This window comes from Myotis nattereri (assembly GCF_964212035.1).
Source record: "Myotis nattereri genome assembly, chromosome: 18".
Classification (NCBI taxonomy): Eukaryota; Metazoa; Chordata; class Mammalia; order Chiroptera; family Vespertilionidae; genus Myotis; species Myotis nattereri.
This window is the reverse complement of record NC_138093.1, coordinates 35,064,809-35,184,089: the sequence shown is the minus strand read 5'-3', so window position 1 is coordinate 35,184,089 and position 119,281 is coordinate 35,064,809. Positions and strand designations below refer to the sequence as shown.

At 53.6% G+C, this 119,281-nt stretch overlaps 1 protein-coding gene and 1 long non-coding RNA gene across 4 annotated transcripts; one reads left to right on the top strand and one right to left on the bottom strand.

The window, feature by feature from the left end:
- Positions 1-37,793: 37,793 nt before the first annotated feature.
- On the bottom strand, positions 37,794-97,169 carry LRRN2 (leucine rich repeat neuronal 2). Of its 3 annotated transcripts, XM_081112399.1 has the most exons (4): positions 97,034-97,100; positions 53,117-53,333; positions 46,978-47,195; positions 37,794-40,785 (listed from the first exon to the last, which is right to left on the bottom strand). In XM_081112399.1, the coding sequence occupies exon 4, from the start codon at positions 40,564-40,566 to the stop codon at positions 38,404-38,406; it is 2,163 nt and encodes a 720-aa protein (XP_080968525.1). In that variant the 5' UTR covers positions 40,567-40,785; positions 46,978-47,195; positions 53,117-53,333; positions 97,034-97,100; the 3' UTR covers positions 37,794-38,403. The 3 variants fall into 3 exon arrangements, with proteins under 3 accessions (XP_080968525.1, XP_080968527.1, XP_080968526.1); XM_081112401.1 differs by lacking the exon at positions 53,117-53,333 and having other exon boundaries at positions 97,034-97,169; XM_081112400.1 differs by lacking the exons at positions 46,978-47,195; positions 53,117-53,333; positions 97,034-97,100 and adding an exon at positions 43,767-43,828.
- On the top strand, positions 97,032-106,433 carry LOC308534105. Its single transcript, XR_013997160.1, has 4 exons — positions 97,032-97,516; positions 101,192-101,360; positions 105,341-105,405; positions 105,722-106,433. It is a non-coding gene; the product is annotated as an uncharacterized lncRNA (long non-coding RNA).
- The last annotated feature ends 12,848 nt before the right edge of the window (positions 106,434-119,281 follow it).

Below are 119,281 nucleotides of genomic sequence, written 5' to 3'. Positions count from 1 at the left end.
AGGTGGGATTCTGACTTGATGGGCAGGCAATCAATGAAGCAGACACAGTGCAGAGCTGAAGTGAAGGTGAAGATCCATTGTGTTCCAGCAGCAGACAGGAGGTGTCTGCTCCGAAAAGGGAACTGCTCCCTACTCCAGAGCTCGGTTCCTCCAGACAAGAAGAATCAATTAGAAAACTGCAGTCTGTTCCGACACTTCCTGACCATGACCGCATAGCGTGCTTTCATCCTCCTCTTGCCCTTTCCTTTATTGCACATAAAGTGATATGTGCGCACAAACATGTGCATTTTTTAAACTAAATGGCCAATGGTATGTTTTGATCACCATCAAATGGAGATGGGATGGGGCAAAATACGGAAATACTGTTTCTGTGAAAATCCCCCCTCCCCCCACCTAGTGACATGCTCATTCAGCGCTTATCTTTATATCCAGTAAGTTATTTTGCTCAAAAAAAGAGCAACATGAAAATCCTTGCATACCTTGTTCAATTGGACAATTTTAATTGTGTGTGTGTGTGTGTGTGTGTGTGTGTGTTGGTCTCCCCCTCTCCCCCACAAGAGCCCTTGAAAATGAGAGACTACAGAGGACCTGCCTGATGTCTGGAGTGATTTAGGGCGAGTCCTCTCTAGGCCAAGTCTGTACTGACCTCATCATTGTAAAACCAAGGACAATTTTGTAATTAACTGTACAAAGCTGCTACATGTAGGGCAGTCTGCCTCCAGGGATAAATTACTCTATAAGAGAAATGGATCCTAGATAGTTTTCCCTTCAAGTCAAGCTTCTGGTGTAGATACATTTCTTGTTTAAAAGGAAAACAAAATGAAATATGTAGTATATTCCTGTGTGAGGAGGCCCTGGGGGTGTGGTGGGGGAGGTGATACTGGACATAGCAGGGATCAAATTTTAAAAATGAAAAGCAGGAGGAGCATTAGAGACAAGGATGAGGCCAGCTTCCTTGTCACAGCTCTGCCCACATGTATGGCCTCTTTAAGGCACTTGAATGATTCTAACTGCGTAACATGTTTCCTGGGCTTTTGCATTCTCCTCACCTTGGGGCTGCGAATTTAGCATCTTTGTTGAAGGTAGTCTTCAGGCCAGAAAGGCAAGCTAAAACTAGTGACAGTACACAAATGGCCTAGTAAGTATTTGCTAGAATTTGCACAAATCCAACCTCTAAAGGTATAAAAAGAATCAGTGCTACTAGAGAGATTTCAGGTCATTACAGGCCTGGGGATCCAGGGAAAGCCTGGCTACAGACATACCCAATCTTGAACTCTTTTGAGTAAGTTTTCCTTTTGCTTTCTTTCCTCCTCAAAATAAAGGACAGGAATGGAATTCGTTCAATGGCCTAAGAGCTAGAGCTTGCTGGGTACTGGGAATCCCACAGGGAGTAAGGAACCTCCCTCCGGTTGCCTGTGGTCAGCAGTGGAGTTAGGGACCAGACACTTCTCACGTGGACGGAGGAAGCAGCAGAGGAGAGGACTGCCTGCAGGAGAGGCTCGATGGGAGAAGGATAAGTTCCGTGTCATGGAGGTAAGGACGAGGTTGGAGAAGCGACCAGAGATGGGGCTGGAGTGCTGAGGGGGCTGGCGGTGAGGGTGTGACATGCCAAGCTAATTAATTCGAACCTTCGGCAGTGGAGAACCACGGAAACCACGGACGGATTCTAAGCAGGGGTGTGACGTGGCCTCATTTGCATTTTGAAAGGTCATTCTGGTTGTATGGTTAAGAATAGACTGGAGTGCTGGCCACAACGATCAGCTGTGCAGCTCTCTGAGCTGTAAATGATAGTCTAAGGCCATGCCCGCAGTCCTGAAAAGAATAGTCATAGATACCACTGACTGAACACTTAGGTGCTGACTTGCCATCTATTATTCCCTGACATGTTCAAGGCTTAGGGAAATTAATAACTTGTCCAAGGTCACTAAGAAGCACAGTCAGTCCATGGTCAAACCATCGTGTCTACATCAAATACCCCAAAGAAGGGGGTGTTGACCAGGAAATAGTCAGCGGAGCAGTGGTTCTAACTTGTGTGGGGTCAACAGGTGGCTCTCCAGGGTAAGGGTATACACATGTACCATGTTATATGCAAACCCAAAAAACTTCTCTACCCCTAAGCCCTCTGAGGACCCAGGTGAAGACCCTGTTACAGAGCAGCAGCTCAACCCTCAGCATCAGAATCACTGGAGGGCGCTGCTCGCAGACCGCTGCGCCCTGTTTCCAGCGGTTGCGGCCAGTAGGTCTGGGTGGGCCCCAGCATCGGCATTCCTACCGGGTCCTCAGGTGACTCAGGCTGCTGTTGCTGTCGGAGGAGCCGCACTCAGCACCACTGTGTAGTCACACCGTGATGGACAGCTAGGGGAGGGACAGTGGGACATTGCTAGAGACAAGGTCTTGGGATTAGGGCTGGGTTGTTTGGTTCTGCTGGACTCCGAGGTGTCACCTAGGCAAATCCTCACGTGGTTCTGCCCACACAGAAAACCTTTCAATGTGGAGAAAGGGGAGAGGAGTGAGCACCCATTTCAGATTTAGGGCAAAGCGTACAAAAAATATCGATGGAGAGCCTCTCTGATGCAGAACTAGCGACAGCGCCATGGCCTGAAACCCATGTCTTTATTTTATAGCCAGATTCCACGAGATCAAGATGTTTACAACATTCTCGTGGGTTTTGATCCTACTCAATTACATGCACCTGAACTCTATCAAGCCCACATCACTCAGGCACGTGGGGCCACGTGTTCGGACCATAGGTTCAAGCTCACAACTACAGCTGTTGGTTATAATTGTGCTGGGAGGGCTCTGCCCTCCAAGCTGGGACTTGCACGTGGCCATGAGAGGACTGTGCCCTCTCATCAGTCCAAGGCTTGAACCTGTCCAAACACTGTGCTGCTCTCCACAAATATCTTTATGTTTACATTGTCCTTACAGATCATCTTCTTCAACACCCCCACTTGACAAAAAGGGGAAGTGATAAGCATTGCTTGGCTTAGGGACCATCTTGCCTCTTCTCACTCTGCTGCTCTTTCCCCTCCATCAGGAACCTTTTAAAGAATCACTAGCAGTCTGGCCAGTGCGGCTCAGTAGTTCAGCATCGACCCATGAGCCAGGAGGTTAGGGTTTGATTCCTGGTCAGGGTACACGCCCAGGTTGCAGGCTTAATCCCCAGTGATGATTCTCTCTCATTATTGATGTTTCTATCTCTCTCTCTCCCTCTCTGAAAACAAACAAACAAAACAAAAAAAATCACTAGCGGGAAGGAAGCCTGCATTTGAATCAAATTAAAGACATGGGAAACTTCCGGCACACTCACTCAACTCAAACTCCAGCAAACTACACTGCTCAAAACGGGAAGGCTGCTACCTAAGTATGGGACACATTGGGAGATAATTGCATCTACTTCCCCCTCCTCCCCCTCCTCCTCCTCCTCCTCCTCCTCCTCCTCCTCCTCCTCCTCCTCCTCCTCCCCCTCCTCCCCCTTTCTCTCTCTAATGCTTGTAGCCAGGACTTTTGGAATCTTGGCACTGAATTGGGGTTGCCAGTTAGCTACTTGCTGGGTGACCCTAATGTCTCAGCCTCAGCTCCCTGATCTGGAAAACAGCGTGATGGACAAATGAGGTAACGCATGTGCAGTGCTTAGCGCCTGATACTTCCTCTTGTTGCTTCCACCTTCAACACCAGCGATCAAATGTCTAGCCTCCAACCAGCAGGCGTACCCTCTATCTCCCACCAGAGGGCACCAGGAACCTGTACAATCTTAGAGGAAGGTCCCTAGGCTTTCAAAACAGCAATTGAATCTGCCCGAGGATAAGGTCAGCGACTTTCAACATTGTCTCATGTCATGACACACACAAACCAACTGCTAAAATCCTGCTGCCCGCCACAAAACCTATTTCATCTTTTGCCCATCTGACAGAAAGAAAAAGGGATGCTTCTGGTTCATTCACACCGGACAGCTATTGTGTTGGCTGTTGTCATTGTTTTATTGGACAATCCGAGGGAAAAGAGGTCAGGGCCCCTGACTAAGTAGCCAGGGATTGCATGTTTTAAAAATCCTTGTGGCGCACCGGTTGCAAATCGCTGCTCTACGTTCAAGTCTTTATTTAAATTATTCTTCCTGCGGGCGCTTGGATGAATCATGTGTAAGATTCCTCTAAAACCCAGGAGGGAAATCTGAGGGAAGAAGGTGAGTGTCAACAGCACTGTAACTCCACACTGGCCACCAAGGTCATGACATTTGTGGTTTTGATCCTGGTCATTTCTACCATCCATGCTCCGTCTCTTCAGACGATCTGTAACCTAGTTTCAAATGATTATAATAAGCAATTGCAGTCCCTTTCTTCCTGGTTTATTCAAATGAGTGGCACTGCTGGTTTTTCCTTTGATGCACAGCCTTCTTTGGGGCCTTGATGGGATGTCCAACTTGTTGCAACCCAAAGCTGTGGGGCATGTGCCCTTCCACTTCCTGGGCAGGCAGCACTGTGCCTTTACAGGGGTCCTCAAACTACGGCCCGCGGGCCACATGCGGCCCGCTGAAAACATGTTTTTTTACTTCAAAATAAGATATGTGCAGTGTGCATAGGAATTTGTTCATAGTTTTTTTTTAAACTATAGTCCGGCCCTCCAACGGTCTGAGGGACAGTGAACTGGCCCCCTGTTTAAAAAGTTTGAGGACCCCTGCTTTAGAAGCTGTGCCTCTGTTGGTTTCCGGCTCTTAGCAGCGGGATGGTCAGATGGGAGAGGCAGCGGGCCTTTGCCAACCCAGCTCTTGATGTGGAGGCCATAGCACACTTGCAATGAAAATAATATCAGAAACAAGTTCATCGGAACCGGGGAACAGGTTTTGACGCCAGGGTTAGGGCGCAGCCAGAGAGGAGTGGGAGAAGGTGGGAGCCGGGGCTCTGCTCAGCGGACTGAGGGCTGAGGAGAGATCTGACAGGAGCAGGAGCAGCTGGGGAGGGTCAGATGAATAAAGGGAGTTCGTCCGGGGAGAGAAGTGAGCCCAAGGCCTCTGTCCTTGGACCCTGAGTAACCAGGGGAGGTGCAGGCACAGAAAGAGGGGTCCACCCACCAAAGCCACGCCCTCCTCTGCACCGTCTGGGCAAGGAGACTCCTGGCTGCGGCCAGTGAGGCAGGGCCTGCGGAGGCTGGGATGGCCTGGAGGGTCAGGACAACGAGCCAGGCTGGCACAGCATCTCTGTGAGCCGGGGCTCAGGGGCGCGGGCACATGGAAGTCGGGTTAGTGGGTGTCTTGGTGATGGATGGGAGTTTCCCGGCAAGTGTGACATTCCCTCTGTTGAGTCGGCTGGACAGACCCGGTGGCTCTAGGGCCCCTTGTCATCCATCCATTGCTTTGTGATGAGTGCGCAAGCCGCCCATTCCCACCTCTGTCCCTGCTCCATGCTCCCCGGCTCCCATGTGGACCCTTCTGCCCTCAGGTAATTTACTCAGAAACCATTGTCCCTGGAATCTCTCGGCTGCAGGTAGTGAGGAGGGTCTGTGTGTGATTCCCCTGCAGAAATCTAACCAAGGACAGGCAGGTGAGTCCCGCATTAGGGAGAGAGTAAACATCGGCAATGGGCTAAGGGGCCCAGCAGAGGCCAGAACCTGTCCTGCGGGAGCCGCCCCTGCTTTCCTGCACAGACAGCGTGGTCGTCAGAGTTCCATGGAGGACAGGCCGCCTAACCCTGCTTTGTGGAACCAGAGAACTGCTTTTGGAGGAAGGTGTGGCCATTTGCCAGTCCCCAGCATGAACCCAGGTCGCCCTGCCCCTCCCCAATTCAGAAAACAGATGTTCCCAAATGGACACGCACTTTTTCTCTCCAACAAATACTTTTCTCACCTTGGCCTGAGATTCCAAACAAAGACTGTATACAAGCTACACCTAATGCCGATTTGGCTGCATGGACTTTATACCTTTTCAGAGCAGGAAAGACAGACTTGCATGCTGTTAACATTCATTCTACAAATATTTACTGAGGAGAGAGGGGCTGTTTGTGTTAATTCCTTGGGAAGAGCATCACATTAATAATGCTTGATGCTCTTCATTCTTTCACGCTGTAACAGAATCTCCTTATCCCCCACCTCACCCCACCCCCTACTTCCCTCTCCAGGGCAGATGAAATGTTTTTGCTCAATCTGAGGGAGGCTTGTAAAGTGAAGGATGGGGGACAAATGCTGTATTTGCGATGTACGGCCGGGGTCCTGAGTCCTTGCGAGAGAATGTTGTGAATTTCTCCAAGAGACCAAATGGGGGTTCCAAAGAGAAATGACTCTTGCGGTGGCGAAAGGTGAACTTGAAGAAGCACAGCTGTGTGCGGGAGGAAGCCAGCTGTGGGGATGGGAAGCCTGCACCCAGAGGCCAGAGGCCCCTCCTGCAAAGAGCAGGGCACCAGAGCTCAGCCCCTCCCCCTGCAGAGGCAGCAGGGTCCCTTTCCTGGTGCTGCACAAGGACAAAGGTGCCCTAGGATGTCCTAGGTGCCTGCTCCCTCATTCCCCAACTCTCCACTCTCTCCTCCACACTCCTACCCCTCTAGCCCCTCCCCCGCATGGCCCGGTCCTCCCACTCTCAGCTGTGGCCTTGGAGGACCACGCACAGGGGATGCTCCCAGGCTGCAGAACCAGGTGGGGCTGGTAGTGGTGGTGTGTGTGTGTGTGTGTTATGTTCCTGCCTGCACTTCCAATGGGGCCTAGACCGCTTTCATAGAGCATCTTTATGTTGATATGTTTGTTAACGGGGTTAACAGGAAGCACAGTTACCCCAGGTCTTCTTATCCCCCGCCCACTCCTGGAGGGCAGGGACTCCGTCACGCACCGCGGAAGGCACCTGGAGAGGCCTTGCAGAGTACCGGTGAGCCAGGACTACTTGTGGAATATTAATAATGATAACCGCTTATGACCGTCAGAGTGACTTCACATGCGCTACCGTTTGACCCGTCCGTTCCAATCCACACACATGTACTGGGCTGACCACAGGCCCAGACTCCACTCACTGGATGCCGGGGATGCGAAGACGCATCACTCACCCCGTCCGTGCACAAGGAGCGCATGATCGGGGACCCAGGGGTTTCGGGAGCAAGAGACTAAAAAACAAACAAACAAAAAAAACCTCCAAAAGACAAAACGAAGCAAAACCTGAACACACAGAAGGCTGCGCTGTGTGCAGGTCGGTGTCAGCACAGGTGCTGGCGAAGCCCCAGGAGCAGCCCAGCCCGGTGGGGGGCGGGGTCAGGGCGGGGGGCGGGGCTTGGGGGCAGGTGGGAGCCAGTCAGCCAGGGGAGGGGGCTTCAGACCCGCAGGGCCTGGGGGAGAGGGGGATGGAGGCAGGGTTTTGGGGTGTTTGTACAGGTCAGTACGGTGCTGCAGCTGCTGGTGTGGGGAGCATTTGAAGAACGACAGGCAGGAAGAAGGAAGAATGGAAACTCCTTTGACTTGAACAGGAAGCGCTTCCTTTGTGTTTCTCAAAGCACCTGCACGTCTATTATCTCAAATTAAGCCCCAATCCAGGAGCAGCGACAGCATGGAGTCTTTACTCCGCGCCAGGCTTTTCCCCAGGACTTTTGTGTATCTCGTTTAGCTCTCACCCTGAGACGTCGGTGCTGTTACCACCTCCTCCGTGTGGCAGGGGACACCCAGGACCCAGAGCACTGACATCTCAGGAGGGGGTGGTGGGCTCTGCCATCTTTACCCGACAGTCGAGGACAAAGAAGCCTGGGGGTTATGGACACGGTCCAGTCCTGAGCTATACAGCAGACCTGGGACTCGAACCCGGCCTCTGGGCTTCTAGCCCCGTGCTTTCCCCTAGAAGTCTCGCTGCCCCCCAGGACACAATGTCTGAGCCAAAGCAAACGGCCAGGTTGTGAGTGGGGATCTGTTCAGGCTGCCCTCGTGTTTCTCCAGGGACGAGCCGCTGCCGCTGCCGCTGCCGCTGCCGCTGAAGGAGCATTTACCGGGCGGCCAGCTGCTGGACGTGCAGAGTCCACCCCGTCTCCTGGGCACGCGCTGCCCGGGTGCTCCGCTGCCAGGCTTGTCACCTAATTGGGTCTGCAAAGCTAACCCGCTATCCCAGCTCCAGCTTCGCCTCCGGGGCCGTGCATTCCTGCACCCCACCTGCCCCGGCTCCTCCAGAACTTCCTGTAGGTTTCCTCTGCCGGGCCCTGCACCACCTCAGGCCCTGATCCCCGGCCCCCTGGACTGGTCTGCAGCATAAGCAGTCTCCTCCGCACTCCCTCTGGCCTCTGAACCTTCCCTGATGGACTTACCGCTGGGCAGCGTGCGCCCCCTTTGGCTGAAGCGGCAGCCATTCCAACCTGCACGAAAGCACTCTGATCCCCATTTCTGAACCAGTTTGGCTTTTTCCTTGATGTCTCACCTCCCTCGTCCTTCCTTCCAGGCGGGAGCTCAGAGCCCTGCTGTGACCATGGCTCTGACCGTAACCCCACCACCTGCCCTGACACTGCAAACGCTTCCCCTTGGCCCTCCAGCCGATGTCCTGTCTGTGGCCTACTTTGTCCTCTGCATGTTCCCTTCTATCTGGCTCGCTCAACCCCAAATGATCCCTTGGTGACCTCTATTTGCCACCTCACGCGGTTCTGGAATGATCCCTGTCTACCTGCTTCTTGCGCTCACCAATCCTCTGTCTCTGAGGCAGGGAGCAGGGGAGACAGGTCATGGGTTCTCAGGGTTAATAGACCTGGTTGGCTCTGGCCCTGCCAACGGCCATGGGACCTTGATCATATTTCTTTGGGGTGTTGTGCAGAGATTATGACATCAACATTGTAAGACATCTAGTACTTGTCCAATGGGCTCTCAGCAACTGGTAGCGATTTAACTATTAGTAATGAGGCCCTTTCACAGGATTTCTATTTCTTTTGTTCATGAAGGTTCTCTCTCTCTCTCTCTCTCTCTCTCTCTCTCTCTCCCTCTATATATATTGGATGAATGAATAAACCTACATTGTCCTCAATTCTGATTTAAGGACTACATTTTAGTATGAATTCTTCCTAATTATAAGAGCAATACATATGGAAGGTAGGGGAGGGTGGGAGTGAGGGGGAGAGATCAACCAAAGGACTTATATGCAAGCATATAGGCCTAACCAATGGACACCGACAACAGGGGGGTGAGGGCATGAGTGGGGGGGATAGGGAGTAACATGGGGATAAGGACACAAATGAAATAACTTAATCAGTTAAAAAAAGAGAGTAATACATGTTTTATTGTAGAAAAATTGGAAAATACTTTTAAAAACGAGGAAAACAAAACTAGCTGTGATCCTGCTCCCTAGAGACAGCCCCAGTTAAAGACTTGATGTATCTCCCTGCAGCCTTTGTTCTGTGCTCATACATATTTCAAAATTTTTAGGCTCTGGTCGTTCAGTTAACAAAACGAGCATTTCCCTGTGTTATTAAATAATCTTCAGGAACATAATTTTAAGGGCTACATATATCACTCTATGATATGAATATCATAATTTATGTAACCGCTTGGCAATGAATGGTTGGATATTTAAGTTGTTCCCATTTTTCACCATTACAAATAAAGCTGCAACGAACAATGAGCATATCTCTGAATTAAGATGTTCTACCAGGAATAAATTCTACAAAGTCAATTACTGGATCTAAGGGTGAGCATTTTAAGGCCCCAGGTATTGTTAAATGACTCTTCAGAGAGGCTGATTTAATCACCTCTCCTCCCACTACCAAAGTATAAGAATTCTCACCCCCAGAATATTATCACTGACTAGAAAACAATCTTTGCTGGGGGCAGGACCTAGAACCAACCGACGTTTCTGTGACGGGTTCCTGCCGTGGACACACACACGGGATACTCAGTTATGCCGGGCTTCTCTCGGGGTGTCAGTTTCTTTACCGGAAATAAGAATGATACTTGCCCTAAAAAGGTATTTGCTAGGAAATTGCTTTCAAACGTTTATGTAAAACGTTTATTTCACTGGGGGGTCGGGGGAGGGGGACTCGAACTCCTTTGAAGCCCCTATTGCTCAGCAGAGCAGAGCCAGCGGCAGCGAGTCCTCTGAGTCATCCCCCCCAGGCCTGGCCAGCTTTCTGGGGCTACACCAACATTTCGGGGATGTTTCATCTACAAAGAAACCCAGGAGCTTGAAAACGAGTCGAGTCCCTCTTACCTGTGTGACTGTGGGCATGTTAATGCACCTCTCTGGGCTGCAGGCGGAGCGCCTGTACCAGGGGAGTACCTGTGGCATTGACCTCTTAGGCTATTAATACATGTGTGGCACTGTGCCTGGCAGAGAGCAAGCGCTCCCTCGGGGTTTGCTCTGCTCATTCACACCACAGTGTGCCAGGTGCCGTGCCCAGTGCCAGGTGGAGAGAGGCAATGAGAACCTGCCCCAGCCCTTAGGATACTTGTGGGTTACCAGGGGCGGGGCGGTTCTAAGGCCGGTTATGAAGCGATGTGGCAAATCCAGTGACAGTGACCCATTTGCCCTGGCAGGGGGACCCTCCCCATGCTTCCCTGGGGCTGCAGGGAGATGGGGCAGGGAAGGCAGGACCCAGGTAAACATCATGGGCCCAGGGTCTCCGCAGAGCAGACAGTGCAGCACATAACGGCCCAAGGATCTGGAGGCGCGTCCTCCTCAGGCTCACAGGGATCACTTCCGGTGGGGGGAGCCCCCTATGCTTCATTTATGTTTTAAATAATATTTTATTTGCGTTGTTGACATTGTTACAGATGTTCCCCATTTCACCCCCAAAGCACTCGCCTTTTTAAAGTAATTGCCCAGCAGTTTCAACCCTGGCGATGGTTAGGCAGAGAGCACCTTGTAGACGGGATGTAATGGAGTCGGTCAAACTGATGCCGGCGGGGAAAAGCCCCCGCTCTCCCAGCCCCTCAGGTCAGGGAACAGGAGGGAGTGCCCAGGGACTGTTACTGTGCGAAGACCTGCCAGCCACCGCGGACCAAGTAACCAGGTGGGGCCACTTCTCAGAGAAAGCGGAGATGCCTTAGTCCTGGGAGGAGGCTGCGCTCCGGAACCAGGAGCCAGTGACCAGACCAGAGAGGGACAGTGAGGGCCTCGGAGGAACAGGATCGGGAAACCCAAAACCGATTTGAGGACAAGTGCAAAGACCTGGGCCCAGGTGGGGGCCCTGGGGGGTAAGGGGGTGCAGTGGTGGGGGGAGTGAGAAGGATGGAGGGTGGGGACTGCGGTGGGGACCATGGGGAGGGGGAATTGCCAGGAGGAGAGATGCCTGGTAAGGCATTTGCTGTCTGTGGTCTAGGACTTTGCTGCCAAGGCAGGGACTACAGAGGGGCTTGCCTCTCAGTGTGAGTGTGTGAGTGTGTGTGTGTGTGAGTGTGTGAGTGTGTGTGTGAGTGTGTGAGTGTGTGAGTGTGTGTGTGTGTGAGTGTGTGAGTGTGTGTGTGTGTGTGTGAGTGTGTGAGTGTGTGAGTGTGTGAGTGTGTGAGTGTGAGTGTGTGAGTGTGAGTGTGAGTGTGAGTGTGTGAGTGTGTGAGTGTGTGTGTGTGTGTGTGAGTGTGTGAGTGTGTGAGTGTGTGTATGTGTGTGTGTGTGTGAGTGTGTGAGTGTGTGAGTGTGTGTATGTGTGTGTGTGTGTGAGTGTGTGAGTGTGTGTATGTGTGTGTGTGTGAGTGTGTGAGTGTGTGAGTGTGTGAGTGTGTGTATGTGTGTGTGTGTGTGTGAGTGTGTGAGTGTGTGAGTGTGTGTATGTGTGTGTGTGTGTGAGTGTGTGAGTGTGTGTATGTGTGTGTGTGTGAGTGTGTGAGTGTGTGAGTGTGTGAGTGTGTGTGTGTGAGTGTGTGTGTGTGTGTGTGTGTGTGTGTTTGTGTGTGGTTGGGGGGTGGTGGGATATAGCGTTCCATCTTCTTTAAGATTAGAGTGAGTAAAATAGTATGCGCACGTGTATATGGACAAGAAAGTGAAATGAGACACATTAGGGCGGCAGGAGGGTGGCTTGCTTGCTTTAGACCTTTCCCCCATTTCTCTCCCATGTTAAGATGTGAGTGGCACCACACGTCTCCGTCTGCATTTGCATCTGTCTCACATCCAGTTCTCCGCCCCTCCCGCCGTCCACGTTCATAGCTGCACTCACACTTATATTCGTGTGTTTGTTAAGTTTCCTCTCCCGCTGTAGGGAAATGCTAGCTTCCAGAAGTAAAAAAATAAAGTCAGCAGTATTCCTACGGGGTCAGCTCCTCACCCGCCTCTCTCCCTTCCTGTTTGTTCTCCTCCTCTTCCCCTCCAGGCGCCATATTTCCTTTGTCTCTCAAAGTCAGGCAAAATGGTTTCTGATGCCATCTTTAAAAAATATATATTTTTATTGATTTCAGAGAGGAAGGGAGAGGGAGAGAGATAGAACCATCAATGATGAGGGAGAATCATCAATCGGCTGCCTCCCGCACGCCGGCCACTGGGGATCGAGCCCGCAACCTGGGCATGTGCCCTGATTGGGGATCAAACCTTGATGCTCAACCACTGAGCCACGCTGGTCGGGCTCATTGCCATCTTACGAAGCAAGATGCTCTCCATGACCACCAGGTCACCCCAGGAGGGGTGGGCCCATAGCACCTGAAACGGATGTTCTTACAGCGAGGTAGGTAGGACTGTTAAGTTGTTTACTATGTTGGAACTTACAGCTCTTAACAAGCACCCGCCCGTGGCTACCTGTGCTCCTGGAGACTGTGCATATCACGCCCCTCCCCTTTCGGGCACAGAGATCCCCCCTCTCTGTACATTTTATGGGTTTTGACACGTGTAACCTTCCATGTTCCACCTATTTTACCCCCCCCCCCTCCGCCCCCCGGCAACCACTGATACTTTTACCTTTTCCAGAATGTCCTGCAGTAGGTAGCTTTTTCAGATGGGCTTCTTTCACTTAGTAATACGCATTTAATATTCCTCCATGTGTTTTTATGATTTGACAGCTCATTTCTTTTTTAACAAATATATTTTATTGATTTTTTTACAGAGAAGAAGGGAGAGGGATAGAGAGTTAGAAACATCGATGAGAGAGATCGATCAGCTGCCTCCTGCACGCCTGCCACTGGGGATGTGCCCGCAACCAAGGTACATGCCCTTGACCGGAATTGAACCTGGTACCCTTGAGTCCACAGGACGACGCTCTATCCACTGAGCCAAACCGGTTCGGCTCATTTCTTTTTTAAAAAAATATATTTTATTGATTTTTTTTACAGAGAGGAAGGGAGAAGGATAGAGTTAGAAACATCAATGAGAGAGAAATATCGATCAGCTACCTCCTGCACCCCCCCTCCCCCCCCCGGGTATGTGCCCACAACCAAGGTACATGCCCTTGACCGGGATCGAACCTGGGACACTTGAGTCCGCAGGCCGACACTCTATCCACTGAGCCAAACCGGTTAGGGCGACAGCTCATTTCTTTTTAGTGCTGAATAATATTCCGCTGTCTGGATGCCACTTTATCTATTTACCTACTGAAGGCAGGTTATAAAGCCTGTGTGTTTCCAAGTTTTGGCGAACCTGAGTAAAGCTGCTGTAAACATGCACGTGCAGGTTTTTGTGTAAATGCAGGTTTTTAACTCCCTCGAGTTAATATCAGTGGCGAGATTGATGGCATGGTGGAGTTTTATTTTTGCAAGGAACCACCCACTGTCTTCCAAAGTGGCATTTCCCATTCCCACCAGCAATGAATGAGAGTTCCCATTGGTCCACGTCCTTCCCAGCATCTAGTGCTGCCAGTGTCTGGACTTTGGCCATTCTGAGGGGTGTCTAGTGGTAGCTCTTGTTTTAATTTGCGTTTCCCTGACAGCAGATAATGGGGAACATCTTCTCATATGCTTGTTTGCCATCTGCATTTCTTCTTTGGTGAGATGTTTGTTCAGCTCATTTTCTAACCAGGTCGTTTGCTTTCTTATTTTGAATTATATGAGTTCTTTGTATATTTTTGATAACAGTGCTTTACCAGATAGGTCTTTCGCAAAGATTTTCTCCCAGCCTGCGGCTTGTCTTCTCACTTGCTTGACATTGTCTCTCACAGAGCAGGCGTTTTCTGTGAGTCCAGCTTATCAGTTATTTCTTTCCTGTTGTGCTTTTGGTGTTGTATCTACTTCTATGTGGACCACACTAGTGGCCTCTTTAAAATATATATATATTTTAATTTCAGAGCGGATGGGAGAGGGAGACAGAGAGAGAGAAACATCAATGATAAGAGAGAGAGAGAGAGTCATTGATCAGCTGCCTCCTGCACTCCCCACACTGGGGATTGAGCTGGCCACCCGGGCATGTGCCCTGGCCGGGAATTGAACCATGGCCGCCTGCTTCATGGATCGGCACTCAAACCCTGAGCCACATCTGCCGGGACAGTGGTCTCTTGGCTGCCCCAGGTCATCTCCTGCCCTCACTTTGGGGATCTCCGCAAACTCCGCTAACAACCGCCTTTCAGTCCCTCAGAGGCTCCTTCCTGCCTCAGCCTCACCGGCTGTCCCTTCTCCCCTAGCTGTTCGCCCAGCCAACTCCCATCCTTCCTTTGAAACTCAACTCAAAGCTTTTCCCGTAAGGGGGCCTTCCCTGACGTCTCAGTCCAGCTCAGGTGCCCCTGCCCCATTGCATCCCTCCCAGCCCCTGTGCTTCTACCTCCCTCCACCCATCATGATCGGAGATGCGGCTCCTGCTAAGATGTGAGGTCCGTGAAAGCAAGTGGAATTCTATGCTGGTCACTGTTTAGAGCAGTGGTTCTCAACCTGTGGGTCGCGACCCCTTTGGCGGTTGAACGGCCCTTTCACAGGGGTTGCCTAACACCATCTTGCATATCAGATATTTACATGACGATTCATAACAGTAGCAACATGACAGTTATGAAGTAGCCACGAAAATAACTTTATGGTTGGGCCACAACATGAGGAACTGTATTTAAAGGGCCAGAAGGTTGAGAACCACTGGTTTAGAGCCTAGCACTGTGCTTTAAACATAGTAACCATTACTCTTTTAATAGCAAGTACAGCATCTACAGTGCTGTGCGCCAGAAACCCTCTAAAGCTGGTGACATTTTTAACTCTTCTGCTCTCTGCAATAACTCCACGAGCATCTGATATGTCCAGTTCGCAGATGAGGCGTCCAGGGTGAAGTCTGCCCAGGATCCCAGAGCTGGTTGGTGGAGGAGCTGGAGTTCACACCCAGAAAACCTGGCTCCAGAGTCTATTCTTTATCAGACTGAGCTGCCTCTCAAGCTCATTACATCTTTGTGGAAAGAGTGACTGCATTAGAGAGGCAGACAGAGATGGAGACAATTAGGAGACAATTAGCCTGAGAGAGCAGGTGGGTAAAGGTCAGGGTAAAGCAAATAGGCATTAATGGTTGTTGAGTGACTGATAGACGGATTCTGGAACAGGGACGCTATCCTGTCCCAGCCCCCCCTTCCCTCTGGGATGAGCAGCGCCGGTAGATAATTGGTGGGACAAAGCCCAAGTTCATTTTGAGGGGCATGTTGGAAGGATGCCCAGGGCACATTAGTACTGAGCCGCCTCCGGTAGAGACAGCCTGAGCCATAGATAATTACTGCTGAGATGTCCTGGACATCAATTTAGAAGATTCAGCTAGTCATCCCCTGCAGCTCTGGCTCAGCCACAGCCCTTTTTAGGGGGAGACCTGGAATATCCAGAGAGTCCCAAGGTCATGGCTCCATTCCTGCATTTGACCTCATCCCATCAGGGGTCTCCGTTGTTGCAGAGTCAGGACATTTTGCGACCCAGTTTTTGTGTATAAAAGCGATTTTCCCAGATGGTGACACTGTAACTGAGCAGCACTGGGGAATGTGCTGCTCCTCCCTGGACAACACCTGGATGTCACACCCTCAATCGACAGGCCTGGTGCCCCGAGCTAATTTGTTTATGCTGCGAGTCAAGCCATTTCTGAGGCGCCTGCTCTTTATGGGAGAAGAGAGGCACTTGGCATGCGGCCGCAGGGACTGGTGGGCCTCCAGAAAGGGAATGGCTTTGACAGATACAGGAGGGAGGCGTGCAGCAGGTGCTGACTCACAGAGAGCCTGACATGGAGCCAGAAAAGCATGCACCCTGAAAAGAATGCATCCATCCTTGAAGGCTGTGAGCTCCTGGAAAACCAGAACCGAGACAGCGGCCCAGGATCTTGAGGGAGACGGGGGCTCCTTGAGCCGTCTTCCTGCTTCCTGGAGACACGAGAGGTGTGCCAGGCTACAGCATGGCGAGAATGGCAGGGGCATCCTGAGGCCTGAGACTCACGTAGGAGTGAGTCTTCCTTACCCAGGAGGCTGGGGTGACTTTTGGGGTGACTTCACAGCCCAAGTACACCCCAGGTCTTACACTGTGAAACGAGGTGAGGGGACAGGCTTAAGAGGGTCAAAGGCTCCCTAGACCCAGAATGTTGGGGTTCCAACCCCTGAGCCTCTGTGGTTGACACCCACCCCCTAGAGGTTTGGGCCAAGCAGTGCAACTTAGGGACTTGGGTGCCCTGGGCAGTGCCAACCCATCTACTCTTGTCTATAGTTCAGGCAGAACGTGTGCTATGTCACTTCGTTACGTGAGGTATTTCTGAAGGGCTGCCCTTAACATCCTACAAAAGTCCCTTCTGAAAACCTGCTCTTGCCACGTTAAGGGGAAGAAGCCATTTACACATGTAAGTCCATTTACATGAAGTTCGAGAACGGGCACCGCCCACTGTGGCGATAGAAATTCACACAGTGGTGGCCCCTGGGAACCTGTCTGGGGGATGGATATTCTATATCTTGGTTTGGATGTTGGCTACACGGGTGCATACATTTGTCTGAACTTATTGGACTGTACACCTAAGATCTATGCATTTTACTGAATGTAAATTATATCTCATTTAAACAAGACAACCTTGTCTTGCTGTTCTTGGGGGAAGAGGGTTTCCCTGCTCTTCTTCACTGTGTAGAGGCAGCTGGCTGGGCCCCCAGGAAGCAGCGAGTGGCCGTTGGAGTCAGACAGTCTTTGGTTCTAATCCTGTTCTGCCACTATCATTGTGACCCTGGACAAGCTGATCTCTGCTTTTCTAATGTTTCAAGTGGGCCTGGCAAATGCGCTATCCAGAAAATTGCCTGGTAAATAGATGGTGCTCGGACATCACCTCCTACAGGAAGCCTGCCCTGCTTTCTCCAGACAGTGTCCAATGCCCTCTTCATTCCCACACACCAGCCTCGGTGCAGGTGACATTCAGATCTGTGTCTCAACAACAGTGCACATCTCTCTCTTTTTTTAAAAAAATTGTATGTGCATTTCTTGAAAAAATATCTTTATTGATTTCAGAGAGGAAGGGAGAAGGAGAGGGAGATAGAATCATCAATGATGAGAGAGAATCATTGATCGGCTACCTCCTGCACACCCCCTATTAGGGATCAGCTGCCTCCTGCACACCCCCTATTGGGGATCGAGCCCGAAACCCAGGCATGTGCCCTGACCAGAAATTGAACCCTGACCTGGGTCATTGATTGACTCTCAATCACCGAGCCACATTGGCCGGGCAACAGTGCAAATCTCTGACAGTCCCAGACTTGTGGTTGTTTATTAAGTACTCACACTGCAAATATGGAATCTGCAAGTGCCCAGAGTCTGCCATATTGTAATGTTTTTATCTTTCTGGTCCACACCCTCCACTAGGCTCTCAGACTATGAAGGCAAGGGCTGGGCCGCCTCCTCAGCTTTGGATCTCCCCAGCTATAACAAGTGCTTGCTAATTGTATTGCCAGGGAGAAACTAATAAGTAAGTTAGTGCATGGAGAAGTAATTGAACACATGCATGAAAGAACACATCAAGTAGGAATATGAGGGGTAGAGGATGGGATGAAGGAAGGAGGGCTGGTGTGGTGGTGGCAGCCCCAAGGCCCAGTTACAGGGCCCTGGAAGAGTCAGGGCTGGGCAGCTTGAGGGACAGCCCCGAGGAAGACTTCAGCTGCCAGAGCCTCCAAATACAGCCATTCTGGAGCCTTCTCTCTCCTGCCTTCCGGCCACATCTCCCACCCTCCGTAGAGCTGCTGAGGGAGAGCGAGGCAGGGCAGCCTCCGGAAGCAGACAGCTAAGCCCATGGAGGTCCTGGCCCCTGGCCTCCCTGCCACAGGCGGCGGCCCGCTCCCTCCCCGGGTGCCATGTCCCGGGCAGATGTCTCCCCTGTCTTGTCAGCAGCAGAGCGGCTGTCAGGATTTGCATTATTTATCTGCTCTGTAACATTTACCGGGATTTAGTGTTTAATAACTGTCATTCCAATATATCTTTTCTTAATCCCTTCAGATCTGCTGCTGAAGCAATTTTAAATATTTATCAACAGTGTGCGTGTCTTCGCTGACTGGGTTGCAATTTTTTTGTAATTAAAGATTTACAAGACACTGCCTGAGATTTAGGGAGGACTGGCGGAGATCAAAGGGGAGGAGAGGGGAGATCTGGCCTTGGAAAGCCTTGTTGGGAATCCGGAGCTGGAGTTGGCCTGCCCCGGGGAGGGTGGACGCTCACCACTGGTTCCCAGGCTCTCCCCGTCCCCCTGGCACACAGCTCCCCGCGAGGGGGACACAGGAAGCGTGGGCCTGCCTTCTGCTGGAGCCTGCTGCCTGCCAGCCGTGGCCTGGGCGCTGGGGGACGCCCGGACTGGGAGCAAGACAGAGAAGATCCCGGCTGACATGAAGCTCGCCTTTTAGCGGTGGAGATGGACAATAAACATGCAAACGGATTTCAAAAAATCAATTTGGATTTTGAAAAATGCTATAAAGGGAGTAAACAGATAATGACTAAAGCTGGGGTATTAGCATCAGGGTCTTTATTATTTTTTTATTTTTAAATTCTTTATTGTTTAAAATATCACATATGTCTCCTTTTCCCCTCACAGACTTCTCCCCGCCTGCTCCCACCCCCCAGCACAGGCCCTCACTCCCCCTACTGTCTGTGTCCATTGGTTCTTAGCCATGGAGGTCCTGCATCAGGTTCTTTATTGCAAGCAATAGAAACTAACTCAAGGAAAACTTAACCATAAAGAAATTTCTGGAAGGATAAGGGAAGTTCATAGATGAAAGGAAAGAATAAAGGGGAAAAAGAATAAGCAGGCACAGAAGGGGGGTTATTTATTTATTTTTAAAAAATTTTTTATATTTCTTTATTGGTTTCAGAGAGGAAGGGAGAAGGAGAGAGAGAGAGAAACATCAATGATGAAAGAGAATCATTGATCGGCTGCCTCCTGCACACCCCCTACTGGGGATTGTGCCCACAAACCAGGCATGTGCCCTTGGCTGGAATCGAACCTGGGACCCTTCAATCCACAGGCTGACGCTCCATCCACTGAGCCCAGCCGGCCAGGGCAGGAGGGTTATTTTGTGGCAGGCACCCAGTCTCTTCGGGGGGGGGGGGAGGGGGAGGAGGTGGTGGCCTTTGGCACCAATGTCTCCCAACAGTCTTGTTTTGGGGACAGTCTGCCCAGGAGTCACAATCCAGGGACAGATGGTTCTCACTCTTTGGCCAGGGGAGACAGGGCACCTCGACTAACAATTTTACCAGAACTGAGTCCACTGGGGGAGGGGAAGTTCTCCAAAGCAAACTCCCAGTGAGGACATCTAGGTCAGGGACAGGCTGAGGCAGCCGGGAGCATTACCCAGAAGGCCTTTCTGAGGCTGTCTGACCTGAAACCAATCGCCGAGAGGGAGCCAGAGGCGTGAAGAGCTGTGTGAGGAGGGAACAGCGGTGCGGAAGCTAAGGGGCTCGTTCTGGCTCGTCTCACAGATTGGACTTGGGAGCGGGTCCAGCTCCAGCCCCCAGTGTCTCCTTGGGCCGTGTGATGAACCCCGGGTTTTTGTTGATTCCAAATGGAATAAACTAGAAGGCCCAGGTCCAGAGGGCATTCTCCTAGCTCCTGGGAAGGGGAAGCCAGCGAGGGTGGAATTCGGGTCAGTGAAGTCATAGTTCTGGAGGCCTGGGTGGACCTGGCATGTTTGGTAGATGGGGGCTGGAAGGGGGGTGCATGCCCTGCTTAGAGAGCTGTGCTCTGGTGGGGAGATGCGAACAGAAGTGAGCTCGGACTGCTGACTGGAAACCTTTCTCCTTTACTATGTGTTGAGTGTTACACATTCCCCCTAAGTACAGTTATAGCAGCACCCCGAGGACCTCGATTTATTGTGTTTTTATTTTCATTCAATCCAAAATACTCCCTAATTTCTCTTTTCTTTGGCCCCTGGGTTATTTAGAAGTGTCATTTAGTTTTCAAATATTTGGGGATTGTCTAGTTATCTTTTTATATTGATTTCTAATTTTTTCCCATTGTGCTCAGAGAAGAGGCTTGGTATGACTTAAATCATTTAAAACGTATTGAATTTTATTTGTGGCTCAGAAGATGATCTCTCTTGATAAAAGTTTCATGTCTACTTGAAAAAAACGTGTCCTCTGCTGTCATTGGGTAGAGTGTTCTGTGAATGTTGATTAGATCAAGTTGGTTGATAGTGTTGTTTAAATATTTTGTGTCAAAAGATCCTGACAACTTGTTCTATCAGTTATTCAGAGGGAGGTATTAAAATCTCTGACCATAATTGTGGATTTGTCCATGACTCTTTGCCATTCTATCTGCTTTTGCTTCATGTATTGAACGTCCCACAAATGATGGGGTTTTCCAGGCTGGCCGGTAGGGTATTGTTCCCAGGTTGTGTGTGTTGAGCACTGTTTCCTTAATTCCTTCATCTATTCAGATTATTCTTTGCCCCACTTTCCAGATTCCTGTGGGTATGTGCTGATCGGTTCTCAGCTGAGTACTTGTGGGGGATTTCGCTTTAGATCTCCAGCGTTCTCTCTCTGTGGAACTCTCTTCTCTCCGGTTTTCTTTCCTGTGGGTTCCACCTGCCTTGTACTCTCAGCATTGTCTCCTTAACTCAGGGAGTCCACCAGGCTCGACCTGGGTCCCCCATCCTTCCCGTGACCTGGAAACTCTCTTAAGGTAGTAAGCTGAGGCAATCAGAGGGTTGGCCGTATTTATTTCCCATTTCAAAGAGATCGCTGCCCTTCGTGCCTGGTCTTGTAAATGTCTTATAAATGGTCATTGTCTTATAAATAGTGGTTTCAAACATTTTGTCTGTTTTTTGTTTGTTGGTTGGTTTGTTTGTTTTTGGTTGTTTTAGGTGGGAGAGTAAATCCTATCTCTCTTACTTTATTTTGGCTGAACACCAGTCTCTCTGAATTTTGGAGACCAATCTTGAGATACCACGTGGAGCCTGTGGCAAACTCAATAGGAAAATCCCAGGAGGGCCTGAGACTTTGGGAGCAAACAGATGCTCTTCTTGCCAGGTCACTATTCTTTTGAGAAATAGTTTGGCTTGTTGCTGGCCCGACAGACTAAACCACTGACCACTGGATACATGAGCATCCAACCAAAGCTACTCATCATGGTGACTAACCCATACATGCAGGCCTGCCCAAGCAGCTCTCTATAATCAAGAGCAAGTGACATCTGTGGGACTGGCCCAAGCGGATGCCGATGGCTCGTGTAAGGTGTGGAGCAAGTCACTCAAGCTCTCAGTGTGCTCATTCCTGTTGCCCTCCTCCTCTTCCTCAATCTACACGTATGGCCTCATGGAGAGTTGACCGAGGAGGAGGAAAACCAAGACTGCTTTGCAAAACTCTTCCTGAGATGGTGGTATCCACCCAAAGTAAATGACTTCAGCATTATAGCTCCGTTCAGGAGCGCACAGAAGTCCCGCCAGTGGGAGGAATCGGAGCAGGACAGCTGATGACTTTGCTTGAAAGGAGAGATGGCATCAGGTAAGGCTCTCACTAATTCATGTGCTTTGCTAATGACTTGGCCAGATGGTCAAGAACTTGGAGGGGGTACGATTCAAGAACTGGTGACAAGGAAGTTTAAGGAAAAAATACGTGGATGGGCCCTTTGGAATGGGTACAGAACATGAGGATATTTGTCTTCCATGTGGATATCTACCAAGCTCTTGTTAGTAATCAGGTAGACAAGATGGCCCACTCTGTGCATGTTAGCATTTTTCCTCAGGAACCACAGGGTTTGCTCAGTGGGTTTATGAACAGAGTGGCCATGGTGGCCAAGTTGAAGGCTTGGCATAGGCTCGGTTACATAATCTCAGCAAGAGTAACCTGATTGCCACCATTTTTAAATGTCCCACATCCCCAAAACAGAACCCTACCCCGAGCTCCCGACTTGGTACCATAACCGAGGGGGACCAGTCAGCTGCTTGAGGCCAGGCTGGTTATTTCGGACCCCATCCATGGAGGGGCTACAATTCATTCTCCTGGAACAGACCCTAGTCTAGTGGAACGGGGGTTCTTGCCAACAGGGTTACTTTTGCGAAGATGTAGGTTTGTTTGTTTGCCTAAAGAATAGAGATTAGAATCGAACGTGGCTGTGGCAGGCAGACCTTGCTGTCATGGATGGGTCATTAAGAGGGTCTGGAGACAGCCTGTGAGGTGGCACATGAGTCAGAGATGGCTGCAGAGTGAATAAATAGCCAAGTCTTGAACCATCCAGGCTTAGCACCGGGCTCAGTAATTACCATGTTGGTGAGGGCATGATGGTGTGGTGGTGTGTACATGTGTGTGTTGCATGCCAACATTCCATCCTTCTGATCAGTGGGGAGGGCTTTTTTTTTTTTTAAGTTGCTTGATTTATTTATTTATTTTTTACTTCAGAGAGGCAGGGAGAGGGAGAGAGAGATAGAAACATCAATGATGAGAGAGAATCACTGATTTTCTGTCTCCTGCACGCCCCCTACTGGGGATTGAGCCTGCCACCAGGGCATAGGCCCCTGACTGGAATCAAACCCGGGACCCTTCAGTCCGTGGGCTGACGCTGTATCCATGGAGCCAAACAGGCTAGGGCAGCAGGGAGGGCTTTAAGGCAATGACTAAGAGGTCTCAGACGGAAGTGTGAGGTGGTCTCTGATCCCTTGTTTATTCAGGGTCTGGCATAGTTTCTGTCACAGAGTAGTTTCATTTGTTGAATGAGAAAAAGAAAAAGAAAAAGAAATGAATGAGCAGGTCTGCATGTCCTTGGAGGTGGAGGGGATCTCAGAGGTGATCTAGTCCCACCCCCAGCCGCTCTGAGACTGGTGGTTGGCGTCGCCCCACTGCTTGTCCTTGTGCAGGACAATGGCTCTAGCTAAGATGCATCAAGTGCTTACCACTCTACTTTCCCTGCTTAACCTCTTTTAAGCCTCCTAACTCAAGGCTTAAGAAGAAATAGTTTCAAGAAACCTCTTCAAAGTCATACAGTTAGTAGAGGGCAGAGTAGGAGTTGAAGCCAGGTGTGTCTGACTCCGTAGCCTAAGCTGGCAAACACTCTGCTGGGCTGTTGGGATCCACATTGTGACAGGGTTCTCACCAGCCAGTGTCTGAGGGTCCTCGCTGAGACTTCTGAGAGCCACGCTCCTCCCACCTCCACCGACCGCCCCACAGCTTCTGAGATGGCTCTCCCTGTGAGTGTGGAGGGCGGCATCTACACCCCGCTGGTGCCCTCGCTGACCAGCCCACGTTCCCACAGGCTCTTAGCATCGGCTCTCAGGCGGAGCCAGCGCAGTCTGAGCAGGGCAGAGTTTCCGGCCCATTGCCTCCTGTCTAGACACGATGCGTTATTAATGCCGGCCCGCCTCACATTAGCTTTGTAGGCAACGGAAATTCTTCCCCTGCTCCGGCCGGCTTGGTTGAATCCGTGTGGGACTCAGCTCAAAGCTGGAAGTCCTAGGAGGGCAAGACCAGCACGCGCCCTGGGCCGGGTCTGTCGTCCGTGATTCTGGTTTCTGGGTCTAAGTACTGAGCAGAGAGGGAGGCAGGAGGCGGCACAGGAACTGGGGTGCTCCTGGTGTGCGGGGTGATGCTTGACAGCCGTCCTGGCTGGGGTGGAGCTGTGAGGGGTGTGTGTGTGTGTGTGTGTGTCCACATGTGTGCACATTCGTGAGTGTGGGTGATGTAGCAGGGAATCTTCTAGAACAGCTGTTGGGCGTCTGTCTCAGCCTCATCCATCTGAGCCTTTCCATTCTCACTGAATCTTGTTTCACTGGAAAAATCATCTTCCAGACCGAGCTGAACTCCGCAGGTGAGTGGCCTCGGGACCTGCCCTCATCCCTGCAGCCCCGGCGCCAGCAGATAACTACGTTGGCTGCCCTCGCTGGAAGCCCAGGAGCCCGAAAGCCCCGCTCCGGTGGCCCGTGCCACGGCTGCGAGGAGTCGGCGCTGCGCTTCCCCGGGGCCCGCACAGGCCGCAGGCCTCTGCCCGTGTGGGCGGCTGTGGCTCTCCTTGCATGTGACCCTTGTTAATTGCCTTGCACTTCCTCTCAATTAAGAAGTCAGGTGGCTCCTGATGCGCAGAAGAGGACGAGGGTGGGAGGTCTCGGATGCTGTCTGACCTTTCCGAGTCCCCAAATGGGTGAGGGGTGGAGGAGCCAACCGAGTGAGGGAAGAGGAGGGTGGGGTCGGGGGTAGGGGTCGGGGGGCCTCTGCTCTGCCTCCCACCACAGCATGGCTTCCATCATGGCATTGCCCTGGGCCAGCTGGGCGAGGAGGGGCCACATTGCACTGCCTGGCACCTTGGGCGGGCGGGCACTGGATGAGGATGGCCCTGGAGAGCAGAGAGGGCGTGGGCTCTGGGATTCAGCAGACTCTGGTTTGCATTCTAGGCCTGGTATTGGTAAGTCACACACACGTTCCAGTTTCTTTATCTTTTGAATGAGGTTAACACTTCCCACCTCCTGGGACTGCGGAGACGTTGAAGATCATGCGCATCAAACCCCTGCCTCACAGGGGACACTAATAAAGCGGAGAAGTGACCCTGCCTGCCCCTCCCACCCTCTCCAGACGGCGCGGGAGAGACGGGCTAATTGATACGGCAGTTCTTCGGGGCTCTGCCGGCTGTCGTTAGCTAGAGTGATGCTGGCAGCAGTGTTTACAGAAAATTCCCTGATACTCTGTGTTTCCAGGATGTGCAGCTCCGAAGGCTCCGGGGAGCTACTGGCAGTTCGGGCGCATCCCTTTCTGTGCTCCTCCCCCCTGAACCTGCTCTCCTGAATGTACCCAGCCCGGGAAATGGCTGTTTATCAGCGGCAGAAAAAAGATTCAGGATGCTGCAGGGGAGATTTTTGTCTCGCTAAGTCTCCACGCTCCATGGGGAATGGCCAATTAGAGCCCAGCTCCCAGAGATCCATCACCGTCGCACCTGGCTCCTGGGGCCCGTCAGCCTGGCTGGCTCCCTGGTAAAGGCCATAGATCACAGCGTCTCTTAGCAAAGTTGGGAAGGGCCGAGGGAGGCAGGTGGATCGCAGTACAGACGCTGGGAAGCCGGGGAGGGCTGGGAGGAACCATAACCTTGTCAGCACTCAGTGGCACAGGGCAGAGGACAGCCAGATAAATTCAAATATGCCCTTAAATCCAGAGCTTTGGAACAGTTTCCAAAAGAACACCCGGGATTGTCCCATTTGCATGGCCTCCCTGTCCTCATTGCCCCTTAACTCTGAGGAGACACTGAAGGTCGGAGGGTGGGAAAGAAGCCATCTCCTTTGGCTCAGAGGAGGCCTCGGTGCAACTTTCTTCCGGATCTGGATTCATCCAACACCAGCTGCCTCCACCCAACCATCAAAGTTTGACCCCAGGGAGATCCAAGTCGTATACCTGAGGTGCACTGGTGGGGAAGTCCACGCCACGTCTGCTCTGGGTCCCAAGATCGGGCCCCTGGGTCTGTCTCCAAAAAGGCTAGCGATGACATCGCCAAAGAGCCGGCGATTGGGAAGGTCTGAGGGTTGCCGTAAAACATCATGCTAAGTGTGACAAGCCAGACAACTGCTGAAAGATCCCCCTTTTTTTTAAGTATCTAGAGTGGTCAAGTTTGTAGAAACAGAAAATAGAATGGTGGTGGCCAGGAATGGGGGAGGAAGGGATGAGGAGTTGTTGTTTAATGGGTACAGGGTTTCAGTTTTGCAAGATGAAAGAGTTCTGGAGGCTGATTGCACAACAAGGTGACTATACTTAACACAACTGAGCTGTACATTTAGAAATGGGTGAGATGGATATTTTTATGTGTTTTTAACTACAATTAAAAAATGTAAAAATCAGATGATTTAAATTAAAAATAAAAACCAGCAAAGCAAGGTCAAGTGGTGGGGGTGGTGGTGGTGGGGGGGGGGGTATTATTAGCAGCTTTTCATTTCTGAGGAGGCAATGGGAGGTCAACCAGATCCTGACTCCCCTCCCCTGAGCTGCCCCCGGAAGGACATCCCTGGGCCCTCACTGGGGACTGGTGAGGACCGAGAGGCAGCTGGAGGGGCAGGAGAAGGAGAAGCCTGGCACCCGAATGGCCAAGGATTCCAGCTGCCTTTTCCTCTAACCGCACTGTCCCCTCTGAGCACACATGTACCACGTACTTCCCCCTCGATATCAGTCTTAGCCCATTTCTCTGTACACAGAGTGGGGAGGCTGGGAGGTGGGGAACAGGATGTAGACACGTATCTACGAGTGTCTCTGCCATCCTGCTTCTCCTACGAGCTTCCTCTCTCCAGAGAACCGCAGCTGAGGTTCAGCTGGAGGCAGGCATGGTTGGGTTAAAGGCGGGGGAGCCCCTTTCGCCCAGAAGCGGAAAAGTCAGCTGGAGGGGAGGCCACCATTGATATCCGTTTTGCTCAAGTGTGATGTTGCCCTTCCTCATGCCCGCTCTGTCCAAAGCAGCCAGGGCCACTGGGGGTTCGAGGTCCCAGCGGGCTGGACCCAGCTGGGCTGGCCTGAGGTCCTTCTCCACCAGCTCAGGGGTTCCTCCAGCCCTCCGCCTTCCTCTGCCATTTGGCCGGGCCCATTGCATGTCTGTGTTCCCAGGATCTTGAGCACAAGCACAAGTTGCATTGCTCAGTGTGCTGGGTGGGTTCTCCTGAGCGTTTAGGCCTCTCTTGACTAGGACGTGGTTGGTTCCATAGATGAGACAGAAAGGAAGACGAGTGGTAGTAACGGTGTGTGTACATCTTTCTTTTCTTTCTTTTCTTTTTTTAAATGCACCAGATGACGCCCAACCAATGGAGCCACACCAGCCCGGGCTGTAGATGGAACTTTACATTTAGAAGGGTGAGCTGTGCCAGAACCCCAAACTTCTTTGGAGAGAGTATTTGGAAATAGGTCTGAAAGTAGCTCCCATGACCTTTGGCCCTTGCCGCTGCACTGGGGACGCACTTGGTAGCAACTCAGCCTCATTAGAGGCTGCTTCCATCAACCTTATACTGAGTTTCTTGAGGCCACAACGAAAGGACTCAACTTCCTGTTTCTCAGGAAGAGCTTTTACCAAGTATAATTGTTCATCTAGATGGGCTGCCTTGTGAGGTAAAGAGCTCACTGTCACTTAAAATAGTAAAGCTGGTCCTGGCTGAGGGGCTCCGTTGGTTGAGCGTTGTCCTGTGCCCCTAAGGGTTGCTGGTTCGAGTCCCAGTCAGGACACATACCTGGGCTGCGGGTATGATGGGGCTGTTCTACAGAACTTCGATGATGGGTGTGAGGTGGGGCTAGAGGACTCTTCCAAATCAGAATGTTTATTATTCTACACCTTTTTGTGCTTATGGTACAAACTTCTGAGGACAGGACTGGATCTTACTCATCCCCCAAGCACCCCATAAATCCAAGGATAGCAGCTTGGTTGATGATTAATGAGTGAATGAGTGTCTGACTGGGTGGATAAGCCACTGAATGAATGAACTAGCTCTCGTCTTCCACATGGTCCTCAGCCCCTGGCCACTCTAGAAGCCAAAGCCAAGGTTACTCTTCCCATGGGAACCAGAGTGGGAGATGGGACCCAGGAGGAAGAAAGGAGACCAAGATCTGAAATGAGGGGCAGCTGGGTAGCTCAGAAAGCGTGTTTTAATTGTATTGAGCTTCTACTATAACGGCTCTCAACCTTGGCTGTGCATTTAAATCACCTGGGGAGCTTTTTAAGAAAAATCGTCCTGTCTGTATCTCACCCCTAGAGACTCTGATTTAATTGGCCCGAGGTGCTGGGCATCAGTTGTTAAGGCTCCCAGGTGCTTCTCATGCACAGTGCAGGCTGAGAGCCTCCGTCTCACCAAGTGCTAGCTGCTTCACCTATATCTTCTCACTTAATGCTCACAACCACTCATGAGTCAGGTCATGGTTTCTCAGAGCGTGGTCCCCAACCAGAAGCATCCCTTCGAGGACTTGTGTGAGATGCAAATTCTCAAGCCCCACTCCAGACTCTCGGAATCGGAACCTCTGGGGTCGAGCCAGGAATCTGTGTCCCTCCCCCTGCCCGGGTGGTTCCGGTGCTTGCTCCAGTTTGAGAACCAGGGAGTTACGTACTGGCAGCCCTCATTCTCAGGCGAGGCCGACAGGTGTGTAAGGGTCCCAGCAGGGATTCGAATCCTGGTATAGGCCTCTGCCCAGACCAGTGGTTCTCAACCTTCTGGCCCTTTAAATACAGTTCCTCATGTTGTGACCCAACCATAAAATTATTTTCGTGGCTACTTCATAACTGTCATGTTGCTACTGTTATGAATCGTCATGTAAATATCGGATAGGCAGGATGGTCTTAGGCGACCCCTGTGAAAGGGTCGTTCGACCGCCAAAGGGGTCGCGACCCACAGGTTGAGAACCGCTGGCCCAGATGGAATGTCCTCCCTTCTAACCTGTGGCCCTCCCCCGCCCCCTTTGCTATGGCAGGTGACTGGGTCTCTTGCTAGTCCTGGGCTCATCCTTTCTCCGCCTCTTCACGTGGTGCCAGCATGTAGTTCCATCTGGAGCCAGTGCTCTTGTCCTGGGGAAACAAAGGGCGGAACACCCCAGGTTCCTCCTGAGCAGCTTTATTAGATGCTTAGAATAGCTCCTGGCAGATGGCTGTGTAGACTGGGGCCTGGAGCAGAGCTGCAAGTGACATTTACAATGTTGCGTGTTTGTGCAAGCACATGTGCTCACAGCACGTGTGTGTGCGTGTGAGGGTGTCCGAGAAGCTGAGGAATTGGGGAAGGGGTATAAAGGAGAACGAGAACAGGACGGGTGATTCTCACCTACCCAAGATGAAAAGGGAGAAGGGCTTGAGACTGGCTTTCCCAAGTGTGGAACGCTAATCAATCAGAGTATGCTGGGTGACCAAGGCCCATTTGCCATACCCTATGTGCAGGCGCGGACACAGCAGTATCACTAGGTGAAAGGCCCTTTCGCCCTATGCATGTGGGAGGGCAATGCCTCAGTAGCAGCAATATATGTTCTGTGCAAGCACACCCTATGCAACCTGTTTATGTCAATGTAGCACGAGAGTCACTGATTGGCACGAGACCTCCTCTGCCTGCGTGTATCACTGATTGGCACCTGGCCTCCTCTGCCTGCGTGTATCACTGATTGGCACGTGGCCTCCTCTGCCTGCGTGTATCACTGATTGGCACGTGGCCTCCTCTGTCTGCGTGTATCACTGATTGGCACGTGGCCTCCTCTGACTGCATGTATCACTGATTGGCACGTGGCCTCCTGTCTGCATGTATCACTGATTGGCACGTGGCCTCTTCTGTTTGAGCGTGTATCACTGATTGGCACCTGGCCTCCTCTGTCTGCGTGTATCACTGATTGGCACGAGGCCTCTTCTGTTTGAGTGTGTGTATAAGTTACCACGGACCAGTTGGTGTGCTCAGAAGGGACTGGCTGAGTGAGCTCTACTGTGGCTCTCAGGGTTGGGGGACCTACAGGGCTGGCAAGGGAGGGGTGCAGTGGAGTCAGAAAGCTTGTAGGTTTCTGGGCTGGAAGCTTGAAGCTTTGATTGAAGGTTAGGGGAGACACAGGGACCCTTGCTTTGCAGATGAAGATGCTGGGGACTCACCCACTTTCCTTATTTTAAGGGAAATGTCTTCATACAGAAACCTGACTCCCATTTAAGTGCGGAGATGATGGCTGTTCACAAATCTAATCCCCCTAACAGAGCCCCAGGTGTGGGCGGTTATTTCCCTTGGCAACTCCCAACTGCAGTCTGGAGCCGTGGCTGTGACTCTCAGACCCTCTGATGCAGCACGTTTTGATTTTTCTGGGTTTCAGACCCATTTCAGAATCTTATCAAACCCAAGGTGGCCTCTCTCCAGAAAATTCCACACATGCCTGTGAGCAGGAAAACTTGTCAGCAATTCACAGCAGTCCATGGACTCCCCAAGTCCACTTTGAACCCCTGAGGAGTATGGCCAGGGACTCTCAGTTCAGCCCTGCCCTAGTTGCCCTCCAGCCTCACTGTGAAACGAATGGAGATGATGATGGTGAAGCCATTAGCAGGGAGGGGGCTGAACCAGGTGATTCTACAAGGCAGGCTGCGGCCATGAGGGGTTTTACCAGGCAGTGGCCTTGTCTCCCCAGAGCTCCTTGGCCTCGGTCAGCTCCGCCCCCACGAGTCCTGGGACCTGCTAACTACACACGCAGCTCCTACAATCCTTGTTGGTGCAAGTGGTACCATCTCCCCCTCCTCTGTGGTTAGTACAGAGGCTGGCACCCCCCACCCCACAGAGGAGTGTGCTGCCCTCACGCCCTTGTTTTTAGGTAGAAGGTGTTCAGTGTGGGCAGGTGACTAGAGCATGGCAATTCGGAATTAGGGGACCTGGACTCGAACTCCAGCTCTGCCCTTATTGGTTGTGTGAACTTGGGAAGCGTCTGTAAAATTTCCATGCCTCTGTCTCCTTGCCTGTAAAATGGGGATTACAACCATATCTGTGTAAGAGCAAATGAGGAAGTAGGTATCAGTGAGCTCAGCCACATGCCATAATGTACCACACGTTTTTTCTTAAATATTTTTATTGGTTTCAGAGAGGAAGGGAGAGAGAGATAGAAACATCAATGGTGAGAGAGAATCACTGATTGGCTGCCTCTTGCACGCCCACCACTGGGGATTGAGCCCACAACCCAGGCATGTGCCCTTGACCAGAATTGAACCCAGGACCCTTTGGTCCACAGGCTGATGCTCTATCCACTGAGCTAAACTGGCTAGAGCCTGCATGTAGAAAGCGGCTACAGTGTTTGGACAGGTTCAAGTGTTTGGACTAATGAGAGGGCACAGTCCTTTCATGGCCACGTGCAAGTCCCAGCTTCGAGGGCAGAGCCCTCCCAGCACAATTATAGCCAACAGCTGTAGTTGTGAGCTTGAACCTACGGTCCGAACACGTGGCCCCACGTGCCTGAGTGATGTGGGCTTGATAGAGTTCAGGTGCATGCAGTTGAGTAGGATCGAAACCCACGAGAACATTGTAAACCTCTTGACCACGCCCTTACTTTGCCTTGTGGCATCTGCTATAAAATAAAGACATGGCGTGTAGCCTGTGGTGCTGTGTCTCCATCAGAGAGGGCAGCGTCCCAACTTTCTTCTCTTGTCTGTCTTTTTTCAACCCTTCACCGCCCCCGCTCGGGCTCACCGAACCTGGCCGAGCTGGTGCGGCACATATGGGGCCCCATGTTGGGCTGAGTATGCCATGGCCGTGCCGGCCCCCCACACCCGCACAATATTCTTCTCACATAGGCTGAGCCTGGGTTCCTTCTTCCCTCCTCACAGGCTGGCAGCCTGGCCCTGTTTGATTCCTGAGGTGGCAGGGAGCGGGTGAGGAACAGCTCCTTATTACTCCTCCAACCCACTGCGTTCTCTTGTTGCCAAGGGAGCTGCCGGTTTCCAACAGGAGCTCTTCAGAGCTCCCAGACACCCATGCGCAAGACCATTAGGCCCCTTTGCATAGAGAGGTGCTGCAGGGGGGGGTGAGGGACTGCAGTGATTGGAAATTTCTACAAACGGGGGTGAGGGGAGTGGGGAGAACTCCTTGTTGGGGACTAGAGAAAAGAGAACCTGGAGGGCACGAAGCTTCGGGGCGTGTGGAGGAGTCGGGGGGGGGGGGGATGCCGATTCCTGACTGCAGCTGGGCAATGGAAGGTCACAAGAAGTGGCGCCAGCTTTTGGTGACGACAAAGGAGAAGGGCTCAGGAGGGCATTGGGGCATGAGAATGCATCCGGCCACGTGGCCTGAAGGGCCCTCGGGACTGTGTTTTCTACTTGACGCTAAGAAATGGGTGCAGAGGCCAGGGGAAGCCGTGGTGGGGACCCTGGCTTGGGCACTGCCCAGCTCAGTGTCGAGCTGCTGATCAGCTCCTCACTTGCGAGCGGAAGTCTGAGCTCAGAGGCAAAGCAAGGCCGTGGGCAAAGGCTGCTCTGGACATGATTTCAACAAAGAAGAACTGATTGGGGAGGGAGAGATCAGAACCCCCAGCAGAAGCCACTATAGGATTTTAGAGTTCATAGTGTCTAAGGAAAGAAAGGATGAGGGGCAAAACGAAGCACACCCAGACTTCTAAAGCGCATGTTTCAAGAATGCAGAGAAATTAATCAGAAGCTGTGATTCTCAAGACAATATAGTTCAGAGGTTTTAAAACTGACGTCCCGACAATAAAGCCATAAATTATCCTGAATTAAAAATGAGGGCAGCATCTAAAAATAGAAGTGGCTGCACGGGGAGCTCTCTAAAATCTCCACGTGGGTTTTAGAAGTTTTCATGTTCTTGAGGAACCATTGACACACTTTTAAAGTAGAGGAATTTGAAGCTAGTGGAGCAGGGTGGCGAAGACAGAGCCTTTGAATCCCGACTCTGCCACCTGCTTACTGGCTGTGTGACTTCGGACAAGCCGATTCGCCTTTCTGAGCTCTGCTATCTACATTTGTCACATGGGGATGATAGTATCTTCTTGAGAAGGCGGCTGCGGGTGAAATAAATGGCGTGTGTGAAATCTGTACTAGAATGGCTAGCACACAGTAGGTGCTCAGTCAGCCATCACCACGATTCTATAAAAACACAAGGGGATGGTGCTGATCAAAGGGCAACTGCAGAAGGAAAGCACATGTGGGGGAGGACCGTACCAGGGAGATTAAAGCACGTGGCCTGACATGTGGGAAACCCACGAGGAGCACAGAAGGGTTCTTTTAGTAAAACCATCAAGAAGGAAGGTAGACATCAGGCCTGGAACAGCCAAAGGGTTGTCAATGGTGACGGAGCAAGGGCAGGACGGGGACTCCTCCAGACACTGCTGTCTCTCCCTTGGAGTGACATGCTTGAATGACAAACACAACGAAGATGGAACGGGAGGCCAGTGGGGCTCCTTCCTCGCTACCTGGCACGAGTTCCGGGTTCTGTGTTACGAGGCGGGGCACTGACAGACGTGCAACGGGATGGAGCTTTGATCTCTCTGAGCTGCTTTAGACGATTCAGGGGAAAGGCAGAGGGGTCAGGAGCCTGCGAAAGAGTACATGTGGCTTTGATTTTCAAAAATGGGGGAAAGGAGAGATTTAGAAAATACCGGAGGTGTCCTTGATGTCCATCCCTGGCGAAGTCCTAGAAGCAGTGCTTAAACAGAGATGATAATCACAGTGGGCTGACTCCTAACGGGCCTCTCTGCTTCCGCACTCAACACCCCACACCCCCATACCTCCGTGCTGTTCTCAGTCTAGCGACCAGAGGGACCCCTTTAGTCAAATCAGTTCAGGACCCTCCTGTGGGCCCCCCTCTTGCTGGAAAGGAAGGCCTGAGTCCTTCCCGTGGCCTAAAGGCTCAGAGCAATTGCCTAGCTATTCTCTGACCTGGGCCATCACTCTTCCCCCTCCCTCCTTGCTCTTGGCCTTCACCCACACTATTCTCTTTGCCTGGATCACTCTTCCCCCAGATAACTGCTTGGTTCTCTCCCAAATGGCACCTTCTCAACAAGGCCTGTGCTGAGCACCCTAGGTGAGCCCTCACATCCCCTCTCATCCTCTTCCCTCCCTGACATTGTTTCCCATAGCCACCACCTTCCAGCATACTGTATATTTACTGACTGGGCCTGCTCACCAGCTTTCTCCCCTCTCTAAAATACAAAGTCGGGTTCAGAATTACATCTGCACACCCAGTTCCCAGAACTGCGCCTACCACATAGTCAAATTCATGAAATATCTGTGATTAGGAGGGAGCGAGGAGCAAGGGAGCAAGGAAGATGGCTTGGTACATTTAGAAAGAGTTCACTAGCCCAGCCGGCATGGCTCAGTGGTTGAGTGTCAACCTATGAACCAGGAGTCATGGTTCGATTCCCGGTCAGGGCACATGCCCAGGTTGCAGGCTCGATCCCCTGTGTGGGGAGTGCAGGAGGCAGCCCATCAATGATTCTCATCATTGATGTTTCTATCTCTCTCTCCTTTTCCCTTTCTGAAATAAATAAAAATATATTTTAAAAAAAGGGAAGAGTTCACTAGACTAGGGTGACCAACCATTCCCGGTTGCCCCAAGACTGACAGCTCCTAAAACAAGGGACTTCCAGCGCTAAGACCAGGAAAGCCCCTCTGGCCATCCTACACAGAGCAGCCAACCTCATTTCCTTCTGTGACCAGGGACTAGACTCAGCTCCCAGGAACGCCACAAACTCACTGTCTCCTCATTTTGACAGCGACTCCAACGAAGCCAGCCTCGTGGGAGCACGCAGAAATGCCAGTGCAAGATCGTATAGTTCAGTGGTTTGCAGTTATCTGAGCAGCCACGCCGGACGTGTTGATTGCTGGCCCTGTGTCAGCTGGTGGTGAGCCACAGCACATGTCCACCCAGGTCTGCTCCACAATCTGAGCTGTGGATGAGGACAGAGAAGGCAGGACAGAACGGAGCAGTGGCATGCACTAGGGAGGGAACGCTAACACGTCAATAGTTAGGCTGGGTTTGGAAATCATCTCGATAGATGGAAACGATAGGTCTTACATAACTTAACATTTAAACAGAAATAAATCTTGCTTTCTATTGAGGGTTAAAAAAGCAATCCTGCCGAAACCGGTTTGGCTCAGTGGATAGAGCGTCAGCCTGCGGACTGAAAGGTCCCAGGTTCGATTCCGGTCAAGGGCATGTACCTGGGTTGCGGGCACATCCCCATTGGGGGATGTGCAGGAGGCGGCTGATCGATGTTTCTCTCTCATCGATGTTTCTAACTTTCTATCTCTCTCCCTTCCTCTCTGTGAAAAATCAATAAAATATATTTTAAAAAAAAATAAAATAAAAAAATAAAAAAGCAATCCTACACGTACAGAAGAGACCGGGTAAATAGCTATTTTGTTTGTTTTAAACGCAGCATGTTTAGTTGCCTACACGCTCAGTCTAGTGTGAACGCTGACTTCAAATGCCACTTCGCCTGTGTTAATAGACATCAGGGCACGGTCGCCCATCCTCCCGCCTGCTCACAGGCACCTGAGCACATGCCAGCTCTGTGCCAGGGCGAGGCTGCTCACTCCCGTTTCCTCAGTTTCTAGCGATTCTAGGGAATAACAACCCACCAAGTGCCTCTTTCTCCTTCCTCCTGATGGGCTGTGTCCCTGCAGTGGCATCTCTTTCCAGGAGAAACAAGGCCGCTCGTCCCGTCCTCTCTCAGCTCACCTAACTGCTCCTGGTGGCCAATGCGCTTAGGACATGGGGATCCAGTTGAGAGACAGGTGTAATTGCCATAGCTGCCTTTCCTCCCAGGAAGAAGGGACTCATTTGCAAGGACTCAAGCGGCTGTAGACTCCAGGGCACCAGGGACGCAGCAGTACAGTCAGACACTGGGTGTGTGGAGACTGGGCACCAGAACGGACCCCCCCTCTCCCCAGAGGCTTCCCCCCACCCCCCAGGGCTTCCGGTCTGCAGCTGAGGGAAAGGAAGGTAGCAAAGAGGCCTTCCACCTTCCAACCCAGGCACGTCTGGGCTATTCTGAGCCAGCGGGAGCTGAGGCCTCGGGCCTCCCGCTGTGCGCTGCTCACTCTTGCTCCGCTGGGCCCAGGGCTCCTAGGGGAGGTGTGGGGTGGCAGCAGGTGCTGACAGGAGGGGGCTGCAGGGCTGCACAGGCTGCCCAGGGCTCCTGGGTGCTCACTTAAGGGAGCAAGACCTCGAAGCTCTGTGCCATGTGGGCCCATCCAGAAAGGCAGCAAAGCGAGGAGAGGCGTCGATTTCCAGCGGCAATTTTCCATGATCCGAAAGGCCCTGCCCGCCTCCTCCCCACATGCCTTCTGGATCACGGGTGGCGAACAGGCTAGCTCCCCAGGCCAGCTCCAGTCAGTTGGCGGCTCTGCCCGGAACGTAGCTGTGGTGACCCCAAAGTTCACCAGGAGAGAACACCGGAGTCCACAGGAGCGTTGGTCATGGTTCCGGAAGGGGCCGGGAGCGTGTGTGCTGTGCCTTTGCTCGCCCACCCCCTCCACAAAGACCACATCAGCACCCATGGGAAGGAGCACGTGTGAATGGAGCCTGCTGACCCGAGCAGCCCACCAGTGAAGTGGGAGGAGCAGAGGCCCCTTCCCCCTCTCTCCTGGGGGCCTGGAGCAGGAGTGGAAAGTTCTAGCACAGTGGTCGGCAAACTCATTAGTCAACAGAGCCAAATACCAACGGTACAATGATTGAAATTTCTTTTGAGAGCCAAATTTTTTAAACTTAAACTATATAGGTAGGTACATTGTTATTAACTTAATTAGGGTTCTCCTAAGGCTTAGGAAGAGCCACACTCAAGGGGCCAAAGAGCCGCATGTGGCTCGCAAGCTGCAGTTTGCCGACCACGGTTCTGAATCTAGCCACATCATGCTGGATGGAGCTCTGAGGTTCTCAAAGTGTGGCCCCCAGACCAGCAGCACCACTGTCCCCTGAAAACGAGTGAGGAAGGCAGAGTCTCAGGACCCGCCCAGATCTAGGTCAGAGGCCCCTAGGGGAGTCTGGGGTGGGCCTGGCCATCCACGCTCAGCAGGCCCTGGGTGACTCCAAGGCAGGCTGAGCGCAGGGGCAGCAGGCTTCTGAACGGGCGTTTGTGAGGGTCTTCAGAGAACCCTGCTCTCCGGGGCTCACTGAGGGAGGAGCACCACCCTCTGGCTGGGGTGAGGGTGCTCTGTGTGGGTCCTGTGGGGCCCGATGCCCTGCCTCCTAGTCTGGCGTCCACCAGTGACTCCATGGCAGCTCAGCTCAGCCCCCGAGGAGTCTGCCGGCGTGTCTGGAGCTCAGGGGTCCTCAGGCTCACGCGCTGCTGCTTTTCAGTTTCAGGAGCTCCGTCACTTCCTCCAGACACCTCGGGACGAGGCCGGGGTCAGCGGCCTCTTGCTCTGGAGCTGCCCACTGCCTGGCCCACGGCAGCCCCTGCCCTCGCCCCTGTGGCCTCTCCAACACACGTCCGCTTCACACGTGGGCTTTGGAAGTCAATCTGTTTTTTAAAAAATACCGTAAAAACCAGCCAGGCTCACTGCAAATTATACTGAAACGGACCGGAAAGATAAATGCACCGAGTTCATTGTCCCACGGCCCTCACCCGCCCCCATCCCCTATCACCCCACACAGGCTCCTGCCCCAGTGAGCCAGGCTCTGGCTGTCTTGATGGTTTGCAGTTCTCTGCATGACTCTGCCCCTTGGGTTTGCTTAATTAGAAAGAGGCCTGGGAAGTGCTTCTTAGGCACTGGCATGTTAATTGCTTATCAGAGAATGAGGAGGGGTGACAGTGTTTGGTGATGGAAATTTCCACTCCCGCCATCTCTGGCTTCTTCTCCCGTTCTCTCCCCGACCCTCCTCCTTGCCGCCTGTGATCTCTTCCTCTCTCGTCAGCCTCTCGGCTCTTTGTCCCTCTTCCCAGCTCCGCTGCTCAGGGTTACAGACTGTCTGGGAGAGGCCAGAATTGAAACCTGAAGGAAACCAATGCCCTGATTTGCCATTCCCCCTCCTTTGCTTTCTCCTCTTCCGTTCCCGGCCCTCCCTCGCCCCCCTCTAGGCTCACAGGGATCCCCTGAGCCCAGAGCTCCGGGTTTGTACTCAGGATTCAAAGGACTATTTCCCTTTTGTCTCCCCTCCCTCCTTAGCACGTTTTTCTTATTTACTTTTATTTTTTACAAAACAGGAGAAAAGAGCGAACTGGGCTGGGGGAGGTGACACATTCCTCCGCAAAGGTACAAAATTGCCTGTAGAAAGTCAACCTCCGAGGCCAACCGGGCTGCCAGGGGGAGGCGGGGGTCCTGGGCAGCCTCGTCCAAGTGTCCTTCAGAGCAGGCTGGGATCGCTGGGACGGGGGGAGGAGAGGCCTCCTTCAGCCCTTGCCCGGGAGGGGGAGGAGCAAGCAACTGAGGCTGAACAGAGAAACGGCAGAGGAGGGGCACATCCTGAGGACCGAGGGCCTGGGGACACGGGCAGGGGACAGCCAGGCGCTGCCCAGGAGCCTCTGGGCATGTAGACAGCTGGGGAGGTGGGAGGTTTGCGCCAGGTCCTTCTGTCCCTTGCAGATGCTCCTCAAAGAGGCAGCAGTGGAGCCCCCCAGAAGGGAAGGGCCACGGTTGGGGGGTGGCAGGAGCAGCCCCTGGGGCCACCGACCCCGTCTGTCACGGTCCGGCCTTGAGCACGTGGGTCCATGTCACGTTCTTGGCAGGGCATCAGGCCCAGATCGCTTCCCTTTTGTTAAAAAGCGGTCCTCGTTTTCTCTCTACTGCGGAGGACAGGACGAGCTCCAGGAATTGTGAGACAATGGTGGTGACCCTGTCTCTCCCTCTAAGGACGTGGGCAGCTTCCGTCCCAGATTCCAGGGCCGGACGAGGGGTGCAGACACCACCCGGACTGAGGGGGCACCCCAGCCCCAGAAAGCCCAGGCTGGAAGGAGAGGCCGCCCACCCACGCCCTGCCTGGGCTGGCCAGGGCCGAGGTGGGTTGCTATCCCGGCTGCCAGCAGGAGGACAGCCAGGGCCAGGATGGCGATGAGCCCAGGCCGGTCCCCGAAGGCTCTGTGGCAGGGAGTGGCCTCTTTAGTCCTGGCCCATACGCAGGCCAACTGGGTGTGGGCATCAGCAAAGGCCACTTGCAGGCAGGCCCAGTACTCCGTGGCCTGAAGGAGGCGGGTGATGTTGTAGCTGTGGGTGCCCCGAGGCAGGCGGGCCAGAGCAGTGGCCCCCTGGCCCCGGAGGGAGGAGGCGCTGGACCAGGTGAGGTTGGTGGCGATGGTGTTGGGTGGGGGGACCCAAGAGAGCAGGATGCGATAGGGGTGGGTCTCCTGCACCCGGAGCTCTAGCCCCCATCCCTTGTCCCTGCTTAGCCTCAGGGGAGCCCGGCCCACCACCACACTGACGGTCTTGGTATCGGCCCCCACCAGGTTCTGGGCCACACAGGTGTACAGCCCCGCCTCTGCCACCGTCACCCTCCGCAACTCCAGGGTCCCCTCGGGGTACACCCGGTGTCTCTTGCCTGCACGGGCCGCTGTCAGTCGAACCCCAGCCGGAGTGACCCAGTAGATCTCAGGCTCTGGCTCCGCCAGCGCCCGGCAGTGCAGCACCAGGCTCTGCCCGCCGGCCACGTGGAGGCTGGGAGGGAAGCTGCGGGGGGAGATGAGGGGCAGGCAGTGGTCCGTCATCTCGCGGAAGGGCACCTCCCGGACCGGGCGGCGCTGGAGGTCCGGCGGCTCCGCGCACAGGGTGGACTGCGGCTCGATGAAGCGGACGCGGCTGCCGGTGGCGTTGGCCCAGCGGATGACGCAGTCGCAGCGGATGGGGTTGCCGTGGAGACCCACCTCCTGCAGGTTGGGCAGCGACTCCACCGTCTGCCGGTGCAAGGCGCTGAGCGCGTTGTTGTTGAGCATGAGGGTCTCCATCTGGGGCAGGTGGTGGAAGGCGCGGGGGTGGATGAAGGACAGCCGCGGGTTGTTGGTGATGTCCAGCTTGGTCAGCTCGGGGAGGTTGACCAGGGCGAACTTGTCGATGGAAACCAGCTCCTCCATGTTGTTCAGCCCCAGCTCCTTGAGGTGCAGCATGTTGGCGAAGTCCCCGGGCCCCACCCGCTGCAGCGGGTTCTTGTTCAGGTCCAGGAACTTGAGGCCGGGCACCTGCTCCAGCGCCCGCCGGGGCACCCGGACCAGCTGGTTGTCATAGAAGGAGAGGCTCTCCAGGCTCCGCAGCCCCTCCAGGGCGTGGCTGGAGATCTCCCGCAGGCTCATGCCGGCCAGCACCAGGCTGCGCAGGTTGGCCAGGGGCCGGAAGTTCATGTCCAGGATGGCGTCCACCTTGTTGCCCCCGATCATGAGGATCTCCAGGCTGGGCAGCATCTCGAACCAGCGGCTGTCCACGGCCCGCAGCAGGTTGGAGTTGAGGTGCAGCCGCAGCAGGTTGCCGAGGCCGGCGAAGGCCCGCGGGGCGATGCGGCGCAGCTGGTTGTGGTTGAGATAGAGCTCCTGCAGGCTGGCCAGCCCCGCAAAGCTGTGGTCCTCCAGGCGGGTCAGCTGGTTCTCCTCCAGGTGCAGGCTCAGCAGCTGGGGCAGGGCCCGGAAGTCACAGTCCCGGGCGTCGGAAAAGCTGTTCTGGGACAGGTCCAGCTCCGTGAGGTTGGCCAGGTAGCCGAGCTCGCTCCGGTCCACGCGGACGATGCCGTTGCTCTGCAGTAGCAGGGTCTGCGTGCCCGCGGGCAGCGCCGGGGGCACGGCCGTCAGGAACAGGTCATTGCAGTCCACGGTGGTGGCCTCGCGGTAGGACGAGCGGGGCGTATACCAGGGCCGGATCTGGCAGGCACACTGAGGGGGGCAGGGCACACGCCAGGGGACCACGGGCACAGCGGCAGAGGCACCAGCCACCCATGCTAGCAAGAGGGGGGCCACGAGGAGCCTCATGGTGGAGCCGCAGGGGAGGGGACCATCCACAGGAAACGTCTCAAGTCCCGCCCTTAGCGGTTGGCAGGCTGAGGGTCAGCAGCCTGCCAGGGCCTGGGGAGCCCCACTCCCAGGGCGGTCATGGGGGACGGCGGGGCATCACTCCTCGCCCTCCTGGGTGCGGCTCCCCATCCTTGTCCGCTGGGCCTGCTCACTCATGGCCGTGCCCAGCGGGCAGCCCTGGAGAGGAGGAGGGAGCGTTAAGCAGGCGGAGAGCAGCAGGGTCCATCCCTCCTCCCGCTGCCTTGTCTGACTCAGGGGCACAGAGAGCTGAGCGGCTGGGTCTCCTGGGTCCTGACCCGTATCTTAGGCTTCAGTGTCCTTTCCTAGGACCTGAGGCGGGAAGTGGGTGACCGGGAGGCTTTGGGGCAGGAGGAAGAGATTGGGCCTTAGAAGCTTCCAGGAGACTCGGGAAAGGGGTGTGTATGTGCGTGCGTGTGTGCGTGTGTGTGTGTGTGTGTGTGTGTGTGTGTGGAGAGGGGACGGCTGCGATCATTGTCATCCTCAGAGTCCTCTGAGCCCAGGGAGATGCGGAGTGGATTCTCCAAGCTTTCTCCTCTCTCTCCACCCGCCTCCCTGGCTCCCTCGGTAAATGGAACATAAAGTGAGAGTTTGCAGTCGTCCCTCTGAGCGCTCTGGGCAGAGGATGGTGCGGCTTCTGCCTTCCAGGGTGGGCTCCCAGGAAGCTGAAAGGCAGTGGCCCCTGATCCCACCCCAGACTGTCTGGGGAAGGGAGCGGTCCTGCCTGGGGTCTGCTCACTCCTCCCGGGCAGGGTGCAGCGTGGGCTTTTGCCAACGTCCTTACCTGGAGGCAGGGGTTTCCCTTCCCAACAGCCTGGCCGAGCTGCCGGGTGCTGGGATTAAGAAGTCCAATCTGAGCTCCTTAGCACTGCAGGTAAGACCTTCTGTGCCCGCCCCAGCCACTTCTCCTGGCTCCTCTGGCTGCCACCCCACTTACCCTCCGGGCACAACCTATAGGCTGAAGTTACCCTGACATGTCCCCCTTCTCGCATCTCCTTTCTGTTGTCTCCCAGGCAACCTCTACTTGTTCCTCAAGACTCCCCTTAAGTCCAGTCTCTTCCTCCAGAACCCCTCCCCACGCCCACACACACACACCTCCTGCCCCTGGCGGGCTGAGGGCCTGCTTTATGCTCTTACAGGACCCCATGCTGCCTCCCATCACAGCCCTGACCACAGCACGTGGAAATGTCTCCCCATCTAGGGGAGTCCACGTCATTAGTCTTGCTCGTCACTGTGCTTGTAGCACAGGGCAGGTGCCCAGTGAGTGTTTCCTGTATGAATCAACCACGGGGGCCCAGGGGCCCTCCCCCCAGGAGGTCAGGCCCCATCCCCACCACAAACTAGAATCCAAGCCTTTGCTGTTTCCTCCCTCCCAACCTAGGAGACCAGTCCCCGTTCTCAGCCCCCACAGCCAGGCGGCATCACCCTGAAGAAAGTCCAGCCTTGGCCTAGAACCGCGGTGGGGAGACAGGGGCCTTCCTGGGCCTGGCTGACTCCTCCGGGGAGGTCTGATTTGGGGAGTCTTCCACCTGCAGGCAGTGGGGCGGTGCACATGCTCATCGAATGCTGCAGTTTGCCAGGACCCTTCAAAGACTCTGAATGTCTCTTTCTGATTTAACCTTCACAATTAGTCTACAGGGCAAGCATTAATACCTTCAGTTTCCAGATGAAGACACTGAAGTTCAGAAGAGGTTAAAGAATTTGGCTGGCAAGGGGCAGGAGCTAGGAATCTCCCCATGCCCAGAGCTTGTGCCAGTTGCACCACGCTTCTTGGTTCCCAGGTCTGGCCAGAGCCTACCCTGGGCACCCCGGGGTGCACTGGTGGCTGCAGCGGCAGGGTGGGTGCCCATTCTTGTCTCCTTCCTCACTAGGGAGCTTTGGGAAGCGGGGAGCTGTGTCTCCTACCACCTTTCAGACGGGTGCCGCTCAGCTGGCCAGAGGAGCTCTTTGCCCACTTCATCCAGCGTCCAGGACCCTGGGCTGGCAGGACAGCCGTGGGAGGCATGGTGCCCTCCCTGAGCAGGTCGTCTACATCAGACGACCTCCCTCCCGCCTTCTTTTGCAGCTACCTCGGTGCATTTTGTCATGGTTGTTTTTTCCAACCATGACTTATGTGGGCACTGACCCACAAAACTCAGGGCAAACAAACACATGTGCACACATGCACGTGCACCTGCATACATGTGCCGGGGGAGCCTGGGGGGCCCGGCCACCCGAGCCATGCCTGGTGGCCGGGAACAGGGGAAGGGGTTCGGCGGCACACTCCGTGGGCGGAGAGGCAGCTGGGACAGCTGGGTTCCCGAAGGGCCTTGACATGGAACTGGGTCCAAGGCCAGAAGTCCCGCTTCCTCCCTAGACCTGGCCCGAGGAGCAGACCCCACCAGCGAGGAGATCTTGCTGTTGCGCACCCACCACCTCCTACCAGAGCCCCGTGGGAGCAGTTATGGGCTTCTTGGAGCGCCTGTTCCTTACGGATAGTGAGGTTGTCATTAGGGCTAAGGGAACTGTGTTGCACAGGGGAAGAGTTCCGTTAATGTTAGTCTCCTTCCAGCTCCGTTCACCCCCTGGGGTTGGGAGGCCCTGCAACCAGGGCTTTCAGGAGGAACAGAAGTTGGATCCCAGAGCTGGACAAGCCCCTATTAAGCTTGCCCACTGTGGGCTCAGTGTTGCCCCCAGGTGATGGGGTGGGGAGCTGTGAGCAGAAATAGACAATAGCATGCCACACCTTCTAAGGCTGCCTCTCAGGCAGCACCCAAAATGCAAAGTGATCGGGAGAGCCCGAGACCATTCACAGGCAGAGAGAAGGCTGGAGTGGGTGGGTGGGAGGGGTCTTCAGCGGGGCCCAGGCATCTCAGACCCTGCCTGAGTCCAGGGCATCTCTCCTCCTCCACCTTTGTTCTAACAATTTAGGGACAGCGAAACCACTAAAAACAATTAAAACCCTCCGAGAGGGGCCTTTCCCTGCACCCCAGGCTGGGATGGGTGATTGAGGCAATGCTCTGGCTCTCGCCAGGAGGCCAGATGACTCATGTTTTCACACCTCTGATCCCGAGACTTGGCAAAGGCCAGAAAAGCCCCCCACCCCCTCCCTGCTGAGCATGCAGCCCCGTCCAGGGTGGAGCTCAGGGCTGCCCACTCACCTGCCATCGCCATTCAAGGCTGTCTTGCACACGACCCACTCAGGCAGGCTGATGAGCAATTTCTGCCAGGAGCACAGAGAAAGCTAATTGTATCCACAATCTCCCGGGTGAGCGGGAGTTCAGACTATCACGTGTACATTTCCCACCTGGGTTCCAAACTCCTGGCGCAGGGGGCATGTCTTACGTGCTTTTTGTGTCCCCATCGTGCGGGGTGTAGCACTGTGCGTGAGAGGGTACGTGTGAGTGGATACAAATAGTGAAACGTGTCACCTTCCCACAACCCTGCGTGTAAGCAGAGAAGGGACTTGGCCTCCTTTTGCAGGGAAAGCAACAGAGGCTTTGAGAGGTTGGGTGACTTGTCACAGGTTGCACAGCTTCTACGGGCGGGGTCAGGATTCAAACCTGGGTCTTTGACTCCATAACCTGAGCCGCCAGCCCAGCCAACACTCCCTGCCCTGCGATCAATGCCTGTCTCATAGGAGCAGGGTGCAGGGTTGGCCCAGCGTGCCCGCCCAGGCGCAGTTCCCTTCAGAGATGGCCTGGGTCCGAGCTCCTTCTCCCTGGCTACCCTCAGACGCCCCTCCTAGGCTCCTGGCGAGAGAGACCTACTGGCGGGACCGCATAGGGAAGACACTGTTCCCAGGTGAATGTGGCTGGGCCTGGAACCACAGGGCAAACAGAGCCAGCCGGCCTCACGCAGGCCCCGGCCTGCCTTCTGACTGGGGGCTGGGGGTGGTGCTCTTTGTCAGCACTGCTGCCCACACGGCCTTCAGCCACAGGAGACAAAAGGCCCAGGACCTACAGTCAGGGAAGCAAGGTTGCCCACTCCAGGGGCCACGTTTTCTCTTGGAAGGGCTGGCTCTGCAGGCCCCACCTCCCCCAGGCAGCTGCTCTGGATTGAGCAGAGTGTGGGCCTGATTATTAAACTAAGCTCTGCAGACGCTGTTGTCAGGAGCCAGAGCTGCCCTTTCCTCCTCTCCAGCCCCGCCCCGCCCCAGCACAGTGCCTGTGCTCCTGCCACATCTAAATTGCTGCTCCTGCAGCCTCTCACAGCCTCCGTCCCCGAAATCTCCCCCCGCCCCCCCCCCCCCGCGCCTCCACCTCACCCCTGGGAGCTGGGGTTCTGGAGGGAGGGGCAGGTGGGCAGGCGGTGATCGATTGCCCGGCCTTCGCAGCTTCAGTGCCAGGCCCCCCTGAGCTGAGCAGACAGATGGGCAGCATAATTGAGTGTAGCGTTGATAAACTCCGGCCTCCGCACCCGCAGATAAGCGCTGGGTGGAAGGGCTGCCGAGGGAGGGAAGCCAGCGCTCCGCCTGCGCACCTGGCCTCTGTCCCTCCTGGGAGGTGAGCATGGCCCTCACTCCCACCGCTCACTTAATCACCGACAACTAGGACCTCAGAGCGGAAGGAGACCTCGGCGGGGGCGCGGGCGGCTTTTATCCAGTCTTCCAGAGCCTGGATTCCATGCATGACTCATGCAAAGGGGGAGAGGCGAAGGGAGGGTCCTGGGCTTTGCAATCAGTTTGAACCTGGCTCTGCCCCTCGCTGTGCGACCTTGGGCAAAGTGGGTCATTCTCTGAGCCTCAAAGGCCCAGGCTGGGACGTGGCTCACAGAATAGCTGTGGGCATAAGGCAGAGGCCACGCTTCTTAGTCCCTTCATTTGCCCCTGATGTTGCCTCTTATTCCATCTTCTCTTCTTTCTTCTCATCTCTCATCGTTTGTATTCAACTTTTAAAGAATATTATTGGGGTGTAACATTTGTACAGCAGAGTGCACAAATAACACTAATTCCAAGGGCACAGCTGCATGAATGTCTACATTTGTGGATACCAGTATAACTACCACTGAGCTCAAGTCAGAAATATTTCCAGACTTCTAGAAGGTTCCTGGGAAGGTTCCTTTCCAGTCCCATCCCGCCCCCCATCTGGCGTTAGCCACTGTCTTGACTTCTGTCACCATCAACCAGTTTCATCTTTTTTGTTGTTGTTAATCCTCCCTCGAGGATATGTTTTTTCCATTGATTTTTAGAGAGAGTGGAACGGAGGAAGAGAGACAGAGAGAGAAACATTGATGTGAGAGAGACACATCAATTGGTTGCCTCCCTCCTGTGCCCTGACCAGGGCCAGGGATCGAGCCTGCAACCAAGATAGTCACCTTGACCGGAACTGAACCCGGGACCCTTCAGTCTGCAGGCCAGTGCTCTAACCACCGAGCCAAACAAAATAGGGCCAGTTTCATCTTTTAAACCCAGATTTCCCTTCCTTTTCCATCACAGCCGGGGACACGGTCTTTGGAAACTTTAGGAAATGCCAGAACTTCAGACTTGAAGTTCACCCAATTCATCCTTGTGTTCCCTGAGGGCTCTGGCTTCTCAGGGTCTCATGCGTCATCAGCCTTTTCCAGGAAGGGAGACTGAGTCCTCTTTCTCGTTCCATAGTTCCCGTATCGGGAAATTGCTCTACGCCTTAGGGCCCTGCTCTGGCTGGATCCATGGCCTGGGCCCGTGAGTGCCAGGCTGCCTCGAGGCAGGGAGATGGCAGGATGACCTCCTGGTCCTGTGCGCCCCTGTGACTCCCTTCCCCGCAGCCCTGCTGGGTCCTGGCCAGTGTCTGCTGCAGCGCTGCTCACCCCCTTTCTGCTCACCCCCCCTCCCGGTCTTCTCCTTAGGGCTCTGGGGCACTGGGCTGAGGACAGGCCCACAGGTGGTCAGGAAGGCGGGCCCAGCCTCACTTCTAACTGCCCCCAACGCCTCCACCCGCTTGCCTCAGAGGCTCCTCACACTCAACGTGCCCCAATCCCAGCATCTTCTCCATCTCCTCCCACCAAACCTGCTCTTGCTTCTTCAGCCCCATCTCTCTCAGGCAGCACCCCTGCCACGTGCCTCCACGGCTGCAACCCTCTGCCATCTTGACCCTTCCCTTTCCTCCCTCTTCACCCCCCCCCCCGTGCTCTTTGGTCTCTCTTCCTCACCCTTAAGTGAGCCTCTCCTGCCCAGACACCCTGTGCTCCCACTAAACCAGACTTGCAACTTCCTTTCACCCCTTGGGCATCTCAGGCCGCCTGCAAAGCAGCTTCAACTACCGAGCTCCTCTTCAGCCATCAAAACCCCTCCTAAATGCCCCCTCCTCCGAGGTGCTTTCCCCAGTCCCCTCTACAAGGGTGGTTACCCCCCCCCCCCGACCCCGCAGGCCCAGAGACCCTGGGACAGACCTCCACACAGCACCGTTCTCGCTGTCAGGCTGCAGGTGTGCCGTCCTGGCCAGGCTGCGGGCCCCTCGAGGAAACGATGCTCCGCTATTGATTTCTGTCTCTCCAGAGTGCGGTGCAGGGCAGACCTCCCCTGCAGGGGCAGGGCGTGCTCTACTGCCGTGAACTGTGAAGGGCAGCCCATCAGTGGGCCATGAAAACAGTTGAAAGTGGGTCACAATCTGCATTTTAAAAACAGAAATGAAAATAGAAACATCAGAGTGCATTGTGTGTAGCTAGACTAAACATTGCTGAGAATCCCCCCCCTATTTTACACACACACGCACACACGCACACACACACGTGCACGCACACACACTGTACAGGGACATGATGAAAAGGCATGCGTGTTTGGCCTTGGGTTGCAGCTACAAAAGCTGGAAAACCATTGTTCCACTGAGCATCCCCCTCTTGGTAAGTGAGTCTCTTCAGCTCTGGTTGACACCAGGGCAGGGATGCAGAGAGCGCAGCCCCAGAGGAAGATGTGCCTCCTCCCTGCTGGGGTCTCTATGTGCTGGCCGCACCCCGCAACCTGGGAGGAGGCACTTTTTAGGACAGAAACCCCAAGCTCAGTGGCCAGCCCAAGACCCACAGCGAAGTGTGGAGAGCCAGGATTTGGGCCCGGGTGTGTTTCACTGGCAGCCCTCTCTCTGCCTATGATTCTGGTGCCAGAAGCTGACTTCCAAGAGTAAATGGTTGGGGGTGGGGGGTGGGGGGGTTGGTCTTGGAGGAGAGCAGGGAGGGACACTGGAGGCATCCTCTGGGGAAAGAGGAGGTGTCTGGTGTCCTCCCCTCCCCTCCCCTCCTCTCTGGAGAGGCGTCAGGGTTCCAGTAAAAACCCCTTCTGGGCCGGGAGGGAAGGGGCTTGTCCCGGGCATAGCGCTGTCCCCACCCTCCTGACAGAGGGTGGTAGAGCTCTGGGCCTGGGAGGCAGCCTGTCCGGCTATTTCTGAGTTAGGAGTGGAGGGTGCCAGTCCTTCTGTCTTGTCGCACTGCACCGAAAGGACTGCAGGGAGTGGAGCCATCCTGCCCGCGTGGAGAGCAGTACCCGGCAGGTCCCACCGCCAGGCGCTGCCAGACTTTTGCTCCACCCCTCCCTCTCCTGTGCCCCAACATCCCTCTGTCATAAACTACCTGCTTACTTGTCTGTCTGTCTCCCCCACCAGACTGTGGGCCCCTCAGGGGAAGGGACTATGCTCCAAGTGGCCAGTTCCTCCAACCGTCTGGCACACCGTAGGAGCTCAGAAAACATCTGTGGAAGCAGGAAAGAAAGGCACGGAAGGGAGGGCAGGGAGAGAGGAAGGGCTGGATGTTCAGAGCTCCCGAAGACCAGGGGGCTCGACGTCTGGGCTCAGGCCCCTTCTGCCTCCTTCCTCACCAACTGGCAGGAGACACAGTGGCACCCAGAGCCCGGCTTCCTCAGGCCCGCGCCCTGCCCCTGCCCCTGCCTCTGCCCATGGCTCTGGCCGCTGCTCAGCCACTTGAGCCCTTCCCTCAGGGAGAGAAGGCGCTTCTCTCTGACTCAGTTTCTGCTTCTGGATTCAACAGGATCCTCTGATGACGCTCACCCTTCCGGAGCTCTCTCAGGCTCCGCTCCGGCCAAATCCTGTGGCCTCTACGCCCCCCACCCCCCTCGCCCCCGCCCTCCGCCCCGCGAGGACTAGGCTAGTGGTTCCCCTGTGAATCCTGGTGCTGGCTCTTGGCCTTGGGCATCCTCACTCAGGTGCTCCTGCCTCATGGGGGGGATGTCCATAAAGTAAGTGCCTGGAGCTCAGTAGAGCCCCCTTCCCTTTCATCTCCTCTGTTTGCTGAGGCACAATCCCTGGCTTCTAGACCACCAGACAGACACTGGAAGGGGGAAGAGGTCCCTCCGGCAGAGCCTAAATGTCCCAGCTTGACAGCATTCCACCTTGGCCAGTCAGAAGCCAGAGGGGCAGCCACGCCCAGATCCGTGAGCCCTCCAGCCTCCTTCCCTATAATCCCTCCTGTTCTTTCTAGAATCAGGTGGGGGTGTGGGGCAGACCCGGTAGCATTCTCAAAAGGCTCCCTCGGGAAGCCAGGGCCCCAGGACATCCCTTTGGGCACAGTGGGTTCCTAGGAGCTAGATACAAGGGCAGGGGGAGCCTTCAGAGAGGTGCAAGCAATACTCCGCTGCCCCAGTGCCTTTGCACATGCAGGGCCCTTGCCTAGAAGTTCGCTTTCTCATGTGTGTAATGTCTTCCCATCTCTGAAATCTCAGTTTATACTGCACCTCTCAGAAGCTGTCCCTGACCACAGCCATCACCAATTAACCAGCCCCTCGCCCCTTCCCGCATCCTCTAAGAATCCAATCCAGTATGATGCTCATCTCTTCTCTCAGACTGTGAGCTGCTCCAGAACTAAAGGGAAGCACCATGAATCTTCCAGTCTTGTTTGAGGTGAATGGGGGAGATCGATGGGGCGGGAGGTGCGTTGGGTTTCTCTCTCCAGTATTTGTGCACAGAGGGAGGGACCCCCAGGGCATGGGGAGTGGAGCTGGGGGGAGATGTTGGGGACAGGATTGGGGGCCTGGATGGCTGAGGAGAATGGGCAGTGGATCAAATGGGGAGGCCAGTTAAACAAGGAGAAAGGCTGAATGGCTTCTAACGGAAAAGGAAAATGAAATGAGAATGAAAATTGATGAGGCGGAGAGAGAAGGAGACTCGTTTCATCAGCAGGTTTGCCAGATGAAGCCCAGAGATAAATCGCTGGCGGAAGGAGCCTGGTGTCTGCCGGGCTCAGCGCCTGCTCCCTCTGTCAGCTGTCTCAGGCAGCCTGCGAGATGAATGGCTGCAGCTGAGGCCTGCAGCAGCCCCTCCCAACCCCCTCCCTTCTGACTGCGGGGAGAATGGCTGTCATCCCTCACCTCCTCCTGCAGGCCTGCCCTGGCCACTCGTTCACCTGGTCCCCTGCCTTTGGTCCCCTCTCCAATCCCGCTGACCTCTCCCTCAGCAGCCCCTCCTCCACCTCCCCTCCCCAGGTGGGCCCAGGCCTAGGGGAAACTCTGTCCACCTTCTGCACCCCTCAGCCTGCTTCTCTGAAGCCAGAGGGGAGGCAGAGGCCAGGACACAGGCCTGGGTTTTGTCTGGGCTTTGGGACCGACTGGGAACATGTCCTCTCATTTCTCCAGGCCCTGGCTCCTCACCCAGGTAATGAGGGGGCTGGGCCAGAGCGGCGGGCAGTTCTAACACGGTGGTTCCTGGGCCCCGGCATCAGCATCACCTGCAAACTTGTTAGAAATGCGGGTTCTCGGACCCAGCCCCTCCTGACTCAGACTCTCTGAGGGAGGGGCCAGTGGTCTAGGTTTGCCTAAGCCCTCCAGCTGCTCCCATTTGAGATAATGGCCAAGCTGAGATTAGAATTATGTATATGTATGCGTATGTGTATGTGTATGCGTATGTGTATGTGTATGCGTATATGTATGTGTATGTGTATGTATGTGTATATGTATGTGTATATGCATGTATATGTATGTGTATATGTATGTGTATGTGTGTGTGTATATATATATATGTATATAATGAGTTTCTTATCATTATTTTGACAGTTAAGACTAGAGTTTCCAGAACCCCCCTCACCTCCACTGTGCCCACAATGAGCATTCCCCGAGCCCTGATTGGATGCTGGTGTGATGCGGGTGTGGGGGTACAAGGTTATGGGGAGGGCAGGCAGGAAGGCACAGATGAAAAACCGCTCTGCCACAGCATTGTAGCGGGCGTCACAGACACTTACCAAGGGCAACGGGCACAAGGGAGGAGAGAACACACTTCTGCGTCAGGTGGGAAGTTGGGCAAAAAAATCAGAGCAATGTCATTGAATTGCACACTAAAAGTGGGTGAATTTGATGGAATGCAAATTTACAACTTCACTAAAGCTGTTTAAAAAAAACCACCAGGGAAGTGCTGCCTGAGTCAGCAGGTCAGCAGGCACACAGATGGCGGAAGGCGCTGTGCGCATATTGGAGGCAGCCTGGGTAAAACGCAGGGCATGAATTCCGAGGTGGCCGCCCCCAGGTCCCGTGTGCGTGATGTGGGGAGGAGGCTGGAGCAGCGCGCCAGAGCTGAGCGGCCTGGACACGGTGGTGCAGGCAGAGGGCCGCCAACGGGCGCATGGAGGGCAGTGACCACTATAACCATCAACGCTCATAATCCATCAGAAGTGGATGCTCCTTGCAATTTAAATTCTTCCGTATCCACCATCCTATGTGATTCTCGCAACAGCCCCGCAGGGTCGGAGGTGCCGTTACTCCCATTTCAATGGAAAGGATGTTAAAATGAGTTGCCCAAGATCACACAGCCAGAGAGTAATGCGGCCGGGGCTAGAAGGTAGAGTGTGCTGCCAAGTCTAGGCCTTCTCTTCCGGGGGACAGCAGCAGTGACCATGGTAGCCACTGACGGAGGACGGAGCCAGGCCTTGGGCTGGGGCCTGCCCTGAGTGGCTGCACTGAATGCTCACAACAACACTGACATGGGGTGACTGGCCCATGTCACAGGGGTGAGATGCTCAAGGACGCGCAGCTGGTCGAGCCAGGACTCCAGCTCGGTGGTGGCTGGTGCCGAAGCCTGTGCTCTAAATCCTGACCCCACGTCACCCTCCTGCAGCGCCCCCTGCCCAGCTCTCCTCGGGCCTGGATGGGACTGGGAGACTGTCAGCTGACTTCTCATTCAAACTCCCTGAGTCTGGGCCAACCCAAGAGAAAGAGATTGGCCCCGGGCCTAAGCCGAGCAGCCCTTCCTCGGGGGAGGGCCCACCCCAATCTGGCCTAGAGGCTCCCTCTCCCCGAGTTGGTCCCCGCCTCCTGAGCCCAGCACCACCCCCCCACCCCGGGGGCGGGGTGGGGACCCGCGGCTCCCAGCGCCCCCGAATCTGGTGGCTGGAAACGCTTCCACCCACGATCAATAACAGGCATAATTCAGTGCCTGCAGCAAGTACAAAGGAGTGGAGGTTAAATCAATATTGAGAAGTCTCGAAATTAAACTAATTAAGAGCAAGCCTTAATGATTTTTACTGTCTGGGAATAGAGAGGACAAAAGGCCCAATTGTATTTCATGATTCTACCTTAGCATCTTGGTGACTCGGGAAGCAGAAGATGACAAGTGCTCCCAGCTCCCTGTCTTGCAGGAGAGGGGAGTGCCTCGTCCTCCGTGGTGAGAGATGGGGAGGAGGAAATGGACGGGATGGGGCACAGGTGCAAACTGCACGTGTGGAAGGCCACTGGCTTGGGTCAGGGAGGGTATGGTTGACCTGTGACCCCTCCTCCCCCCGAAGATATATTGAAGCCCTAACTCCCAGTACATGTGAATGTGACCTTCATTTGGAAATGGGGTCTTTGCAGATGGGATCAAGTTAAGACGAGGTCATCCCTAACCCAGCGGTTCTCAACCTGTGGGTCGCGACCCTTCTGGCGGTCGAACGACCCTTTCACAGGGGTCGCCTAAGACCATCCTGCATATCAGATATTTGCATTACGATTCATAACAGTAGCAACATTACAGTTATGAAGTAGCCACAAAAATAATTTTATGGTTGGGTCACAACATGAGGAGCTGTATTTAAAGGGCCAGAAGGTGGAGAACCACTGCCCTAACCCAATGGCTGGCGTCCGTGTAAAAGGAGGGAAGTTTGGATGCAGACACACAGGCACTGGGAGAGTGATGTGGGGATAGAGGCGGAGACGGGAGGGCTGCAGCTGCAAGCTGAGGGGAGACACCCCTAGAAGCTGAGGGGATTAGCCAGGAGGGAGTCTCCCCTACAGCTTTCAGAGGGAGCCTGGTCTGATGGACGCCCTGACTCCAGACTTCTGACCTCAGAGCTGTGAGACAACGGATTTCCGGTATTTAAGCCTCGTGGCTAGTAGTGCTTTGTGTATGGCAACCCTAGGACATGAGCACAGGGATCCTGGGTTCGAGGTCCACGCTGCACAGTGAAGCTGTGCCAGCTGGGCAAGATGCTTAACCTCCAGGAACCTCCGTTTCCTCCCCCGAGAAGTGGGGACAGAAGGCTTTTGCACAGAGATGCGGCACAGATACATGAAAGCACGAGTGTGAAAAATGTACGATGAGCTGCACGTGCTACAAAACATCACCTGGCTCGTTGCTAGTGGGAAGAATCTGGGAGGGACTCGGGAGCCATCGTCAGACGGGCAGGAAGCTCCCGGCAGCTCGCAGGGCTGGTCTAAGTTCCAGTCAGACCACAGGCGTGGGGTGTCTTTGCATCTTTAGAGATATATGTACACGAGGGTATTTTATTGTTGTTCTCAACAGGGATTTTATTTGCTGCCCACGTGGCCCAGGTTTTCTCATCTGTAAAACAAAAGGGTTGGGCAACGTTATTTTAAAGGTGTTTTTCAGCATCGTTCTCTGGGCTTATTTATATACTAGAAAACAAAAAAGTCTTAGCAGCCCAACCTCTTCCTTGGACCTCCCTCCTTAGCCCAGTAGCCCAGAACAATTCAGAGCGACGCCAGCTAAGCACGGGCTTTGCATCGCTCTGGCCCCTGTCGCCTGGGTTAAGGGAGGGGTCACTTCCCCTCTGTCCTCCCTTAAGAGTGTACCCGGCATGGAAGGACAGGAAACCACACAGGCAGCAAGTAAAAGCCCTATCGGTCGTGAGAAGGCTGGCATCCCAAGTCCAGTGGCTCCCAGGTCTGCTCATCCCAAATAAACCTTCCCAGTGACCCTCTCGCACTGACTCCAGGGGCCGGGCCTGGCAGTGGAACAGGGCGGCTGAGCGTGAGCTGCAGCGCGCAGTCCGGCATCTTCCAGGCTTTGGGGGTGAATGCTCTCGGGTGGCCTCAGCATTTCGGAAGGAGCTGCGCCTTGCAACCGTGGCGTTCTCCGGTGGGAAGACCGAACATCCGGTTTATGTGACAACCAGCACTTTCCCAGGTGGGCATCAGTGGGCGGATAAGCACCTGCCTGCACATCGCCCTCAGAGGGTGACGTCAGCAGTGTCACCACGATGACCACCTGGTGACCCCACCTACAGCCCATCATCTCTATCAATAGCACCAGACCCACTGTTGCCGCTGTCCTCAGCTGTGACCACCAGGACCCCGTGCTCACTGCCATCGAAAACTCGGAATGCCCTCCACTAGCATCATTGTCTTTTCCATCCACTTCACAGTCCGAGTCCTCACAAGCACCCCGATAAGCCAAATAAAGGGTATACGGCTTCATTGCTGCGACACGCACGGCATCTCAACCGGATATGGTTTCTGCCGTTGGGAAATGGACACGACGCAAACACGAGAACAATGGATGTGCCTGGGCGCCGAGGGCCACAGTAAATAAACAAAGCGTGCACTTGGAGGTGGAGGGCATACACGGAGAGCACCTGGTGGGAGGGGCCTGGGGCTTAAAGGGCGTGGCCGGGGGAGTTCCACATTTTGCTTGGGGGTGATAAAAATGAGAATCGCTGCCCTGTCCCTCTCCAGACCAATTCAGCCAATCTCTGGGGACTTGGCATTTAAAACACACACAAAACTCTCCAGGATTTCATTGTATGTAAATTTTATATCAAAAGAAAAAAAAAACCCCTAATTAAAGTCCAAAAATTAAAGTCCATAGTTACGCATACTGAAGAATTTAGAATGACGTGTACTGATGTCTGCAATTTACTTAGAAATGCACCCAAAATAAGATGGATTGAGGGACAGATGGAGGATGTGATAACGCAAGTCTAGGAAAAGGTTAATGGTAGGGTCTGGTAGATGGTGGGCATACTGTGGCTCACTGTAAAATTCTTTCAACTTTGCTGTATATTTGAAAATTTGCATACAATGTTGGTGAAAAAATCCCCCAAATGGTTTTAATGGGAAGCCTGGACTGAGAGCCACTGCATCTGAAGGAAAATTCAGAAATTGCAATCCTCTGTCCTCCACCCTCCACGTGTGAAAGCACATACTCCTTCCATCCAGCCAATCAGACTGGTCCAGTGCGTCCCTCCCTTCCCCGGTGGAGGCAGGCATAGACAGTGTATTTGTAAAGTGCCCCTGGAGGGGGGCTGCTCCTCTCAGATCCTGGGCTGGGGAGATGAGACACACAGCTGCCCCAGGGACCTGCCACAGCCATACCAGTTGGCCAGCTCTGCTTTGCTCAAATGCCCCCATTGCCACCCTGAGTCTCCCTTTGCAAGGTCCAGGCTCAGCATTCCTAGTGAGGATAAAGCCTTTCCCAGGAAATCAGAGCCTGCCTGATTGTGTGTGTGTGTGTGTGTGTGTGTGTGTGTACACGCAGGGTATGGGGTGGACAAGTGGGCAGGGGCCACCCCCACGCCTCATCTGTATGTTCCTCCACACCCGCTGGCCCTGTCTGTCGGGGGTGCCATGGCAACACCGTGCTCTTTAAACACAGGAGTTTGTGCTGCCATCGCAGAGCGGCATTGGGCAATTTAATTAAGGAGCTGGCAGCAGACAAACTTTGGGAGTTAAAGGCATTTTATTAAATCCCATTGTATTACGCAGCTCAGTTCCTCCAGGAGCTGAGGAACGGGGCGCACAGAGGAGAAAGTGCTGGGGTTTTCTCTTCTCCACTTTCCCTGGCCTCTCTCCTGCTCCAGGAAAGCATTCCCTGAGTGTGGAGAGGCCCCAACTGAGTGCCTGCTCCCCGGCCCAAGCATTAGGCCTTGGGCTTGTCCGCAGGCAGCAGTCTGGGGATCTAATCACCAGCATTGACCCCACGTGTCAGGGTTCACAGAGTTATTATCCCGGCCAGGCCCCCCAACCCTCGCTTCAGCATCCACAGCAGCACGTTTTACGTTGGCACCAAGCGCAGCCTTCCCCTGCCTGACCTCGTTGAGTCCTCCTCCCCCGTGGAGTAGGAAGGCGGCATTCTCATCACAGACCGGGACCCCGAGGCTTACAGTGACTGTCTGAGACCAAGGAAGGGGTCTGTAGCAGAGGTGTGGTTCAAACCAGTGCCCGGCCACCTCCTATAGCTGGTAACCTCTTATCCTGAGAATGGCTTCCACTCCAGTCCCCAGCCAGGCAAACATTCCCGCATGAAGCCGGGGGGAGAGATGGGGGGTGGGGAAGGGCGGGGGGATCTTCCTGGCACTCACTCCTAACCCCCCAGGCCTAGCATGTGCATGTGAAAGGTCACACCCAGGCCCCAAGGACTGGCCAGCACACACAAAGGCCCAGCCTCTCTTCCTGGCTGCCACAGGCAAGTGTCTGGCTGGGGCCTGAAGCCAAGTCCATCTCCTCTGAGTACCAGGGTCAGGACACCAGATGACATGCCATAGGACACTGTGGCTGGACACTGTGGGGGAGAACTTCCTGGGTAAGAGAGAGGGTGAAACCGAAAAGGCATGACTTGCCAAGAAACCACCCGGCACCTAACCTGCCCTCAATGGAACTGGGCTGTGGGAGGCCACCCCAGGCTCCCACCCTCCGGCTGGCAAAGCGTCTTTGGGCTCCATGACCCTGAGACTCAGCTCCCACCTTTGGGAGTCCCTCCTTTGTGCCAAGTGCAGGGAGCCCCCTCCCCCTGCAGTTGTGGAGAGGCGCTGTCCTCCAGGGCTGCAGTCCTGGCCCAGCTGGGCCTCCTGTCTCCCTAGGGGCCAGCCTGGCCTGAGGGGAGAGCCCAGGCTTGGAGCGGTGCCAGCAGGAGGCCAAGCGCCTCCACTCTGCAAACACGGAGCCTCACACGGCCCTCGGCCTCGCATGAGGAAGGCAGGGTGCCTGCCCCAGACCTGTGCTGGGGACCCACCTTGTGGGCTCAGTCCCTTCCATTCTAAAATGGGGCTGTTGACTGGATAAATAAAAATAAAAATAAATAAAATGGGGGCAATGACATATGCCTCGTATAGCTAAAATAGATGCAAAAGATAGCTAATTTCATTAAGGGCTTATTCTCTGCCGGGACTTGCCACTCACTATCTCTTTTCATCCTCATAACAACTCACATTACCCCCACTGTGCAGATGAAGAAACGGAGGCTAAGTGAAGCCTCATGCCCAAGGTCAGACAGCTAGTAAGGGCAACAATCCCGTATTCTCTCTCTCTCTCGGCATGCATGTGTGTGCATGTGTAGCATGTGTGTATCTGTGCATGTGTGTGTAGCATGTGTATATCTGTGCATGAGCAAGTGTGAATGTGTGTATCTGTGCACGTGTGTGTGTGTGTGTGTGTGTGTGTGTGTGTGTGTGTTGGGCGGCCTGGCAGAGGCAGAGAGGCGCCATGCCCGGCCACGTGAACCAGCTTGGAGGGGAGCGAATTGGGAGACTGTACTTTGCCAGTGCTTGTTCTCCTGGGCACTAGGCCTGGGTGGTGCCAGCCTGGTTTCCCAGGGAACTAACAGGGGAACACTCTCCTCTGTAATAATGATAAAAACAGTAGTAATTAACAGGCCTATAGCTAATATTTCCCTCGCGCCTCTGTCCCCAGACCTCCAAACTCTGGGTAAACAGCGAACCTACTGGCTTTATGGCCACACCCCTGGGCCTGCGAAGCCTTAGGACTTGCCCCATTTTCTGTCCCCTGCAGCTGGGAGGCCAGTGCGGGTGCGCACTCCAGACCCACCTTTGCCAGGTGCTGCCCTTCGGGCGCCAGGGGCAGAGCTGGGCAGCTGTCTCGGGTCCTCTCCTCCTGCTTCCCAGGATCACCCTGGGCCCGGGAGCAGCAGAGTAAGGAAGGGAGGGAGCGAGGTGTCAGCTGCCTTTGCCCCTCAACCCCTGGGCTCCCCAGCCGGCCAGCCCTGCCTCAGGGAGAATGCCCTGCTCCTGCAGCCCGTGGGGCCACGTGTGGCCGGCGGGTCTGGTCCCTGCAGAGGACAGCTGACGGCTTTCTCTGGTCCCAGCCAGGAGTCATTACACTCCGCATGTCTAATTTAAACAAGCGATTAGGCAGCTCTATTAGGATCGCCCGTGCTTCCCACCTGGGACAGACAGAACTTCCCGAGGTGGCTGGCGGGAGGGAGGTGACCGCAGCATCCGCCTCCTCCCTCCCAAGCTTTTCCCAGAGAGTTCAGTGTAAGGGGCAGCATCCCGGGTCCTGAGAGCCAGCCTCCTGAGCGGTGTGAAGTGGGACTGATCTTCAGATAGAACCCACTCCCCACTGTCCGGGCAGCCCACCCCCACCCTGGCAGGAAGGACCGTAAGCAATTTAAATGGACAGACTCTCTTGTGGCCGGTGGCTTCAACCTCCCCCCACACCCCTGAAAAGCAATGACTGGGTGTGAGTTCTAGTCCGCTGCTTTCTCCCAAAGCTGTGGGACAAGGAGGGGTGGGGGAGGCACGGCCAGGACTGGCCCATCGTAAGCCCATTCTCCCAGCTCGTCCAGAGAGCGGGAGAGCGCTCCTACATATCCCTACAGGCGGGGTGAGGAGTGGGAACAAGCACAGCTGTGTGCAGACACGTTTGTGAGTGAGCCTGTGTCATGCGGGTGAGTCTTTCTGGAGAGAAGGCCCGGAGCTTGCATCAAATGTCCCTCAGCCAGTTCTGAACACGATGGGTGGTCGCCTTCCATAAAGGGGACTCTCTTTCGGAAGCCAGTGGTGGATTTTGGGGACTGGACTCTGCCTGCTTGAAGAGGGGGCTTAGGATGGGTTTGGGGGACACTGAGGCAGACTATGACAGGCAGGACTGTGGCTGCCCCCAATACCGAGGCGGCCCCCACGTGCCTTCCTCATCACCTCATTTTCCCGATTGTGACAGCTCCGTACCTACTGTTTCCTGTCACCCCGTGACAGCCCTCTGACGATGAAGGCGGTGTCAATGTCATCTAAATTCCCCCAGAAGCCCGGGGGCTAGACACAGACCAGGCTCAGGAAGCTGGGAACTAAATGCTCTGCAGGGCAGAGTGGAAGGAACAGCCTTTAGATTATGAAGACCCTAGTTCAAGGCCTGCTTCTGTCTCTTACCAGCTGTGTGACCTTAACCAAATGACTCACCTGCTCTGGGTGTCAGTTACTCTGTCTGTAACATGGGACGTTCTCACAGGGTTATGTGGACGATGAAATGAGGTCGTGCTGAGAGGCTGGCATGGGCCTGCACACAGCAAGAGCTCAGTGAGTGCGTTCTGGCTCCAGCAGGATGGGGCGGGGCGTGTACCCCTCTAGCTCTGAGCTGCACCCCGGCAGGACCAGAGAAAAGGTTGCTTGGTGAGAGGTGAATGCAGCCGGAAGCCATTTCCCCTACACTGGCGACTGACATCTCCCAGTCCTCCGGGCACACCCGGGCCCCTCTCCTCCTTGAAGCTCCCCTTACACTGCTCTTTCCTAACATCCCACAGTTCCCGTCAGAGCTCCCATCCGTCTCCTGCCGCCTCCACTCGGTCTCTCTCTGATGAGAGGGGTCACCGGCTCACCTTGATCAAAGAGCAGACCCTCAGCTGCTCCAGCAGCTGCCCCCACCCCATTCTGCCCACCCTCCCCGGCCTGGCCTCCTCTTCCCTCCCCTGACCTGTGCAGGAACTGACTGCTCTCAGGGCACTTTCAGGCCTTTGAGCTTGTAGCTCTGCAATGTACTACCATTCTCCAAGTTGAGAGCTTTTAATTATCCTCCAAGTGTCAGCTCCGTTGTCATCTCCTTGGTGACACCTGGCCTCCCTCCTGCTCCCGCAGCACCTACCCTAGTTTAGCCGGAGCCACGGAGGGACCGCCTGCCTCCCTAGACTGAGCTTCTCCAGCAGGGGCTGAGCCTGCTCCATCGGCTGCCCTCTGCCTGGCACGGGGCCTGGCACATGGGGGGTGCTCAGTACATGTGGGCTGGGGTGAAGGGGCAAATGGCATGGTTGCCCATGGCTGGCAGTGGGGTCCCCTTTCACAGAAGGCTTCTTGTAAAGGTGGCAGTCCCCTGTCACGGGTGGCTAAATTGGGTCCTGCTGGAGTTTGATCCAACCCTGTCCAGGCTAGATGAGCAGGAATCCCATCTGGATTCCACACATGGCCACTCCCAGCCACTGGGCCAAGGCCGACAGAGGGCTTGCTGGTCACCTAGAACCTTCCCTGCCTTGCACCTGCACGGGGAGGAAGAGGGAGAGGATGGGGAGGGGGGAGGAAGGGAATTCACAATTGTGAGCTGGCAGTGTTGGGTCTCGCTCAGTGGGACCGGCATCCTTCACGGATTTCACAGTGAGGACACCGAGCTCCGAGGGGACGGACTTGCCCAGAGCCATGTAAGAAGTTGCAGAGCTCAACACTGGAGCCGGGTTGGTCCAGTTCTAGAATGAGAGTTCTTTTTTTTTCTTTACAGGGGTGGGGAACCTTTTTTCTGCCAACGGCCACTTGGATATTTATAACATTATTTGTGAGCCATACAAAATTATCAACTTAAAAATTAGCCTGCTCTATTTGGTCAAACATTTAACTAACTCACCCCGAATGCCTTGGCAGGGCCAGACCACATGATTTTGAGGCCTGCAGGCCACACGCTCCCCACCCCTGCTTTACAAGATGCTGCCTTCGGGGATTGTGTGTGTGTGTGTGTGTGTGTGTGTGTGTGTGTGTGTGAGAGAGAGAGAGAGAGAGAGAGAGAGAGAGAGGGGGAGAGAGAGAGAGATTTTCTTTACTGACGATGAAGACAGAATGGATGGAGGATGGCTTGAATCAGCTGCCAAGGTGGCTTTCCTCCAGCCTGTCTGGATGGTGCCAGAAGATGCACCCTGGGGTTTAGGTTGTGTTTACAAGGCAACCCTCTGAGCAGGCATCCCCACCTGAGGAATGGCTATTTCAGCCAAGTGAGTTCCTCCTTTAACTCAGTTAACAACCCGGGGCCTTTATCCGCCTATGTTTCTGTCCGACCGTGATTGGTTACTTGTGCTACTTGGCCAAAGCCTCGACCCCAAAGGGGTGAGGAAGAAGATGGAAAAAGTGAGGGGCGGGAAGGAGGAAGCCCTCCATGGTGAGAGGAGCGGGAAGGGAGAGTGGGGGGCGGACTTCAGACAGACGGGGGCCAGGCTGCTCAGACTGGACCAGCCCATCTCATCAGGGACTTGAGTGCCTTTATTTCTGATCAGAAATATATGGCCTGAAAAAACCTGAGACTTATTTCTGTGATTTTTCTGATGTGCTTTTTCTTTAGTTTTTAGTGAATGTTCCTTTCCAAACAAACTACTTTTGTTTCTGTTGAAACTGAGAGGAACTAGGAATGGTAGGCACCTGCAGTACAGCCCCTCAGGGGTAGCAGCCGGCAGCACACGTGGGAGGACAGGACAGAGGAAGGGGGGACAGAGGACGGGGAGAGGGGAGGACCAGCGATCACATCCAGAAAGGAACATGGCTGTGAAGAAGGTGGGATTTCCTCCCCCACGGGAGCTGTTTCAGGCCCCAGGTGAGATTCCTGGACCACCCGGAGCACCTATATTCCGAGTGGGGTTTTGCGGCAACTTTTACAGCAGCTTCCTGTGCGGTGCCTTGAGGGTGGCAGGAGTGGGCAAGGAGGTGCCCGCGGGTGGCCTGCAGAGAGGAAGCCTCTGGCTCCACGTGGGAAAGGAGCAAGGAGGCAAAGAGAGGTTGGAAAGTTAAGGGGGAAAGGCCTCAAGGAGCCTGGTGCGGCAGGGTTAATGGTTCCTTTCCTTCAAGAGCGAAGCCATACCCCGTTGCATGAGTAAAACACTCCGCGATTATAAAAGACGGTTCCACAGTGTATTAGGAGCCACCACCCTGTTACCCCGCCGTCAGCCACCAGCAGGGTGACTGATGACTTATCAGAAGCCACTGTGACATTTCCAAATGAGATGTTTTGATAGAGGTGCCATTCAACAGGGCCAAAAAGCCAGCTAGACTCCGAATGTAAATGAGGAACATCTGTCACCTTTGCCTCACCTGTTTAAAGGGGTCTTGTCTGACAACAAGGCCTTCTGCAGGAGGGAGTGGGGAGGAGAGGGAGGTGCACTGGAAGATGGGCGAGTGAGAAGACAGGGGAGGGCTCCCTAGAACAGTAAACATCAGGGTGATATCCGACAAAGCGATGGGTCCTTTTCCCCGTGGGTGCTGGGGGTGGAGTCCTTTGGATAAGAATTTCCTGAGACTTGCATGGGAGAATGAGTGATTTTTATTTGTGTGGAATGATATCCCTGGGTTTCTCTTAGTCCAGTCATCCAGGAGGTGCAGCTGGGGTTTCAGTACAGCGAGAAGCAAAGCCAGGGTCCAGAGTTTCCATTCCATGTTGCAGACTAGTCACAGCCCATCGGTCCATTGTGTGTGGGGTCCTCACGGCCATGGGCCACATGGGCGAATGAAGGAGAGCCCAGACGTACAAGTCCCAAGAGTCCCAAGAACAGCAAGGGCAAGCCAGGGAGCTCTTGTGTTCAGGGGATTACATATCCCAAATTTCTTGCCCTTGCAGTGGCTACACCCATTCTGGCCAATGACCTTTGTTCTCAGGGGTGACTGACAGCAAGCACCTTCCCTAAGTCACCCCAACTTTACTGGGCATGCGTCTATCTCCCCTTTGTTGGGCCCCTGGGGAGCGTAAAGTTGTAGCTTCCTGGTGAAGCTGCCCAAACAACCTGCCTATAATATCTGGCCTTCCCTCTGCTCCCTCCTATTATTAATAAGTAGGTTAATGACAGCAGTATCGGGGGCAGCAGACGCCAGGTGAGATGGCCCTCACAGTGACTTAGCAGAACGGAGCCGCAGCAAGAAGAAAGGCCTGTGCTGTCCGGTGTGGTGGCCCTGAGGTGGCCCTGGAGCACTTGGAATGTGCCCCGTCCAGGCCGAGACGTGCTGTAATGTAAATGCACACCAGCTGGGAAGGCTTGACATGGAAAAGGAATGCAAACTATCTCACTAAGAACTCTGTTATGCTGATCACATTTGAAAAGACAATGTTCTGGATATATTGGGTTCAATAACGCTATTACTTTTTGCTTTTTAAATGTGACTGCTGAAATACTGAAATCACATACGTGGTTTGCATTACATTTCTACTGCACAGTTTTAGTATAGACCCGTGGTTGGCAAACTGCGGCTCGCGAGCCACATGCGGCTCTCTGGCCCCTTGAGTGTGGCTCTTCCTAAGCCTTAGGAGAACCCTAATTAAGTTAATAACAATGTACCTACCTATATAGTTTAAGTTTAAAAAATTTGGCTCTCAAAAGAAATTTCAATCGTTGTACCGTTGATATTTGGCTCTGTTGACCAATGAGTTTGCCGACCACTGGTATAGACTATGGATCGGAAAGAGGTAGGTTCGAGTCCCAGCTCCACCCCTATTCAAGGACTCTTCATTGAGTCCCTTAAGCTCTCCGAGCCTCAACGTTCTCATCGTGTCCAATGTGGAAATACGGTCCTGGTTGGGTGGCTCAGTTGGCTGGAGCGTCGTCCTGGGCACCAAAGGGTGGTGGGTTCAATTCCCGGTCAGGACACATACCCAGGTTTCAGGTTTGATTTCCAGTTGGGGTGCTGTATGGGAGGCAGCTGATTGATGTTCCTCACACTGATGTCTGTCTGTCTGTCTCTCTTCCTCTCTCTAAAATCATTTCTTAAATGTGAAAATATGGTGTGTTCTTGTGAGATTGTTGTGAGGATTGAACACAGTGACACATGGAAAATTCCTGGCATGATACCAGCAGATGGATGACCAGGGACTGCCAGTCAGTCCTCCTCCCTCCCCTCTTTCCTGGGAGCCATCACTGACCTCACCACTAACTACCTTCGTGCTTAGCTGTTCTACTGGCCCTCTGTGAGAATTTGAGGAACTATTGCCTCTTTGTAGATACCGATTCTCTCAACTATAAAACGAAGGGATTGGGTCAGATGACTTCTGAGTTCCCCCAAAAGCTATATGGTCCTTAATCTGAATCACCTGACTTCGGTGAGCCTGGGCTTCCTCACCTGGATTATGGAGAGGGGTGAGTACTGTAGCAATATTGGCCTGAACAGAGACGGGGCACCCTCGGTGCTCCTGCCCTCCTCATGGCACAGACCCACTGCCATTAGTGTCGGAAACCTGGGCCGTGAGCGGCTGAGTGAGCCTCGGCGAGGAAAGTGCTTGATCATGAATTGTGTCTCGAGAAAGTGGAGGAAACCTTAAAACCTTTGGCCAGGAGCGTGCGGCATTGCCTAACCCCTGGGGAAATTAACATCTCTCCTACAGAGCTTGTCCCTGTCCCAGCTTCTGTCCCAGCTTCTTCCCAGGCCAGTGCAGTGGGGATGGAGGTCGGGCTCACCTGGGAGACCGAGGCAGGAAGAGGAGGCTGGTAGCAACCTAAAGACCTGGGGTCAGCCCATCAGCAGGGTGGGCGTGATATGTCTGAGCAGAGAACCTGTATGGGGAGAGGGAAAGCGGGTGGGGGGGGGAGGAGCAGAAGGAGGGTTGCGTGACTGCACACCACTTCTCACATCCATGCGGCCCTATATGCGGAAGAAGGTTCCCAGGCCCGAGGGAAGCAGCGGGGGTTGTGGGAAGAACGCCCTGTGATGAGGAGCCAGCCCCACTGGAAGGGCTGCTTTCTCTTCTTTAGTGACCAGAGGCAGGTACATGAGGATGTGCTCTCAGCCCTGTGAGGGGAACAGGCACTACCGAGGCGAGGCTGTGGACCCAACCTCCCAGCACCTTCCCTCGGGTCAGGCCGAGGTGGGAGATGAGGCAGCCAGTGGCGGCAGACACGGGTGGGGGAACTTGAGGCAGGTGGCCCAGCTAAAGTGACCGAAGGCAAGAGAGCCGTGGGGCAACAATTCAAGGCTAACTGCTGGGGTAGGGGCTGGGTGGGCCGGGGGCAGACAATGGGGGAAATGCAAAGAGAAGGTTGAGAGGAGCAGCCATTGGGCCTTCTGTCAGGAGATGGTGGAGGCGGGTCTGGGCAGGACACAGATGAAGCTGGGCCTCTCCCAGGGCTGCCCTCCCTGGTGGGTAAGTCTCAGCTGCTGGATCCCACTGCCCGAGAGCTGGAAGCCTGAGAGGTGACCCAGTCCAACAGCCCGGGAGGCTGAGGCTCTAAACAAGGGAATCCCTTCCTCCGCAATTCCAAGTTCCGTGTGCTTTCCACCTTCCCACGCCTCGGGTTAGTGCTCCCACCAAACGGGGCTGGCACCGGAGATGAGGTGCCATGGCGCCATGAGGGCACACCGCAATGCCCCCTGTGCGCCCATGCGGGTGTTATTCCAGGGCTCACACAGGGCACCCGGCGCCTGTCCGCTGATTGGCAAACACCCGCACCTGCACAGCCTCATTACCACGCAGTGGTCACCACCGCCTTCACTCTAGGCCTCTGACCAAGGCCAGGAGTGGAACAAGAGGCCCAGGGCCTCCCAGTGCCGCGGTGCGGGCGGCAGGCCTGGACCCAGGCTGCTCCTGACCGGGTGGGGGCCTTTCCGCCGGTCATGCTGCCTCCCAAGCATGTGGCAGGGCAGCACCTGGAGCTGGGATGACGTCCTGCCGGTCACAAAAGGCAGAGATGGAGGCGCCAGCCCCAAGGCCCTGGCTGCAGGACAGGGACCGGACGAAGGGATTTGTGGAGGCCACAGCCCGAATCAATGGCAAAGCCAGGACAAGAGCTCGGAGTCCTGATTCCAAATGCAGCTCCTCCAACTGGGGACCCAGGGCTGCAACGCTTTGCACTTGGAAACCACTAGGCTATGGGGTCCTCGAGGACAGGGCTGGACTTATCTCTGTGTCCTAGCATCCTGCATGGTCCCAGCACACAGCTGCTGTGACGAACACACGAATGATGTGTGAATGAATGAATCAAACCGAACTAATTATAAATGAGGCTGCGAGCAGGATGGTGTGGTGGACGAACAGGGACTGGGACTCAGGACTCTGCCTTCTCCTCTGCTGCTTCAGTGAGTGCACCAGGCCCTGTGCTGGGTGCAAGCCATGGGCAAGCGAGGGAAGAAGTGTCCCAGGAGAGAAGGGACGTTAAGCAATAGTGAGGACGCACGATGGGCGGCATGTCCTGCTGAGCCTGGACCTTGTGTGACTCAGAGCAAGTCCATGGCCTCTCCAGGCCTCAGTTAGTTTAGTAGGAGCTGGGGATAGACGAGATGATCTGCGCTCACTCCCCACACTGCCCCCCATGACTGGCATGTGGTGGGCATGCAGCCCCGCCCCGCTGCAGAGCACTGTGGGAGGTGGGGGGAGGCAAGGCCAGGCAGAGGCACCCTGGTCCCAGGGAGGCAGACAGCCACTCCTGGAAGCTGGGTCTGCAGAGACAGCGCAGTCAGAGGTAACTGGCTGTGACAGAGGAGCGAGCCAGTAGTCAATTCCATTCAATAACCCCTGATTGCCAGGGAGCCCTGTAAACAGCAGGCTTCCCCGGGGGCCCGAGGCGCACTCTGCTTCCCTCCCTCCTGCCAGCACCTGCTTTGCTCTGTTCAACCCAGCCCCTTGCCAGCTTGAAAATGGAAGGTGGGCAGCCAAGGGCTACGTGCCCCCTGGCAGGCGGGGGCATAGGCCTTGGGGCAGGGGGAGGTGGAGGGAGCCGGGATCACTTAGCCCTCATTAGTCCAAATTAAAGTCAGGAGTGAGATGACAGTTACAATTTGCAGTGGGCTAATTGTTTTCCCTCAGAAGCCGAGCGTTTTGCAGACTGGGGAAATTAATTGTTTCAAGTCCCAGGTGGATTCCCTTTGGCAAGGCCGCTCTGCCTCCTCCTGGACTGGCCCTCCACCTCTTCAGCACCCCTCAGGCCGCCTCCCAGCCACAGGCTTCTGTCCTCCGGGGTCCTCAGGCAGGAGAGACTGAGGGTCTGGGGTCCTGGTGGGAGGAGGGGGCAGCCCTGGCAGAGACGCAGGGTTAGGAAGCAGCTGGTCAGAAGGTGCAGCTTCAGAAGCAGCAGTGAAACTGCCAGGAGGGGGCGCTCTAGCCTGCGGGTGTCCCTGCCTGACAGCCTCCCATCTGCCCAGCTGAGGGGTGGGCTCTGGAAAGCCTCCTTGGACTGGTCAGAAGTTCCCATTTCCACAGAGCATCTGAGAGTCACGGCAACATTCACTCATTCACTCATTCACTCATTCATTCATTCACTCATTCAACAAACACCAATGCCTACTGTGTGCCAAGTACTGTTTAAGGAGGGCTCGGGACACTGTGGTGAGCGATACACACACTATCTCATCTCCCGTGAAGCTTACAATGGGGGAGGAAGGATGGAGAATAAACAGTAGATAAGATATCAGATGGTGACCAGGGCCAGGAAGGAACATGGCAAGTAGAATGGCCCTTAAAGGTGTCCACACCCTAATCCCTAGCACCTGTTGAACCTGTTACCTTACCTGGCAAAAGGGACTGTGAAGATGCATTAAGGTCGTGGACTTTAAGGTTAGGGAGTGTCCTGGATGATCTGGGCAGGACGAATCTAAGCACAGGTGCCTTCAAAGCAGAGAGCTTTCTCCAGCGGGCAGCGGAAGAGGGAGCCAAGCGGGAGAGGCCTTGGTGTCCTGCCGCTGGTTCTGACTGGAGAGGCCTCTGGAGCCGCCAGCCAGCAAGGAAACGGACCTCAGTCCTACACCCACAGGATCAGGCTCCCAGGCACCTGAAGGAGCTTGGAGGCACGTTCTCCCCAGAGCCTCCAGAGCTGACACCTTGATATTGGCCTTTTGAAGCCTCGAGCAGAGAACTGACCAGCCCATGTGGATTGTTGACCCACAGAATTGTGAGGCAGAAAATGTGTGCTGTTTCAAGCAGCTGAATGTGTGGCAAAGTGTTACAGCAGCGACGGGAAACGGTTCAGGAGCTCAGCGGGGGGCAGGATAGCATGGCTGGGTGCTGCTTTAGGATCTCAGATCTCAGTCCTTCCAGGCTTCTGAGGACCGAGGACCGAGTGACCAGGAGGCAGAGCAGGATGACCAATCATCCCCCTTTCCCAGTTTAAGACTTCAATCCTGAGTCTTCCAAGCCCCCCAGTCTTGGGTGACCAAGCGGTTGGTCGCTGTCAGGCAGAGGGCACAGGAAAAGCTCTGCGGTGGGGCTTTCCGGCGAGATGCCCAGCCAGCCGCCCGGAAGGAAGGCTGTCAGATGCAGGAGCAGGTGACAGGGCTGCTGGGAATCTCATGCAGAAAACTCTTAGAAAGGGGACTGGGCCATTCTAGCTGAGGTGTAGGGCTGAGTGACAGCTCTCCTATCTAGAATCTTCTGGGCCCTCCTCCCAGCCCTGGGGCTTTAGAATGACTACCACCTTCTCTGCCCCGCCCCCCTTCCCCCCCCCCCCCCCCCCCGCAAGGCTATTTCCTTTCTCCCCTGCTCTGCCTCCCTTCCCCGGACACCTCGGCCAGGGCCCAGGTGTCCCCCTGGTGCCAGGGTACCAGGTGATGCTGCTTCTCCTTGGGGAGGGGATGCTGGCGCATCTTAACTTAGTGAGACAGTGGGAGGCTGGGAGGGAGGGAAGCCAAGATGGCAGGCTTCTGCCCAGTCAGAACAGCACCTTTGAGCTGGAAGGATGCCGGAGAGGCAGAGGGCCCCGCCCACTCTCCACAGGGCTGCTCCCCCTTTACCTGCACCACCCCTCTCCCAGTTCAGCTGGCCACTCCTAAGGCCAGGCAGGCAGGAAGCAGCTGGTTAGGCCCAGAGCAAGGATGTGTGACTGGGAAGAGCAAAGAAGGACCTGAGTTAAATTTCTGGCTCTTGTCTTGTTAGCTGTGTGATGTTTGGCAAGTTAATTGCTCTGGGTCTCCATTTTCTCTCCTGTACAATTAGAGTAATAATACCTACTTTGCAGGGTGGTTGTTGTAAAGATTAGAGATGTCAAAAAGTGCCCCACGTGGAGTAGGTACTGGATAAATGGTAGCTATTTCAATTATGAGCACTGAACCTCCTCTCCCGAATGCCAGGCCCCTTCATCCAATGTTTCGCAAACCAGAGCGAGCCCCAGTCACCTGCGGTGCTCATCGCCATGCAAACACCGTCCTGCTCCTCTGGCCCCATTCTGCAGGTGATTCTCATGTAGGCAGCTGGGGCCACGCTTGCTGTCCCAGGCCAGTGTCTGCCTCCTGGAAAACATACGAGCTGGCCCAAGGCTGTCCTGTCTCTGTCCCCACTTCAGAAGCTGCCTCCACCGATGGAAAACGCTGGCTGGGAGGTGATGCCTTCACCCCACCCTCTGCCCTCACCTGAGGGTCTGTGCCTTGGCAGCCTCCACACCTAAGTAAGGTGAATTGACCCTCAATCTCTTGGGATGTAGTGGGTCCCTAGAAGATCAGAGCTGGAAGGCACCACATTTTTTTGGTGTTTTTTTTGTTGTTAATCTTTACTCAAGGATATTTTTTCCATTGATTTTGAGAGTGGAAGAGAGGGAGGGAGACACACAGAGAGAAACATTGATGTGAGAGAAACACATTGATTGGTTGCCTCTGGCATGCCACCAAGGACCTGGCCGGAGATCAAGCCTACAAACAAGGTACATGCCCTTGATCGGAATAGAACCCACGACCCTTCAGTCCATGGGCTGACGTTCGATCCACTGAGCCAAACCGCCTAGGGCCACCACATTTGCTTCCTTGTTTTTCAATGGAAGAAACAGGCTCAGAGCAGGGAAGTGACTTGTGTGGGGCACACACTGCAACTGAGCTTCGGGCTCTCGTCTGCAAGGTGAAAGCACTTGGCTACGTGACTGCTAGTCCCTCTGAGTTTGAGGAATTATTTACCCAGGAGTCGGCTCCACTGGCCCAGGTGGGGGGCCCTGACGGATGCCCAGGGCTGACTGACTTCCTTGATCATTAATTGACCTGATTTCCCAGCCAGGAAGTCTGCATCCCCACTCCAGGTCTTATTCTGTTTATTGTCTACATTTGGAGGGATTTATCATTTTTCATTCCTCTCTCTCTCTCTCTCTCTCTCTCTCTCTCTCTCTCTCTCTTTCACTGAAGCATTGACTCCTGCCTGCTCTCTGCCAGGCACTGGGAACAGACAAGATGAACAAGACCCAGCTGCCCTAGGAAACAGTAATTTAGGAATGATAAGTACTATTATTGAAAAGTTAGAAAACATGGACACACACTTGGAGAAATGTAAACCATCTCCTTTCCACCCTAATGCTAACCGCTGTTATTCCGTGCATATCCTTCCAGGCTTTTTTCCATGGTGGTGAATATTCCTCCTGTTTGTCTCTCTCCCCGGGTCTCATGTCTGAATCTTTCTTGTTTTGGTGGAGCACATTCTGAAGTTACTTTGGAAAAAGAGGCACGTTTCTTGAAAATTTACATGTTTGAAAATGTCTTTATTTGATCTCCATAATTAATTGATAGACTGACTGGAAATATAATTTCAGATTGAAAATAACTTTCCATCAACAAATGTTATAAGATTTCACTTACATGTAAAATCTAAAAAACAAAATAAACAAGCAAAACAGAAACTCATAGATACAGAGAACAAACTGATGGCTGCCAAATGGAACAGGGGTTGGGGGATTGGGTAAAGCAGGTGAAGATATTAAAAAGTACAAACTGGCAGTTACAAATAGTCATGGGGATGCAAAGTACAGGACAGGGAATGTAGTCAATAACATTGCAATAAGTATGATGTCAGGTGGGTACTAGACTTACCAGGGGAATCACCTCTTAAGTTATATAAATGTCTAATCACTATGCCGGACACCTGAAACTAATATAATATTGAATGTCAGCTGTAATTGAAAAATAAAAATAAAAAGTTTAAGAAAAGAACTTTCCCTTGTGAGTTTGAGGAGCATTTTTCCATTATCTACTTGCTCGCAGGGTTCGGTTGAGAAGTCTGCTGTTATTCTAAGCCTGTCTTTTTCTTCCTAGATACTTGTAGACCTTTCACTTTATGCCTGACATTTTGAAATTGAAAAACGTTGTGAATCTGTGAGGGTCTCCTTTCATTAATTGCGCTGGGCACCCAGTGGATCCTTGCAATCTGCAAAGTGACCATTTTCATTTGAGGGAACGGAATATAGTTTCCATTTCCAACAGCTCACTCTTGTTCTCAAAATCACCCAAATGCCCATCAACTGATAAAGTGGGTAAATAAAAGGTGAAACAGCCATACGTGCAATATTATTCAGCCACAGAAAGAAATGAAGCGCTGATACGGCTACAACATGGATGAACCTTGAAAACATCATGTGATGTGAAATAAGCCAGACACAGAGGCCACATATTGTATGGTTCTACTTCTGAAATGTCCAGAATAGGCGAGTCTAGAGAGACAGAAAGTAGATTAGTGGCTGCCAAGCCCGGGGGTGGTGGTGGAGGAAAGAATGGGGAATGGTTGCTTATGGGTCTGAGATTTTGTTTGGGGAAGAGGAAAATGTTTCAGAATTAGATTGTGGTGATGGTTACACAACCTTGTGAATGTGCTTAAAAAACCCCACTAAACTGTATACTTTAAAAGGCTGAATTTTATGATGTGAATTATACCTCAATTTTTTTAAAAAAAGGCCCCTTATTCTCGTTCTGTGGGAATAAAACCATCTCTTGTCTCTCTGAGAATATCAATTGTGGTGGTGAAGGTGGTTTTTCTTTCACTCCCTGCATAGTGTTCGCTTTCTTCAAGCTGTTTCCTATTTACTTTGGCTTAGCTTTCTTATACTGGATGCTTTCCTTAATATAATCTAGGAATCCTTGGCTGATGGCTCACACCTACGAGTGAGTCTTTCAAAGTTGCCTGGAAGCTCTGTGCATGGGCAGAGCTTCTAATGGTGGGTCTCGCCATGGGGGGTTTCAGTGGAGTCACCCAAATGTCACCATTTGCCCAGCTACCCAGAGCCCCCAGAAGGAAAATGGCAAGTTTTCCTATCTGGCTTGCAAACTTACAGCAAATCACCATTTTTCAATATATTGCCTCATCCCCTCCCATACTTGTCCCCATGTCCCCAAGCCAGCATTTCCGGGGTTCAATCTCTGGTGAATAAAGTTTGCTTCGGGATGTGGTTTGCGTAAAGCAGGGATAGTTCCTGGTGAAATGGGGTGAGGAACCACTCAGGGGTATCATGCTCCTGATTTGGGCCCCGCTCCATACCCTGTCTTCAAATGGCATCGATTTCTGAGCTTTCTGTGGTTCTATGGTGGGGATCTGCCCATGCCTCACTGGCTCCTCTTTGCACGCGGGGGCGGGCGGGGGGTGTGTGTCTCCAGGTTTTTCTTTCTCTGTCCTAACAAGTCAGTCAACTTCTCAACTTCCCGCGGACACTTCGGTCTCCTCTCCCGTGCCCTGTGGGCTTCTACCTGTTTCACTCCTTTCCTTTTGCTTTAATGTGGCAGCAGAGAGAAACATGGAGGTGCTCAGTCTACCATGCTTAGTCAGGATCCCTCTTTGCTCTCTGTCGTTTGAAAAGCAGCCGACATTGGCATTCTCAGGTCTATCATTCAGTGGATTCTGGTATCCACCAACCTTGATATTGTGGTCGCAGTTAGACAGACATGAGCAGAGCAAGGACGATGGGCCAGGCACAGAAGGTCACCAGGATGGAAAGCCCCAGGTGCCTAGCAAAGGGCAAAACTGGGAAAACAAGGACCTCGCCCCCAGGGGGATCTCTCCTCCCCCAGCGGGTCATGGGGTTTGGAGCCCTTGACCTTTCCTCCCTAGAGATAACATCTAAGCCTCGGTTGTATTTCAGCTCCAAGCCCAGAAAAGCAGCAACACCAGTAAGTGCCTCCTTGACTGACCCCAGGACCAGCAGCATAGACTAATGACTTGGGAGCCGACCAATCAGTGGAGACCAAGACCCTGAAAGGCCCCGCCTGGAAAGCTAATGAATATTCTATTGAGATCCTCCCCTAAGATCTCCAGCCTTAAAAGGTTTAGGATGAAGGATCCAGCCCAGGGGAGCAGGCTGGTGCCTCCTCTTTCCCTTCCTCTCTTCTCCCCTTCCCCCTCCCCTCAGATGTCACCCTTACCTTCCTCACTTCTAAGATCCAAGGGCCCTTCTTTTGCCTCTATAACTTGTTTTCTAAGCCCATCACTTCTAAGAATTACTTCTATCTCTGTGACTTTCCAAACAAAAGCTCTCTTACTAGTATGTTTGAGTCTTGGCTCCGAATTCTTTCTTAGCCAGAATTCAAGTACTGCGGTTGCTGAACCAGGTCTGGTCCCACCCCACCGGTCAGACACCTGGTGCCATCCTCACCGTTGCCAACAACATGACATGAAAAGGTGTACAGTGCTGACTTGCAAGCACTGAGAGTGATTCAGGGGAGGCTCCTGGCAAGCTGAGAGTTAGGGCACTGCCCTCGCTAGCCATCATTACATCTCTCAGTCATACTTTACTGCATTTTATGGGGAAAATTACATGGTCGCCTCTAATCCATGGACACATGAAGGGCTATGATGTATCCCTTGAGAATGTCAAGGGTCCAGTGTACCTCTGTCGCTATGGAAACTAGTTCCCTGACGACAATCCGGCTTAGCAACATTCACAATGGTGCAGTGTACATTCTGGCTCTGGTAATGGGCAGAGTGCAGCGCCTGAAGAGAGGGCCACACTCACCCTAATGAGCAGCCATATCCTTCAGGATGTCTCCTGGGCCTCCTCTCTTGAGAGGCTAGCACGGGGCCTGGCCAGGAGCACGTCTGCTCAGAAAATGAGGAGGGAGAGGGTGAGCCTGTCTGGCCCACCATGATCTGGATCCTTGAAATGCTCCTGGAACCACTTTCCAATCCAGCCCCCAGGACTTCTGCTTCATGGTCACCCAAGTGAGGGGGAGAGAGTTGGCTCAGAGCTCTTCCAGGGATCAATAGTCCATCACCAACTTTCAGGGTGTTTTCCTGTATCTGCTTTGTGTCTTTTGTCTATTCCCTCCTACACACACACACACACACACACACACACACACACACACACTCTTACACTTGCTAGCTTCCCCTCAAAGCCTCTGGGGCTGCCCCTCTGCCTGGCTGGGTGTGTGGGAGGCTGTGTTCCCATCCCCGGGACAGCCTTTCTGAGGAAAGCCTCGGCTGCAGGAAAGCCTAAATGGGTTGCCCAGCTCAGCATGTCAGGACTGATACCTGCTGATGAGGCCCAGGCTTGTTCTGTGCAATTTCCAACTCATTTGTCTTTTCATTTGTAGCTTAAATTGGCCAATTTCGTCTGGAATGTGCTTGGACTCTCTGGCAATCCACACATAACAAATGAGTGTCCCGTAGCTGGAACAGAGAGAGGCTGGCAGGGGAAGGGACCCAGGTCCCCCGCGGCTGCACAGTGCCGATCCTGACCCTCTAGAACAGTGTTTCTCAACCTGTGGGTCGCGACCTCTTTGGCGGTCGAACGACCCTTTCACAGGGGTCGCCTAAGACCATCCTGCATATCAGATATTTACATTATGATTCATAACAGTAGCAACATTACAGTTATGAAGTAGCAACGAAAATAATTTTATGCTTGAGTCACAACATGAGGAACTGTATTTAAAGGGCCAGAAGGTTGAGAACCACTGGCTTAAAGGATGGGGACCAGGCCTATGTCCACGGGCCTGAGGTGGGAGGACAGGACCAGTCTGCAGGGAGAAGCCCTGGAAACACCCATTTCTTTTCTTATATTTGTCCCTATTACCCCCTCCCTCCCTATCTTGAGGGAGAGTGTCAAGTACAGGGAATGGAATAGTTTTTGGACGTTTAAGAGTAGGCAGCACTGACATACTGTGGCGTGAAAGAAGCCAAATACTCTGATCACATGAAATTCAAAACCAGGCAAAATGAATCCATGGTGCTAGAACTCTGAATGGAGGTTACATCTTCAGGTGTCACGGAGGGAGAGGGTGCATGAGGGAGTCTTCGGGGGCTGAAAGCTCTCACATTTTGATCTGGGCTGCAGTACCGGGCGGAGGGCATGGGGGGCGGGTGTAATTGTACTTCCATGAACAAATTCACCAGGTTGCACACCTAGGATCTGTGTGCTTCACTGTATGAGTTCTACCTCAATAAAAACGAGGAAAAAGTCACAGCAATGGCTTCCCAACTACAGTGCATACGCATCATGTGGGAGCTTATTTAAATGCAGATTTCTGGATGCCCATCCTGGAATCTGTTTGGCTGGTCTGGACAGCTGTCCGGGAACCTGCGTTAACAGCCCCCTCTTCCCTAAGGGTGGTCACAGACCAGACGAGATTACACAGGGGCTTGGACATCTGCCCAATCAAATGGCCTACGTGCCATACTGCTGGGAGCCTTAAGGGGAAGCTGGGTGCTCAGGGCTCGCAGATGACCTTGGCAGGGAGGGTTAGAGGTTGGCCGCCCGGTAACACAGAGGAAACCTGACAGTGGAGGTGGTAATGGGCACCGAGGGGCTAATCGGGGCCAGGGCAGGGAGCAGGCCCCTCATCACGGAAGAGAATTGCTCTGAACAAGGACAGGATGGCTGGGCAAACATCATGGAGTGGCCTGTGCTCTGCAGAGGCAGTGGCTGGGGAGAGCTGGTCCCCAGCAGAGGTGGAGTGCCATGCAATGGCCAGATGACTTTACAGGGATTGGGGACAGGGTATGGTCAGTCGTGGCTTCCTCTGCAAGCACCTGCTGTTGGACAGAAAGAGGAAGCCAAGACTGCAGACGCACGCCTAAGGAGACGCTGGGAGGGTGTACTCAAGGCGGCGGTCCCTAAAGGCCAGGCTGAACTCCGGCTCAGAGAATGAGTCTGGAAATGTGTGCCAATGATGTCTCCTGAGCCATCCTGGACTTGAAGGCCTGGGAGCGCTGAGCTGGAGGAAAGAGGAGCTAGATACAGGGCATGAGGAAAGGGAAGGGAGAACACTAACCCTGTGCCAGACCCTTACAAACACCACACCCTCCGATCCTCACCGTCACCGACATGGCGTAGTTATGTGTACTTCACAGATGACCAAACCACAACGAAGAGACAGACACCAAATTGTCAAGACCACAAAGCACACACATTGGGAATTTGAACTCGGGTCCTTACGACTCAAGCCCGTGATCTTTCCATATTCCCTTCTCCCCCTGCCTCTCAACTCCTCACAGTGGTCGGACATTGAAGAATTTGCGCAAAGTTTTCTCACACATGATCTTACTTGATTTTCACAAACACCTTGTGTGAGGCAGGTCTAGGTCTCATTTTAGGAATGGAAAACTGACCTTCAGGTAAAGAATAACCTGCCCCCGGTCAAACAGATGGTAAGTCACTGGGTACTGGACCTTAAACACCAGTCATATGGCTCTAAATTGGCCACAATCCCTGTCTGGACACTGAGAACAGTCCAGCTCTGGCCTAAGTTTTGGGGAAGTTGGGGATACGCTGCTTGGCGCACACCCTGGTTTCATGATGACTGGAAATGGATTTTACATGAACTTCTGAGGGACTGACATGGAAAAATGGCCTCATCGGGGACATGGAGGTCCAGAAAGCTTTGGTGAGTAGCTAATGATTACACAGGACACTGAGGCTGGAACTGAGACTAGAACCCATGTTTCCTCAAATGAATCATTTCCAGAGGCCTTCTGGGAACTTCCTTCCATCCCATGGTCTCTGCCTCAGGGGCCCTCCCCTCCATCCTCATTTGGACCATGAAATGCTGCCAAAGGAGAGAAGGACGTATCAGCCAGTGTTGGGGGAGAGGGAGAGGGAGAGAAGCGCAGCAGCCCCTGGGGGTCTTCATGCCAAAGAGCATCCAGAGGCATCAGCTCATGGACCTGGGGCACATCGTCAAGGGACAGGGATATGTCATACTGGATCACTGTCCTGACACTACCTACAGGGGTTTTCCCCGGTCTTCTCCCTGGTTCAGCTGGCCATTGGGAGTCCCCGCACAACGTGTGAGGAGGACGGCGATGAGGAGGCTGACCTGCCAGGATCTGGACTGCTCTCTGTGCCAAGTCTTCAAATAGCGACAGCCATTCTGGACCCTCCATTCTGCTGCGTGTGCCCCTGGGGACTGTTCGCTTGTGGCTTCCCCCAGCAAACATTGTTTGCCCATCCTGGTTTCTCCTCGCTGCCTGGTCTACTCTGGGAAATGCAACCAGTATTCTCCAAATCAGACCTAATTGGACCGGGCACTCGAGTCATCGCGGCACACTCCAAACACAAGTGCAAATGCTGTTTGGATTATCCTGCAAGCTGCTGTTGTGTCTGTTTGTGTTTCCTTGGATTACCCGTCCCCTGCTCCCGCCTTCCATCATCCCCCTAATGGAGAGGCAGGATGCAGTCCCCATAGGCTGGCATTCATCTTCCCAGCCTGACCCTCTCACAGGCTATTAAGCTGCTGTCGCAAGATAGAGGAGGGGAGAAAAATGAGAGCGGTGCACAGAGAGCAGCGGAGGGCAAATGGGATTCTCTTAGACCGGATCCATGGATATATCGGGCCAAGAAGAAATGGCCTCAAGCTTTGCAAAGGGGAGAGCGCCCCACACAGGAGGCCAGGTGAACGCACCTCCTCACTGGGTGGTTCGCAGGAAGAGGCCGGGCTGGGTGAGTCTCTGCGGAAGGCTGGACAGCCTAGGAACCCAGGCAAAGGTCATGAAGGCCATCGCTGCCCGACTCAATAAAAACATTTAGCAACTCTCCCTACCCCGCCCCTGCTCCTCTCCTTGCAGGAAGAAAAAGAAGAAGCCAAAAGCCCAGCCCTGTTATAGATTCAAGATTCCAGCTTTGCTCGGCTCTCTTTGCTGCAATCCTCTTATTCCTGGCACACCCTGCTTCTTGCTGTGCTCCCATCTGCACGTGCCCTCTGGAAAGATGACCTTGCCGACCTCATGGGGCCGCTGGGATGGACAGGCGTGACCTCCTTTGCCCTCCACCACTGTACCTCCATTCTACACCCCTGCCCGGCTGCCCATTCTCTCCTTCTTCCCTCTGACTTACGGAAAGGCATTTCCTCCTTTTGAAAACCACCCTCACCCCATCCACCTGCTCAGGAAATTCAGTCCTTTATTTACCCTCTCTCCACCTTTAAACATCCATAAAAATGGCGCTCTTGTCTATTATCCTCTCTAAACGCAGACCCTGCTTGCTTTCAATCTCACAGCCCTTCTTGATCCGCCTGCATTTTCTCAGCTTTCAGTCCCAGCCAGCACAGCTAAGAACCCTTCCTTCTCGAAGCCTCTCCCTGTCTTTGCGCTTTCCTGGGCTCGCCCTCCCTCTGGGTCAGCCTCTCCTGCGCCCTCATGCAGTCTCTTGTCACATGGGCAGCTCGACCGTAGTGACAGCCTCTTGCTGTCATCGGCTCTCCGCCTCCAGTTCCCTAGAGAACCAAACTTCCACTTGAGCCCTTGAACACTGGTCCTAAGTCAGACACGTCCCACTCTCTGCCCCAATACTGGCCCCACTTCCTACCCTGCCCATCCCCCCAATAGTCCATGCAATCTCCCCAACTATTGTTCCATTCTCTTTAGGGGGATGATTCTTCAGCTCTTCCTTCCAGGTGCCCCTGGCAAGAGGGTGCTCGTGTTCCCGGGGGTCTGAGGACACATCCCAGATGGCCTCTAAAAGGTCAAAATTGCTTTGAAGTCTTGTTTGAACCTCTTTGTGAGCTTCACACTAGGTCCACGTTTGCTTTCCTCTAGCGCAGTGGTTCTCAACCTTCTGGCCCTTTACATACAGTTCCTCATGTTGTGACCCAGCCATAAAATTATTTTCGTTGCTACTTCATAACTGTAATGTTGCTACTGTTATGAATCGTCATGTAAATATCTGATATGCAGGATGGTCTTAGGCGACCCCTGTGAAAGGGTCATTCGACCGCCAAAGGGGTCGCGACCCACAGGTTGAGAACCGCCGCTCTAGCGTTTGCTCCCCGAGTCTCAGGCAATGAGGTACCACCGCTGAGAACCATGCTGCTCATTCCTCAGCCTCCAGCGCAGCCTCACCTCCTCAGGACAGCTTCGCCCTCTCTTTCCCACCCACTACCACGGGTTTCCAGTCTGGACAATTGACTCCGGCATTTAATTCTTCTCAATTGCTTCAGGGTGGGTCAACGCCATTAGCAGCTCATTGAAGGCAGGGCCCGCAGTCTCACCCTATTAACCTCACCAAGGACCCGGGGCCCCGGGGAAGGCCTTGATTGGACTAAAACCACAGGTTCGCCTTTGACATCATGGGACATGATTCCAAACATCCTCCCTGAAAGTCCCACCTGGAGACCCCACTCATCTCCAATGCGGCTCTGGAGGCTAGGCTGGCTTTCTTGTCCCCTCACCTCTCCAGACAGAGAAATGACAGAGGCGCTTAAGCAAGTCCATCTCCGGGGTGGAGACTAGTCCAACGGTGGTTCCTCTGCATTCAGTTAATTGCATTTGGCTCTCCACACCTGAGGCTGAGGACATCCAGCCGCCCCACAATCCCTTAATTAAACCTCCCGAGGTCCCTGACATGCGGCAGGAACTCGGCTCCTCTGCCGAAGGTAAAAACGCCCGGTGGACTTGCCAGCTTATGGTGGGCACTTTCAGGACCCAACCCACTGTTTCTGCAGCCGGCACTGCGCAGCCTGACCCAGAGCAGCTGGGAGGGCCGTGGTGCAGGAAGCAGGGGCTGCCAGGGTTTCTGCCTCCTGCTAGCATGGGCGACCTGCACATGAGGCGTGAAATGCCATGCAAATATGTCACGTATTCATTTGGAACAATTAGCTTTGGGCATTTTAGTCAATAAAATGCCAGCCCTGTATGTGATCATATTTATTGCCCCAACTGTCCTTTTCTGATATTCTAAGCAAAACTGAAGGCGCAGTTATGTAAGATATTGAGGGGGATGTATTCCTCCCTTGTGAGTGTCGGGGCACAGGGGTAAGGTGGACATTACTGCTACCTATGTAACTATAGATGCCACTCTACCCACATCCTTACTGGCAAACATTATGGAGCCCCTGCTCTACATAAAACACCAGGCCGGGTGCCAAGAGAAGAACATTCTGCTGAGCTCGGTACATTACACATCTATGAGGTGCCTATTACCAAACACTTATTAAGTGCCACTTATTATTCACGTGACCCTGGGCAAGTTAGTTTGCTCGCTTGTAAAATGGGGTGGATGGTTACACTGGCACACCCCTCTCACAGAACACGCCTCAGCCAGAGGAACAGACTGCTGAGACAGGCAACAACTTGGATGAACTCAAGGAAATTATGCTGATAAAAAAGCCAATAGAAAAAAATTATAGACTCTGTGATTCCATTTACGTAGCATTTGTGACATAACTCACAGAGATGGAGAATCGATTAGTGGCTGTCAGGGGTTAGGGATGGGTGTGTACCTCTAAAGCAGTGGTTCTCAACCTTGGCTGCACATTAGAATCACCTGGGAATCTTTTTAAAATCCTGATTTCTGGGGCCCCACCCCATAACAAAGAAACAGAATTTCTGGAGGATGAGGCCCAGAAATCAGGATTTTAAAAAGATTCCCAGGTGATTCTAATGTGCAGCCCAGGTTGAGAACCACTGCTCTAAAGGTTAGCACAAGGAAGCCTTGTGATGGCAGAGTTAAGTGTCTGGGTTGTTGTGGTGGTTACACACACACACACACACACACACACACACAAATCAATGCATGTATAACCAATGAAATTTGGAAAAGCTCTATTAATTATATCAAGGTCAGCTTCCTGCTTTTGATATTACACTATGGTTATGTAAGATATGAATATTAGCATTGGGGGAGGCTGCATAAGGGGACTCAGGACTTCCCTGGTGGTTTCTTTGCAATTCTATACTTATTTTAAAATAGAAAGTCTATACTTTAAAAAATAGGTATAATATAAGGTAATTTTTAGGGTCTGGTGAGTTAATATGAAACACTGAACATGGCGTCTAGCCCATGGTAAAGCCTCATTATGCCGTCATTATTGCCACATGCCAGACACGGAGGTTCCAACATGGATAGGCCAGTCTCTGTCCTCAAGAAGCTTCCGACCCAGCAGAAGAGGAAGACACGCAAAGAGGTTTCAGCAGAATGTGATGATTGTGCTTGGTGCCCACAAGGAGGTCTCTGGGCTTTGGGGACGTTTCCTGGAAAGGATGTCAGGAGAGCCGAGTCAGGTCTGGTGGCATGAAGGGCACCGGGCAGAGGAACAGCTGGGCAAACACAGCGTTGTGGAGCAGCTGGCGTGGGGGAAGCAGAGGCTGCTGGGCTTCCTGGAGCATTTGGAGGCAGAGAGTGGAGGGGAAGAGGCTGGCAAAGTAGGCAGCAGCCAAGCTAGGGAGGCCATGTATGCCCCGTGCCCGGACAGCACCCTCTGGACGCCTGGAGTCCTGCAGCGGCCTCAGCCAGGCTGGCTCTGGGCTCTGTGGGTTCTCTGGGCACTCCTGCTCCTGGGCCCCAGAGCCAACCCTGGAGGGCGCTCTGTCCCCGGCACTGAAGGAGGGACTACTGAGTGTATGAGGCAAGCGAGAGGCCACCGGGGCCTCCACAAAGCCACCTTGGACTGGCCTTCACTACCGAGCAGGTCAATCTACTACAAACCCAACCGCAGGCCACGTTCCTGGCACACTTCTCCCCACATGGGAGGGTGTGGGAGGCAACCAATCCATGCATCTCTCTCACATCAACAGTTCTCTCTCTCCCTCCCTCTCTTCCTCTCTCTCTCTCTCTGAAAAAGCAATGGAAAAAATATCCTCCAGTGAGGATTAGCAAGAAACACCTGCCCCCAAAACACACACACACACCCCCCTTTCATAATGAATTCACTCCCCCAATATTTTTGAACACCTCATCTGTGCTACACTGGTGAACTGAACAGACAGGGTCTCCTATCTGGGGCCAATGTCTAGTGGCAGAGATAGTCTTTGATCTAATAAACACCCAGTTAGGTAATTAGACATCTCACTGTGTGCTGAAGGAGGCATACGGGACATTAGGAGTGCTCACCAGGGGCCTGGTTAATCTGCAGGTGCCTCGAGGAAGCTTTTCTGAAGGAGGGCTGTCTGAGCTGAGGGCTGACCGAGAACTAACATTTGGGGAGGAGAAGTATGGAAAAGTGACACAGGGCCCAGTAACAGCACATGTGGAGGCCTCGAGGCAGAAAGGAGCCCAGCAGGCAGGGAACTGGAAGAGGCCAGGGTGCGGAGCGTGGGGTGGGGTGGGGTGGGGTGGGGCGAGGGAGCGGGAGAGGAGGCCGGCCAGGTCCTACCAGGGGCTGCCTGCCGCTGCGCCTCCCGAAGAGCACTCGCTGCGAATCACTGAAGAGCTCTGAGTGGGCGAGAGAATAGGACCGGACTGTGTCCCTAAAATGTCATTCTAGCAGCTATCTGGAGACTAGATTAGAGGTGCGGGAATGCCAATTAAGCGAGTCCAGTGGCCAGACGAGAGGTGAGGGCGGCCTGCTGTAACACAGGCTGTGAAGATGGGGAGGAGTGGGTGGATTCGGGTGCTGTTTTCCTTTGTGGTTTTTTTTTTTGTTGTTGTTGTTGTTAATCCTCACCTGAGGATATTTTTTCCTCATTGGTTTTTCGGAGAGAGTGGAGAGAGGAAGCGGGAGAGAGAGAAATATCGATGTGAGAGAGCCACATCGACTGGTTGCCTCCTGCATGTGCCCCGACAGGGGGATGGGGAGCGAATCACAACCCAGGTAACTCCCTTGACTGGGAATTGAACCCGAGACTCTTGGGTACGTGGGCTGACACTCTAACCATTGAGCTACACCAGCCAGGGCTGGATGCTGTTTTGGAGGTAGACACGACCTGGTACCAGGTGGACTGGACCTAAGGGGTAACAACTCCAAGTTTATGGCATACAGAACTGGTGGGAGGTGGTACCATTCACAAAAACAGGTAATGGTGGAGGAGGACCGGACGGGGGTGGGGGTGTGGGGGGGGGGTGTGGGAGACAGTGGCGGATTTAGAAGGAGGATCATGACTCGGACTTCAGATCTGCCCAAGCTGAGTTTTTCTGAGACATCCAACTTAGCTCGGCAGGTGGATATAAGGACGTAGAGCTCAGATGAAGAAGTACAGGTTACAGACTTACACCCGGGTGTCACCTGAACGTGGCTGATAACGGAAGCCACTGCCAATGAGATGGCCTGGGACAAGAATCCAGTCAGAAGAGAACCCCTTGAACCAGGCCATAAGGAATCCAAGGCTTAAAGGCCGCGGAGGGAAGGATGACTCAGCGAAGATGACTTGTTTGTAACCAGAAAAGCCAGGCCTGTGGGGATAGGCGAAGCCAGGGGACAAGAAAGTATCAGAAAGGAGGGGAAATATTTTTGATGTTCCCTGCATTTAGCGATAAGGAGAGCTGTCTTAGCAGAATGATGGGGGAAGAAGCCAGACTGAAGAGGGGCAGGGGAAGAAGTGGGAGGTGCAGAAATGGAGAGGGTGAGCACAGCCAATTCTTTCCAGAAATCTGGCTGGTGAGGAGAAAAGGGACAAGGTGGTGGCAGAAAGTGGAGTTGGGCTTGAGGAAAGCTTGGGTGGTTGTTGAAGATGGGAGGACCTTGGGGATGGTGGGAAGGAGGTTCCTGAGACCAGAGGACAGGATCCAGAACAGAGGTGGTGGAAGACCAGCCTGCCACGGGAACGTCTCCTCTGCAGAAGCAGGAGGGAGGGCGGGAGGGCTGGTGCGGAGACAGGCGTGTGAGGGGCTGTGGGGATGAGTGAGGGGGATGCGGGAATTCTGCCTGTTGACTTCTCCTGCTCTGCGAAGTCGGTGAGGTCCTCCGCTGAGAGTGAGAGTATAGGCGAAGGTTTGGGGAGGAAGGTGTGAAACGGTCATTGTGGACAGTGAGAGAGAGAGGGAGAACCAGGGGGAGGTGGTAGGAGCAGCAGGCACTTTGGAGGGATCGGTTGGGTTGGTGATGGTGAATTCTCAGAAGTACCAATCTGCTTCACTCTGTCTTATTCTAGCAGGTCGAGCTGTCTGTATAAAGGCAGAAAGAAGCGGATAGAGTGATTAATCCAGACTGGGACTCTGCCAGCCCGGGGCAATAAAAAGACAGAAGGTCAAGAGAGTTTAGGATATTGGCAGGAGAGCTCTTAAAATGACAGAACATGGAATCTATCTGGACTCAGAGAAGCAAGACAGAGGAAGGTAACGGATGGCAAGGAAACAGGTGCCAATGGACAGGAGAGCCTGATAGGTCAACGAATGGCTGGGTGGGAGTCGATGAGCAGCAAGCTGGCAGACCAGGAGGTGGTGACCAGAACACAGGAACCTCTGCGAGGCCATTTTCAGGTGATGGCAAGACCTAGGATGCGACCTTGGGAGCGAGCAGCTGAGGTGGGGAAGCCGAGGAAGGAGCTGATGGTCTGGGGGTAGGATGAGTGGCTCATGTAGTCACTGGTCAAGGGCAGGACAATGGATAGACTGGGAAAGGGGAGGACGTCTGTGAGTAGATGCCAAAGGCTTCACTGAACCTGGAAGGTGGCTGGGGATGCTAAGGGAGGGAGAGGTAGCCTGATCGTATGAGATGTGGGGAATAATGATGTCTTAAGAGAAATTATGTTCCGTTCCACCTGAAGTACATTCTCCAGCGTGAAAGGCCAGGGCAGCACATGGAAGGGGTCTGAGAAGAGGTCACAGGCACGGCACAGGGCCAGAGGTTGGTAGACTGACAACGAGTCCTGAGGACACGAACATGCTTGGGGCCTTGGGCACATCCTTTCCACTCCCTGGGCCACAGGTTCTCATCAATGAAAATAAGTTGGAGGAATTAGTCAGGTAGAGCTTCCGGCTGACCTTAGGGAGCCACAAATAGGTTATAGCTGAGATCGTGATCACATTGCTCATATTTATTGGAGTAGATAATTAAGAGATTACTTAAAATATATATATATATATATATATATATATATATATATATATATATTTACTGATTTCAGAGAGGGAGAGGGAGAGAGAGATAGAAACATCAATGATGAGAGAGAATCATTGATCGGCTGCCTTCTGCACGCCCCCTACTGGGGATGGAGCCCACAACCCAGGCATGTGCCCTTGACTGGGAATCAAACCAGGGACCTTTCAGTCTGCTGGCTGACGCTCTATCCACTGAGCCAAACCAGCTAGGGTATTAAGAGATTACTTTAAAAATTCTTTCGTACTTATTGATGCCTCCTATGTGCCCAGTATCTTACAAGTGTGAGCTGGTTTCATTTCACAAGCCTGTGAGATGGGTATGCTAACCCCATTTTACAGATGGGCAAACTGAGGCTCAAAGAGAAGTTAAGAGGCATGGCCAAGGTCATCGAGCTGGTAAGCAGTGGCCACAGGATTCTAACCCAGATGCTTCCTTAGCACCAGGCTGCCTCTTACGAGGGCACACACAGAACGGAATCCAGAAGCCAAGTGGGGGGCAGCAGTTGGCCTGAAGACTGTCTGAGGCTCCCCACTGCCTTGTTCCGGGGAAGCAGTTTTGAGGTTGGCAAGCTCTGCGGAGAAAAGAGGAGAGTCAGGCCCTCGCTCACCTCTCCCCTTTGATTGCTCGGCTGGCTCACCCACTACCTCCGCAGTCTGGCATTTCGTTCAGTGCCACCGGGCTCGGTTCCCTGAGCCTGAGAGGGGCCAGGAGCTGCAAGGACCTCTCCTGTGGATGCAGTACCCCTGCTCCCCTCCCCACAAGGCAGAGCGACTACTGGCCCAGGGGGTACCCCTTATTCTCAGGGCCCAGGGAGCAGGCAGGAGTGGCAGAAACACGAGTGGTCTGACGTGGCACGGGTGAACGTAGCTGCCAGCCCCTCCGCACCTCTTTGCCTCCGACTGACAGGTGAGCAGCTGTGCGCTACAGCTGTCTGTCCATCTGCCTCCCTCTGATGCTCCTCAGAGGGGAGGACCTGGACCTGAAGCAGCAACCTTACTCGGGATATTAATCAGCAGGGATGGGGGGGGGCGTGGCAGGAAGAAAGGCGTGCCCTTTCTATCCCAAACCAGAACCCCCTCCCCACTGCCCAGTCCCTCTCACTGCCTCCTTCCCTCCCCACTACTGCCCTAGCTCTGCCTGCCAAGCTCTGCAAATCACCACACATGCCAATAAGTCATTAGAAACCAGAATGGCAAATGTGGGGTTGCTATGGAGACCAACACCAGGAGCTGGCAGCCCTGGGGGCCAGCCTGTGGCTCAGGTGTGTTGTGGGGAGAGCTGGGAAGCCCCAAAAACCTGGCAGTGGGGAGATAACGCATTATGCGCTATTGGGGTGCTGTTTCCAGGCAGGGCACCAGGCTCTGCCACCTGTCTCCTCTCCCCTCCCCAAGGCTCTGGTCCCACCACCTGCAGCTTGTTAGGTGTGATAAATGACATAGAACAGCGGTTCTCAACCTGTGGGTCGCGACCCCTTCGGCGGTCGCACGACCCTTTCACAGGGGTCGCCTAAGACCATCCTGCCTATCAGATATTTACATGACGATTCATCACAGTAGCAACATTACAGTGATGAAGTAGCCACGAAAATAATTTTATGGTTGGGTCACCACATGAGGAACTGTATTTAAAGGGCCAGAAGGTTGAGAACCACTGACACAGAGGCTGCAGCCTGGGCCAATGGGCCAGGCCCCTCCCTTCACAGCCATGTCTCACCCAGAGGAGGTGGCTGGAATAGAGCCCACTTGGGGACCAGTCCGCAGGGCCAAGGACCACGGACAGCCCTTCTTAGCAGCCTGAGCTGGTTGCCTGTGTTTGGAGGAAACTGGGGCCCAGTGAAGGGCTGAGGGCAGACCCGCGCTCAAGCAACACTCTCTCATCTCCCGGACCCCGGAACTCACTTGGCTTCTGCCCAGTTCTGGGTGTAGTGTCTGGGCCCTTGTCGCCCGCGTGCGCACACACACACGCGCGCGCACACACACACACACACACACACACACACTTGTTGAAAACCGCTGAGAGAAGGTGAGCAAGCATCCGGAATTTCTGACAAGACAGCAGCAGGCCCTGGATGGGAGTCTCAGCTCTCCCACTAACTCGGTGTGACCTCCCACCAAGCCACGTCTCTCTGGGCCCTGCTTTCATCATCGGGAAAATAACTGGGATGTGTTTCCGACACAGTCGATTCCAAATTGGGCTCTGCAGAGTTATGAAGCGATTCCTGGGGGTCAGGGGTCAGGAGGAGGCTGACAGTGGGTTCTGGTCCATCTGCTTTGCTCCAGCTGCATCAGCCTTCTAGTAATTTCCTGTTGCTGCCGTGACATATTACCACACACTTAGTGGCTGAAAACAGCACAGATTTATTCTCTTACGGCGAAAAGGTGAGTCTCACCGGGCTAAAATCAAGGTGTCGGCAGATCTGCATTCCTTTGTAGAGGATCTAGGGGAGAATCTGTTTCCTGGCTTTTTCCACCTTCTATAGGCCCATATAGCACCGCCCCCCCTCACCACCACCCCCTGCTTTCCTTGGCTCAGAGCCCCTTCAGTCGTCAAAGCCACCAATGGCCACTGAGTCTGTCTCACATGGTGTCCCTCTGACACTGACTCTGCCTCCCTCTTCCACAGTTAAAGGACTCGTGTGAGGACACTGGGTCTATCAGATATTCCAGGACGATCTCTTTATTTCAAGGCCAGCTAATTAGCCCCTTAATTCCATCTGCCACCTTCATTCCCCTTGCCACGTAACTTGACATATTCACAGGTTCTAGGGACTAGTAACAGCCATCTTTGGGGGGCATTATTCTGCCTACCACACCCATTTTGAAAAATGGATCAATTTCTATAGATGTTTGAAAGCCACAGAACCAGAGGACTCGCAGTTGCCTTCCGTTTTAAAGGACTATATGCCTTGGACTCCTCCTTTTCTCCCTGGGGGATCATTACAAGAATTCAGAGGAATTCTGGGGCCTGACCATCAAGTGTGAATGCTGGCAGTCTTGGGCGGTCCTGGTGGGGTATGCAGAGAGAGGGTCTCTGTGTCCACCAGAAAAGAGGTCTCCAAGGAGGAAAGAATAAGGGCTGTTCCGGGGTACCCACCCATCTCAGCTCTTTCCTCTCCAGTCCATATGCACATACATATTCAGAGGGTCCTGCAGGGATCTGTTTTGGCTTTTGCTTCCAGGTAAAGTCAGATGGAGGGCTGTGTGTGTGTGTGTGTGTGTGTGTGTCCATGCACACAAGTGAATGACTCTCCCGTCAGACAGAATGATCGCCGAGGCCACGACTCCATTTTCCTTTGCTGTCCCCTTCTCCCGTCCCCATCCATGGCGCTGCACCCAGTGCAGAAGGCACACTGATTTCAGCCATAAAGTTGAGACACTGTCCTTTCCTCCCACACCTTGACCTTCAACACTGTCCTCTTCCTAGACCCACCCAGGAGTCCCCAGAATATTTGTAACAAACTCTAGATCAGGGGTGGGGAACCTTTTTTTCTGCCAAGGGCCATTTGGGTATTTATAGTATAACATCATTCACGGGCTATACAAAATGATCAACTTAAAAACTAGCCTGCTATATTTGGTCAAACATTTAATGAACTCACCCCTAATGCCTCGGCAGGGCCAGACCGAACTATTTAGCGGGTCTTATGTGGACCGGACACCCCCCACCCCTGCCCTAGAAACAGTACCAAGTTCAGAAAGCGTGGGTCTTAGAACCTTCCTGCCAGGGCCTCTCCAGGACCATCGTGATCCAGCATCTGCAGGTGAGACAGGCTCTGACGGGCCCTGAGGAGAGGGTGGCCTCTCATTCGCCTCCCACACAACACAGCTTCGGTGAGATCCCCTCCGCCCGCTGCCTGGGACCCAGTGAGGCTGCATCACAAAACTCTTAGGAGAACAGTGTCCTGGCTATTAATCACAGCCCCTGTGTTTTAGGATGTTATGCAAATTACTCACCCTCTCTCAGCTGTATTTTTTTTCCCTTGGTATAAACCGGCAGCTCACTCTGATTCCTACCTCTCTCATATGTCCCAGGGGATGAGGAAGAGAAATGTGATGAGGTAGGAGAGAGCTATTCTTTGGAGGATGGGCCCTGGGGAAATGGAGGGGGGAAGGAACTAACATTTATTGAGCTTCTACTTTGTAGCAGGCACTTTACACAGATTAGCTCCTTGAAGGCTGAGAACCAGAAGAGTTGGGGGCTAAATCCTGGCGCTGCCACGTGCTGGCTGTGTGTGGCCTTGGGCAAGTTACTTAATGTTTCCCAGCTTTAGTTTCCTCGGCTGCAAAGTGGGGGGAATCATATCCACTTCACAGAGTTACGTGGATTAAATGAGATAAATGCAGGGGAGCTTTCGGCACATCATGAGCACTCAGCAATGTGAGCTGCTGTTATTAACAGCCCAAGAAGTGGGTGTTGTTAACCCAGATTTGCAGCTGGGAAAATTGAGGCTCTGAGGGGTTCAGTCACACGCCTGAGGGCCTGTGGTTGAGGAACAGGGGCTCTAACCCACTTCTAACAGACCCCAGTTCCTCTGGATTATGAGTTCAGGCCTGGGTCTTAGAGACTATGCCCAGAGCCCCCAGGTGGGCTCTCCTTGCTCCGGCAGCCAGGGCTCAGAAAGGGTTGCCCACAGTGAGTCTTGGCTCTAGCTCTTCGGCTGGGGGCGGGGTGGGGGCGGGAAGAGTGAGATGTACTAGGGTCCCCACTCCAGGGCACTCTCTCTACAGGTCAGAAGTGAGCCAAAGGCCAAGTCACAAGACCCAGGCGGCCTCTCTCCAGCGAAAGGACAGACTCGCCCTTCATGGGGGAATGTGTGCTCCTTTGGGTACAAGGTCATGTCCAATGCACTATCTATGAAACCAATGGGATTGCTCTAGGAGCAACATCCCAAACAGGAGCCCGGCAGGGAGAGGCAGGGAGGGGAGAAGCAGGCTGCAGGCTTCGCAGAAAATGGAGCTTAACGAATGGCAGAGAATTGGGCCCAATATCAGCGGGGCGGGGGCGGGGGTGGGGGTGGGGGGCTCGTGGCAGCAACCGATTAGGGGAGTGCAGGTCTCAGTGTGGTTACCTGGGAACAGGGAAGGGGCCTTTCTCAAAGCAAGACATGTCCAAGGGTGGAGGTCACTGGCTCCACGGAGAAGGCACGAATGCGGGCCAATAGGTTCTCATCCTCTAAGAAAGGGCGGCTCTCCTCTCCAGAGAGAACAAGGGGACACCAGAAACCCTATGGTGGGAGGGGCCTACTCCAGAGACAACACTGCTCCCACCCAGGGGCCCCCCCTTTGGCCACCCCCAGGAGCTGCTCCTTCCCCTCTCCAGACCCTCCCCTCCCCAGATCCAAACCCCAGCCCGCTTTCCAGGCCCCAACCAGCCGCACCCCTTTGAGGCAGCGTTCCCTCCGTACTCCCACACAGCTCACAGTTCTGAGAACATTTACAGTCTAAATCAAGCAGTTTAGCACTTGGTTTTAAATACTGTCTCGTGTTATTCCCTTGTTATTTCTTGGGAGTATAAGTTTTGCCTCCCCAACGGATCTGTAGATTTCCTTTCCAGCAAAGACTGGGACTTCCGGTTTTTGTAGTCTCCCGACCCCACACCCCACACTAGGACAGTGCTCCAAAGGTACCTGGTGGGGGTGGGGGGTGAGTACTAATTGACTAAATTAGCTTCAATGGCTGGAGAACCCCCTGACTGCCTGGCGAAATGCTGAAATGGATGGCCCAAAGCCTGGGTTTTAAAAGGTCAGATCATTTTTCCATCTCACTCCGAGGAAAGACCGAACTCCTCACCCACCCCAGCTCCAGGGCTTCCCGAGTTCTGGCCTCCTCCACCAGGCACGGCCCTGCCTCTGAGCCCTTGCACCTACTGTTCCCTCTGCCTGGTGTGCCCTCACCACCTTGCAGCCACTCCACCTTTACTCGTGCATCAGTGAGGTCTTCCCGGACCACCCTGTACAAAATCACAGACTCTCCTCTTCCTCGCACAGCCTCTCCTATCCCCCTTCCTCGATTCATGCTTCTCCTTAGCACTTGCCACTTTCTAATTGACTGTTTCCCCAGACAGCCAGGTATAAACTCCACGAGGGCAGAAGTCTGTTTGCTGGTTGCTCACTTTTGTCTACACCAGCAGGCCAGGCACAGATCTTAAAAAAATACTTGCTAAGTGAAGAGATTCCAGTCCTGCTCTGTGTCTGACACAGCTGGGACGTGGTTCTGCAGAGATGGGCAAGGGACAGGACATTTCTGGAGCTTTCCCCAGATGTGGGATTCCACCCTTCCACCCTGGGCCAACTCTGGGCAAGCACCTTCTGAAGTTCAGGGGCCTGGAGCTTCGAGAGCCCGCGCTACCTCCATCCCATGGGGAGGTCTGTCCAGAAGTAGAAGATGGAGGGGTGGGGGTCGAGGTGGAGTGTCAAGTCCCCACCCTCCCCATGCACAGCATGCCCACCAGCTGCCCCTCTGAGGTCGCTCCATCTCCTGGCATCACCACCTCTGCCCTCCTCGGCCAAAGACAGATGCTTTCATCACCGCCTTTGAATGCCCACTTTGAGAACATGTTATAGAGCAGCGGTTCTCAACCTTCTGGCCCTTTAAATACAGTTCCTCACGTTGTGACCCAACCATAAAATTATTTTCGTTGCTTCTTCATCACTGTAATGTTGCTACTGTTATGAATCGTCATGTAAATATCTGATATGCAGGATGGTCTTAGGCGAGCCCTGTGAAAGGGTCGTTCGACTGCCAAAGGGGTCGCGACCCATAGGTTGAGAACCGCTGTTATAGAGGAACAGAACCTCTCCTGTCTGTCTTAACTCTTCCTTTTTTCTCCCCCTAAAGGATCAGGGAAGACATACCCACTTTACAGGGGAAACCAAGCCGGTTGCCTAACAATCACTGCCTCTTCTTCCATATGTTTTTTTTAAAAAAATGTTTTTATTGACTTTAGAGAGGAAGGGAGAGAGAATGAAAGAGAGAGGGATGGAAACAAAAATGATAAGAGCGAATCATTGATAGGCTGCCCCCTGCACACCCCCCTACTGGGGATGGAGCCCACAACCCTGGCATGTGCCCTGAAGGGGAATCGAACCATGACCTCCTGGTTCATGGGTGGATGCTCAGCCACTGAGCCACACCAGCCAGGCTTCCACGTGGTTTTCCCCCCGAAGGATCTGCCTTGTGAGTTCTAAATATGAAGGGCTGTACTCGTTCTTTCCAAGACACATGAGGCTCCCTTGTTAGAGACTCCCACTGACAGCACCATTCCCAAACCGTCCCCACGTAATCTGCTCAACCAGGGGCTGTGTCCACCCTACATTGGTTTCACTATTGTGGCCACGGGGGCTGACTCTTAGGGTCCAGCTTCTCTGGGGCCACAGGCTCCGTGTGGGCCCCGGGGCACTTGGCTGAGGCAGAAGGAAACAGTGTTGGCTCTCCAGGAGCTGTGAGAGACCCCACAAGGGGACAGGCAGCCCCTGGCTTGGACAGGGTGTCTGGAGCTTCTTATTGTAGCAGCAAGGGAGGGGAATGGGCTGGATCGCCCCAGAACACCCTCCAGTTCCAAGGGGGTGGTTAAGGAGCAGGAGCCCTTGGGTCAGAAAGGCTAAATCCTCCATTGTTGTTTTTTGTTTCCTGGCTTTGTGTCTTTAAGCAAGTTACTGAGCCTCAGAGTACCTACCTAATAGGGGTATTTCTGAGGACTGAATGGGATAATGTAGGTAAAGCACTTGGCACAGTGTGTGGCACACAGTAAATGCTCAATAAATGCTAGCTGCTATAATTAGTGCCATTACAATGTGAGAAGTGGAGGTTGAGAAATGGTTATTGCCCAGGGATCCCTCTGTCTGATCTTCATCTTGGAACTCATTTCAAGCCCATCAAATGCTGAGCAGCGGGGAAGGTGTGGGCGGAAGAAATGTACAGAGAGAAACGGAATTCTAAACCAAACGTGGTTCAACTCATCTCCTAACAGGCAGCTCCCGCAGCCCAAGGTGTCCACTGGGTCCCCAGGAAGTGCAAGAAGCCAGAGGACACGGGCCCTGGCAGCTCTGGGTTTAAGCGGAGACTTCTCGGATGATGGCTTAGAACACTCAGGAAGCCACGGTCGTGAGACCAATCCCAGCAGGGATGCATCAGGTCCCCGCCCAACTGTTTTAGGCTGGAGAATGGAGGGATGGTCTGAGTGACTTGTCAGCCCCCCTGGAAGCTCAGCTCCAAGCACTGGAAACAGAGGCTGAGGTGGGACACGTCCATGGTGTTCCTGATATCTACAGATACACAATGTGGCACCTCTTCACACGCTAGCCCTGTGCCCCATATACCCCTGGCACCAGTGCCCCTGGGCCCACCACCTCTGCCTGGCGGACTCCTTTTCAAGCCTTGCCCCAAATACCATGTGCTTTGAGAACCATTCCCTAATCTGCAGACAGAGATAGTCACCTCTTTATCTGCTCATCCTGTATGATAGCACTTATTTCATTATTGTAAGGCCAGTATGGCTCAGTTGGTTGGGCGTCCTCCCGTGCATGGTGCACCGAAAGATTGCTGGGTAGATTCCTGGGTCGATTCACGGTCAGGGCACATGTCCAGGTTTTGGTCTCGATCCCCAGTAGGGGACACGCAGGAGGCAACCAATTGATATTTCGATCTCACATTGATGTTTCTCTCGCTCTTCCTTCCTTTGTCTCTAAAAATCAATAAAAAATCTTTAACAAAAAAAGACTGACTCTCCCAACTGAATAATAATTACAGAATAATATACTTACATAGTACTTACTATGCCAGGCACTGGTCTCAGCTCGATACGTGTATTAACTCACGTAATCCTTGTAACAACTCTATGAGGTAGGAAACTGAGTCACAGAGAGGTTAGATGACTTGCCCAGGATCACTCAGCTGTAAGTGGTAAAGCCTGGATTTGAACCCCAGGAGTGCAGCTCGGGAATCTATATTCTTACTGTGAACTCCTGGAAGACAGGGGCAACACCTGGTTGTCTCTCTGTCTCTAGCATCTAACACGGGTCTGAGCACACAGCAGGTGCTTTGAAAAGATGGGCTGGTTACATAAGCAAATGCCTGGTGACTATTCCAGCCTCTGAGCTGTGGGACTGAGAGACCAAGGCCCGAAGGAAGTACATGGTGTACGCGTCCTTCTTACGCACCCTCTCTTAGCAATCCCACCACACTGCTGTCTGTCCTGTCTGCTTATGTCTTTTCTTGTGTGCCTCTTGCCTTCTGATGTTTGTTTCTCAGTGTATCTTCTGCCTCGTCCTCCTCCCCTACTGTTCCTGGCCACTCTCCCCCTTTCCTGCCCCATGCACCCTCCGTCCATGGTCCTTGCCCTTCTCTGTGGTCCTTGCAGGCTTGACAGCCTCCCACCCCCATTCTTTGCCTTGGAGCATTTATAGGGTCTAGGCTTGTTCAAGGGGGCTGAGGGCACCAGTGGCATTGCCCCATTAGACTCACCATGGATGAAGCTCCTGCCCCCTGACCCTCAATGAAATGGCAATTTCCCATCTACTTGGGTGCAGGGTGTGGAGCGGGGTTGCTGCCTACCGTTGTCACACATCTGTGCAGCATCAGAAAGACCAGTGCTCACCCTACGTCCTCCTTCGGGGTCCCATCTCCTCCAGTAAAAGAGAGCACTCAGCAAACCTTACACCTTCTCATATTCTAACTGAGGAGACAAGGCAAGCCCCTGAAAAATCCAATTAAAACGTAATCTTCAGATAACTGTACCACTTACCAGATGCCACACACATCCAGGGGCCAAATGAACTGCAGACAATCAGTGATTTCAAAACGTAGACCTATGGGACCTGAGGCAAGTGGCTGATCCTCTCTGGTCCTCGATTTCCTCCGCTATGAAGCAGGGGAGGATAACCCAGACCTTAGAAGGCTGTCAAGAGGACTGAATGAGATCATTTTTGTAGAGCTCCCGTCACACTGGTGCTTAGTAGGCACCCAATAATGAATTTGTGTCTTTCTCCCTCCTCTGTCTAAAGCATTGGACTTCTGGGCAGCCCTCCCCGATAAATGGTAAGGTATGAACTGGCCCACCCTTTTAGGTCAGAAATGCCTTAAGGACAGGACAGCCCCGGCTCCGTAAGCTTTGTGGTACCTGGTATCTTGTAAGGAGATGGGCCTGTCATGTTAGAAGTCACTCAGCCGGATGATGACAATTCACTAGGACTGTTCCCACTCGCATCCCTCCCACTGAGTGGTGGCTCTCTGAACGAGCCTGGTGGGCACAGAATGATCACCAGGGAAGTCCAGGCACAAGTTCATTCTGCCCCGAGACCGGGGGGTTTGTTTAAGTGCTGTATCCTCAGCTCCTAAAATAGTACCAGGCACATAGTAGGTGTTCAATAAATCGTTGATGGAAGGAGTTTTATTTAAAAAGCAATAGATTTTCTTTTTCCTTTCAAATAAAAAGGAGGGGGGGGGGCAGGTAGGAGAAGCAAATGGCAGGATACAGGAGGCATGCCAGGGACACGCAGCCGCCAGGCCCACCAGCCTCGCTCTCTTCTGCAAAAGGGGGTTGAGCAAAGCCAACAGCAAGTGTGTTCCCACCATCAGAGTGTCTTGAGCACAGAGCACGTTTAAGACTGCGGTTTACAGAAGAAACGGGAGGGGGGGGGCAAAGGTGGCGACAGAGACCTGGAAGGGAGGGAGGCAGAGGTCCTCGGGAGAAGGAGGGTGAAAGAAGAGAGAGCACTGTGAAGAGAAAGGGTGACTCCTGAGGAAAGAGCGTGAAGAGGGGAGGAGGAAGAGGGGGGAGGAGGAAGAGGAGGAAGGAGGGAGGCACAGGGAAGAACCGCCGGGAGGAAACGCGACTCAGTCTGGGAGGAAATTGTCTTAGCAGACCTCTGGGTTCCCACTGACATTTGGTGTCTCCTTCGGGGTAGGCTGTGCTGGGGGAGGGTGTGGATTTGGGGGTGCTCCTAGACACTATGTGTCTGCCAAACCCTGGGCAGGTCTCAATCCCTGGAGCACAGTGACCTTTAGTGCCATCCTTGCCAGAGGGACCCCCGAGGCAGGAAGGAGGAGACTCAGTGTGAGCCAGCCCAGGGGGAGGCAAAGGGCTAAAGCCTCAGACCCCGAGCTGTGCTCTCCTCTCCCCACCTTCTCCCCACAAGGGCACCTGGTCAGCCAGGAAAGTGGGTCAGGCCACCCACATGTGACTTGTTCTGACAACAACAGGGCCCAGAGGCGAGCAAGGGGGCCTCCGGGCCTTGTGCACAGCCTTGCCCCTTTCCCTCCCCCCCCCGACCCCCCGCAGCGCTTCTTGCTGGAGGGACCTTTGGGGAGCAGTGGGCAGTGGGAGTATCCTGGCTTCTCATTCGGGAAGGGGACACTGGGCCAGCGCCTACCCCAGGCCGCTGGGAGGGGGAGCCTGCCGGTGCCTGGGTTCCTGAGAAGATCCGGAGCTCCCAATGATGGTGACCGGGCTGGCAGGGAGCCATCTCTATGGCCCTGACCCGGGGAGTCAGGTCTCTCTACCACCCATCTCTTGGGCTCCTGCCCATCTGTGCCCCGGGGGGAGCGCTGCGCCCTGCCCTCCCTCCGACCTGCCCGTCCACGAGAAGCCGCGCGGCGCCCACAGATGGGAGCTGCGGCAGCCAGAGAACAGAGCACAAAGCCCAGCTGGCACGTTCCTCCCGGCTGTTCGGTGGGGAGGCAAGCCAAGGGGCGCACAGCAGCACCCCTCGGCCCTCGCCCAGGGTCCGGGTCTCCCGCACCTTCAGCGTCTCAGCTCAGCCCCCCGTCACCGGCACTGGCTCCGGCACCGGGGCCCCTCGTTGGCTGGGCAGCCAGCGTCTGCGCCGCCCTCGGGTGCAGGACAGACGGACCACCTGTGGCTGGCCAACCCCTCCTGCCTCCCGGGGGCTGCGGTGGGCCCGGCGCGGTCTCCCCGGCGCCGCTTCCACTCCCAGCGCCCCAGGCTGAGCCCCGGGCGCCCATCCCCCACCCCGAGGTCCCATCCCGACTGCGGGCGGACCCTGCCGGCCTGGGAGGAGCCTGGCTCCGGGTTCCAGATACTTCGGACAGACATCAAGGCCCCCTCGTCCCTCCGCACGGACACCCACCCGAGTTCCAAGGAAGGCAAGTCCCAGGGTCCTGGAGCGCTGCCACCCCACCCCTGCCAGCCCCTGTCACGCCCTCCCTAACCTCTCCGCCACCTCTCGGCTCCCCGACATCTCAGAGCCCCTCTCTCCGCAGCAACAGTTTGAGGCGGGTCAGGCCCCTCGGGATGGCTTCGGCCCAGGCGCCCCCTCGCCCGCCGCTGGGGGTCCGGCCGGCGCAGTCGGCCACCTCCTTGACGCACCAGCCCCTTCCCTAGGCGCCGGGGCCGCCCCACCCCGAGTCACCAGCTTCCGCCGCGGCCCCGCCGGCGCCCCCAGCGCTCCCGGGGTCAGCCGGGGCCGCACACTCACCCGCGGCCGCCTCAGGTCCCCGCGCCGCTCGGCTGCAGCCCGGGCCGGGCTGGGGAGGCTGGTCCGCGCCCCTCCGCCGTGCGCCGCCGCCAGGCCGGCCAGGCTCGTGGCGCCTTCCGCCGCGGAGTTGTCCGGGGAGCGGTGCCGGGCAGAGTCGGGAGGGCGACGGCGGAACAACGATCCGCTCTCTCGCGCCCTGCGCCCCGCGCCCCGCGCCCCGCGCCGGGGACTCCGCGCCGCCCTGCGCGCTGGTGGCGGGAGCTGCGCGCTCCAGCCGGGCGCTCCCTCCGCGCGCTCGGCCAAGTGCACCCCGCAGGCCTGGCGCCCGCGCCCTCCGCGCCTCCTCCGGCTGCGCTGCCTCCTCACTCGCTGCTCCGCCGCTCTCCCAGCCTCCCCAGCCCGCTCCGCTCGCCGCCTCCCCGTCCGCAAGCCACGCCGCCCCCTTCCAGGCCCGCTGCCATTTTAACTCCTGAGTGGCCAGAGGTACCTTCTCCCCAACACACATCCGCACGCTGGAGGGGGGAGTTGGGCGGGGCCCGCTGCTAAAGCTGGAGTGTCTGGGGCCAGTGGTGTTCTTGCGCCTTCAGTGCAAAGCCTGGCTGAAAGAAGTGGGCACAGGGCCTGAGAGAAGAAGGGGGCAGCTGTTAAGATCTCTCTCTTACCCCGTTGCAAAGGCCAATAGGTTCTACGCTTCGGAAGTTAACAGAGGACTAAGGAATTCAGTGGGTGGGTTAGAATTTGTTCAACGGACACAGGCGCCTCTTATCCCAAAGGATCGAGTGGAATACCCCTGAGGTCTCATGCCCTTAACGGCACTGCCCCCTGAACAGGGCAGTCCTGGTGTCTTGGAACAATCCCCCTGGCCCCTTAGCAAACGATGCCATCTATTTAGGTATTAGGCAGGAACCAGCACGCCCAACCAGGGGCGTGGTTTTGGGGGGGGGGGGCGGGTGCTCACCCTGCAGACTGGGCGTTGTGAACACAGGGAAAGGAGGAGAGGAGCTGATCGTGCTGAAGGTGGGAGCTGGGTTGCTTCCCGGGGGCTTAGAAAGGCGCGGTCCCCTGCTATGCATCTGGCTTGGGAGAGAGGGTCTCTTACTGGAGCGCAGGCTGAAGGCCATGCTCCACCGGGCCTCCCACCAGGACCACTCAGAATGGACACCACAAGGTCAGCCCCCAGGCAGGCCACACAGCGGAGGGGTCTTGACCAGAGCCTGCAGAACCAACAGCAGGGAGGGGATGGGGTGGAGTCCGAGATGTGGGGCGTCCTTTGAGGAGGGCATCCAGGGTGTCTTCTGTCACCCAGAGCTTGAGCTCCGTGCCTCCTGCGAGGTGAGCTCTGGGCAGACAAGGACAGTTCTCTGGCTCTCTCTTTTCCAAGGGCACAGCCAGTGGGGACTCCATCCCTGGAGGCTTTTATAAAGTTGTCTTGAAGGTCCGTGTGGTCTGTATGCACAGGTGGGGTCCTCACCTTCATGTACTGAAAAAAGCACACATTATGCTCCCGTTGTACCTCTATGTCGCCACCCTCCACCCCTGCTGGGGGGTATAATAGAGGGACAAGTTGGAACTATACGAAACAGATTTTTAACATTTCAAGGCCATGGAAGTGCCAAAGAAGTACAGACAGAAAAAGCCATCATGGGCTGGGGTTATTCATAGACGGTTTTATGGAGGAGTTGCGATTCAAGCTGAGTCCAGATGGAGGGACAGGTTTTGAACTGGCGGAGAAAGCACGGGCCAGACCAGCAACGGCAGGAAAGCACAGGAGAACGGGTCACCTGGAAGGTGGGGGCAAGGGAGGGAATTTGTAAGACAACTACTGGGTGCGGGGCCTGCTCACATCTCTCATTCAATCCTCTGAGTTGACTCCTACCCCACTGAACTGACAGGAGGATGAAGGGTCAAAGAGTTTAAAACCAACAGTCAGAATGTGAACTCTCTTTGAACCCACAGTGTCCTTGCCACAACACCACATTGGATATGCAGAGGGGAGCCGCTCACGAGGAGCCCGCATTGCCGGGCTGAGTTTAGCTCGGCCGTGCTCACATGCTTTGGGATGAAACAGGCAGGAGGACGGGAGGCTAGTGAGGAGGCTGTGGTAGGAATGAGGGGGAGGGGAGCTCTGAGAATGGACAGCAAAGGGACTTTGTGAGAAAGACGTGGTAGAGCTTTGACACAGACTAATTGAGTGAAAGGAGTCAAAACTTGCCTCCAAGCTTATGTGCGTGAATGTTTGGGTTCCTTGTCAATTCAGTGGAGCCACCACAGGGCCAGGGTCACTGTATACAGACCGATCGTGAAAAGGAGGAACTGTTACCCCTCCTTTACCAGCTCAAGAGCCTGGGCTCTCGACGCCAATGTCCCTGCCTCCCAGCCCCTCCGCACGGCCTCGTGTATCTTAGCTCCCAAACAGTCAGTTTCTGGAGGGTGAAGACTGTCCACACAGCATCAAGGCATGACTAGTAGGTGCTCAATACCTGATTGTTGAAGAATGGGATAAAAGCAAGTAATATTTGCTAAGCGACTGGTTCCTAAGTGGCAGACCCTATAAGACACATGCTGGGCAAGGGGTCGGGGAATTGCATTGCCCATGGGAAGAGAATGGGGAGACCATCTCTTGAGCTGACTCCAAACCTCTTACAACCCAATGGGACTCAGGAAAGAGCAAGAGGTTTGAAACCCTGCTTATCACTTCCTCTGTGTTGCTTCAGGAGACGTGCTTAACTTCTCTGAGCTCCACTGATTCCTATGTAGCAATATTAATTCAAGTGATAGAGGTTAATAATTGTTGAACATCTACTGCATGTAAAGCACGATGCTAATCATAATTAGGCATGAACTCATTAAAAATTCCGCCAACTCCAGGACCCTAGAGATAGGAGGGGGAAAAGGTTTGCCATTTACATAACCGGACAGAATCGAGCTGAGATCTGAACCCAGGGCTCTCTGATGGTGGAGGCTAAGCACCACACTACCCTGCAACACTTCCTAACGATGAGGTGGCAATCGGGTATTAATTCATACTCGTAGGATGGGTGTGGGATGTGACAGGGTACAAGCGTCTGGCAGTGAGCACAGTGTCTGGCACATGGCGCGCTCTTCTCTCTCAAATCATGCTGTCATTCTGAGCCAGATACTTTCCTGGGGGAAGATGGGGACTCAATTCAGTCCCTTGGAAGCTCTTAGGTAATTACCCAGAGGATTTAGTGGCCCAGTTACTGACCTTTCTCCCTCCAAGTTTAATCTCTAGGGTTAGCCATGCACAACTTCTTGCCGGGAAGCCTGGATGCTGGGATTACACACCCTTACAAATGCTCCTCGGCTCAGCTCCACTTGATGCTTTAATGGAGGGTCAGATGCTGGGCTAGCAGGCATGCTGTTTAGGGGGGCGGGGCAGTGAGGGGAGGAGGGCTTCTGGAGCCTGGCACAGGAGCCAAGTCAGAGAAGGGAGGCTGAGGATGTGGTGCCACCTCCCTCAGTGGACCCTCCACTGCTGGATGCAGCCTCTGCCCGGTCTCCACCTCAGGAGGCCTTGGGCGGGGCCTTTGGGGTCACTAAGGACTATTGGCCCCCCCAGGGAGGCCCGTCTAGGATGGACCTAGAGCAGTGTCCTCAGGCTTTAAGCATCCCTAGAGTCAGTGTACAGATGCAGATCCACCAGTGCTACCCCGGAGTCAGACTCTGCAGCTCTTGACATCTGCACGTTGGCAAACTCTCCACGTGCTTCCGATTCAGGAGGCTGGGTGAGCCCGGCTTTGGGAACACGCTGGCCTGCGGTGCCCGTCGCTCTCTGACCTCTCCCTGTCTGGGCTCCGTGACAGCAGAGCCTGGACTCTCGCTACTGGGGAGAACAGTCAGAGAACACAGGATCCCTGCCAGAGGCAGGCTCATGGTGAAGTTGATGAAGCTTAAGCTTTAGGGTTGCTCACTTGTGGGGTTCAGGGAGGGGGCTGTCTTTGAGGTCTGGGAGTCATAAAGTGTTCTATACAGGGAGGGGAGGCTGGTTTGCAAACAGGAAGCATTTCTGGTAAACTGGATGCAGAGATGTCATAAGAAAGGGATGTGAATTTCCAAGACTTGTGTAACTTGGGACTTTTCCAGTTCTAAAGAAACATTACCATTGGACCTAATTTTGTGTTTGTTCCTTTCCTTCAGAGGGCCCCACCAAACCTGGGGCTTCCCCTGGCCCCTGCCCTCAGGAAGGTCCCAGCGTCCACAGACAGCCTTGGGTCACAGAGAAAGCAGCGAGGCAGGAGGACACTGCAGATGGCGGAGCTGCATGGAGCGGCGGGGAGTCCTCGCTTTCCTGGAAAAGACACTGCAGGTAAAAATGATGTAGGCTGAGTCTGTTTTTTGCCCAGAAACAATGTGATAACGGAAACTACATTCCTCACCAAGATCCTGGTGCCCAGATTTTTATAGGAATAAGCGCAAACACCATAAACACCATATTTATTCAACTGTGACTGATACACCTGTACTCTGTATTTGTTAAATTGAACGTAAGTATATAAAACAGCTAAACCGGGCAATATGGTAACCAAATCCCATGCTGTTTAATTTAATGTATTCAAAAGATTCCTGGGAGAAATGTTATTTTGGGGAATGGGTGGAGGGAGCCATGGAGAGGGCTCCCACTTCCCTCCATAAGAAACCTGTATGGCAGTGGTTCTCAACCTTCCTAATGCTGCAACCTTTAAATACAGTTCCTCATGTTGTGGTGACCCCCAATTTCACTGTTACAAATTGAACATAATTAAAGCATAGTGATTAATCACAAAAACAATATGTAATTATATATGTGTTTTCTGATGGTCTTAGGTGACCCCTCTGAAAGGGTCGTTCGACCACCAAAAGGGTCGCGACCCACAGGTTGAGAACCGCTGCTGTATGGGGAAGAGGGGGACTCCCAGGGTTGGAGCTGGGGGACAAGGGTCTTGTGTCCCATGGCACATCTGAGAACAAATTGAGCCACGTGTGGGTCCAAGTGGCCGACTCGGAAGTGCTTGTCACTGAAGTCAAGGGCTGCCTACACACAGGAACGGGCCATTGGGGAGGGCTTGGAGGGCGTGGCGCTGGATTAGGATGATCCGGGGTGGATCTCTGGAGGAGGAAAGCTGTGAGAACATACTTTGAAGGCAGGAGAGGCGAATGGTTAGGCTTCCTGAGAGGCCAGTCCCAGGGATCCTCGGGGACCTTTGCATCTGACCTCTGAGCCACCTCACAGTCCGCCAAGAAGCCTTTGTCCCTACGTGCTCATCACTGACCTTCCATCCATTTCAATGTTTTTCCAACTGCAGGTGGGACCCGTTAGTGGGTTACAATAAGAGCTTGTTTAGAAAATGAACCAGAATAGGACTGAACATCATCCTTTTGCTCCTGTTTCATGTACACATAGGGTGTACTGACTTGTGCTGTTCAGGGTGTTTCTCACCATGGGGCTCCAATCAAACCTCGGCTATTTATTCCCAAAGCCTGCAAGTAAGAGACACAAGGGCTGGCTCACATGTTGGAAGTAAAGCATTTTACCAAATCCAGCCTTTCTACGTGGCATGACTCCTGCCCATTGTCTTCTTTTCCAATCCGCGCCTGCTCCTTTCTGAACGTTTCATTTCAGAGACGGTTCACAGGGCAGAGAGCCGGGTTCCCCGCATCCTAACCCCATCCTTTCTCTCTGTACTGTCTCTGACCCCTCCGTTTCCTTCTTATTTTCTCTTAAAGAAGGAAGTCTTTGTGGTCTTACTTCCAATATTTGAACTAATTCCAACAGAGACCTTCGAGCTCGCAGGGCTCTCCAGCGATCGCTCCTAAGTTTTTCCCCCAGCAGCCACCTGGGTCTAGTTTTGCTTTCTACGCCTGTGCAGAAGGACCACCTGGGGAACGGACTAAAATGCGGTTCCCTGGATCCCACCCAGTAGGTCTGAAGTGTGCTCCCCAAACTGCATTGCTGACCAGCTCCCCACGGGGTTCTGAGGATCATGCTTGGAGGACCATGATGAGGCATGGAGACAATGTAGTTCCTTCTAGGAGGCTTCCCTGGCTGCCACCTGGTTCTGATCACTTCCCTGTTTCCCTTCTGCCTTGGTTTAGGCCACTTTAAATATGTTTTTATTGATTTCAGAGAGGAAGGGAAAAAGAAGAGAGAGAGAGAAAGAGAGAGAAATATCAATGATGAGAAAGAATCATTGATTGGCTGCCTCCTGCTATCCCTCCCCTGCCCCCTCCGACCCCCCCCCCCCTCCCGCCTCTGGGGATGGAGTCCACAACCCAGGCATATGCCCTGACCAGTAACTGAACCCTGTCCTCCTGCTTCATACAGCGCTCAATCACTGAGCCACACCAGCCTGGCTTAGGCCACTTTATATTTATTTGTCATCATTTGCACATTGAAAAGTTACTGTCTCTGTATCCCATCTTCCTGTTTACATTATAAACTCCCCCAAGGAACTGCATGATTCATTACTGTTGCCCCAGAGTGTCCAGCAGAGGACCCTGCTCAAGGCCAACTTCCCATAGCTCTTTGTGCATGGGACAGAGTCCTCCCATACCACCCCCCCCCCGCCCCCTCCTGGCTTCCATCCCCAGGTGGGAGTCCCCGCCCAGGAGTGCTAAGGGGAGGGTTAAGTGTCTGAGTTGTTCCCTGGATCGAACAGCATTATTGACTGGGCAATTTGGCTGTCTGACTTTCTCCTTTCCATCTAACCTCCAGGGTTTAGGGAGAAGTGAATTGGTAAAGACCAATGAGTCCAGACGACCCCCTGGGGTTGCAGCTTCATCAAAGGCTCTTATATTCTTTAGTCTAGAAGCACATGGAGCAGCAGAGGCAGAGGGGCTGAGCAGCACGGCCAGAACTAGTGAGCCAGCTAGCCCAAAGCAGCCCGAAGCAAGCACTGCAGGCCCTGAATGCCGACACCCAGGCCTTAGAGGGCTGAGGAGGCCCTGGGCACAGCCCTGTCCCTGGACTAAACGCTTCCTCAGGCAGAGGTCAGCTTGGTCCGTTCTCTTGCCCTGAGCAGCTGTTCCACATGATAGGCAATTTGGGTAAAAAAAATATATAATTTTTTCTTTCTGCACATAACTAGTTTATCAGAGAATCTGATTTGCTGAGATACAAATATAGAATGGCTTTATTATTCTTCCCAATCGCTGCCTTTAACATGTTGAATCTCCATTTTCAAATCTTTAATGATGTGCAGAAGAGACCCCGTAGATTTCTGATCTCGTTCACATAAGAAACACTCCAGTTTAGTCTTACCCACTTATCCCACTTTAAATCCTCAATCTCATACCCTTTCTGCAACCTCATTCAGCCTGGCGCTGGCTAAGGGGGCCTGGGAGTGGGGGTGACATCTGGTCTATTCTTTTGCCTCTTCCCCTCCTCCCTCCTCCATGCACTGGAGTGGAGGTGACACGGGGTGCTCCGTGCCTTTGGGGTCCTCTGTTGGTGGACATCATCTGTCCTTTGACGCTATTGAGTCGGCAGGCATCTTCCTTGAGCAGCATGAGTGCGTTCTTCCTGAAACCGATGAAGAGCTCTGAGCTGACCTCCTCTGGCCCACCTTCCCGGTGGGGCACACCCTCTCCTCTTGCTGAAGCAATTGGGGTGAAATGGGCACTGAGCCCTGATTCTGTGCTGGGCGCCGTCAGTGAGTTGTCTCACTCAGCCCTTAGGAGGTTCACAGTGCTGGTCTCCCGCCAGGAGAGGCCCAAACTGGACTCAGCACCATGTCCTCTGGGTTGCTGTTGTGTGTTTTTTTTTTCCTTTTTTCCCTCCAAACTCCCCTGGCTCCTCATGGAAAAGAGACCCCACAACCCCTGAGAGCCGGTTGTCAAAGGGATTAAGTTCTCATGTCAGAAAGCTCCCCCTTATGTCTTCGCCTTCTCGCTCCTCCTGCCGGGAGTCACATTGGTTCCTGTGTGAACCTCAGGGGAGGTGAAGAACAGCCTGTCAGTGGGCACAGCCTCTGCCTGGGGTACCCAGGGCCTCCGGTCATGATGCCTTTTCTGTCTTCTTCAGGTGCTACGAGCCCATCTCCTTTGCTGGGGAGGGGAGCTCTTTTCTGGAAAAAGAAAAATTATAAGCAGAGGAAGGAGGAAGGCAAGGGAGGGAGAGGGCTGAGGAGATAAATTAGCACCACTCTCCCAGAGCTGAGGGAGACTGATCTGCCTGAAGGCAGGACGTGAGGGGTGAGCCCCCAAATGCTGGGCTCCTTGTAGGCCAGGACGCTGGGCAGAGAGTCCAGGAGCTCGGGCCACGTCTGTGTGCTTCTGCACACATGGCTAATGGCCCCCCTCCCTCCACAGACCACAGACCCCGGCCTCTGGAAGGGAAGCTGGGTGACATGGCCTCCGGAATGCCTCAGTCACAGGTGCGTGGAATTTGCTGACTCCAGAAGGGAGAACGGAAAGCTGCGGACAGGGGTCAGACAGCAGCCCACTCCTTCTCTGTCCCCCTGCCGTTCAGAGCCCGTCTCCCCATACATTGAGGAGGGCGGCAGGAGCGGATGACTAATGCATGTCATTTTCAAGATGCTCTCTCTGCACAGGGAAAGTACATTCAGATCCAGGTTTTAATTGTGTGTGATTTTAGCTGAGATGGCGTTAATTTATTTCCTTTGCTACTTCAGCGCTTCTCCCTCTTTCATCACTGTGAAATTATCTGGAATGTATCTTTTTTTTCCTAAGGACAAAGAGAAGAAGCTGATCTTGCTCCTTTCCCACGGATTGAGGTTTAGAACATTCTGGAGGCTTCCAGATGCTGTTCAGTGAGGGACTCCAGGATGGAGACCCTATGGTCTCCCCCTCCCTCGCCTCCCTGGCCTCAGACTTCCCCCAGCGAGTGCTGGATGAGGCAGAACCTCACGATCCAGGCAGCCCCTCCAACAAATCCACCACCAGCGGGGAATTTTCAGCCAGGGTTGGCTCCAGTCGGTTTCCAAAATGAGAGATGCTTTCTTCCTTCTACAACCTTCAGAGAAAAGGGGAACAAAGCGCTTCTTGGAGGAAGGGGCCAGGGTTACTCACAGAGAGAGGGTCAGGAGGCATCGAGGGCCTCTGGCTGCTGCTCCGAAGCTCAGGCTTCTGACTTCGGCTGGGAGAGGGTCCGTCATGTAAGAGAGTGGGCAGGGCCAGGGTGAATGTGCTACCCCCTAATACAGTGTTCTTAATTTTGCTCTTTTTCAGCCGAACTCTCTTTGTGAAAAGCATAAAAATAGCACACACACTCCTTCAGACATTCTGCTGCATCTTGCCCAGAACTTTGCCCTCTTGGACAATTTTTATTTTTCTCTGTGTCTGTACCAGTGAAGACCATTTTATCAAGCCTGCTTTACTCCAGTTTTTATGATCCAAACAAAATAATTGTTATTTTCCAAATATAGAATTATAGCCTCATCTTGAATATGCTTTTTCAATCTCTATGTAAGTCCCAAATTGGAGCTTAAGTTCCTCCACTCCTCCCCGTGGGAGAATCAGAGAGTCATGCCTTCATATCCAGAGAGAAATCAGAAAAGCACTGGCCATGCTAGTCCGGGACGCTTTAAAGGCCCTTCTGTCTCCTGTCCAAGTTGCTCTCCCTGTGAAATCAGTGTCCTCTTTGGTCTTTCTGGCACATAGTAGGACATTCAATAATATATGTTGCATAAATCTTACAGGATTAAATAATTACAAAGTGCTTGGCACTGTGTTGGTTCCTGGTACCCGACAAAGTGATCAGTAAGTGTTAGCTATTGTTCCTATGGCCCCCGATACCCTGCCTCTTCCACACGTCCTGTTGTCTGGCTTCTGTTAAGAAGTCCAACTGGCCCAGCCAGTGTGGCTCAGTGGTTGAGTGTTGACCCATGAACCAGGAGGTCACAGTCCGATTCCAGGTCAGGGCCCATGGCCTGGGTTTCAGGTTTGATCCCCAATAGGAGGCGTGCAGGAGTCAGCCAATTGATGATTCGCTGTCATCATTGATGTTTCTATCTCTCCCTCTCCCCTCCTCTCTCTAAAAATCAACAAAAAACATATATTTATTTTTTAAAATAGAAGCTCCAGCTGGTAGAGATGCCAGGTTTCTTGGGGTGTCCTGGGATGGCCCTCAACATCTTGTTCTACAGAACTTGCGTCCCACCTCCAAATGGTGACCCCCTGTCCAGATACTGGCTTCTTCTAGTTGAGTCAGAAGCCTAGCACAGTGCTATGCACATAGTAGGGCCATTTGTTGAGGGAGCAGGTGAGGCAGAGCCTGGGGGGAGCCGTGGCTGCTTACTGAACAATTAAGCCTCTGACTGTGCTCTTTACGCACAGGGCTCTGATGGACCAGCACATTCTCATGGCTTCTAAAGCACCCTGGGCAGCCCATCATTCTAGTGTGTTTAGGGGTTTATTAGAGGCCAGTATCACTCTGCTGCTTAAAATTTGTTTCTGAGTCCTCCCTGGATCGCTCTGAATAGCTTTGGAGTCTGGATAGCTCTCTTTTCCAATTGCTTTTGGTCATTTCCTGGCTGTGTCAGCTGCAGGCTCAGTCTCTGCAGCGTGATAAGCATCAGCTCCGTTCCCAGCCAGGCCTAGCCTAGATTTAGTGGACGACTCTGGCCTGTGATGGAGGTACCGCAATTCCCAGATGTGCCTATCTGTCCATTTGCCCTGACCTGCTGTTTCTTAAAAACAAAACATATACTTATTATAGCATGGGCATGCAATCACCTTCTAGACATGTGTCCCCAAAACATGAGCACTTATGTCTACATAAAGTCTTGTACATGAATGTTCATACAGTTTTATTTGTAACTAGAGGCTCGGTGCACAAATTCATGCATGGGTGGGGTCCAGCCAGCCTGCCTTGATGGGGGCCAATCGGTGCCAGGATGGCAGGGGTAGGGGACTCGGGAGGTTGGCGGTCTGGCCCCACCCCTGATCAAGGTGGGGAAGCCGATTGGGGGTGGGGCCGGCTGTGGGGAGGGGCTGTGGGAGGTTGGGGGGTTGGGAGGGCCGATCGCCCCCCTGCCCTCCCACCTGATCAGGCTGGTTGGCCACCGCAGTGTGCGTCATAGCGACTGGTCATTCCAGTCATTCCGTTATTCAGGTCGCTTGGCATATATATATATATATATATGGCCCCAAACTGGAAACAACCCAGATCTCATTCAGTGGGTGAATGGTTAGACAAACAGTAGTCCATCTATGCCACGGAGTACAACTCAACAACAAACAGGAACAAACTATTGATACCCAACAACTTGGATAGATCTCAGGGCCTTGTGTTGAGTGAGAAACGTCAATTTCAAAAGGTTACATACTGCATGATTTCATTTAACATTCTCAAAATGATAAAACTGTACAGATGGAGAACAGATTAGCGGTTGCCAGGGTTTGGGGAGGAGGGGTGGTTAAGGAGGAGAGGGGTATGTCCCTACTGTGAAGGGACAGCACGAGGGAGCTTTGTGAAGGGAATAGTTCTGTATCTTGATTATGGTGGTGGTTACACCTGATAAAATTGCGTAGCGTGCGCACGCGCGCGCGCGCGCACACACACACACACACACACACACACACAAGTGCATGTGAAATCTGAACTAGGTCTGTGGATTGTCCCAATGTCCATTTCTTGTCAGCCCCTGGTCTGCCTCTGGTCTCCAGCATGACAATCAGGTAGGTTTAGAAGGCCAGTCTCAAATATCAGGAATATAGAGTTCTCCCTCTAACCTATCGTGAATTCATTTTCCTGGAATCGGCATAATCTCTCTTGGGAGCTCTACATATTTCCAGCCTATGCCTTTTCTTGAGGTATTGTATTCTAAGTGGATTATCTACCCTGTGAAGGAGGACTCTAAACGTATTTTGTTTATTTGATTATTCTAAGCCTAATCCTTTCACCTTCAAGTTCAAGGAGGATCCTGAATTCAATTACCACAGGACTTGCATTCTATTGCTGCTTTATTGTGCAGCCAAGTCTGTATTCTCTGAGCCCCCCCCCCACCCCCCCACCCCCTGTTTTGCTCCTGGTGGTCTAAGATTCCACCCTGCAGTTGTCATGGGATACACAGTGCTGCCTGCCCTAGAGGGGCCCAGGGTGGCTGGCATGAAAGAGCCATTCTAAGACTTGATTCATTTACACCCTCTCTCCTCACCCTAAATCTCTGGAAGGGAAAGACACAGGCCTCATCCTGCCTAATCACACTCATTTCCTTGCTGCTCATCTAGGCCCACCCCCATCTTTTGCATCCTGATCTTGTGGGGCTCTCAGGAAGGCACACAATCATCCAGGAGTGTATCTCACCCTTTGTCCTATTTTGTGGGTGAAGACCCCGAGACCCCATTGTAGGTAATGGCAGAGCTGGTCTGCAGCTCACCGTGGTACTTCAGGCTGCCTCTCTTAGAGAATGAGTCCCATAAATGTATTCCAGTTCTGGTTTGTTAATTAGGGAGCTTGGTGACCACAGAGGTAGGACTTCACCTGAGCTGTCCTCACAATAACTTAGAGTTGGCCTTGGGTCTCTGGGCCTCCACCCTCTATTTGCCCTGAGGCTGGCTCTTCAAAGGGACTAAAGGAGTGGGTAAAGCTCAGGAAAAAGGAGGGATGCCTCTGGCTCTTCTGGGGGCTCCCTTGCTTTCTGGTGCTCTGGCTTTGGGAGCATCAGGTTTATATTCTGAAGCAGGGGTCCTCAAACTACGGCCCGCGGGCCACATGCGGCCCGCCGAAAACATTTATCCGGCCCGCCGTGTGTTTCTGCCGCCACTGCCTGTCCTGCTTAGCAGCCGACTCGTCCCGGGCCCGCAGTGCGCATGTGTGGAATGTCTGCGGGACAGTGAACTGGCCCCGTTTAAAAAGTTTGAGGACCTCTGTGGGTCAGCCCTTTCCAGGGACAAGAAGGCTGAACCTGAAGATGTGGGCAGTTGGAGTAATGCTGGAAAGTACTGTGGGCAGACTGGAATAACATCCTTCAATGGGTTAAACAAACACCCTCCCCAACCAACACCCCCCATGCACACACACACACACACACACACACACCATGGGATTTCAGCATACTTATTCCTGACCTCTAGTATGATGAATGGTTGAGGGCACAAAGAATTATACCTATCTTACCTGGTTTGAATCTTGATTCTGCCACTTCCTGGCCATGTGGCTTTGGGCAAGTCTTGTAAATACTCCACCTTCATCTCTAAATAGGGTTAATGAATGGCAGCTATCTCATAGGAATGTCATGAGTATAGAAGAGAATATATGCCAAGTACCCAATCCAGCCCTTGGTACTTAGTGATGGCTCAATAACTGTAAGTTATTTTGACAATGCTGATCATGATGCTAGTGAGTATGAATGTTTTTAAACTCATTCCGTATTTTTATCCTTCATGTTTTAGCATTGACACCACTTCCTCTAGAAAACCTTGCCTGGCCCCACAAGAACAGATGGAGATCCACCCTCTGGGTCCCCTAGCATCCAAACTTGTCTACCTTAGTGTTTTCACATTGCACCAGTGGTCTTGTCAACGACACTGAGTTGAGAACAGCATCCACACCTTGTTCATCCTTCTATCTTCAAGGTGTAGCACAATGCCTGACAAATGGTAGGCACTCAAGAAATATTTGCTGAATGAATGGATAAGTAAAGAGGTGAATGAGTGAATGAAAAGATGACATGTAGATGTGGGGACTCAATATTTCCTCTCATTCCACTTCTACCTTCTGGAGCATCTACCCATACCTTTTCATTTTTCTTGAACATTCCCAAACTTTAGGGCCCATCTAAAGTCCCTGCCTCTTCTGTGAAGCCTTTCCTGATCACTCCAACCTGCTGTGAGTCCTCCTGGGTTGGAATTACATGAGAATTAGTTACCTGTGCTGAACCACAGCACCCAGAATTGATTTGGACCACCAGTTATCTTTTTACATTTATGTCCTTTCTCTCCCAAATGTAAGTTCCTAGAGCATGGATTTAACCTTATTCTGCTCTATATCTTCAGAGTTCTATGTAAACCCCAGGGACCCAATACATGTTTCTAAGTTGAAAATCAAATGAATTACAGATGAGGCAGAGGGTCCAGGAGAGCCCCAGGCAGGATGTAGGGTGGGGCGCACAGTAGTGCTTCTCCCATCTATTAGCTGCGTCACCTTGGGCCCATTCCTTGCTTTCTGGGTCTCATTTTCTTCAACTGCACTGAAAAGTAAAGGTGCCTGCTCCAGGGGGTTGATGAGGAAACGCACGCAGAGTTCCTGACACAAGACCCAGTAGCCGCCATATTTGTTCTTCTACATCCACTTCCACTCCTGTGGTCGCCATGGTTGCAGGGCTAGAAAAATGCCAGAACCGGGAGTCAAGTCCAGGTCTGTCTGACATGAAATCCATACAGAGTACAGTGCATTCTGGAAAGAGCCCTGAAGTGACATGGAGCAAGTCACTAACCCTTCCCAGTTTCTTCACAATGAGGTGGTCCGGCTCGGTGACGTCATAGCCGATATCATGTTATGGTTTTCTACTCAATCGTGAGCTCCTCAAGGGCAGAAACCAGATAGCAGTTGAGGTCCCTTCCGCAGCATCGCTCATTCTCCCTACGTAGAGGAGGCTCATACAACTTGTTGGTGGATATTAGCCTAACGGGCCGTGGTGGGTGAGTAGGAAGGGTGCTGGGGCAATGTTGGCTAAGAGTGAAGGGAGATGGTGGAACCAAGTGTCATTGCTGTCAGCAAAGGGAGGCCGGGCCAGGCCAAAGGGAGGGTGGTTCTTCTGTCTGCCTGGTCTGGGTTAAACCATGCAGGCAGGCGTGCTGCTGAGGCTGGCAGTTCTACGGCCAGGCATTTCTGAATGGGTCTAGGTGAGCATGTGGTTTCGGTGGCTGTGGAGAGAGGGGAACTTGACTCAGAGCTGTGGCTGGACCTGTTTACCTGTGCTGAACCACAGCACCCAGAATTCAGCAGCTGAGCAACCATGGCCTCACCACTTTCCATGTCCCTCGGTGCCCTGGTAGAAGCAATCCCTCTCTCCTGCTCCTCCCCCATGATTAATGCGAGGCTGGGCCTTGACATTTATCACTGCTGAGAAGACTGTTTGGAGCCCTTGATATCTGACCAAACACATGATGTGTTCGAGGCCCCTGGTCCCCCTCCCAGAGTGGCTCCTAGTCCTCCCTGGTGATCGATCCATTTACTTAACCCACCACACGCTCATGTCTGCCTGCTGCCTCCTTCATGTGCTCGTGCCCCCTCTCCCTCCCAGAATCACACTGTTTAATCCCTCATGTATGGATGCATCGCCTGCCCACGCTGGGCCCAGCTGCCGGGTGTGCTTGGCCTGGAGCCGGCAGGTTTGGACAAGTCTTCCTTTTTCCGGGGTAGGATCGGGGCTGGAGCTGTTTGCTGGGTGTCCCCGTGCAGTGAGCCACCCGCGGTTTCCCCACTGGCCTCCTCGAATGTGCTTCTCACCCTCTCCGGCCCGAGAGAGTGATGTTGGAGGGTGTCACAGAGGATCTCAGCTCCCGGCCCTCCGATGGAGGCCCTGACACAGCAGACAGGCTGGGAGGGCCCAGGTGGAGGGGGACTTTGTTCCTCTGGCTACTTTATTTCTTTGGTTTGTGGCTGTTTGACAACAGCAGTAAAAACAGCTTATAAATTAGGTGCGCGGCTGTAAACTGCAGACACAGCCCTTGTGCGGGGCACAGAGCGCTCTGCTCCCTGGGGCCCCTCCAGCTGCCTGGCAGACGGGACCATCCTCCCCCAGCGCCCAGGCCTGGGGCAGAGCGGGAGAGGCCCAGCTTCCACCCCAGGGCTCGCCCTGATCACAGAAGGGCAGGAGCTGCTGGCGCCCCTCAGAGGCTCTTCAAACAGAGAGAAGTTTCTATCTTTTCAGTGTGGTCCCAGCTACAAGCAGGAAACTGGAGCTTGGAGAACATAAACCAGGCATGCAGGGGAGGGATTTTTTAAAAGCTGGATTTAAATCGACTTCTAGAAGATCTCAAATGGGGCCAGAGGGGAGGAAGAGCTGCAAGAAGGAGGCAGGCAGCCTGGTCGCCAGATGCTGTGGATTAATGGCTGACCACCCCTGCCACCTGGGGTACCCAGGAACCCGTATTTCCCCAAAGTGTGGGGCCCTGAACCAGTGTGACACTCTTAGTGTGACAGCCCTACTGGCCACCCTTGCCCACACTCTGGGGCCCAGGAGACTTTAAGATGACCCTGGATATAAATCTGGATCCATTTGAGGGGACTCTCCTGGGCTAATAGTTCCTTTAGGGGTCAGGGTGCCACCCTGGAATACTCTTTGGCTGGTCTATGTGGTATAGCTGTCCCCAGTGTGGGGGCCTCCTCGGTAGATAGCTGTCCCCCAACGATAAGGATCTGTGAGCTTCAGGAGACGTGTCCATGGCCACCAGGAGCAGCTCTCGCCTCACTGGGTGGGTTTACAACCTAAGAAGTCTTTCTTTTTTAGCAGAATGGGAATCAAAGGATCTTTCTTGTGTCTGAACTTCAGCTTCAGCTCTGGAGAGAGTCTTCCCACCGGGTGTCCATAGCAGACTTGCAGGCTGATCCATCAGGCACCTCGGGGAGCTCCCAGAACAGGGGCCCAGGCCCCTCCCACTGTCCGCCTTCATCAGTACATGACTGGTTACCCAGTTGGCCCTGGCCGGCCCACAACTGCAGATTCCCCGGGATTTCTATAGGGCTGCACCCAGGATGAGCCACACTTAGTGAAGGGCAGTGTCTCCATGGATCTGGAAACACCTTAGCTGCTGGTGGAGGCTCACCAGAGGGGGCTGGGGGGTGGCCCCTCCCTCCTCCCACAGTTCCTGTCTCCGGCCACCAGGAGGGGCGGGGTTGGGCTGGGGAGGGGCTGTGAGTGCCTGCATCCCCACAGAGAGTGAGCGTCTTTCGGGCTCTCTGCTCTGGTTCTGCTGTCGCAGGAAGAAAAAGGCCTCACACCAAAGCCTTCCTCCCTGCTGTCCCCAGCGCGGCATTTTCCCTCCTACTCCTCTGGCTTTGTATCGATTTAAATAGAGAGAAGGCAGGTGGGGGAGAGAGGAGAGCGACCATGGGAACAAGAGGCGGACTAAGCAGAGAGGGAAGGGGAAGAGGGCTGAGCAGCGGGGTGGGCGGAAGAGAGGAGAGGCAGGAAGAGAATGAGCTGAAAGAAGATAAGCAGGGGACTCGGGAGCAAGAAAATCCAAAGGGAGGGAGACGAGGAGAGGGGAGCAGGGGAAGAGGCTCCTCCCCGGCCCTCCCTCCTCCACCCAGCCAGCTGAAGGGATTGGCCCCGGTGGGATCCATCAGAGCCCAGCACGGCCCGTCCTACCCCCACCCCCATCTCCCACCGCAGGACAGAGCTGTGCTTCAGCAGATCCTTGGTCCTGGCCAGGAGCCTGGGGCTTCACGGGCTGTGCATGGGCAGAGCTGTGCTCCCCCCGCCCCCCCACCGCCCCGACCCACCTCCCCCCTCCCTGGCCTGGCAGAGGTGATCTCTGAAAAGAGCCCCTAATCCCACCTCTGGCAGGCGGTCCTGCCCCATGCAGTGCCCAGCCCTCCCCACTGCAGGCTCTTTGGGGGTGACCTCTGAACCGGGGCTCTGCTGTCCCCATTCTGTTCTGTCCTGGGGCTTGGCTTAGGAAGACTTACATGGCGGTGTGTGCAGGCACAGTTGAATGTGTCGGTGTTGCCATGACAACAGTGAGGGCTGCCCCTGTTCTCTCACCCACCCCATACTCCCTCCTTCCACAGGCTAAATACCTCTGTCTCTCAGCTCTCCCCACCCCTTACCCCATTATTCCCAATTTCCATGGGGCTTCCACTCCCCTCCTCTGTTTCTCCTCCTCTCTTCTGTGTAACGCTGCACAGATTTCTCTTCAGTCCTAACAACGTAGGTCCCGAGCGCTGGTCCCATGCCGTGAGGCTGGAGGGGTGACCTCTGTTGTGATGGGAGCCGAGGGGTGAAGGGCCCCGGCCGAGGTTTGCGGGCGTGCTAGGGCCTCAGATCTGCAGCATCGCCTGGGAAATCACCATTTCCTTTCTCAGAGTACCCCTCAACACACCCATCCCGGCCCCAGGCACCCGCAGGACCCCTCAGCCGCCTCTGCCCCAAACAGCTTTTGCCCCCTTTCTTCCAGTTCCTGGTCAAGCCTCAACTCCCCCCGAAGCCAGTGATGGCGAACCTTTTGAGCTCGGCGGGTCAGCATTTCGAAAAACCCTAACTTAACTCTGGTGCCGTGTCACATCTAGACATCTTTTGATATTTGCAACCATAGTAAAACAAAGACATATTTTTGATATTTATTTTATCTATTTAAATGCCATTTAACAAAGAAAAATCAACCCCAAAAATGAGTGCGCGTGTCACCTCTGACCCGCGTGTCACAGGTTCGCCATCCCTGCCCTAAGCGTTTGCTGTTGAACTCCACGGGCCGCTACGGGGTGGGGGTTGCAGCCTCCTCTGGGCTCTGCAGTGCACTCTGGGGTATTGATCTGCGCCGCTGCTCTTGGCCGTGCCCCACAGCTCCGCGCCGGGCGGGATTTGTGGGCAGCCTCCTCGGCAGACGGAGGCAGGGTTTTTTTCTGTCCAGCACAGCTTGCCATCCCGCTGCCCACGCTCTTCCCGATGGCAGCCCTTCCTGTGTGGACGGGAAGGGTTGACCAGCCGCCTCTCCTCCATCCTGCCCCATCTGCCCAAGGGCTAGGCCCCCTGGTCAGGTGCCTCCTCTGAGACCCGCGGTTAGGACCCGGGACTCTTCCGCTGGACTGGGAATCGGAGAATCATTTAGCCTTGGGCGTCCAGGGGCCACGTTTTCCACCACAGGAAAAGGAACCAGTACACGGCAGGAAGCAGTGTCAGGTGAATATATTCTATTGACCCATCATTCTGGAAATTTCCTCAGAGTCAGGGATGTGCCACCCCTCCCAGGTTGGCGCTCCCGGGGGCAGGAGCTGGGGTCCCCCATCACATTGGGAACTCCCAGGGTAGGAGGGTTTCTTACGTGGATTAGGTGCTAAAGTCTTTGTGGTTTAGTTGGCAAACTATCAGGCCTTTAAGGCTCAGCACCAGGGTTTAATTCCTTATTTGGATAACTTTATAGAAATTGCACCTGACTATAGCTGTGTCTTGTTCACCATGTGAGGGGCTGAGTCTAAAGAGAAAAGCAAGACAGCCCTGTCTGGGTAGCTCACTCGGTTAGAGCGTCATTCTGATACACCAAGGTTGTGGGTCCAATTCCTGATCAGGACACATACAAGAAACAAATGAATGCATAAATAAGTGGAACAACAAATAGGTCTCTCTCTCTCTCTCTTCTTCTTCTCTCACTCTCTCTAAAATCAATAAAATTACATATATATATATATATATATACATATATATATATGTAATTTTATTGATATATATGGCCATCTTGGCCCTTGGGGACTTACAGGCTGGCAGAAAAGCTGGTTGTGCGAGGACAGGAGGCCTATAGTGTCCAGTGGGGGTGTGGGAAGGAATGGCAATACTGTCAGAGGGCAGGTCTGGCAACTCTTCAGAGAAAGCTCCCCATGCCAAGTCCCAGAAGAGGCCTAGGAGCTTGTCATCTGCGCAGGGCGGAGGATGGCACTCCAGACCGAGGAGCAGCCTCAGCAGAGGCACCAGGTGGGAGCCAGCCTGTGGGCGTGGGAGCTATGTGTGCAAGGTGTGGCAGGGAGGATGAGCTGGAGTCCCCCTCACGCTCAGGGGCATCCTCCCTGTCTCTCCTCCCCTGGACCCTCCCCGGCAGCTGCTTGGCCGCTGCAGTCCTTCGGAGCCGGGTAAAGATGCTGGCCACACACTCTGCTTAAAGGGACCGCCTTCCTTAGCCCTGGCCTGGGTTCCCATTAGTCAGAACAGTCAGTTGCAGGTACCAGTAAGTCCTTTAAGCATCCATCAGCTCAGTTCAGCAGGAAGCCCAGTATCTCTTCCTTGATGTCCCTCTCCTCTTCCCCAGCTCTTGTCCCTTATAATTGTTAGAAAAGTCCCAGGGCTTGTGCAGTGGGGAGGGGCCAGTGAGTAGGTAATGGGAGGGCCTGGCCAGTCTGTACTTTTCTCAGTACCTCAGGAAATGATGCTCCGACAGTGGTCTCCACAGTCCGGGGGGGAGGGGGGGGTGTCTCCGTTGCTGCCTTGATGCCCTTGATGATTGGGTTCTTGAACACATGGTGCCAGGGATGTTCCTTTCTTGGGCCCCTGACACTGCAAATAAGAGTCTGCTTCCGTGATCAGCCATTGTCCCCCAAAGTCACCATCTAAGTAGATGGATCGGGGAGAGTTATTCAGCCGAGTAAATGTGAAGATCTAATTGGCTTTTTTAAGTGATTCATGGCTCAGGCAGCATCTCATCCATCAAGTAGAAGGGCATTCTGAGGGGCCGTACAAAATGAAGGTTTATATAGAAAGAAGGGTGGGGCCAGGGGGCTACTAACAAAAGAAAAGATTATTGGGGGAACAGGAAGATCATTTTTTATGCAAATTGCCTCTTCTTTCTGGGGTGAGGTGGGGTGGGATGGAGTGTGTGCTTGTGGCAGATTACCTCATTGGTGTTGATCAGAACATTCCGGACTGGTTGATTAAGATTATGTTTCTATTCCATGCTTCCATGTCTCTGGATCGATTTGTTTATTAGATTCCACATATAAGTGAGAGCATGTGATACTTGTCTTCCTCTGACTGGCTTATTTCACTTGTCATAATACTCTCCAGGTCCCTCCATGTTGTCTCAAAGGGTAAGAGAGCCTTCTTTTTTACAGCTGCATAGTATTCCCTGGTGTAAATGTACCACCTGGTGTCCAGCACTGGATGAACAGACAAAGACGATGTGGTGTATGCATACAATGGCATTTTATTCAGCCAAGAGAAAGGAGAAAATCCTGCTATCTGTGACAAGGTGGACCTTGCGGGCACTGTGCTGAGTGAGATAAATCATACAGAGAAAGACAAATATATACAATATAGGTGGCATCTAAAAAAAGCTGGAGTAGAATGGTGGTTACCAGGGGCTGGGGATGGAGGAACTGGGGAGGTGTTGGTCAAAGGGTATAAACTCTCCGTGAGAAGATGAGTAGTAAGTTCTGAAGAAAGCACATGTGATGGTTGTAGTTAACTACTGTATCAGATGCTTAAAAGTTGCCAAAAGACTCCATCTTAGATGTTCTCACCACAAAGAAAGAAATGATAATTATGTGATGCGATGGCGCTGTTAGCTCACACTATGATGGTAATCATATTGCAATATGTAAATAAATGTGTCAAATCAACATGTGGTGCACCTTAAACTTACACAATGGGATTCTATTGAGACAGTTATATCTCAATAAAAATGCCAGCTAACAAATGTTTAATAAATGATGGAAGAAAAAAAAGATTCTGTTTCTAGGAGAGTTTGAAACTGCAATTAGACCAGGTATCAAATCTAGGCTTGATGTCATGGGCTGGTAGCATAAGTGTCAACATTTTGGGCGGTTTTCTCTTTAACAATTGGCCCAGCCACATGCGGTGCCCAGAGCAGCCCCTCTGCCATCAAGATAATATAGGCTCCAGCATCCAGGCCGGATGGTCAGTCTAGACCCGTGGTCGGCAAACTGCGGCTCGCGAGCCACATGCGGCTCTTTGGCCCTTTGAGTGTGGCTCTTCCTAAGCCTTAGGAGTACCCTAATTAAGTTAATAACAATGTACCTACCTATATAGTTTAAGTTTAAAACATTGGGCTCTCAAAAGAAATTTCAATCGTTGTACTGCTGATATTTGGCTCTGTTGGCTAATGAGTTTGCCGGCCACTGGTCTAGACCAGTGTTCCTCAAGTTTTATTGAGTCTGGGAATTACCTGCAGAGAATGTCAAAGCACAGACTTGGGGCCACGCCCTCAGAGAGTCTGATTCAACAGGTTTTTGGGGGGGGGCCTTAACAATGTGCACGTCTCACAAGCTCACACTGGATGCCGATGCTGCCTGATGCTGGTCCAGGGGCCGCATGGCGTAGCCCTGTCCAGATCCTCCCTCTTCAGGCTGAAGTCTCCCCTGTGACCCTTGGGGTCGATTCTCACCAATAATGTTTAAGGTCATCACCATCTCAGTCCATCAGGACTCATTTAACTTGAGTAAATCAGAGATCAGTGTCGCGATCCTTTTTCTCTCAGCGGCTCCTTGGGCCCTATGCACATTGGTCTGTTCCTTTCCCAGCTGCCATTGAACCCTCTCTACAGATAGTTCTCAAAGTGGGTTCCCCGGAACCAGCAACATGAGCATCACCTGGGAACTTGCTGGACATTTAAATCCTT

Coding starts and splice junctions, on each gene's coding strand:
- LRRN2 (XM_081112401.1), bottom strand. CDS start 40,566: ATGAGGCTCCTCGTGGCCCCCCTCTTGCTAGCATGGGTGGCTGGTGCC.